The 125,992-nt window shown below is 42.8% G+C and overlaps 1 protein-coding gene across 3 annotated transcripts; it reads right to left on the bottom strand.

The window, feature by feature from the left end:
• Positions 1 to 4,804: 4,804 nt before the first annotated feature.
• On the bottom strand, positions 4,805 to 85,641 carry FYN (FYN proto-oncogene, Src family tyrosine kinase). Of its 3 annotated transcripts, none has more exons than XM_059835750.1 (13): positions 85,619 to 85,641; positions 60,798 to 60,932; positions 43,429 to 43,686; positions 42,731 to 42,827; positions 39,184 to 39,282; positions 37,975 to 38,078; positions 33,778 to 33,927; positions 30,396 to 30,560; positions 25,975 to 26,154; positions 24,055 to 24,131; positions 23,809 to 23,962; positions 15,259 to 15,390; positions 4,805 to 6,135 (listed from the first exon to the last, which is right to left on the bottom strand). In XM_059835750.1, the coding sequence occupies exons 3-13, from the start codon at positions 43,673 to 43,675 to the stop codon at positions 5,927 to 5,929; spliced, it is 1,614 nt and encodes a 537-aa protein (XP_059691733.1). In that variant the 5' UTR covers positions 43,676 to 43,686; positions 60,798 to 60,932; positions 85,619 to 85,641; the 3' UTR covers positions 4,805 to 5,926. The 3 variants fall into 3 exon arrangements, with proteins under 3 accessions (XP_059691733.1, XP_059691732.1, XP_059691734.1); XM_059835749.1 differs by lacking the exon at positions 85,619 to 85,641 and adding an exon at positions 76,622 to 76,681; XM_059835751.1 differs by lacking the exons at positions 30,396 to 30,560; positions 85,619 to 85,641 and adding exons at positions 29,769 to 29,924; positions 76,622 to 76,681.
• Positions 85,642 to 125,992: the final 40,351 nt, after the last annotated feature.

The raw sequence follows: 125,992 nt of genomic DNA, 5'->3' as shown, positions 1-125,992 counted from the left end.
CGCATCGCTGGTCCCCTCCAGGAGCCCGGTGCAGTGGCAGGGACGGCCCTGGCCCCGCACAGTGCCGGGAGAGGCGTGCTGGGACCACCGCACCCCTTTTCCAACACCAGTACAAGCAGCAACTGCTAGCTGGGGAAATCCAGCAGCGTAGCGGGGCTGGAAGACAGCCCAGAGCCTGAACTGTGGTGGTGAGTAAAGTGTAGGGGATGCCAGGGCTTTTGGGCAGGCCTCCGGCATGAGGGTGAGCCCCTGGGTCAGCAAGTAAGGCTACAACATGGTCAGAAAGCTTCCCTGCATCCATTCTTTTTTTCTTTTGCTGGATGAAAATCCATCAATTACAGGGCTCAGGGATTTTGTGTGAAGCTGTGATAATAAGTAGCTGAGCAAACTTCACAAGACTCGGGTTGCGGGGGCTCAGCAACAAATGCTGATGCACAAAAAAGCAAACTGGAGCCCTCAGCAAGCTCTAGCCCAGCCGTAGAGGAAGGAGATAATCTCATTTCATTGCTCTTTGCCCTTTTAGCTATTCACAGAGCTTAATGCTGAGTTATTCCCAACAGTGAGTGGAACAATCAACCTCCCATCTGGCCTGGTAAGGCAGATGCAACACTTGCCCTCCAGTCACAGGCACACCAGTCCTGCGGTTTTTTTTCCCATCTTGAACGCACCTGCCCCATAACAGAGAAGATATTTACACCTGGTAACAGAAACTGCAGTTGAGGATCACCAGCCTGCTCTAATCTGATCACCTAAATCCCTGGGCGCAGCGAAACACAGGCGCTGCGAGCACAGCTGGTGCTGCAACCTTTGGATCTCCCTCTACACGACATGATGCACAGCCTACCAGCTAATGACCTGTTTTTCCTGGAAGGGCACTCTTCTCCCCTTTCAGCCCTCCTGCATACTCACACCACAGGCCCCAAAGTGCAGCCAAACCCTCGGGAGAAACGTCTTCCCTCACCGACTTTGAAATCAGCTGCGAGTTGCTCTTTGCAGTAGCCAGAGACCCACAGCATCGCTGGGCTGCGGCAGCAGTGCTTGCTGCTACCCACCCCTCTCCTGGAGCACAAGTCTTATGAGGAGCGGCTGAGGGAGCTGGGGTTGTTCAGTCTGGAGAAGAGGAGGCTGAGGGGAGACCTCATCGCTCTCTACAACTACCTGAAAGGGGGTTGCAGAGAGGTGGGTGTTGGTCTCTTCTCCCAAGTGACTAGTGACAGGACAAGAGGAAATGGTCTGAAGTTGCACCATGGGAGGTTCAGACTGGATATTAGGAAAAATTTCTTCACTGAGAGAGTGGTGAAGCATTGGAACAAGCTGCCCAGGGAAGTGGTGGAGTCACCGTCACTGGAGGTGTTCAAGGAACGTGTGGACGTGGCATTGTGGGACATGGTTTAATGGGCATGGTGGTGTTGGGTTGACGGTTGGACTTGATGATCTTACAGGTCTTTTCCAACCTTAGTGATTCTGTGATTCTGTGGCCTGGGAATAGGAATTATGACTGATCAAGTAGTGGTAGCCAGGAAAAAATAAGAAAAGGGAAAAAAAAAAAGCAGCTCTTTCGTTGCTAACACCATTCTGTCCTCTAATCTACTCATGTCCCGGTCTTAGATTTTTGTTAACCATTCAGCTGCAGGGGAGGAATACAAGGAGATCGACGGACGTTTGCGTAGGTATATACTTTTTTGCATGCAAATTGCATTTTGGGATATATACACACACACACACGCACGCACGTAAGAACACTGGCTGTATTAAAAGTCAACGGAAAATATCTCACAGACTTAAGTGAAACTAGCATTTCTCCTCCAACATTCAAAATGAATCTCCGTAACCTGGTTTTAGCTGTCAGAAATTCTCCTGACAAATTCAGAAGCACCGGGAAGGAGAGACTACACCCTACGCCGGAGGCATCCTGGCAAGGGGCCTCTTTCCCTTTTCTGCTGAAAGGACACGGGTTCTGGTCTGGTCTGTGCAGGAAAATCCAAAACTGAAGTGCCCCTTCTTCAGTTAAGATGGTAGGGAATGCTGGCCCAATTGGCAGGAGCTCCTTCAGTGATAAAATTTCCCTGTGTATGAGTCACAGGAAATGATAATCACTGCTTACAGAGACTGCAGAACACAATGAGATTTCTGAGCTACAAAGAGACTTCAGTTATTCTTGAAAGACAGACAGACCCTCAAACTGACACAACTGGAGAAAATAAATATCCTTTTGTCTGCACTGCTGGTGGTAATTTCCCATTAGACAGGAAAAGCCTTCTTTGATGAATGAATATTGTCTACACATTAGAAGAGGAGCTACTGTATATCTCCTAATAGCTCTTGCATGCTTCAGCTCAGCCTCATGTGAGGCCCTTAAACCCCTCGAGTAGAATGTGGTAGCATTCATTAATATACTGCATTTTTTATTGCAGCATTTGATAAAAGGATGGTGCATATTAAAGTAAATTTGAGCAACTTCCCACTCACCTTGATGTTACGTGGCAAGGTCAAATACATTTAGCAATCTGCCTTCTAGGTCTGCAGGTAGTCCTCCAGTCTAGAAACTTAGGAGAAACACTTGCACTGGAGACAGATGTTCCGTTTATGATTATTCTTGTAATTTTGGTAGTTAATCACTTTCCTATTTTGTATTTACTTTGCTTTTCTACAGTGGTAATTAAATCAAAACTAGAACGTCAGATAGAACTAAGCTGAACACTGTTTGTAGACACCAAAGAATATCACGTTAGTGCCTTTGACAAACTTTGGATGTTTTCAAAGACCCACCAAGTCCCACGTCATTTCCTTCTCATTAACCGTCCCTTTTGCAGCAGTGTTGCATTTCCACCTGTCATTTTTCCTGGGACTGGTATTGGATTAAGCTTGGCCTAGAGAAGCCTGGGTCACCCCACGGAGTCCTCTCAGCTGCTGGTAGCTCACCTTTTCTGGAACGTCACCGCCACACCAAGGATCAGTTGGGAGTCAGGGGGGCTGGTGGGGGGGATTGTTTGGCCAATTGTTTTTATCTGGATGGGATTTATTGAGCCTTGCATTAAAAAAATTACTGGAGGGAACAGAAGATTTTTAATCCAATAATTCAACTTTTCAGTCACCACACAGCTATCTGTGGTGTATACACAGTGCTTAAGAAAAAGTTGAGTAATTTATAGCAAAAATGCTAACTATACACAGTGCTTAAGAAAAGGTTTTTAGTAATTTATAGCAAAAATGCTAACAACCTTGTTTAAATTTTTGCTAATGTTTTTATTTGAGAGATTAAAAAACCCAAACAACAAAACTCCCAACATGAAGAAAAAGAAGCAGAAGAGCTACCAATGAGAAATGGTCTGGATTTGCCACTCAACAGTGGCACCAGTCTGCACCCAAGCCAGCTGCAGGCAGAGATGCGGCAGAGACCAACGTGGTAGTCATAGACCGAATGCGGTACAAGAAACAGCAAACCCAAGTATCAGAAATAAAGGCCATAAAACCCCAACAACGCCCCATTTGAGTCTTAATTCTAATGAGAAATATAGGCAAAACTGATGTTTTAGGCTCATTGTGCATTACAGATGGAAACTGCACTTAAGTTTGTGGCATAGCAAAGGCTGCTAAGGAACTTGGCAGAATGGCCATGCTTTGCCACTGAGCACTGGGCCGAGTACATGACATTTTGGCTTCATCAGCCCGCTGAGTTACTACAGAGTCCTCAGTTCAGTGGATGATGTTTTAAGGCAGGGGGGTAGCTGGGGGAGAAAGAGGACCATGACTCGCTTCGTAAGTACTAAGAGGAAACTAAAAGTCCAACAAGAATCATGGCCTCTTCAGTACTCCAGAGCTACAGGTACAGCAACATTGAATATATCATGTACATAACATTACTTATAGACTCTACATGTAAAACGTTAACCAATTTATCGTGGAAATCTGGTAACAAGCAACATTGCCATATAAATTCACACTTCAAGAAAGGCTAAGTGTGGAAGCTTCCTTTGCAAGAGGATTTTCAGTCAATGGTTTGTATAGAAAATATTAAAACGACGACGATAATTTGTTCTCTGAATCTCAATTCATTATTGGGTTAGTTTTCAGGAACGGAAAAAGGTTCTCTTTAGAAAATGTGTGAATATTCAGAATATGAATTCACAATCTAAGTATTAAATAATTAAAAAGTTTCAGCTGTCAGGAAGTCTTACTTGGTTGCAATATTTTAAAGCAATAACAGCAATACAAGGCATAGAAAATCTTTTCCTGCAACACTTGTAAAGTATTCACGTTAAATGCAACAGAACTATTAAAGAATAAACTGCTTGTAGAACAGAGAAATGAGAGACTAGCTATGCATTCAACCATCTTCCTTACAGTTGAACTCCAGCTGTTTAAAAACATATTGACATCATCATTTGGAAAATTGTGTCCCGTAGGTAACTGGTCTGCATACTCCTATGAAATATGATGCTCCAAATGGCATGACACCCCTTCTTGAAAAGATTTTATCTCATCTCCACCATTATCTCCACAGTTTAAACAAAAGAACAACTATCCAAATGTAAAATGCTCTTTTTTTAATTACTAAATTAAGAAAGTTAAACAGTTTTAAAATGTAAACTTGCAAATAAACCATAACAAAATGTAATTAAGACTTTAAAATTTGCAACTCAGTATTAAAAACTCAATAGAAATAGAAAGGAATTTTTTTTTTTTGGTTAAACGTAAGTAATTCAAGGCTGGTACAGACAACTGAAAAGGTAATACTTTGTTCTGTGCATTCCCCCATGAAATGTAAAGAAGTGCATAGTAATTCCACTGGAGAACTTGCAGACACAGAGAAAGTAATTTCATTAGCAGTACAGGACATTTAACACACTTATTTTACAATGGAAAAATGTTACACATAAAACAGAAAAATCCTAGTTGCATGACCAACAGTTTAGCAGGTGGACATGGCTAAAATGCTATGATTTTAAGACCATCTGAATGTGGTTACACTGTTTAATAAATCTTTTTGAAACATTTCAGTATACATGTTTTGATACAAGAAGTCCTTGCAGTTTCAATTTTCCAGTTCAAACGGTGGTGGTGTAGTTTTCTTGCTTTAAATATGTTCGTTTTAATTTCAAGAACAAATCATCACACACTTGTCAAACATTGGAAACGTTACTGTAAATACAGCACATGATTCCTGAAAGAGCAAAGTTACAACCATCTACAGGTACATAATCATAAACAAAAAGTGCAATCCAATTTAAAAAAATCATGCTTGGCAAAAGCCAAAAATTAGATCACTGGCTTTCAGAATCCCACCAGTGTTTTCATGTCTGCAGTAAAATTATCGCTTTCTGGGTACTGCTGCAGCAGGATTCATTCAATTCCAAATGAGTTTCCTCTGCAATAGCACCCATATACTGTATGTACAGGTATGTATATATATTATATATATTTTATATATAAAAAAGCAAAAAACCAAACACCTGTCCTGATTTTTTTTTTATTTGTTAAAACATGAAAAAAAATGTTTTAGACAAAGAGGCCACTTCTGGAAAATAATACTTTTAGTTGAATCAGGAGAAGACTAGTTAAAATCACATAGGTTTTGCGTTTTAAAAAAAGGAAAGCACTAGGATCAGTTATTGGCACTGAGTTACTATTTACAATGAACAGAGGTTTTGCAGTTTACGTAACATCAATACAATGCAGTTTTGGAGTCTTTGATTAAGAAAAAACAAGTGTTTTTCTCCTTTTCATCCAGGACATTCAGATTATTAGGACAAGTGGTTGTAGGCAAGGGCTGCAGAAGTTCCCAGCTTCAGCCCCTCCTGTGCACGGTGGTGCTGGAAGATACTGCACTCTGAAGAAGCTGATCACGGAGTTGGAAGCTGAAGGGCAGGTGGGGCAGGGCTGAGAAACACCTGGTAATTCATGACAGTGTCTGGAGACCAGGGCTTTACAGGTTGTCACCGGGCTGGTACTGGGGTTCTGTTGCAGTGAAGTAGTCTTCAAGGAAACCCTGCAAATATTCAAAAGTTGGACGCTCCTCTGGGTCTTTTTTCCAGCAGTGGATCATAAGCTCGTGCAAGGAGATGGGACAGTCCTGAGGACATGGCATCCGATAACCACGTTCTACTTGCTCCAAGACTTCACGGTTATTCATGCCTGTAAAGGGCAGACAAATCCACACTGTTAAATTACAGGAAAATTAACCTGAGTATAACTATACCTACAATACATATGGTTTTCTTGATCATACTAATTTCTTTTGGTTCAGACAAGCAAAACAAAACCACCCCAATGTCCTGTTTCAGCTCTTCATCCATTGCAAGGTAACCTGGATTATTTTCTTTCTCAGTAGAGGGTTTTAGGATCCAGTGCTGAGTACAACACTGCTCCCATGGTTACCCTCTTGGCTTATTCACAATGGGCAGGATTTGGCATGTTCCCCCCCCAGCAACAGTAGCTGTGAAATGTATTATGTGAAGTGGATAAAGAAAATAACAAATACTATTCAAAATTCTAGAAATGAAGATGAATTTTTGAAACCCTTACACTGAGTGTGGACCTTTCTTGAAGTGCTCTGTGAAGTCACGTTGCAGACACTGCAAGACAAACTCTGCTACTTTGGGCTATGAAGGATGTCCAGCAGCATTACCTTCAACATTGGTTCAGAAGCTTACTACTGCTGCTGATCTGCACTCCCTTGATCTGTGCTGGTTGGTATTGTTTCTACCATATGCCACTCTTTCATCCCAACCCAGAAAAGAACAAAGTTGCTCAGAAGACAAGTCAACTGCCAAGGAAAACGGCTCCACTGCAGAACCATAGCTCTCTCTCACAAAAGGTAAAAAGTTGTATTACCATCATGCTTGTCTCTAAGAGGCAAGCCATGCCCTTTGCTACCTTGTCTTTTCTATACAACTCCTTCAACCCTTGATTCCTCTGCTGAAGTGTGTTTCACTGTACTTTAATTGCAGTCAACCTTTCGTTTCAATAGCTCTTCCAGTAATTCTTTTGGCTTTTTAACAGTACCAAGAGTAAGATCAGCACTGCAGGCATGCAGAAGCATTTCAGAGAAAGCATGCACATTGACTGCAAGCTTTGTGGCTTGCCAACTGGCAAGCCCTGCCCCAGTCCTCTGCTGAACAGTATCTGCAGGTTTCACTCCCCTGACTTGGTGGGTCCTGCCAAGCAGCTTTGCCGAGAACTAGGATGAACACTTAAGTTCCTCCATGACTGAATCTAGAAACCAGCACCTTGATGTTGCTCTTCCTGTTAGCTTATCCTCCCTCTGGCTTTCACACCACCATCCTTCCCTGGGTCTCCTTCACTCTGTTCTTTCAGGGTGTCCTCTTGAAGAACTTACTTTCTTTTCCCACCTTCTGGACCCAGGGGATCTTATCTTTTCTCTCTACTCCATGTTTCTGGTAAACTTACTTGTGAGAAATAATTGAACTACCTTCTTCAAAACAGATTTATTTGCGTACTCTACACCTTGACTAGTGGGAATAATATCCTTACGCTGCATGGCATTTAGGCTGGTAACTTAGCTCTGTCCTTGGATTTGTTTTTTACTCTGTGACCTCATGTCCTGGCTTTGTTTAGTTCTTAAAGATGTTTTGAAGGAAGCATCTGCAAAATACAGCCTTTCCTGACCATCCACATCTAGATTCTCATCTCACGTTAGGATTACAAAATACCCTTTCCTCTTATCTTGACAGGGTAATTTTCTCCTGCTGATATCCCTTTGCAATGTCTCTGCAAAGATAATTTTCCTGGTCTGTTGTTGTAACCACTCCTTGCATGGTCTTGCCACTTGTTCTTTGTCGACTACTACGTGAAATACAAGCTGCTTGTCTTCATTTTCAAAGTCTCTCGCAGGCTGCCCCACTAGCATTTACACTGTCATTTGGCCATGTTCTGGTTGATTCACAGTTCTGGTTAGCCTACTGTGGCACCTTTGATTTTCTAAAAAGCACTGATGTGCTGTTGCTTATGCTGCCTGTTGCTCATGGAGGAACCTCCCCAGAAAACTGCCTCATCCTCCTACAAACCTCTCCTTACCATTCCCTTTAGCAGTGATAACTGCAAAAAGAAAGGTTAGATTACTGATTTACAGTATTCCCTATCCTGCAGACCAACACTTTAGCACTGGTTTCTTGTGTTTTATTTATCACCTGCATCCACCCACTGTATTTTTGGTGCTAAATATTTGTGAGTAGGAACAAACACTTTGTACGGCACGTGAAGTGGTCCAAGGTTAGGACTCCACAGAATGATGAAAATAGAGTAATAATGCTCCTCTGCACACAGACTCTCTGCAGAGAGTTAAGGTTCTCCTGAATTATCAACTGCAAACTGATGTTGTTAGATCACACAGGCTCACAAACAACCAGAAAAGCTTGCCACACACTGAACAAACTTTTCGGTGTTCCTCATTATCCAACAGGAACGTTTTCTAACTTATTCTACTTTTTTATTAAATTACAAAACACTGCTAGTGGTCTGTTAATCATCACCAACCCAAAGGCAGCATCAACCCAAACCTTCTGGCCTTGCTGTTTTCAAGATGCTACAAGAAAACAAAAGGTCATTTTGCTCACGTTGTGTTCTCAATATTAGATCTTTTTAATTTGTTTTGAACGAAAAAAATGTGCCCTTTTTTCATATTTTTGTCTTTGAATTGGCTGAATTACCTCCTGTTTTGGGATAAGAATTTCTACTGTGCTTTGCTTCCTTTACATATTAAAGGCAACGAAAATAAGTGTTAGCAGTAACTCATCTATTGTACACACCTAAACCACAAACTGCATTCTTTGGTTTTATTTTGGCAGTGCCCCTTTAAGTACAACATGGGTGGAAGCAACAGCAGTAGAAAAGCTCCTTCCCAACTGATTTGTTATTCTAAGATATCAAATGTTTGGTATTTTTATCCAGTGCATTACTCAGTGCTGCAAAGCACACTCTGAAACTTGATAACGAACTGTATGCTGGAAGAAAAATCCTGAAAGAGAGGGGGGAGGGAAAACATAAACAGCTCTTCACTTCCCTTTTAAAAAAAAAAAGACAGAAAAAAGAACATAAAAGAGACATTGCTGTCTGATATCATAGCAATTTTTTGTCCCTGGAAAGTCAGTGAAGCCAGGATTTGCTCATCACAGTATAACCAAGGAAAATGCCCTTCTTTTCCTTTCTCCTTTCCCCTCCCTCCCAATAAAACCCAGAGATGAAACAAAATCAAGTAATCCTCATATTTCTTGCTGGAATTCATATGTCCAGCAAGCGCTGCAGCACCTAGGACTTGCCAAAGAAATTCTGTTGGTTTTGACATATGCTAGCAATTTAAAAAAGGATTTTCAAATACATTTTTCTTCAAAATTGATTGGATTATTAGTCAGACTTATAAAAATAGCAGTGTTTCAGGTCTACTTTTTACCCCTTAAAAGGCCTATTTATGTTTACAAACCTATTATCTAGATTTGCTTATCTTATCCTACAACTTCTAGTGTTTCTCTTTTGATAGCAGGAGCCTGTTGCATCTGCACTTCTAATACCACAGAGAGAATATTTGAACAGTCTGTACAACTCCTCTCTCCTAATGAATACCCGAGAGTTTCAACTATTTTGGTAAATAATAAATGAAATTCTGCTTGCAGTACACTTCTAGACCCTTAAAAGATCATCCTAAAATCCTTAAATCTGCGGAATAAACTACTCAGCAGTATTATTCTATAGACTACAGCTATTTCACCTGCTTGAAAATCAGTTAGTGCTCATGATGTTTCTAGATCTACCTTTGGACCAAGAAGGAAACACCCAATTTCCAAAAGATGGCTTTTCCATTAGCTTTTTATTCCCTGAGAAAAGCAAAAATGAAATAACCTCCCTCCATCCAGCTTTATTAGTGAAACCTCCAAAAGTCTTAGGATGCCACAGGTTATGGCCACTTTAATGCTCAATGCAATAAAAATCTACTGCCCATATGGACTGGGGACAGGAACGCAGTGCTGCTTGACTTCTTCTAGAAAAGCTACAGTAGTAAGAGTTACTGTGACATAAAAGAGGATGTAAAGTTTCCAGTTGTGGCTAAGGAAAACACTGGAAAGTGCTTTGGAGTGCTCTGAGGAGCTTGATTAGATGGAGCACAGCAGATGTGCAAATAGCACAGATCTGGGCAACGCTGCTCTTCCAGAAGACAGGAAACATTACTGTAACTAGGCAGCATCCCCACATCCAAAGCTAATAAGCTATACGGATTACTTTGGGCAATGTGAAGTCCAGTGAGGACAGTGATGATTTTAAGCCACTTTATTCTTGCTTTCTTCTGTTGGTCTGAGAATTATGCTTCTTCAAGACCCACTGCAAGCTTTCAGATCAATGATCAAACTAATACAGACACAAAGGCTTAAAGTAGGACTCTTAAAACAACAGCTCAACTGCTGTCCATCCCCAGAAATGCTGTATTTCAGATTCTCCAAGAACCCAGAGCAGTGCCTCTGCTCATGTTCAAAGTTTCCTCAGACGTGGACATCTTGGCCCTTACAGTTGAGAAGGCAAAACTCTGTAGTCCTCCAGAGCGGCTGGATCACATTGGCACTCAGAACATGCTCTCAAAAGAGAGAGGTACAATGGAGACACGTTGATTTTTGGGTTTTGTTCAGTTTAATCTAGAAGCAGAATTCCTAACTTCCATGGACAGCCCCAAAGAAAAGCCAGAGGTGAGGGCACAGGGATGGGATATGGGGCTTAGACAGGGAGATTATTCCATATGCAGGCACGATAGTGCACTGAAGGGAACAGGAAAGCAGACCCTGAAGGAAGACAACCTTTAAAGCACAATGCTGTTCTTACTGAGTACAATATGCACCTAGTTATTTCTGTGCAAAAGTAGTTAACGAGTTTTAAAAATCTGGAAGTCATGCCACTTCATTTAGAAATTAAGGCCTGAAAACCCCCAACAACTCCTCATCCTCAAAACACCCACAAAGCTAGGCTATCAATATCTGTTGGAGGGTTTTTTGTCTGTTTTTGGTTTTTTTTTTTTTTTTTTAAATAAGTTATTATTTGCTTGGTATAAGAGATGCAACTTTGAGCTACAGCATTTGTGAGTGGAGCTTTCCTGCTTACAAAGAAACCCACCCGAGCTTATCTGTGCTATGTGCTGAGTACGCATCTCTCTCAACTCCTTATCTACCATCCATGATGACGGTACGCACGCATATGCTGGATCACTGATGCATACTCGGCCCCAGCCTTGGGCATTGTACCATGTGCTCTCTGGCATCTCTCCCCTCCAGGGATGAGGAGGCTGAACACAGCTCCCCAGGGACTGCAGAGCTGCTTGGAGGCCAAACTCAAAGACCTGCCTGGCTGGAAGCAGCAATGTGGGTGGCATTGTGGTGGCTGTCACACCAGACATAAAATATAAATGCTCTTGATGTGACAAGTGTAGCAGAAAGCGGAAGGGGCAACTTCAGAGGTCCTTGTTCAGTGCAGCTGAGATTTTTGCTTATCCAAAAGGCAACGTGTTAAAAAACCCCAAATTCTCTGACTACTGCTAGAGAAATGGAGCCTCCTACTCTTAAAGTCCATTAAAAAACCCAAAACTAAGATCCAAGGGGGATTTGTGAAAGGGGGAAAGAAACAGACACTGAAAAAGGTTGACTACGCAGACTATTTTTTAAACTTGGCTCTTCTTCTGCCCATACATAGATTTTATTTCCCCACTATAGTGGTGGAAATAGAACCTCAATGCCCAAAAAGACTCTGAAAGTTGCTTATTTCAATCTGCTGCCTTGTGAAAAGAAGGGGAAAGCATTAGGGAAGGCTAGGAAAAGCACTAATAAATTAGTTATCATAGCGGTCCATTACGTCCATTGACCGAGAAGCAGGCTTGGCTGAAAGATGAAGACACCTGTCAAAAAGTCAGTCTTGCTTGTGGGAGCTATAGAGTCTGGGACAAGGCTTGATTATGAACTCTAGCCTGATATTCATCTCTGCCAGCAAAATCTTTACTGCTCACATGTCCCGCCACTGCTCCAGCCTCTCTTCCAAAATGGGGCATCAGGACAGGAACTGGTTGAAATCTGGGGGACAATGAATGCCAAGTCCTGTTCCACACAGTCTGTTCTCCTCTTATATACCGCCTGCCTTCTTCTGTCCTCCTTGTTGTGCTTCTCCCTCCTTCTACACAAGCTTAAAACAATGCCTGGTTCTCCAAGGCATGAGGTACAGTGCCCTGCAGGCATGGTTACCACCACAGGACTGGGGTGTGTGCTATAAGTAACCTCTTCGGGCACTAAGATCTTGTCAAGCAAGAGAGCAATCCCTTTGTCTGAGGGCCTCACCCCCCTCCCCCTGGCCTGCTACAAGCTGTAAGCAGGAATATCAGGACAACATGCCCACAGCTATTTCAGAAACTGGGTATTACAGCAGAGTGACAGCTCCATGACCCTCTTTGTTTCAAGGCTGACCCTTTCCAGAGCTTGCAAATCCACATGCCTTAGGTACCAAAATAGTTGGCAGTGCTTACAAACTGCGTTCTCTCACCTATAGGTTGTCTGCTTGGGTGAGGAGAGCTGAGTTTTGCCTCTCAGGGTGGTGGAACACCCATCTTTTCCTCCTCGCGCAAGCCATGCCGCGATGGCAGGAAAAACCCTGTGGGTGCAACTGAACCCAACTCCCCGCTCCAGACAGGGACCTGAGTTCGTGAAGCTTTATCCTTCCAGGAGGTCCTTCTTCTCCCCAGCATGAAGCAGGAGATGGATGATCCTTTCTGTGTCAGGGGAAAATAGAGTCTTTTCTGAGGTTCTCAGGAGGTCTTTGTCACCTTGGGAACTCCGAGCCCTCTTTTCAACCCACATGCAAAGACAGACCCTTCTGAGAAGGCCCCAGTTCCCCTCCACCATTGCCTCAGCCTATAAAAGCTTTCCCAGTTAGGGTCTGGGGAATAAGACCAAATTGAAATCTCTAAAGACTTTGGAAATTCAAATCTAAAATAGAGGCTGCCCTTAGGTAAAACTGACAGAGAGGGGAGCGATGGTGACCATGAGAATGGCTAAGGCCTCCTGGCTGAGCAAGGTGAGAGTCCCGGTGGGGATGAAGGGCCCTGGGGTAAAGCTCGGGCAGGGCATACCGAGGAAGTATGTGATCATCCAGAAAATTGCTGACTCTGTGATATGTAACACACAAAAAGTTGCTTCCAGCTACTTGATGTCTTCCTAGCGTGGGTGGGGGAGAGTGAGCCGGAAGGACTTTCAGTGTGTGAGGGTTTTATGTAGTGAGGGATGAAAGGGGAGGACAGTCCTGAAAGAGGAGAGGCACTGCTAGTTTTCTTTGATGTGCTCAAACTGCCACATAGTAAAACTGTCCACATTTTCAGGACACAGACCATGCCTGAGATTTCTGTCATGGGTCCTACAAGAAGTTATATATTGCAAGCACTTAAATGCACATCCAGTGGCCTCCTTCTCCTTCAGGGACGGAAAGGAACTCTTGGGAAGTGCAGACGTCCTCTGCTGCCATGGCCAACACTGTGTCCAGTCACAAACTTATGAGTTAACATGGGGCTTAGGCAGTCGCTTTTGCTCGGAATAGTATTTTTCCTCTGTGTGTGCATGTGTCCATACTCATGCACGTGATAAGAGAGAAGGCTAGTCACTAAGCATCGCTGCCCCACCAATGTGGAGCTCAGGGAAAAAAATTCACCTTAACTCTGCTGGCGAGAGCCCCTGCGCACACACTCTGCTAGTAGCCACTAGGAATTTCCTCTTCCTGCAGCCCAGCCAGGAGCATTGCCCACCCTCTGGGAGCAACACCGTATCAGCTGAGTCTTACACATCTTCTTTCTGTCTTCGACCTTTGCACGCCATGCCATGACTGAATTTAACCCTCAATAAACCCACGGAAATCACGGCTCTCCCACGCCACTGCCAGTAATCCTCATGGCAAGAAGACTTTGGTGCCGGCAACTGACACAGCCACTCTACGTGGTGGCACATCCACTTTAACTGCTTGGGGAAGTGCTAGGCAGAGGGACTCATCCATCCCACAGAAACATGTCATCTCGCTTTCTGCTACCTCATTCTGTTGTCACAGTCACTGCTTTGCTAAGCTGCTCCCTGTTAATCATGCCAAAAATCACTGCTGATCATGAGAAGCCTTCCAGTCCCCCTGTTCTCTTCCCAAATATCAGCTACTGGCTGCTAGGCACTAGGAAAGTTGAAATTCTAGGTAAAACTCTGGGAGTTTAGTTTTGTGAGTTCAGCCTTCTGAAGTGGCGTGAGATACCACAGGATAAACTGAGCTCCACCTTGATGATCTTCCTGTGCAATTTGATGTATGGATATGACTGCTTGATTGTGGCACAGACTGGAAAATTGAAACTGCTTTAAGGCACTTTCCATTAAATCAGCTGCAGTGCACACAGCCATACTGGTGAGTATTTAGACTTCTTTTTTTTAATAAAAAGATTAAAGATGCAGCTAGATGCCCTGTTGTTAGTATCTGTGCTGATAAGAAAATGAAGGGATTGAATTCTTTTCAATGTAATGCACTGCTTTCATCTCACCCCTCTCCACCTGAATGCTTACAATCTTCAGGGGGTCAACAGAATGAAAAGCGCTTTCTGCATAGGCAGATCCAATCACTCCTCCTACAAATCTTAATCCATCGGATACTTGGCAGGGTTTCAACAAAGAGCCATGGGGCCTCCGGCTCCCCCATGCAGAGAATCTGGCCCCAATGTGACCCTGGCATGAGCTCCGGCCTGCACATTGCAGAATTATTTTCTTTCCTTTCCATCCATCTTGAAAGCAAGGACTGAAATTTAAGAGTTTATAAAAAAGAGATTTGGTAATACCAGACATTCAGACAGTCATCAAACCTTGCAGAGAACCAGACTGACAGAATAAATGGAGTAATGCTACTCTGGGTGTTTAACTGTTGATGTCTTAAAGTGAATGCAATATAATGGAGAGCTGTTTGGTCCACAGTATAGTAATTTTACATTGCTTTCATTATTATTAGAAAGTATATTAATTGAATTGAGAACAATTAAAAAAATTAGAAATGAATATGTTGGATTTTCTGTCCTCTTGTCACTTTTATCATGACCATCACACAGCAGCTTTCAGAGTCAGGACCGTTTTCAAGCATACGCAGACCTTATGCATGATAACAATTCTCCTTTGAGCCCAATGAAAATAAGCAAACATTCCAATTTAAGCATATGGCTCATTCCCACTCCTTTCCCCAGGTGCAGAAGGGCTCATACTGTTTTCTTACCTGGGTATGGCACTCTCCCTTTTGTTACCAGCTCTGTCAGTAGGATCCCAAAAGACCACACATCCGACTTTATTGTGAACCTTCCATACAATGCCGCTTCTGGCGCCGTCCATTTAATGGGAAACTTTGCACCTAATGAAAGAATAAATGAGTCTTAATCAAAATAGAGACAGAATCAAAGTACCAGTTTACAGGTGACTGTTTTTTTCTGTGCACGGGACAGAGCTGCAGGCAAGTGTTAACGAACAGCTCCATGGAATACACTCAAGGAGGATGGGTGGGTGGAACATGTAGGGCAGAATGAAAGACTTAGCAGGGAAGGGGTGGGTTTGTCCCACATCCCAAGAGAAGGCTAAGACATTTTAATTCAGGTTTGAAGTTTTGTAAGAGAAAAAAAAGTTTTAAAAACCAATAAGCCCAATATAATAGAAATTCTTTCTCGCAAAGTGTTTTAAATTAACATTTCCCTGTGATATTTGCAAGTCAAACACAGTTAGCACATACGAATAGAAGTGAGATTTATTAGAAATGTACCTCCCAGTTTCCCTGCTCAAGCTGAGAAAAATGCAAAACAAACATGGTAAAAACATAAATTAAAAACAAACCTAATATTTCATTAGAAACATGCAAGGACTTAAAAGTAATACTGCCATTCGAGTTGCTTGGAGTGCAATGATGTCAAGGCACAGCTTTGGCCTGTGATTTATAGCTTGACAGTGTACTTTAAGCTCCTGGCACTGAAAAGCCTGTAGTGCCTTAAATACGTGCAGTTCTAATGTGCTCATCCATCATCAGAGCTTGCAGGAGCCAGTTGTGGTAAGGATGGTAAGATAACAAGCCTTTAAACACTGATTTATTTGCTTTTCCAATCATTTACTGTTTTCTTAGGGAAAATATTTTCAATATGACTTTAAAGAAAAGTCTTGTGGTAATAATTAACTCGTAGTATGTATGACAAAATATGCAGACATTTCCCTGGTGCCTTGTATTAACATAAAGGCAAAAGAGTTGCATTGCTTATTGCTGATCCCTAGTGACAAACACTCTTGAATTTGGAAACACACTGACTTTGACTTCTCACCACCCTCTCATAAAAGTTCCCTTAGCTTTCAGGAGGAGTGTGGAAAGTGTAACAATGTGAAGTTATGGCACGCTTTACAGTTCCCTGCCGGCGCTGTTCTGCCATCACCTCCAGCACTCGATGCCCCGTATCTTCTGCTCTATGCTGCAATCTGACTTGACTCAGAGTACAAAGTAAATGTGGTAATTCTCATCTCCTTACTTAGTAAAACATCACGTGTGCTAGAAGTTTTCCGGCTCTACATGTAAGTGATCCTAAGAGAGAATATTACTCACCAACAAATGCGTTTTTCTAGGGAAAATTGCAGTTGCTCAAGATAGTCTTGCTAAATTAAAGGACGCAAGACAAAGTTTCAAATCCCTAATGCCTGAAGTCAGGAGTCTAGTTAAGCATCAACACATCAGTTGTTTGATTTGCAAATGTGCTGGAGGGTTTGTGGATGTCTATTCACTCTCAAAAAAGTCTGCCTCTTCTGTGTTTCCATTAGTCGATATGCAGGCAGGAGCTAAAATTATGGTGCTCGGCTTTGGCCTCAATCTCCCTAACTTACACTTCTTCATGGGACCAATCTTAGTTTACAAGACTCAAGATCTGCTTCATCTTCTCTTAAAATTTGCCTTCGCCACTATGTCTGAGATCTCTGCAGCAGCAGCCTGCCATCACTTGAGCCTCTGTCCTGGAAGCTGGCCCTGCTCCAGCAGCACCAGCAGCCACGTAGGGTTGGCAGCCGGCTCCCCCAGCCACCGGCAGATCCTGGGGCTACACAGCCCTTGCCAATCCCTGGAAAAACTGCAAGACGGATACATCTGAGGGTCGGGTTCCCTAGGCCTACAGTGCATGGCTTTAGATGGGCTTATGCAGGCATGCCTTGAATATGAGGGCTAATGTCCCTCTGCTCTCTCATACCTGCAGCTGAGATAGTACACAAACCCCATGCCAGCTGAACAAACAGCTCCAGGCTGGCCAGCAGCCTGAAGGCCTGGACGTTGGCTGGTGGTGTGTGAGATAGCCAAGCATGAGGGTTTGCTCGTTTGCTTGTTGCACACATTTTATTCAACAGTTTGCTGGTTTTTTTTAAAATCAGCTGTGTTTTTCTGAGAAGCTGAGCCAAAGCTGGTCTAATTCCCTTGTGCTTCGTACTCAGATCCAAAGGTAGCAACCACCCACAACTCATCTTTGGAGGAAAGAAATCTCTTCAGACTCCTTTGTGGCCAATTCCCTTGGTATTTTTGCCTTCCTCATCTACTGCTGGTGTGGCATCAGGAGGTGAGTTATGTGGAATGTCCAGGGACCATGGGAAGATGAGAAGCAAGGTAAGTAGGTGAGAAGGGGGGACAATTCCAGCACACCCCTCTTCCTGAGAGCTAGAGCAATACAAACCCCATTGGACTGTGAGGAGCACTGCTGGAGAAAACAAACAATCTGTGCTGCAGATTTTCCAATGACAGGATAGCTACTCATTACATTTCTATGTTGCCCCTGCCGTGGGTGATTCTTTGGCTAGAACAACTAGTAAAAAAATCACATGTTCTGTATTATTTTGCAGTATTTCCTGAACTTTGGTTTGAAGTGATAGATGGGGAGGAGGAGAAGGGAAGGTTGGCAGACAGGTCACTAGCAGAGCCCTGCCTCATGGTTTTCTGGCCCTGCAATGCATGCTGGAGGCTAGATGGTCCAAGAGATCCCACAACCCAGTATGGCAGAGCCATCAGTAAGGGGAAAGCAGAGACCAGTGAGGACGGTTGCAGGTACAACACATGCAGAGCCATAACACAAAGAAGTCACACACACAGAGCTTGTGTGAACAAGGATAAGCAACAGCAAGGGCGAGCAGCACTTTCTGGGCACCATGACAAGCTACTTGTGCTTCCAGAAGAGCCCAAACAGGTGGCAGCATCACTGCTACAGCGTGAGCAATGCTGGGTGTGTGTGGGGGTCTGTGTGTGTGCTGATCACAAAAACATTTTGCAGCGACTAACAGGGATCTCCTCAAGGTGCTGCCTCCCATGTAATGTCTGGCACTGGAGTCACAGGCAGCGCACTTCTGTGAAAACACAAAAATCCCCAAACGTGTTGAGCACTGCTCTGAAGCCTCCCGATTGCTACAGCTATACGAGGTGCATGGCTTCTGACTGACACAGTCTCTGTACTCACTGTCTTCCCAACACACCAATTAACACACCCCCCCCCCCCCAATGCCCAGGTCTCAGCAGCTTATTAAACAAGCTGACTTTGTGCTGCAAACAAATTACAGCATCAGATCACCAGATAAAATGCGTATTACTGACAAGCATGTTAATAAATATGATAAGCCAAATTACCCCAGCTGACAAGGCAGCCTAACTCCTACTTTGAAGGCAGATTTTACATCAGTGGGGGGGATTTGTCTCTTTTTTTTGCTGGAACTCGTTTCATTGCAAACTAGCAGGTCAGTAACTCCACACATACAAACCAACTGTGTGCTGCGTTCATTAGGTCAGGATAGCCTGTCTTTGCCCCAAAGTGAGGTACTAATCTGCAGCTTTTATCTCTGTCCCTTTTTTGAAACATTTCAGCCTGGGGAAAGCCTTTTTTGGGTTTCTGCACTGCTTGCAACCACATCAAGCCAAAGCTGCTCATACAATTTACTGTTAGGGCAGCCAGCCCTGCCTTCTATCTCTGAGGATTTTTGTGAGGCTCAACCCCGTTCTTGGGATCTTGGCCCAGCTCTGCCCAGGCATTCACACAAGTTATCTCCCAGGAGGATTTCCTTGGGAAAAATCAATCTGTGGCCCTGCTTTAATTCTTTGTCGGCTATAAGCAGGTCGCGTGATGAGAAGGAGAAGAGGGGGCTGGGATAATTGAGTGACCTTGACATACATCTCTCAGAGCTTTGTTTTTTCAGATCTAAATCTCCACGAGGCAGAAACCTCTGAAATTCATGCCCCAGTGCCACTTGATAATAATCCTGTTTCCGGAAATGCTACAAAGCTACCTCTCGTACCTTAAAACTAAACCCGGTGCAGCACCCCAAGCTCTAAGACACAAAAACTATGGGAATTCTTGGGTTAGTGACCAGAGAACGTAGTGCAGCAGCGAATTGCTCCTGGGGCTGGAAGGGGAAAGCCACAAAAGGTAAAAACAAAGTGCTGAAGCAAGCATGTAACAGGAAACGAGTCAGCCCTGGTAGGCGATGATGAGTGCCGTGTGGGAGGGACTGCGCAATTACATTTTTTGCGCTGTGAGAACGAACATGAAATTACAAGCCTGTCAAAACATCAGCGATCAGAAGCAGGCTCCGCAGGCTCACCCCTCCCCGGGAAGTGGGGGACAAGGGGCGGAACTGCGGGTCTAAACACCCCTCTTGCCCTCTGCCTGCATACCCCCCTTCCCCTTGCCCTTCCTCTTGACCTGGCCACCCTCCTTCTCGCAGAGCAGATGGCATCTCTGTAGGATCGTTATGAGTGATCCCCCTCTGGGACCCCGGGGGCTGGCTGTTGAGAAGCAAGAGTCCTTCCTCCTATCCGCTCCATGGCTCGCCTGGGGAACAGCAGGCAAAGAGCAAGAACAAAGCCCTGGACATTACAGCCTGCAGTACAGTCAGTCACGAACAAGAGAGATCTGATTAGCTGGTGAGCTGGGAGCCAAGTCTCTACAAAAGGAGTGGGGAGAGCCTGGAAGGGTAAAAAAATCTCTGCTCATTTCTAGGAAATCAAAATAAGAAGCATCACTTTTTTTTAAGCAGGGCAGGAAGGAGATATTTCTAAGTGTTAAGGAGGCAAAAATTATCTAAGAGTTTACAAACACATACTAGAGCTCCCAAAATAGCTCTGACTTGTCTGGAAGGCATCAGAAAGATCCTTATTGTTTCATGTGTACTTGGAGCCACATTGCTGCAAGTGCTCCCAGTGTATGCGGTAGGAACAAGGCCTGGAAAATAACTGTGCTCTTTTTTTATTAAGGCAATTTTAAATTTGTATCAGCTGCTGCTGCTTAGAATAGTAACAACTCTTCCCCAGCAACTCTGGAGCACTCGGCACATTCCACAAAAATGCCATGTGCTTGGCCAAAACTTCACGTAGCTGCAAACCAGATCAGTGTAAGGGTAGCAGAACTGCATGGGAAATCCTATGTTGGAGGTGATGGGAAGTTTCTCTGTCCTGTAGGACACCAGAGGTTTTAAGGCTTGCCTTACAGGACTGACACAAGCATCATCACCGATGGAAGGAAACAAGACTGAATGCCCGACACTGTGTGTGTGGGAAGATGTTGCAACAGCAACAGCCAAAAGAAGCAAGCCCTGATGGTGCAGGCTGCAATACAGTCCACCAGTGTAGCCTTTAAAATGGGCGTCACTTTAATAGGCATGTTTTTCCACTTTGATTACTCACTTCCTCTAAAAGCAAGAGGAGCCAAATGCTCATTACAAGCCAAGAACTTTTTTTGTATCATTTAATGGCAGTGTATAGCTGCTAGTCACACACTTTAAATCATTAGTGGTGTGACCATCTCTTTCCTTCCTGACGATTGCTGAGAAATGGCAGTGCAGACAACGAACTGCTTTTTATTTACCTCTCATAAATCAGGAGCAGTCAGGCCTCCTTTGTTCAAATCAAAAAGAAAATAAACCGGTCCGTAAAACGTTACCACGAGGCTGAGTAATACCCATACAGGTTCAGGAATCCTGCACTCTAGCCCACTGGGGCTCAAAGTATCCCCATCTGTTTCCTTTCAAAATATTTAATTGGAGACAAAAGTGACAGTGGGGGAAGGGAGCAGGAGATCAAGCAAGGCTGGAGAAAACCACCTCTGCCCCACGCCGACAATGAGCTCTGTACTAACACACTTAAGCCAAGAGAAGGATGACTGCTGAGGAGAGTGGCCAAAGGCTTTAATCTTCAGATTTCATAAGGCAAAACATTTCCTTTCTCCCACAGGGGCTGCCAGCCTGGAGCGCTCCCCAGCCCCCTCCCCTCCGCTGGCCAGGCTCTCCTCCCGTGTCAAAATTCCCACTGAAGCAGTAGTCAGCTAGATAAACAGAGCAGTCCCCAGATGCATCCCCTTGGAGGCTGAAGTAATAGGTCATGGGAAACAAGCAGAGGCAACCATTTCCTTCTGATACTGTGGTCTCCACCAAGCAACGCTCAAACTGAAGTTTAACTAAACAAACGAGGACTGAATCCCACTCGAAGAAAAATTCCAGTGGCACATTAGAAACCATGCTTCTTCCTCAATAAATTAAAGGTCCTAGGCTCACCCTAGGTGCCTTGGAAGCCAGGTTAATTGCAATGAAATGTAAATCGAGGGTGTGCTGCTTGGTCAAAAATGCACCCCTCCCTAGAACAAGCTACCACTTAAGAAAGGGTCAAAAACCCATTAGCGAAAGTAGGAAAACCTTTCTACAGGATGCCTGTGATTACAGCTCTTTGGGTCTCTCTTTCAAGGAATTCTGTAGCTCTGAAGGACTTAAGCCTGACCCTGAGGTCATAGGAAGGAAGTATTGTCCATTGCCCTAAAGTATGGGAAAGATGGGTGAGTCCTCCATACTTGCACCATGAGATGAAGCGAGGCAAACATGATTCAGATCTCCTGATCATCAGCGATGCAGGTGAAAAGCCAAACTACTTCTTCCTCCCCAGACATTTTTTCCACAATACAAGTGATTTCTGCCGTGGAAGAAGGGCAGGAGACACCACAACTACACTCCCTCTCCCTGCCAGTCCCGGTGTTACACTTTTCTCAGCTCAAAGTCTTCCCACCCAAAATCCAATCATTTTTATTGTCTTCAAAAATCTAAGCTTCTCCTCAACATCAGTCAGGCAGGTTTTCACAGCTTTCTAACATGCGAAGAGGGCAAAACTATTCTGAGATATTTAAACCAGGAAGCGAACAGGTCATCAGAGGATTTCCTAGGGATCAGGAGCCTGAAGAGATCTGGCCAGAAGTAGGTCACATACTTGTCTATTAAACCAAATAATTAGTCATGTCAAACTATACGTTGGGTGGTTTCCAAAGGGAACAAAAGACATAGCAGTAAACCAGACAGAAATGGAGATAATACAGGACACTGTTTCAAAGCCATTTTGCAGACTGGAACCAGCTGCCTTGTTCAAGGAAAACTCTTCTCGTTTTACACAGGGGAAGGGCAAGCAGTCAGATTTCTGTCTACCAGAGTCTGAAGACACTCTTGTTACTCTGGAGAGAATGACACGAGGCTATTTTTGCTAGCAAGGAGCAATACCCATCTTCAGGCTGAAATCAGTAGTGGTTAAATCTCTGCATTAACACCTACCACAAGTTCTTCAAGGCCCCCCCTCGCCCAAATAATCAGGCCTAGCTGTTCGAATGTCAAGCAGGCAACTTTTAGGGTGGGTGCAGCCTGTGGTCCACATCCCTGTGACTCGGTACTGCTGACAGCAGTTCAGAGGGGTGTGAACGGCATGAGAGCTGCTGCTCCCAGGCCAAGACAAGGCATGCTGGAAACTCTCTGGCTCCTTCTGTCAACACTTGAGAGTTACAGAAAGATGTTAGCTCTTTCCTAAGAATTAATGGCAAAATCCATGCTGAAACAGGGACTTCTGGTCAAGAGAAAAAACTCACAACAGAAAGGGGTAAATGCAGGTTATGAAGTACTTAACCGACCCGTGCTTTCTGATGACATACAACAGGGTTTAACGGGACACTCCTTGGCTTTGGCACTGAAATGGATGGAGTGGTGTTTACCGACACATATTGAGCAAGCACTACCAATGTACTGCCAACAGAAAGAGACAAAACTCTAGCTCTGCAAACTTGGACCAACATCTGACAACTAAGCATGACTTGTAAAGAATGACTAACTACAAAGAGCCTGTGTCATGGCTCAGTCTGAACACACATGCCTATTTAAAAAAGCTGCAATACTCTTTGATACATTTTTATAGTCTATCAGTGGTCGGCCGTGCCCAGCTGTCTGTGTGGCACTGGCAAATGACTTCCCTGTTAAAGTAACTTTTTAAGTTCCCAAAGAAAACATAGTGCTCAGAGAGACAGCTCCATTGCATAGAGACACAATTCTTTGACCCGTTTGAAATAAAGAAAATAAGAATAGCACAGCAATGTTGATAGCGATTAGAAAATACTAGAAGGCACACTACGAAAGGAGTAGCTTACATAGGCTTTTCTGGATTACCCCATTCAGGCTTTCAAGGCTGGTAAGTAAAGTGTCCTCTTTGTTATGGCACCATGAGGATACTGTCACTTCACCCATGTTTGCTCTCACTCACCATCTTTGTTTCACTGTGGTCAGTTTTTAAAGGGAAGACAACTAAATAAGACATTCTCTTCAGGACATGCATTCAGCAGTGAAGTTCTCTGCTAGGAGTTAATATGAGTTCAGGATTTACTGAAAGTAACCCCAAAGCATATGAGAAAAAGCTTTTTAAAGCCATGTTCCACTCTTTCCCTGTCACAAGAATGACACTCAGTCCTACGCCTGCCACTGTGTCTACCTTGTCTGGCCGTATATTCGTTGTCTTCAATCAGTCTTGCCAATCCGAAGTCAGCAATCTTGCATATTAGGCCATTTCCCACCAGAATGTTTGCAGACCGCAGATCTCTGTGTATGTAATTCATTCGCTCGATGTATGCCATTCCTGCAGCCACCTGTGAGAAGCACGAAACACAGTCGGTGCGTTTTAAAATGAACTCATAATGAAAACATATACACCTAAGTGCTCAATACTCTGAAGACAGACCTGGGCTGCCATGTCCACCAAATTCGGTAACTTCAAAGCTCTTCCTTCTCCATCTTTTAAGAAATCTAGCAAACTCCCTGCAAATGCAAAGTTGACACAATAGAGAGATGTTAGGGAAAAAATGGCTATTCATCAGGATGGAGGTGCAGCAGTATGTGCAATATTAAAGACAACAATGTTTCATGTTCAAGTAGACAGTTTCAAAAAAACCCACAGTATCTTATAATTCTCCTATCATACTTGTTTCACTCTGCTTTAAGGTTGGCTTGCAGAAGAATAAGTCACTAGTCCAAAGAGAGTTGCATGGAAAAGAAACAACATTGTTTTTGATTTTCCTGACCATTACTGAGAACGCTGACCTTTCTTAACTTTTCCAGTGCTCTTTGAAACTACATACCTGCTGTTCTCTAAAGGCCACAGCTAGCTGCAAAGCATCAGCTCAGTTCCAAGCCACACAAGCTATGGAAAAAGTCAGATCGCAGCTCAACCTGCTCCAAAAGAAAGGTCAGCCTGGAGCCTGGTAAGCCCAAAGGAGCTAGCATTAACAAAGGCTAATTTTCCTTAGAAATTAGTAGCATTCCTTCTCTAGGTAACCCATAACTAAATGTAGCATGAACCATTAATTTTAGAAGACCACTATGCAAAACTAGAGTAGACATGCAGAGATCAAATGAAAGCTATTTTAGCAAAAGCAATAAGGACATAGCTGCCCTGTGCAAGGGAAAGCAAGGAGGTTCCCTGTAGCTTTTAAAAAAAGCCTAGGATGCTACAGCTCCCTTCCCAATCTTGTATTCAAACAGAGAAGTGTGGCAGTCTCCTTTAAATAAGGTCAGTGAATTGGTTTAATAAATAAGAGGAAAAGACAGATGATTAGGCATTTCTCCCTTGATAAATCATCAGCCTCAAGCTCAGATCCAAAGATGTAAAATGTTACAGTAAAAACTAGTAAAGTAAGCCAAAATAAACCACGTACTTCAGAAGGATTTTGAGAAGTCTTTTTTTTAAAGGGGAAAAAGCACATGCTTGTCACTGAAACGTATGATTAAAGTGTGAGTTAGTCAGGGCTTGGATGCCTCTGAGGAGGGAGGTGGGCAGGCACCTGCCAGGAAAATAAAAATCAACTCCAAATGAACTGAAAAAATGCACTTAAAATTTCAGAGTGTATCCTCCAATGTACAGTGAAACTTCCCTGTGAGAACTTATGTTTCCTATTTGGTTCATTTGCTTTTCCAAAACAAGCAGATTTTTTGCTCTGCTCTCAGCACCCCTGCTGGAGATCTGATGGAGTGAAAAGTTTTCCTTTTCTCATTTTACTGTATCGGTACCAGTTAAGTAGCTTAAAGAAAAAGAGAAGCGAGAAGGGGAACGGGAAGGGGAAAGAGGAGGAAAGAATCACATGTGCCAATCAGGTATTAAAATGATAAATGGGGTAGACTGAAAATTAAGCTGTGATTTGGGAGCGAGGTGCATGCGACAGAACTCAGGATTGCTAAAAGAAGAAACAGAAATCTTAGGCCGACAAGTAAACACTGAAAGAAGATGCCATATGAACTCTCTCATGCCAGGAAAAGCTAGGATCTTGGGAAGCAGCATGTAATGTAATTCAAACCTAGAAAATGCAAATCTCCACTTGTCAGGGAAGCTTAGATGCTGATGCAGTTGGAAGCACTTAGGCTGCATCAACTTCTCCCTTCCCCAACTAGTGCACATTTTCTTTGTACGTCTAGTGGATTTCAGGTTTTGCGCTCAGTTCAGAGTTGAATTCATAATTCTTCTGAAGCCGGAGGTGTGTTTAGCTTCCTGTTCCCTCTCTCCTTCCTCACACGCTGTTCGTGCATCACACTGCACCGCCCTCTGTATCCCCAAGGAGCACCAACAAAGAAAAAATATTGTTCTCAAGGGCAGCAGCTCGGGCTTCACCTTTGCTCATGTACTCCGTGACAATATAGATAGGTTCTTCGGATACCACAGCGTAAAGCTGGACCAGTTTGTCATGTTTTAGCTTCTTCATGATTTGGGCTTCCTCTAAGAAGGATTCTGGAGACATAGTGCCAGGCTTCAGGGTCTTGATAGCCACTTTAGTATTTCCATTCCACGTACCTACAAGCACAGATACTTAGTTAAATTAAACACCTTCTGCTCCTTTTTCTGCCTGATACCTAATGTAACCAAGGAATAAACTAGCAAGGACACTAAATATCTTTATTTTTTTAAAGTGTGGTTTCCCATGTTGCCTTATCATTATATTCCTCCCACGCCTTCCTCATATTTTAGTCTTTTTCTATTATACTGAAAAATAATATACCCATTGGTACTGGGGCACAATTACCGTTGTCCTACTCAGACAATGCTTCCACTGATGTCCACAGAAACCTTCTCTGAGTAAGAAACGCGGGACTGCTGAAACCCATCTTTATGTATTCCGTTGCTAATAAGTAATTGCTACAGACAACACAGCTCCAGTCACAGATCTGGATAACAGAACTGGTTAAACCCAGAACTTTCCATTTGCAAGACGTTTTAACATTTTGGTTTGTTCTGAGTCAGAGGAAAAAAATATTCTAAGAAAAACTCCCAAGAAACAAATTCTGAATTGCTTTCATTTTAGAAACACGGGTGTGTTTCCAAACCGAAATGTGTCTTCTCCCTTCCCCTCCTCATCCCCAGAAGCCCAACAGCTGCTGACTGAAAATGAGGTGGTTCCTCACTTTGTTCTTTACTGAACCGGAATGGACAAGTTGCATCATTTTTCAGCCACCATCTACCAGGCCTTCTGTAACACCTGACAGCCTGCACAAGGACCTGGAGAGAGCTGGGGAAGGCTGACTCAGGGCGTCCCACAAGAGGTGGGGCTTCACTTACGTTAACAGGTTTTTTGGGGGATGGGGACTGGGGAAGGGGAAGGAAGGAAAATTAAAGGGGGCAGAAATATCACTTTCCTAGTGCCTTCTGGTTGTCCCTTGCCCAGACTTGCCAGAACCCTACTCCAGAGCCAGGGCTGAAGTGGCTTTGAATGGGACCTGTGGACCTGTGATCTGTTGATAGGGAGCTGCTGTGTGATGAGGCAGAACAATACTAAATGACTTCAGGGATTAACCGCATTGGGTAAAAATTACTCCTCTGCACTTAAGCATGAGGATAGCAGAAGGCCTACTAAGTACATGAAGACTCAGTTCTAGTTTCTATAAATTAAGATGTCATCAAAAAAGGTAACGTGTAAAATAAGCCTGGTTTGTCTTTGTTAGAAGCACATTAACAGTTACCAGGGCTCAGCTGCTGCATGGGGACTTGTTAAGCCAGAACTTCATCACGTGCTTTTGCAACCTGCCAGAGCATAAAATGAGCTGGATTGGTTTTTGTGTAAGTGGTCAGGTCCAGGCTGCCACCTCACCTAGCCGAGGACAGGGGAGGACAGGCAGGCGAGCCACTGCCTGTGTCGTCCCTCGCTTACAGGGCCATCCCCACAGCAACACACGACGCTGTCTGAAGGAGGCTTGAAACACGAATTAGCCAAAAGTGTGCAGTGCAAGTTTGGATTTCACTGTGCCTCGATTGTCTTCTGCCACCTCAGTGCCAGGTGCTGTCACCTCTACCGCTGGTGGAGTCGTGTCTTGAGTTACTACCACTGCTACCCCGGGGCGCTTGGGGAGGACTCTTGAGGTCTTAGTTTCACTCAGTCCTTCAAATCAGAGCTGAAGCAGGACTTTGCTTTAGTGGCACTTCCGTGTAAGCTGGGAAGGACATGGTTTCGCCTCCTAATTTTAAGCACAATGGCCAAAATCTTTTCTGACGGGTGAACGGGAGCATGTTTCATCCGGAGCCACTGAGGCTCCGGAGCGCAGAGTGCCATCAGTCACAGCCACTTTGCAGAGGTACTGCAAATTATATGAACCAGGAATGAAATCCTACTTTCATGGGCACCAGGGTTTCTGTCACTGGCATTAATAAACTAGGATTTTACCTGGCACGTTAACAGGATTAACTGTGCATTATCTGTTTGCATTGCGTTAATAAAAATCCTAGGACTCATTCTATTACCATGAAGTGTTTTCAGCAGGTCTGTTTTTAAATACTTTTATGAATTTCTCCAGTTAAAAAAAGAAGATGAAACAAAAAGGTTAACTTATCCTCACAGCGCAGATTTCAGTCTAAATTGTTAAATTTCTTGTTGTGGCTTGGTACGTTTCTCTCTAGTAGAAAATTAGCATATACCTCCCTCTAAATTCCTCCCACATGTAGTTAGTTACTACTTAATGCATTTTTTATTAATTTTTCCTGTGTTAATCTACTTCAATATGGTAATGCTTCAGGGCTGTTAACATATTTTTACTATACATTACTTCAAGAAACACATTACTTCAAGAAACACAATGTCATAATTGTAATAATAATTTTTACATTTCTGACAGATATTTGGTACTGCTACGTGGCACTTCATTTCTCATAGCTGATTTTTTTTTTTTTAAATTGCATTTCCTCCTTTAGCATTATTGTATCAATTTTTTAAGATCTATGGCACACAAAGCTGACCAATAAGTATTAACATCAACCTGAAGCTCTCACATGCATTCAAGATGAAGAACAAGAAGGTGAAACTGGAGTTATCTGGGGATGCTAATAGAAAACATAGGTTAGCTTTCTTTGCTGCAGGTCAACTGTAATTCTGTGAAATTCTACAAATTTCTATTTTTCTAGTCTATAAATCCGACAAATTTCACAGACTTGATGCCATGCTCCTTGCTGTAGTCTTGCAACAGAAAACAGCTGCAAGCACCCAGGAGAGCCCGCTGGTTATTTTGGTTGTACATACTTTTGTGTCACTGCAACAAAAAGAGCAGCCAAACTGCTCCACCAAATTTTTCTGAAGAAACAACATATAGCGTTTATTTATTTGAATTGGTTATTTTAAAGAGGCTACACAGAATGCAATTTGGCAGAAAAATTGAGCCCACCTCTCATTAAATGGCCACTATATTGTGTTTCAATGCTATGGCCATACTAAGATTTATGTATATTTTAAATTGCTATTGTTTTATAGTCATTAAAAGAATGAGGCCCATAGAGGGGGGGCAGTAAGTAAATTTGCGAGTGTGCAGAGAACAATGTCAGCAGATTTGGAAAAGGTCAATATTTCTGGACTTCAAAGTGGGTGTTCAGCTGGGCTGGGCAAGTCTTGCCTCTATTGTCCCTGGTCTCTATATCGAGTTATGGGGTTCTGCTGCAGACACAAATTTCAAAACAGACTTAAAGAAGTGGATGCGTGGGAAAGCTAGCTTGACAATATCAGCTTGCTAATACTTGCCATTATTTTTAAACTGGGAGAGTGGATGGAAGCATTTTCAGGGTCTGGTCGCATCAGTGCTAAAACACACGAGGAAAGAAAAATGTCTACTTACCAGATTAATTTCTGGTTAGCCATTCTGCCTTACAAGTTTAGCATCATTCCTATTTTAATACCTAGCAATTGTGTAGTCACCCAGTAAACTCAATGCAATTAATGAAGTTCAATGCCCTCACCTCTCATACCAGCGTGTGCAAGTGAAAGGAAGCTTCCCCGTGGATTACCGTATTTAGGTCTGACTGTTTTAGGCTATATAGACTAACATTTCATACTATTCTGATCTTTTAGCTTTAAGATCTCTACTCAAAATGTTTATTTCTGCCAAGAGGGCCTTAAAAGATCCATCCAAAGCAAAATATATTCTCTGCCTTACCACGCCACACTTCAGCGAAACACCCCTGACCAAGCTTCTGTTCCAGAAATAATGAATCACGTGCAACTTCCCATGCATCTTTAGCCAATCCAACAGTTTGTGGGGTATTATTCGTAGCAATCACAGTTAAGTTAAAACACAAACCATCAGCTTTCTCTATAGGAGAGGAAATTAATAAAAAAAACACACTTATAATCCAAAATTATGCATGCATTGAGAAAGATGGAAGGTGATTTGTCTCTCAGTGCTGCATTGAAGTTCATTTGCAAACACTGACTTTTGGATACTGAAGGTAAGGCCTTTTTTGTTAGCTTGCAGAAAAAGGCTCCTTGGTATAATTAATCGATTACTATGTGAGCCTTGATTTATTATTAAGACAGCAGTAATTTGTCAAAATCAAAACCTTCCAAGGAAACACAGAATTTCAGTTTTCTTTTGCCATCAATTACAGTGAAAGTTGAAGATTAAAGATTTTCAAAGTCAAAGACACGATTCCAAAGACTTTTTTCCTAACAGTTTGAGCTTTGCTCTTTTTTTTCTTGTGGGTCACACTGTCCTACATTTTCACCTTCCATCTTGTAATCCCCACACAGAGAGCTATTTTAGAATAATTATTTTGCTCCATACCCATCCATACTTCCCCAAACTGCCCATTTCCCAGTCTCTTGATCAACTGTAGGGATTCTCGTGGAATTTCCCAGACATCTTTGGTTTTGACAGACAGATCAGTAAGCCTTGGCATTCCTTTATGACAGGGGACTACTAAGCGGCAGCAAAGACCTGCAGCTCTCTCTGATGGAGCCAGAAGTGAAGCCAACAGCAAAGGAGAGGAAAGAAAAAAAAGTGTGACATGAAACAAAAACAGTAAGCATAAAAACAATGCTACTCACAACAGCTGTTAGTTGCATACCACAAAGCATCCTGGAAGATTAGAAATTGAACACTGAAACATATTCATTTGAGACAGAACAGGAAATATTTTAGTCTCTGCTTCCACAGCCTGAAATGGAAGGTGACCGCCAATGGTTTCTCTTGTGGACTCTCGATTTCCCTTCTCCCACAATGCTGCATTAAGATAACTTCACAAGTAACTGGTATACTATAGTACAGTATAACTTTTAAAAAATAATCTGTAAGTCACAAACTGGATTGTTTCTGTACCGAGTAAAAGAAACACAGAGAAGATTTACTTTTTCTGAAAATCACCGCAATGAGAATTTGGTGGACTTTTTTGCTAATTTTTTTCTAGGTATCCTTGGAAAAGGTATTTTCTGTATTCTACTCTGTGAGAAGGTGTTTTTGTAGGTTTCCTGTAAAAGACTTTTTCTTCCATTCCTTCTAGAGCAAACCTTTATTAGCGTACGCAGCCAGTCCTACATTGTCTGGGGCAGATTGATTATACTTATCTCTTGCAAAGCTTCACAGAAGACTGAACTGTGACTAAAGTCACAAGATATTTTAGCAGGAGTAATAACAATGACCTATATAAAAATAGGTAGGTATACACACATATTGTTGTGTGCTGCACAAAGCAGACTACAATATAAAGCTTGCACAGCTACTTGCATCTTAAAACAGGTGCAGCAGAGCAGAACAAGGTGGGGAACTGCAATTGTATTTCAGACTCAAACATAGCCTTTATTCTCCTACGCCAGATTTCTTTCTGGGCAGGTGAACAGTTTGTTTCAGCATCACAAGGTGGGCAAGCACTGAAGCTCCTTGCAACACCAAGCTCTAAGCCCTACCTCCTCAGCACAAATGTTGTGGGATGGTGGGAAAGTCCCTACAGACACCCTGACATGGACCTTGTGTGTCTCCTGTAGCAAGATGACAAAGACCACAAAACAGGGAAGATTAGCTGACCAGTTGACACGTCTTATTCCAAGTTAATTCCATTGGGAACGTTAGGATAGGGACTACTCAAAATCTGGATTGTATCTGGAAAGATTCCTTAGGAGTTTAGACAGCTGCAGAAAGAAACTGGAGGTTTTTAAGACCTCCTTGCTTTCTTTAATCGAAAAAAAAAGCTTGGCATGCTGGTGCTCCAATTAAGCCTAGACGGCACGCACAAGAGCTTATTGCTTGGCAGGCCGGCTGTTAGGGATTGAATGAATGGTGCTTCTACTTCAGACCTGCCGTGGACTTTAGTCTGACATCAGGACACCCTGGGGATCTCGGTATGTTTCATTTGTAAATCTCATCTGTGAAAGTCCAGACACTGCAGTTAACTTTATTATCCAGGTAAGAAGGGGCTGGTATAAGAGGGAAGTCTGGCTAATAAGGGCATTCAGCTGTGCAACGGGAGCACAGTGCAGGGATACCTGTGCTGTGTCTGCACAAAGGTACACGTTGTACTTCCAACTCCTGACCCAGGACTGCTTACATGAGACCAAACTGCACACTGCCTACCTGGGTAGCCTGGTTTCCAGCTGCCTGGACAGAAGGGGTCCTCCAGCCTGGACAGCTACGGGATGAAGGCTGAAGGGTGGGCTGCAGCGCATACCTGCCTTGCTGTGAAAGCACTGACCTATGGTCTCAGCAGTGGTTCTTCAGAAACCACGCTGATCTTTACAGAGTCATCTGGGCATCTTTAAGCTCTCCCTAGAAGTAAATCTAGGCACCCACAAGGTATTGTGCTAATCTACCTCCCGCAATCCAGAGTGCAGAGCAGGCGGTTAGAGGCAGCCTTTATGTTTCGAGTCAGCTGGGGCTGGCATGGAATGAGGACTCCTGTGTTCACCTGGGTCTGGGAGACCTCGGGTGGAATCTCTGGAGTGTGGGTCTGTACCATGCCCTCCTGAGCTACCCTACCTGGATCCTACTGATTATGCCTCTGTGTTGCACAGAAATGGCTGTTTCCAGATCTATGTTTCTGCATCTGTGTATGGAAAATACACCACCCAAATAATGTGACCACAGAAAACTAAAAGTTGACATATTCCAGCTGGTATAGTGGGGCTGAAAATTATCTTCCTTAGATGTGAGGTTTTATACATTATTTAGCTTAGTTTAATGTAGAGTCACCAGAAACAGCTAGAAATTCTCCCAGGCAGCATACACCCATGAGAAATTGGGCAGAGAAGACAGCCAGATGTCTAGCATGAATAGCATAAGAATACAGCAGAGAGAATACAAAGAATACAGAAAAAATACCCCACAGAGCAGTTGATTTCCCAAGTAAAAATTATGAAAAGTTTTTGAGCAGCAAGCATTTGGGGTCATCTGTTAATATTAAGAAAAGCCAAAGTAAGGAAAAAATAAAAAGCAAAATAATTCAAAATACAAATTTCTGCTTACAAAATGAGACCATACGGAGAAGCATGACAGTCTTCTGTGTAAGAACCAGTTGTCCTATGCAGAGGTTTGGGGAGCTTTAAAGTCACATCTGTTGTACACCAATCGCCAGTGACAGCAGCATGCACTTTTGGGTTGAATAGTGCATGCCACATTTTAATCATGGGAATTTAAAAAAAAAAAAAGAGAGCTTGCGGGGTAGGCACAAACAGTGTGCATAACGAAACACCCACCTTGCCATTTTGCACATTGAACACAAATCCAGTGGGAAAATTTGAGTGAGGTAATATATGCAAACCTTTTGGTCACTGCTTTAGGTGACTGAGTTCCACAATGCAATTCCCTATTTGTTTTATTAGCAACAGTGTGCTGCAAAACAGTACATACTAGCACTCACTTATGCACAGGGAATTCATGCTTTGAGATATGCAAGTCAAATTCAGTAATTCTGTTTGCTCAGACGAGGGAGAGCAGGCAAAACCTTTACCTCAGTACAGTGCTAGCTTTTAAAAGCTCTGCAGCTGTACATTGTGAACGGCACTCAAAGCCATTTATAACTGTAATGGGAAAGGGATAATGGAAGATGCATTACAACAAGCAAGAGACATAGCTCAAATGACTGACTCTTTAGGGCGTCTTACACATACATCAGCTCAGCAGCAAACACTTTTGTTTTAAAACACTTCAATGTGCCATGTATTATCTGAAAAATTACCTGAATAATGCTGAACCAGCTGCTGAAGAGTTTCAAATTGTGCCCGAGTTGTGATATAGTATCCACCATTGTCAAGTTTACGAATCTTATAATGTTTGACATGATCTCCTTTCATATCATCCCAGTCTCGAATAGACAGGGAATAGGCACCTGTTCCAAGCAAAGGAGAAACAAAAAATTGTAAGAAGCTTCTAGACACAAAGATTTTGGTTTGCTGGTCAGTTGTTATAAAGTAAGTGAAAGAGAAATTGCTTCCAAAAAACGCTTACTATACCTTGAAAAAGAACAAGTGCATCTAACACAATGAAGTGAGTATCACAGAAATTTTATGATGTTCACACCACGTCCCTTTCACACTTTTCTAGAAAGAAATCAGGACTTCTGTGTAAATGAAAACTCACATTTTAACATTTACTGCTTCAGGTTGTTAAATTGACTTTTCCTGTTCTAAGTGTCAGGTTACACTGCAAATACTATACTTTAGGTAAATGCCAGTGGGTGGTAAATATCAAGATTTTCATAGGAAGCACCAGAGATAATGATTTTATATATGTGTAGTGTTGTTACCCAGACAGATCCCAAACTTCTTTATAAACATTAAACAACCAAATTAGCATACTTTGTATGTCACAGTCTTTGGAAGGTGGTACTACACCAAGACTGTGCACGAGGAGATCTGCAAGAACTGCATGTTTCACCTTCCAAATCCATGCTGGAGCTTTAGAGCTCACTGGTGGGATTCAGATGCCCAAACGCAGGGGTTAAGCACCATGTGAGATGCCCCAGGACATCCTGCTTGGCAGTTTTCCCACAGGCTGTCATGTTTGTCAGATCCACGGGGATGCCCTGCAGGCATTTCAAATGGCTCTGGATGCTCACTGACAGGTAAAGGAACCTCAGCTGAGGGGCTGGATTTAGTTTTAGCTGTAGTGGTGGCTGTCTGCAGGTGGGCTATGGGCTGGGTTTAGATGCCCACACATACACTTCTGGTGCTATTAGGGCAGCTGAATCCCAGCCTAGATTCGATGAGTGTTATGGCACTGTAGATATCAATGCCGTAATGCAGGTTTGAGCATTAGTTGTCTGCAGTTGTGGGCAGTTGAACTGAACCCCAGCTTCCCGCTGACTGTAAAGGGAGCTTGGCCACCTACATGGGGACCTGCACATTCAGGTGTCTTAATTTGAAGCACAGTCCTATTCTACATACAGTGACACCCACATGTTGGTTCTCCACAGTGTCAAAAGCAACGCCACATTTTACAGCGTAATGCAGTTTCTGAACAAAAGCATGGCCATTTCAAAGGCAGTGGAGAAGACGAGTCTTCACTCACATCTCAGACGAATATTGTGTTTACTCAGAGGTAATTCAGGCATTAAAAGGAAAAAAACTGGAAGTAAGTGGCAGCTGCAGAGATCTCGGGAAGGTTGTCCTTCTGGAGCCTGGGCTGCTTTCACTGGTAACCATGTCAGCTAAAGGCAGGAAAGGAAAACCACCAGCAAACAATTTTGGACGTGAAAAGTGGAGTGATTTCCTACAGGTCTCATAGCAAACAGCACCGACTGCTGCTTATGCCAGGTCAGGGTACTTGTCAACACACCTGGCAGGTTCACATCCTCCAGAACCACCTCCAGCTACGTGAAATGGTTTAAAGAACCCCCACAGTTATGCAGTTGAGATTCCTGGTGTAAGATGTCTTTCCTGGATGTCTCCCCAGGAAGAAGTTTCCCCGACCACGGTAACCTGCAACAGGTCGCACTGGCGGGCAGCTCAGCACCGAGGGAGCTGCAGTGAACAAAGCATCTCCACCCTGACTCCAAGGACTTCTCAAATTCCCTGTTGTTTGTCCTCTAAATGGGAGGAAAAGAGCCAGCACTTACACAGATGATCCTGGTTTATGCAAATGGGAGACACCCTGAGAAAAGTGACAGGGTTTTTATTTCTAAGTGTAGCAAAATCCTGTTTGTTTAGGATATTTTTCTGAGGAGATTCTTCCACTGAGTAAGTACATCTCTCTCAGCTAGGAGTTCAAAGCTTTTTGGGGATTTGCAAGCACATCTTGTGCATACTTTGTACCACCACTCTGGATTGTACCCTGTCAGCCTGCTTTCAAATTTTCTAGGCAGTGTTCTCCACCTCCGGTTTGTGAGTTTTGATCCACTGGCAGCAGCTGTATTTTCTTTAGTCACACTCCCTGCCTATCTGGTCACTATTTTAGATTCTTTAGGAAAATGTAAACAATCTGTGGCTCCAGGTCTGCAATCAGAGCTGCGTGGGTGGCCCTCTGTGGACCCCCGCTGACCTCAGATCAAGTTGCAGGACTGGAGCTTTAGTTCAAATCTGGACAAAAACAAGAACCAAGATGGATTGCATTATTCATTTATTTAGACTGTTGGTTATTTATACTATTCATTATTATCTGATGATAAATTCAAATACAAGAGATATACATAATAAAAATTTGGATAGAAATAAGACATTACAATATATCATACTAATGAATTTTTTAAAAGAAACAAACCTAAAACCAGACATCCTTGGAGGGTGGAGATTGAAACCAGGTGAAGGATTATATAGACAAGAGCTGATGAAGTACCTGGGTAGTCAGGCATTGAAAAAATGAAAAGCTAGCTCCGTATGATTTATTTTGGAAGTAAGAAGAGAAGGCAACCATGATCAAGGGAGGTTAAATTCACGCTGAAGTCATCCATGATGATACTTTTAACATGATCCTGATTAGTTTTATTATTGTTATTATTTAAAGCAGAAGGGACGATTCTAGGTCACAAAACAATTCCTGCCTCGAGCCCAAGATTACTAGCTGGAGTAAGGCGTTTTGAGAAGACTTATGGGAGAATGCACCATTCGAGCCCTCCCAGCTGACTTTTTTCTCTCTCATGAACAAGAAGCTCCCTCTGTTTTCCTCTAACAACGTACTGAAACACCACAAGGATGAGAAGGGAAATAGGCATTTTTGACAAAAACCATCCTCGTTTGGTTTCTTCCAATGGCTTTGGTGCAAACTTAGCCTGAAGATGTAGAAAGCCTTAAGTTCAAATGCAGAGAAATTAGGCTTGCTGCTATAAGTCCATCCATGATGGATTACTTCATTTCCCCAATGCTTTTGTGTCTCACAAGAAGCTCTAGAAAAAAGCCCTGACTTAGCCATGCAAAACATATCCCCTATCACTGTATTAAAAAATGGTCAAACCAGACTAAACTGATAATGTTTAGAGAAACAGTGTTGTGTTTGTTTTTAGGATCCATGGATGCCTACAGGAGTGAGTTTTTAAACTCTGCACAGAGTGGAATGAAGTCCTGCTCCTCGCACACATCACAACTGTTGGTGAAAATGAACAGGTGGCGGCTATTTGCAGAAAAAGAGCAAGTTAGAGCCTGTCTCGCTCCTGATGAGAATGCCTCACTGCTACATAAGGTATGGTGAAGCTGTGGGGTGACAAGATGGGAAATTAGCTGTCTGAAACAACAGCATGTCTATTCAGATTTTGCATCAGAAACAGTCTTCAGAGTTATGGGCAGTGAAGGAAGAATCCAGCGACTGCAGGAGTCAAAAATGTAAAACTTACAGTTTTAGATGACAGAATGCAACATCTGAAGATAGGTCAGGTAGAGAGGAGTGGGAAGTAGTGCTTCTCTTCTTTAAATCCCTTTACCAGCCATGACTCTAACCACTTTGCATGCTAACTCTAGCTGACAGAGTGTGCTCTCATCAAACCACTGGCAAGTCAGTGCTTTAATTACATGAACCATCATTAGACTTCAGAACTTACATGGAATTAATTCTAGTCACTTATGCTTCCCACAGCTATTGCTTTGGATTGCTGGTTAATTGAGAAATGGCCAGGTTTGTTTTCACTTAGCTGCAGGGTTTTCTCCTCAATTAGAGAGATCTTTTCATATATGTGAAGCTTTGAAGAAGATATTGAAGGCCTCATGAACAAAATGTAAAAGCAAAGATAGCACCCACCAAGAAAACTGGAACTCCTACAATATTTTTAGAGGGAAGGAGGAGAATACATCCTTCCACTTGACTTCAACAGAACGGATACAATTGAATACTTTATGAATACATTAATTAGAAATATTTTCAAGTCTTTTCACTATTAATCTATGAATTTAAAACTGCTACATAATAGAGTAAGAATAAGAATACATACGAATAGCTTTGGCCAGCCTACCTTTGGTAGTTTCGCTTTCCCGGATCAGGAAGGTACCTCTGGGGTTTCCAAATGACAACAGCTGCCTCTCGGCATCTTTTCGGCCAAGTTTGCCAAAGTACCACCTTAGGGAAACATCAGAAATAGTAAGACAAATGCTACATAGGATTACTAGGTAGTGTCACGGAGCTCAGACATGGAGGATTACTTGTGGAAACTATGGTTACTCAAGTATATTCAACCATTTTTGTCATATTGTGTCTCTTTTATTGTGATGGGAAGCTAATGTGACAAACTGTGTAGTAGATGTTGTATATGTTGTGAAGTAGCTCTTTGCATTAATTCTATAATCAGCAGATGCTGAGGAGGCTTGTTTGGTGTCTTACGACAAAGGCCAGACTTTGACAGAGAGCAAGACTTGATGAGGGGAAGGAATAGACAAGGAAAAGGGCAGAAAAATGCGTCGCTGCCAAAGAGCAGTATTTTTACAGATGTTGCTATAAACTGCGTATTTGACTTCTTACACAGTGATGTACTAGTATTCTATATTTTTCTTGCAGCACAGCTATAAAATCTCAGTAGAAGGACCAGATGCAACCACTTTACTGTGGTTGTATAAGGCTTTCAGAGTGTCAGTACCTTTTTCCTTTCTGCAGCAATGGTTTTTTGGTTTTTTTTGGTTTCACAATCAACCAAGTACAACCTGAAGTACAGACTACAGTAGTATACCTGCTCAGCTATATAAGGTCCTCCAGCGTATCTTTTCCACTGGAAATAATACGGATATACACAACACTCCATTTTTCACATAGATAGATCCTCATTATGCTGCCTGCTGTATGCATTGTAGGCATCCTGCCTCTTGGTAGGTATTTGTTGATACAACATGCCCTCTTTAATATACAGTTTGCACACTAATTGACTCCAAATATTTTTACAAGTTGGTTCAGGAAAAGCAAGGGCACCTTTCGCTTAAAGCTTGAAATTAGTCGACACTCGAATAAAGGAAGCAGACAATGTTCCTTTAGGTTTTCTTCCTTTGTTTTGACATTGAAAAAGCACTGAGCTTGCGCTTCTTTTGTTACTAATTACCTAATTATTTATCAGTGCAGTTAAGAACTGAAGTAAAAATAATGTAAGTCATTTGAAAAATCGCTGCAATCAATCAAAACCAACTCCTCAAACCTCCTTCAAATACAGCACTAATAGGTCTTTACAACGAAAACATACTCCTCTGCTTGGATGGAATCGACTGGAGCCACATAATTACTGGGAATGTAACCAGTTTCGCCTGTCGTCAAGGACCGGGCCTCCCACCAGTCTCCTTCCCTGGAGAAACAAAGGTGAGGAGAAGTGAGAGTGAGACACAGCTGTAAAGACAATGATCTGACTTTGCTAACAGCCCCCACAGCTGTGCAGCATAAGAAGCCACAGCAGCTCATCTCTTCATCACCGGCGTGCTTCTCGGAGCTCTTTGCATCTAAACCCAAATAATATACCTATTTCCTTACACCTATTATTATTTCAGCAGTGATTAGTATTGTAGCCATCCAAATGTAGCATAATGGCATAAACAAGCATAACAACCCAGTGACAACAGGTTTGGTGAGGGCTGGATTTGGACTAGAATATCGAAAACTGTCTCCATAGCAATTATTCTAATATAGACCCCTGAGAGAGCTTATAGAAAAACTGCCAAACTGAACACTGTCACATTCACTGCTAATTTTAAACTTCTATGGGGATAATTAATCTGAAACCCAAAGGCATCAAAAAGCCATCTATCAACAAGGAGTTTTAGATAGCCCTTAAGGATCACACTTCATTGTCTACATTCCCTCTGTTGGTCACCTAGTGGAGGTATCTGAAGTAGCAAAGGACTTAGCTGCATTTTCAAATACTTACAAAACCCCATTCTTCTATAGCATTTAAGTATGAAGAGGTCCATGCAGGACCATCTTACGGCAGTGTTCCACAGGCTTAGCATCAATTTCTGTTGTACACGTGTGTGTACATGGTACTGCCCTTCAGACAATGCACGTTGCTGTAGAATGCACAGCTTTAAGAGAAGTTTATTTCTCAGCTTTTTACAGGATGCAACGATTTGGGATTTAGCAATTTGTATTTCATTCTCAGCACCAGATTCACCGATGTTTAACTCCTACCGCTACTAATAAGCATTTGCTTTTCTATTTCTGGACTGCTTAGAAAATCTTTCTCAGTTCCTCTCTCTGTAAAACAGAGATCTGTTCACTAAATAAAACACGATTATCAAATGTGGCCAGAGAATTCAGCCTCTTCTGTAAGCAAGCAGTTACAGAAAACACATTGTCTAAGCTATTACTGGCAGGAAAGGTTGAGTCAAGGTGAGCTCTTACTTTAAATTTTCAACTCCACTTTCTGTAGCAGTTTGAAGGAATACAAACTCTATGGAAAACAACTAGAAAACAGCTGTGATTACTCAAAAAGGAGAAGTTACCAATTCTACAGTTCAAAAAAGTGAAGAACAAGTAGCTTTTCTAGAGGCTGACAGCTGACACTATCTTAGTACACCTTGTGTGCATTAGTATGTCAGGTGAATGGCCACATCTGTTTACGTCCCTAATTTTATCAGCTGAAGTGCTAACCCTTCCCCCATATGTTGCTGTAGAATATTTCTGAGAGATTATGCCATAGTGTGGTTGATAAATTGTACTATTACATTTCTTCTCCTTACTGTACAGAGAGTCCACTAGATGGAGGTATTTTATCATATCTAGGGAGGAAAAAAGCAGTCCCGTAGATGATCACAATATCAGGAACAACCCCCTCTGCTTTGACAGAGATGCTTAAATCTCTCAAAGCACTGCCAGAAAGGAGGAGGAATACCGACTTTTTTCACAGCTCTTAATTTTAGACACCCAACCGAGGTAGGAGGAGGCTCGTCAGTGGGGCTAGCCAGGGTGTCCAGGAGTGGCAGTGGGGATGCAGGGGACAGCTCTGCTCTGAACCACCCCTGCAGGTACCTCCTTCCCCTAGACTGCCCTTGGTATCATTTCTGACTTCAAATCACAGTGATACCCTCTGTATGCCATTTCAGGTACTGCTGTTAATGAACTTTTAATCCAAAGCACAAATCAAATTTCATTTGTTGAGAGCTAAAAAAAAAATCTAATCCCTCCAAATTCCAGACAAACTAGTTTTGTGCACATATACGCTTTCTGGTTGCAAGCAGCATTGGCAGACCCTTAAGAAAATGGGCTTCTTTCATGTCGTTTCTGATGTAAGTGAAGAGAGGAAGCATTCTCACAGAAAAGCTGCTTTCTGGAGATTCCCAGCCTGGCTGTCAGTACTCCAGGAGCGTGGTTAGGTCTGTGTTTATAAGCAGACAGACCTGACAACGATGGGAACTGAGCTTCTATAATCCTACAAGAAAATCAGCGGATGCTTGTTTTTTTTTTCCTCTTCGAAAACCTTCCTCCAGGCAGTAATTACCTGCATCAAAATATATGCACTGCAACCGCCCACACTTGGGGAAACTCTGTCCCACCAACTCCAAGTATGATTGCTCTGCTCACTCCCAGTGAGCACCCCCGATTTCATCAATTGGCATGTGTAAGGAATTTATAATGCGTGGAATTTCTTCTTTTTTCAAGTTATGGCATAGTTTGTGCAAGGTTAGGAAAGCAGCAGGCAATGTGAACAAAAATCGATGATAGGTTAAAAAAGGTTTTTTTCCCAAGTGCTAATTTAGAAGTAGAGGTTTTTAAACTGCTGCTCCCTCTACAAGTCGTAACTGAAGTTTCTGTGCTTTCATCTACATCAAAGCTCTTCAGCTTCATGGCTTCATGAAATATGCCACAGAATTACCTGATTTTTTTTTTTTAACTTTAATGCACATTGAGCCAACTCCAACCCTGGAGTTGTTCCATTAAAATTAACAGGAATTGCACAGGGATGAATTTGCCTCACTGTCACATAGTGTAAGGAAAAAAAGATGAGAGCAGTATCACAAAGCCTCTAGAAAGCCATATACTTGGTTGTTAACCCATTTTTACTTCTACATGATAGCAATACTGAACGTAACACAGAGCCTTCAACTTTATGCTCTTAGCCAAGAATTACAAGATGTCCAGATATAGGTCAGTAGCACAGTAAGTTTTAGATGTTATTTTTAAACTGCTAAGGGAATTTTTTCTATGGGTAGTTAATAAAATTAATTTTAAGTTGATGATTTCCAGGATGGAAGTGTGGTTTTCATGCCAAATGCAACTGTACACTGGTGCATTCTCACTTAACAGAGCTTCCTAGCATGTTCTGACTGTAACACCTACCTCTAAAAGGAAAAAAACCAAGCTTTTAAACTTGGCACGCAAGTCTGGGTAACGTTTCTTTTGTGAATCAGTTTTTAGCTCATTTCTGTGTAGAGATACTTGCAGCAGATTGCAAAAAGTGTTAGTACATGCCTTGCAGAACTTCTGTGACTACTGGTAAAGTACAGAGCTGGTACTCTCAGTTCTGAATGTGAGTTTACTGTGAAATGTAAGCAGTGAATCATACAATCTAATGCTTATTTTGAAGTAAAGCTGCGTGTGGTTGAAGGGTTTTTTTTCCAATAATAAAGCACTTTCTCAAAGTGCACTAAATGGAAAGACAAGTAAGTAAGCATAGAGTAAAACCCCTACATATCGTGAATATCCAACGTTAGATTTTACTCATAACATAAGCGAACAAATATAATTGTTGACATTAAAAGTTTAAAAATATTAAAAAGCATATTCCCAAGCCTAAAACTTACGAGCTGTTAAGTATTTGAAATTTTTCTCCTTTGTGAAAACTCAAGTCGTCTTCTGTTCTTGCTTCATAGTCATATAGTGCCACAAAAAGAGTTACACCTAAAGAAGAAGATAGGTGAGTTACACTCCATCACAAAAAACAGGAGGGAAAGGAGCCTCAAGAGATTAGACGGTTAAGCCAAATGTAAGCTACTCCGGTTGCTGAGGAGCAAAATAAACTGAAGCCTCCTACTTTTTGGACAACTATTCTAATCCCTCTGCTTTTATGCAGCCAGTGGGCACACCACCTCCTTCACTCTGTACAGTCATCAGTACTCTTGGTTTGGTACCCACACACAGTGCAGGATCCCAAGTGGGCAAAGGGGGTTTGAAGAGCAGGTTTTAGACGTAGCCGTGCCAAGTATTTCCTGTTAACTACTTGGGGTGGCTCAGACCACACTTTCCATTCCCTGGTAGAGGGATGAGACAGCCAGTCAGCCAAATTGGGCACGTATACATAATTTCTCACCCCCCAAGTGAACTAACACCTGCAAGTTAGCAAAGGTAGGGCTGAAGGCCCAGCTCCACCCCTACTTCAATTCTTTGCACTATTTAATGAAATAACTCTTCCCAAAAGCAGCATGCTGAGACAGTCGTGCCTCTGCTGTAATTACGTGATTGATACTCACCAAGAGCACTGAAAGAAGACTTTGAAACTCACCTGTTCCTCCTCTTGTACGCAGCGTCCCTGTATGAGAGGAGGAATTGACTCCACCAAACACAGTCAGTCCTTGGCCTCCTGTGGCATGGAAGTTGTTGTAGTTTGGGATTGAAGTCACACCAAAGCTAGGATAGTGCTGCGGAGTGGGATCTGTCCCATAGCGGTAGCCTGAGCTTTGAGTTAAACTGCCATCCCTCTCGTCAGTCAGTTTTGTTGCTTCTTTATCCTTACATTGCACACAGCCCATTATCTAAAATCCTAGGAGAGGAAGGAAAGGACAAGTGTTCATAGGTTGATGCTCACCAGATCTCCCCCAAACCCACATATGATGAGGATCAAATTAAGTTCACTGCTCAACAGTTAAGTACTTCGAAAAAAACCCACAGTGGTTTGAATATAAACAGCAACACATTGGGAAATGATCACACAAAATCTTCCTTGCAGTGGTTTCCCATTGAGGCCCGGGGAAGGAGGTCCTGCCTGCTCTTAGGGTAGTGGCAGCTCTCTGCCCAGCCCTGCCAGGCAATGGCTTGCATGGAGGTAGCGAGAGGATGAAACCCCTCTTGCTCACCCTTCGCCAGGAGAGCATGACTGGCAGGCAAAGGACTCACAGAATCACAGAATCACAGAATCACAGAATCACTACGGTTGGAAAAGACCTGTAAGATCATCAAGTCCAACCTGGAGGGAAAAAAAAAAAAAAAAACCACACAGCACACAGCACCATGTCCATCAAGCTACATCCCACAATGCCACATCCACATGCTCCTTGAATATCTCCAGGGAGGGTGACTCTACCACGTCCCTGGGCAGCCTATTCCAATGTTTCACTACTCTCTCAGTAAAGAACTTTTTCCTAATATCCAGTCTGAACCTCCCCTGGCGCAACGTGAGGCCATTTCCTCTTGTCCTGTCACTCGTCACTTGGGAGAAGAGACCAACACCCACCTCTCTGCAACCCCCTTTCAGGTAACTGTAGAGAGCGATGAGGTCTCCCCTCAGCCTCCTCTTCTCCAGACTGAACAACCCCAGCTCCCTCAGCCGCTCCTCATAAGACTTGTGCTCCAGACCCCTCACCAGCTTCGTCGCCCTTCTCTGGACACGCTCCAGCACCTCAATGTCCTTCTTGTAGTGAGGGGCCCAAAACTGAACACAGGATTCGAGGTGCGGCCTCACCAGAGCCGAGTACAGGGGCACGATCACCTCCCTGCTCCTGCTGGCCACACCATTTCTGATACAGGCCAGGATGCCATTGGCCTTCTTGGCCACCTGGGCACACTGCTGGCTCATATTCAGCCGGCTGTCAAACAACACCCCCAGGTCCTTTTCTGCAGGGCAGCTTTCCAGCCACTCATCCCCAAGCCTGTAGTGTTGCCTGGGGTTGTTGTGGCCGAAGTGTAGAACCCGGCACTTGGCCTTATTGAACTTCATCCGGTTGGCCTCAGCCCATCGATCCAGCCTGTCCAGATCCCTCTGCAGAGCCTTCCTACCCTCAAGCAGATCAACACTCCCTCCCAACTTGGTGTCGTCTGCAAACTTGCTGAGGGAGCACTCTATCCCCTCATCCAGATCATCAATAAAGACATTAAACAAGACCGGTCCCAAAACTGAGCCCTGGGGGACTCCGCTTGTGACCGGCCGCCAACTGGATTTCACCCCATTCACCACAACTCTCTGGGCTCGGCCATCCAGACAGTTTTTCACCCAGCGAAGAGTGTACCTGTCTAAACCACGGGCCGCCAGCTTCTCTAGGAGAATACTGTGGGGGCAAAAGGCGAGCTGGAGGTGTTCAAGTCTGCCCCCCAAAACACAGAGTGAGGCACTTAGCTCACGGTTCATGTTTGACCTTGCCAACTACACAAGAGCTGACTTCACCTAAAGACAATACAACATTTTTCCATTGCTGGAGCTGTGCGTGACAGGCAGAAAAGCAGACACAACATGCTGATAGTTAGCACAGCACAGGGAAGTAGGAGGGAGCTCATCAGATGGCACAACGAAAACAAAAGGAAGAGTCCTTTTATGCAGTACCGAACAGAAGTGTAAAACCTGGATGGTTGGCAGCCAAAGGTATACGTGAGTTCAGAAACTAGAGAAAGTCACGGAGGAATTGACACATCAAATGCAGAGCATCTCTAAGTCTGGATCCCGGACAGTAGGAAACCGAGAGGATATGGCTTGGAAAAGGTTGCGCTAAGTATTTAATTCTTGTAACTTCTTGTTCAGCACCCTCATGGGGCACTACCAGGGCCTGGGTTAATCTCTCTTAATTTTAGGTGCCTACCTCTCTCTAGGTGGAGGGAGACAGGGGGTGGTTTGCCACATCTTGGAAGCGGCCCTGCAAGGTTAGTCCTGTTACCTGGCATTACTTTTCATCTGTGAGCTCTAATATTTTATAATCCATGTGCTGGTGTTGCCAAACTCTTTCCTATTGACTCGAGCTGAATCTAGACACAAAACCTGAGTTTCTGAAGCCAAGCGTGATGCATCTAGGGAATCAGATACTCATCTGGATGCACCCTTGATCTGAACCGGTACAGTGACTCTTACATGTAACCTGACATGCAAACAACTACTCTAAACACTGGGGCTGCAAGAATAGCAGTGGCAATAGAAAAATCTTTAAAAAATTAGACTCACTAGACACACTTTGTCCAGAATATATAAACAGACAGGGAGAAAATGCAGAGAACAGAAAAAAAGAGAAGTATAGAGAATCACATTTCCCCCTCCCTCTCCCCATATTTCTTTTCACATTTCAGCCAATATCCGTCACTTAGGGTAAATAAAAAGCCTATCCTTTTTCAAATATCCTCATTTTTCTGTAGCTGCCAGACTGGCTATTTTGTATGCCTTACCCCAACATCAACACAGGAAATTGGTTTTGACAAACTCATGGGATTCAGAAAAAGCATATTCCTCCGCTGCTAATGCTTGAAAAATTATGCAGCAGCTCCCTGCTTGTCTGTGACAGTCCACAGTCTGGATACCTACTTCCTAAATCTAACCTGCCTAATTAAAAAACCCCTTCTGTTGAAGGGTATTTTCTACAAATTGAAGATACTGCCAGTTATTCTACAAGCCTGTTCAGAAAAACAAGCACCATTTTCATGTATTTGCTTGAGCTGCATTGCCTGCAGTTAGCACAGGTCTACTGTCTCCTGCTCTTAGCTTAACTTAAAGGTGCCCTTTTTGCATTTCTTTTTCCTTCAAGATGCCCCAGTCACTCAGCAGAGTTCCCTCACCAAAACATTTAAGTCTCTTCACACGCAACAGAAACAAGGACTCTTGACTCTGCACTTGGGGCAACGGGAGGCATGAGCTGGGACCCTCAAGAAACTAAAGCGACAACAGGTCGAGGGAAAGGGGTTTGCAGCCTGGAGGCTGCAAAACACACTGCTGCTGCTGTGGCAGCTGTGTCTGCCTCCAGTCTCTGCATGCCCTAGTAGCTGGATCGGTGCTGGAGGTGCAGGGTACTGTGCTGGGGCTCGAAGTTGTCCATCCCCAGGACCAGCAGTGACTCTGGGTGAGCCCACAGGGACCCCGATGGGTGCAGAGGTGCCCCGGCCAGGTTTGTATCAGCTGTGAAAAACTGCTTGCACAGATACCTCTGCTGCTTTTACCCGTTTCAACAGCAGGCAGGTCTGTCTCTGGAGACCTTATGTTTGGACATGTCAGTCAGAGGTGAGGTTTTCTGGGCTCCTCTCAGAGCCAAGGAGCCCCACGAGCAATGCCAAGGAGTGAGGCAGGACCACAGGGAGGGTGAGGGCCCCATGGTGTGACGCTCATCTCACTGCTATCGGCACGAGCAGAGCCCAGGGAGGCTTTGGGTGCGAGGATGGGTCCGGGACCCATGCTGGAACATACGCTTATTCACTTCAAAACCGTTAAGTGATACGCAGGCTTTACTATTTAAAGAAGAATCTCAGCAGCCTTTCTGCTGGCTGCTAACCTTACCTCTCTGTGAAACCTTATCGCCTCCTCCCTTTCCCCTCCCAGCTCTGTTTCTCTGCTTATTCTTTCCCATGTGTTTTCATGGGAAAAAGTAGAAAAGAAAATGAAAGAATGAAAGAAAAAAAGAGATGGGAAACATGAAATCTGGGAGAGTGGTGGGGGGAAAGGGGTTTTCTTGTTGCTCATTTGCAAACTCTCAGCTGAGCAAGGAAAAAAATCTTCACTGAAATCTGGGAAGATTTCACATATCAAGTTACAAGTGCTGACAAGACAGCCCTACACACTTCATTTACACATTGATGAGGAAAAAGTTAAAATTACAAATCAGCTGCAAAAATAAAACTGTTCAAAATATTAATTCTGAAAAAACTGAATAAACCAGGAGATGGTATATATGTGCTAGTAGTTTAAGAAAAATAATGGTTTGGGGTTTTCTTTTTGCTACAAATGATATGGATAGAAAATCAGCAAACTATCAGTTTCTTGATTTTTGTTTGGTTTTTGCTCCCTTTATCCTTTTCCTGGCAGCGGCAGCGCACAGGGAAGGAGAATTTGATGCAAAGTGAATGGCTGACAAAAAGGGCTTTTTCTTTCACTTGCCCTCTCCCACTTTGTCACAGTGTCTAGACAATCCGAGTATAAAGACTGCTTGATTGTAGCCTCTTGTAAAATGTGACAGAGGGTGTTACATGCACGCATCTTTTCAGGCCAAGTCCCTGAAAGATGTCTGTTCCTCACTCAAAGAAACCAGCATCACGGGGAGTTGGCTAAATGTGAGAGAATACATGTATGCATGTACATGCTTAAAGTGATTTCAGCTAACTCAGGGGTTTCATAGACAATAAATATAACCTCCATTCAGCATGGGCCTTTGTGTCAATAAATGGACTCCAAAAACTAATCTCCTTCAGTATCACAGAGCAGGCTTTTAATATCCAAAAGTCTCATCTCTCTGCATGTCAGCATTTGGAGCCGTGGAAGGCTGGAGGTATTCAGCCAGCTCTGAGATCACCGAACAAAATCTGGAGCTGTTTTACACTAAATTCTCTAGAGACGAGCACACAACATTGTTCATCCAACATGCTGCGCAACTTACGGTAAAGAAACAAGATTTTATTCCATTTCCATTAGGAAAGGCAGCATTTCTCAGATGTGTGAGTTACGGGTCACGCAGCATTATCATAATTTGACACTGGTATTGTTAAAAGGTATGTAACTAGCCTAATTAAAATGAACTTTTCTAATGCAAGCAAGTTGAATTTGTTTATTTTAAAGTTGTGGTTTTATGGGCAATATCTAATGTGTTTCCATGAAAACATAAAACATTTACATTGTTTTTGAGACTTCCTTAGAGACAAATGAAAATAACCATTATGTTATTTGTCTCCTTTCTTGTCCTTATTATATTTATTGGACTCCCAACATTTACATTGCAAGCAATCCAACATCAGCCTAACCAGAATAGTAGTTGCCTCCCACATGGTGGAAACATTATTCGACAAAGATATAAAATTAATTATATCATAATTAATTATTTATCTAATCATAGCACCTTAATTACTTTCAGTTAGGAAACAGATGACGGCTAAGGAGATGTTATTAACACTGTTACTATTATCATAAATCACCCTCCCTCAGTTTCTCTAGCGGGTTGTTGGTTCTCGATACAAAATGGAACCCAAGACTGAAATACCTGCCAAAGCCAGACATCCACCCCATTAACAGAAACAAAAGCAGTTCTCTGTTAGCTAATCAAAGCCTAGGAAAAGTCCAGGAGTACCATCAAAAGTCCATTTTTCATACTTCTATTTTAATAGGAAAAGCTTCAACGTGTGGTATAGGAAAAGCAGAAAGTATTGATAAGCCTTTGCTTAGTCTAGCTTCTGCAGTTGTGAACCATCAGGAAAAGACGGATGGGAGGAAGTCTAGTGTAAATTCACTCTTTCAGAGCATCAGAAGTTTTTCCATAAGATTTTGCAACTCGCGGCTGAAACTCTCAATTACAGTGTCTCTTCAGAACCTGCTTTTTTGAGTGTTGTAGAAGAAACTGGATCCTTAAAAAGTTTGAGGGAGGGGTACAGGGAGATGCAGGGAGACACCAATCTATTCTGCACCCTCCTATCCATGCCACGGCCTCTGTCCTCCAACCCCTTGCCTGGGAAAGGAGACCACCAAAGGAGAGGGCTCCAACCTGCTGAAGAGACGGGGAGTGCGTTCAGACCCAGCAGGCTACATTCTCCTTCCTCTCCACAGTTTTCTTTGGAATTAAATTTGATGGTATATTTTTAGGAGAACTTGCTTCAGTGAAAGACATGAAAGAGAAAGGCTGGATGACTGGTAACTGTCAACTGTCTTTTTCTGACCAAATCTACAAATCTTGTCTGGAAAGCATCAGAAGGAAAGCTGAGTTAAGAAACTGTTATGTTGAAAGGGAATCAGAAGAACAAAATCCTTGGCTTTTATTCAGTCTCTGCAGTGAACATGCTTGTTAATCAAACCAAGGGTTGCATCCAGCATGGCTGTGAAAAACATATTCTCTAAGGGATATCTTCTCGGTGTTTTATGTTTCGCTGAAAGCACCACATAAGTATCAATCTGTGACATCAAGTAAGCCAAATTTCATGAGCTACAGTAGGATTTAATATTCAAAACGCCACTTTCTGAGTTACCATGAAGATGCAAGAAGGACAGAAAAGGCTTTCCAAGAATAAGAACTACAAAAATTTTTAAAAGAGACTTTAGTTTTCTGTGGAATACCTCCTGCAGGCTGGATAGGGGGAATAATCAACAGAAATTTACCCTGAATTTGAAACGTCTTACTTCCCATGCCACCATTACTAGGTCTCTAGAGAGAAACTGATGGAGTACATATTTTGAAACACAAGCCTGAGACATGTTAAAACCCCCAATTTTCAGAGAAGTCTTGCTTACACACTTTGACTGTTACAAGGCATTCCAAGTTGGACAACAAACAGGCACTTAAAACTAGTCCTATGTAGGTCAGTAATTCTCGTGCTGTCTGCTTGCTGATCTCTTTGACTTACATCTATGCTGATGGGGGCATTTCAGATTTCCAGAATTCATTCTGTGTCAGTTTCAAGCCAACCCAAATTAAACAGATGGAATAAAATACCAACACTTGTTGCATTACTTTTGGTTGTATCTATTAACTCTGCGACCTTTTAGAGGACTGCCTTCATTCCAGCTTGACCAGTGATTCCACAATTTTTAGGAATCATAAAGCAGGTCACAAAGATACAAAAAATGCTTTAAAATAATTAGAACTGTTGGGTGTTATTCACTATTTCTTAGGGTTGGGGGTTACTATATATGTACATATAATTTTTATAGTAATGGCCCGATCTTGAAAGAATAGAATTTTACTGCAATGTGATAGATCTGCTTAAAAGAGGCTGGAGACTGGGGATTTGTGTAGAATGCCTGCAAACCTACATGTACACCACACCTGTCATATCACATTAAAAAACATACATCAGAGAAGGTGTGGTACTACTGCTGGATGTCCTGTGACTATTAAAGATAACGCAAAAAATCTCGCATACACAATGCGGTATTCCTGAACAAAAGGCCAGAAACACCAGGGCAAAACTTCCAGTCAAAGATCGGGACGTGTCAGGATCAATGACTGCATTGAAACAGTGTTTTCATGAGAAAAACACTGAAAAATGCCTGGGCTGCATTCCTTTGATTTTTGAAGAGAGTCATTTAACACTTCACCCCCGGACTCTGCTTTAGTGGGCTGAGCAGAAAAATCTCAGCAGTTTAACTGCTTGTTTGTCTGCAGCAGTCAAAAGTCAGGCCAATGCTCAGTGTCAATGGACATCCACGGCTGGAGGAGTAGAAAGAGCAGTCTTACATGAACTTCTGCTGCCATACTGCTCTGGCTCAAAGTAAATGCCTTTGACAGTGCTGGAGCGCTCCTACTATTGTTTCTTGTTGGCATAAAGTTGCTTTGGAAGTCTTCTACAATGGTGTCAGAAGGGATTCAGGAAAATGAGCAGCTCCTGCTGCCACGAGAAGAGCAGAGCCTGCAAGGAGCTTCGACCTGCCATATTCTGCCCTGCTGTTCCTTCCCGTTTACTGGGTGACTGGGGATGCAGCCCTGGAAACAACAGCTTCCTCACACTACAGACAATGTTTAAGTCATGATGCGTGTCTGCAAAGTATAGCACTGTGCTTGCCTTCCCCCTTTTTCCCCTTTGGGACCTGAACTAAGAGTCAGTTATAAAAGATGAAGATTTGGGCTTTTTCTTGCTCATTCAATTTCAGCCAGCCTCGGAGGCCAGGACCAGCGAAGGGAAGGAGCGTGTTGAAGGAGTCCGTTGAACTACAACCAGACCCTTGGTTTCTGCCAGAGGTTGTGAGCACAGCTGTCCATTGAGCAGGGCAGGTGGCCACTGAATGACAGGAAGAAATAGCGGTGAATGCCTCGACAAACAGATCCATCATCCTGCTGGTGGGGTATGGTCCCTCTCCGGCAAGAGATTTATTACAAATTAGACCATCTATTTATTATCTATATATCTATACAATCTATTTATTACAAGCTAGAGAGGAAAGAAGGCAGTCAGTGGTCCAGCCAGAAGTCAGTGGTCCAGCCGGACAGGAGGGACAATAACCATGTTCACGTGTGGTGCTTGCTTGAGGGACAGTTGTGGTGGTGGACTGGCCGGTAGCTGGCTGGTGAGGGGTTCACCTGGCAAGGCCACGAGAAGTTGCATTAGCACAATGCGGCTGTTCAAGCAGCCATAATTAAAAGCTCCCCAATGCAACTTGTGAAAGAAGAGGAGACAAACCCTCCAAACTGCCCACAAAAGGACACGTTGCAACCCTTTCTGTTTTCTGCAGCTTCTTTGCCAGCTCAGACTGTGAATGTTATGGCCTCATCTTTTTCAAAAAACAGCAAATTCTTTTCCACTCTCTGTGATACACCCCTTTCAGCAAAACCAAACCAGAACAAAACACAAGAAGTGATTAAAGCAGAGTCTCACCCTGCAATCTCTTAAAGTAACAGTAACTGAGTTACGCCTTGTACAGTCTCAGGCTTTTATTACTTTAAAAAAAAGATGCCCTAGAAGAACGCAGCTCAGGAAGACCAGTTCTGAGGAGAGGTTTTCTTTTCCCAGCAACATCCAAAGTTCATTTGTAATCTAAAAGAAAGAAGTTTACTCATAGCTAACTTGAGAAGGAAGGTCTGCAGGTTTTACATTCAAACACCAAAGAGCAAGTCAGACTCAAATCTTCACTTAGGATTGATTTTTTTTTTTCTTAAAATGAGTTAAAGGAAGCTTTGAAATTAACAGTTAAAGGCAGCAGCTACACACAGTAAACACACTGCTTACTTTACAGTTATACCCCCCAAAGGATGGGTCTATCCTTGGTTCTGAGTAACACACGAGAACACCATGTAAATTCAATAGCGTGATTTCAAGCTACATTCCTCCTTCATCAGGCCACTTGTGGTAGCTCTATTCAGTAGCAGAGAGAAGTGGGTGGATGGTCTGCATAAGCATTTTGATCTAATGTGCCTAAATTTTAAAGTGCCTTTTAAGTATATAAATTAGAAAACCTATATCAAGAGAACAACTGCTACAAATGCCAGAATCATTTTATCTTGGAAAGAGAAGTGAAACAGTGTCTCCACTGATTTCCTCTTTCTTTTCCACCGTTAAGAGAACAGAAAGATGATTGCAGGTTGATTCACACTGTTCTGATTTTTTTTCTTTCAACTCTTATTTTTAGAATCTACGCGGGACTAACGGGTGTTCATCTGATCCGCAGTATGGGAGCAGCATGGAGCAGAATGCAAAATGTGAATCAGGATGGGCAGGGAAGGAAGGGGGGAAAAGGAGCAATACAGGAGTTCTGCCTGTTTGCTTCTTTGGAATATGTAAGAGGCATAGAGAAAGATTTTATCTCAGAAAACCCCATTGCTCCCTCCCCACCTCCCCTTTGCCTATGCACAAATGAATCTAACCTCTTCTCAGCCTTGTCTGATTTCTGTTTTGTGACTGAAGAACTCAGAGGATGTGACAGCAAGGAAATGGGAGCAAGCTGAGTCTCAAATCAGGAGATGATTTACTTTGAGACCATTCCAGATGCTGTTCCCTCCCGAAGGGGCTCTTGTTTCACCTAGGTTGCTACTGCTAGTATTTTAGAAGTGTTATTTAAATTCTTATTTGTCCAGTTACACCGGGGAAAAATATACTCTCCTTCCTAAACAGGAGCAAAAATTTGCCTGTGGCCAGCTCATGAAGAAATCCCCAGTCTTCTCACCATCACTGCAGCTGGTTTCAGCTACAACAGCAAAGACACTTATAGGCAAAGACCCCAGACAAAGTAGCAACCACATGATGACAAAGGCCAGTGAGCAACCAGAGTGCTGAAGGTACCAACTACATCAGTGATGGGAAGACACGAAACCTCTGCCTACACAGTGCTACTAGTGAGACTTGTTTTCTCAAACCCAGCTGTTGCCCACTGTGGTTTCAGTGTATGACAGCTTACTTCTCTATGACAGCTTAGGTAAGTGTACTGTGTCTGGACGGGGTTAAGTTTCTTCATAGCAGCTTGAACTCTGCTGTGCTTTAGATTTGTGACCAAAGCAGTATTGATAACGCACCCATGTTTTAGCTATTTCTGAGCAGTGCTTGCACAGCGTCAAGACCTTCTTTGTTTCTCACTCTGCCCCTGCAGCGAGAAGGCTGGGGGGTGGGCAGGAGGTTGGGAGGGGACACAGCCAGGACAGATGACCCCAACAGACCAAAGGGATATTCCACACCATATGATGTTGTGCTCAGCAATAAAAGCCGAGTTTCCTGAAAGCAGCCATTGCTTGGAGACCGGCTGAACATCTGTCTGCTGGTGGAAGGTGGTGAGTGAGTACCCTTGCATCGGTTGTTTTCTTTTTATTTCCTTCGCTTATTAAACTGTTTTTATCTCAACCCACGAGTTCTCTTGCTTTTGCCCTTCCAATTCTCCCCCCCATCCTGCGGGGGTCAGTGAGTGAGCGACTGGGTGGTGGTTTAGCTGCTGGCCGGGGTCAACCCACCACAGTGAGTAATATGTAAGTGATGTTCTTGGTCCAGAGAACAACTTCAGAGGCACACAGGTTAAGCCATGTTAACCGGACAGGCAAGAATTGAGATACTGCCTGGAGATGAATTTGTCAGGATTACAAAGATGACACATCACCATCTAGTCCATTTTTAGCAGAGATTTTGAAATCTGGAAAACAAGAGAGTGGGAGGCTGAGATGGTAGTGAAAAACACCCTGGACAATGGGATGTGGAAGAGACAAGTTCTAACTTGCACTCCCTCTTACAGAAGAGTGACAGCGTTGATGCATACAGTCCAACCACAAGGCCACTAAGACCAGTGATTCTTAACTGTGTTTTGCCAACTACCCTACAAACTGCAGCTCCCCATATGTGGTGGTTTAAGCCCAGCCGGCAACTAAGGACCACACAGCCGCTCACTCACTCCCCCCAGGCGGGATGGGGGAGAGAATCGGAAGAGTAAAAGTGAGAAAACTCGTGGGTTGAGATAAAGACAGTTTAATAGGTAAAGCAAAAGCTGCGCAGGCAAGCAAAGCAAAACAAGGAATTCATTCACCACTTCCCATCAGCAGGCAGGTGTTCAGCCATCTCCAGGAAAGCAGGGCTCCATCACACGTAACGGTTACTTGGGAAGACAAACGCCATTACTCCAAATGTCCCCCCCTTCCATCTTCTTCCCCCAGCTTTATATGCTGAGCATGACGTCATATGGTATGGAATATCCCTTTGGTCAGTTGGGGTCAGCTGTCCCGACTGTGTCCCCTCCTAACTTCTTGTGCACCCCCAGCCTACTCGCTGGTGGTGAGAAGCAGAAAAGGCCTTGACTCTGTGTAAGCACTGCTCAGCAGTAACTAAAACATCCCTGCTTTATCAACACTGTTTCCAGCACAAATCCAAAACACAGCCCCATACTAGCTACTATGAAGAAAGTTACCTCTACCCCAGCCAAAACCAGCATACCATATTACAGAATCACAGAATCACTAAGGTTGGAAAAGACCTGTAAGATCATCAAGTCCAACCTTAAAAAAAAAACAAACAAACAAAAAAAAAACCCACAACACACCAAAAACCAACCCACCCAACACCACACAGCACCATGCCCATCAAGCTACATCCCACAATGCCACATCCACACGCTCCTTGAATACCTCCAGGGAGGGTGACTCCACCACCTCCCTGGGCAGTCTATTCCAATGATTCACTACTCTCTCAGTAAAGAACTTTTTCCTAATATCCAGCCTGAACCTCCCCTGGCGCAACTTGAGGCCATTTCCTCTTGTCCTGTCACTAGTCACTTGGGAGAAGAGACCAACACCCACCTCTCTGCAACCTCCTTTCAGGTAGTTGTAGAGAGCGATAAGGTGTCCCCTCAGCCTCCTCTTCTCCAGAATGAACAATATTCTACAATTCTACAATATTCTACAATTCTAAACATATTCTACAATTCTGTGCCGCCGCAGGCTGCATCTGTGCCACCAGGCATGTCTTCTAGGAAGTCTATGGTCAGTCTCTCCTTCCTTTTAACCACACTCAGTTCGTAGTGCCAAAAAGCTGGGAAATGCCCCTAGAAACAGAAACGACCTATACAAACCTGGATGGGTCAATTGGCAGAGCAGGAGACGAGTAATAGCAAGTGAATCCAGTCAGAATCAACAAGAATGGGAGGAAAAAGAGAAACTATTGTGTCCTTCCTTGGCTTCTGCTGAGGACCAATGACCCACAGCAAAGTCCCTTTGCCTCCAAAGGTGGATCAATACTGCTCTGCTCAGAGTGGACCCTGCAGTATCACAAAGCCGAGTGAGGTTGCCTACGGAACCTCAGGGGACTCTAGGAGGTAGTACTGAAACTGATACACAAGGACCTATGCCCCAAAAGGCCTGCTCCTCTCTGTCTCCCTCTCCCTCTCCCTATTGAAAAGATACCAGCATTTGAGATACCAGGAGCAGCAACAGAGGAACACAAAACAGTGATGCTGGAAGATGCCTCCTCTTCTCAATGTACTGTCCTCTTCATCTTTGCATCAGTGTATATGGTTGTAAGACTGATGAGTTTTCGTTCTGGTGATTAATCCCACAGCCTGCCCTGACTTTTAGGTGGCTGCACTGCTTGAATTGGAATGTCACAGTCTGGAGGAGAATGAGCCAGCAAGAAACATGGGAGAACATCACAGGTGCTTCAAGAGTCAGGACTTGGAGTTTAAAAAAGGGATGATGGTCAGGAAAATCATGAGGGAAGGTCCCTTCTGTTAGCCAGAGAAGATGGGGCTTAAAAAGGGATCAGATGCCAGCTAAGGGCCATGAAAAATAGATTCTGCTGGGTTAAAACAACTAGAGGGCCTTTCCACATCGGTCAAAATACCTAAGTATCACTAACCATATGGTAGATCTATTTTTAAGCTTTGTGTCCACGTCTGAGGGAAAGTAGAAGAGAGAATTTGATTTCATCATGAACCAGAGGTCATTACAGACACTGCTCAGGGAATGATCTGCAAGAGATGGTCATGTGTAGTGACTCTAAGCTACAGGTCCATAACCTGGTCCTTTAGCTTAAAGCTACTGCAATCTCCTCAGTGCAGTTATAGAAGGTCCTACTTTAATCCTTCATGGCCTAAGCAGGAAGTGACATTGAAATAATGGACTAAATGGAAGCTGTGAACATTTAGGCTAGGTGTCAGGGAAGAAAATCCTTTCTATTGGCAAGGACAGCAAAACAACCTGGAATAGATTGCCTAAGGCAATGTGAAGGCTAGACAAGTATCTGCCAGGCATGGCACTGCCTCTGGTCAGGAGGATGGGTGAGTTTCTTTCAGTCCAGTTTTCTGTTACTCAATGAGTGACCAAAACAGCAGATGCAAACACTTTTTAATAGCCCCTCCCCTCAAGCCAGAGGAAGTGTGATTTCTTTACTTCTCTCACTCCCTCTTTTATTCTTTCTCAAGGTTCATATGCTTAGGAGAAGAAAATGTACTTTAAATTTGGCCTGTGAATGAAGGTACCTTTGCAAAGCTCTAAAAACCCACCTGAAGATCCTGTTAGTCACACAGAACAGTGTGGAAGTTTGCCCAAGTGGACATTTGCCTAACCTTGCACGCAGGATTATCTACAATGGTGTTCCTTGACTGGTGATCCAGAGAGCACTGGGGCCCATAAATCATCAGGTGGTCCACAAGCCCAGAGCACACATATGACCAAGCAAATATACATCCACTGGATGCTGTGGCAACATTTTGCTGGCGGTGCTTGAGCTCCCCCTCTCACTGCCTGCACGCCCTCCCCAGTTTGGTTCTCTGAGCAAAAGCAGTTGAAAAGCACTGACCCAAAGTGCCCCTGAGGATGGCTCCAACCATCCTCATTGGCAGAATGAAGAGAGCAGTGCATGAGCAAGAGGCAGTCAGCAGAAGTTTCGCTGTTTCTTTGTACTTAAGACACAAAAGAGAAGTGCAGGACTGCATGGTAATCTGGAGCAGACAGGCAGGGTTTCACTGTAGGTGACCGTTTCGTGATACACCTCGTGGACTACACAACTGTCGACAATTCAGGAGATCTGGAGATCCTGTCCGGACTTCCTCCCTGTTTCCTAGCACAAAAAGACAAAAAACTGAAGGCTGACGAAGTTAACAACTAGGTGAACAGCACAAGGGACAGACGTCAGATTTGTAGATCGTATTGTAAAGGGAAAGTGACCTCTTGATAGGGAACGAATGCACACCCTGTAAGCCAGGCCGGGCGAGTCAGGTTAAATAAGCAACCAAAAGCACATTCAGCACAAAACCATGATATCAAGAACAACATTAACCAAAGCAGAGGCTGTAAGAAGATGACCCTTTTCAGTTGCCTATAAGCTAATTACAAGCATCTGAAAAAATGGATAAACCCTTTACCTGCAGAGTAGCAATGCAAAATAATACTCCCAAAAAATAATAGCTACATTATTAGAATATTAGAAGAAACAGTTGTAGGCAAATTAAGAAGTCCAAATGGAAGAGGGGAGCTGACAGGCCCTATATGTCATAAATGACATCTGTCAGAGTGACAGTGACTTGGAAGTAAGTAATCTTGGATATTTATGAATCAAGATACACTCAAGGTGGGATATTAGTAGGCATCTGTTACAGACCACTGGAATCACTGCAGAGCACGGGATGACGGGCTTCTTCAACACCTATGTACACCAAGTATAAAAAAACCCCCTTGTGTTATTTATGCTGGAGACCTTATGTGACTAGCCCTAAAACACGCCTGTATTTTCCAAAAGGCTATGAATGACAAGTTACTAACTCCTAATTTAAAGGAAGGATCAGCCCTCCTAACCCTGTGAACTAAAGCTCTTGCCAATTAGCTAAATGAGTTATATACAATATAGGCCTTGCAGCATCAAAGGGAACGAAGAATTCAGGAGCAGTTCACAGCACGATGACCACAACATGAAGAGCTTGTGGGACGAAGCTAAACTCCACTGCACACAGCTAAACCCCACAGCGGTCACCCTACCACACCAGGCGCAGCAGGACCCGTTGACCTGCTCCCTGCCCCAGCCAGGGACAGCAGCAGGCAGGAGCTGCAGTGCCGGCACCGGCACAGCTTACCGCTGATCGTATGACGTAGCTACACCTGAACCGCCTGTGAGTCATATGCGGTTTAGCAGAGGAGTCAGACAATCCCTGCTCTAGACCTTGTCTCAGTGGGGAAAAAATGATCACAAACCAGAGGGTTACTGGTTGTTTAGACTGGAAAAGTCCAACACTTTCTGTGCAAATAACTAACATTGTCTGCAACCAAATCCAGACTAGTAAAATTTTATGCAATATATGAACATACGCTTCTCATACATACATAAATTAAAATCACAGTGCACGCTTTCTGAGAGGCAGTTTCACAGGACTGTAGTAAACGGGAGTCAAATCAGCCTGAAGACAGAATGTACAGAAAGTTGCTGACATCTGCGAACAGTTTAAGACATTTCCTAAATGCCTACAATGTTACAACTGTGAAAAGAAGACTGGGCTAGATAAAAATAACATACAACGAAAAAACCCAACAGCTGGGTTTAGCAGGGAAGTGAAAAAATATATAAAGTGTTACATACAAAACTAACACATGAAGGGGGAAAAGGGGAAAGAGAATAAAGAGTAAAAAAGCTAAAATAAATATTATATAGAGGAAGCAAGATGATACTAGGAAAAATTAAGGCAGATAGAATCAGGTATATAATTTTTTTATTTTTCTAAGCAGATTATGAAAGACGAATCCTGAACAATAAAATTGGTAGAATCATTCATAACAATACGACAGCAGCAGAAGTTATTCAATAAACATTTCTGATTAGCACACAGGTAGAAGGCCAGATGATCTGTTTACGATGACGATGAAATAACTACCCACCACAGCAGCCCCTGGAGAGGGGATGTTAAGCAGCAAATATATGATTTTAGGTGTTTCAGATTAGTTGCTAGAAATAAACTTGACTCAGAAGGTTTTAGAGAGCTAGCCTTGGAGCTGCTACTGCTGCATCTAAAGCAGTTCTGGCCCCTGGGGAAGGATCAGGGGCAGGAGGAAGGCTCATGTTGGGCCACTGTTTAAGAAGGCTAAAAAGCAGTTACAGACCAGTTGGCTGAGATTCCAGTATTTTGCATAGGACAGAACAACCAACACAGGACCCAACTAATAAAATCTTAAAAAAAAAAGCTCTATAATTGAAGTCAATCAACCTGGCTTTAAGGAAAACAGATCCTGTCAAACCAATCTGATGTCATTTCATGCAAAAATTACAACCTCACTTGACGAAGGCAGCGTTGTGAACGGTATTACAAATCTAAATCATTTGACTGGTTCTGTAGAACATCTTTATGAAGAAACTGAATGCTTTGAAGCCTGTATGTAGTGTGCTGCATCTGTACGTGGAGAGCAGGACTCCATAGATGGGGAGCGCTGTATGACTGGTATGACTGCAGGCAAAAATCTCAAATGTATTTTATATTGAAGTCACTCCTGAGTCCACAGTCATGTTAAATGTATTAAAAAGTTCATAAATGAAGGAAGCCAAAGTGAAACTGTAAATGGGAAACTATTTATTAGCAAACAGATGGGTTCCTATTGGGTTCCCACAGGTATTGGTGATCATTCCTTTACTATTTAATAGCCTTATCAGTGACCTGGAAAGTTAAGTCGTTACAGTTAGATATGAGACTGGGGACAGTGAAAAACAAACAACGAAAGGACAAGCCTGACACAGAGCAACCGGGGTCTGTAGAGAGATGTGAAAAAGCAGTTTAGATGTTAATATGGCCAAGTGCAGAATCACCTTATTAGAATAAAGGATACAGGCCATACTTACAGGATGAGAGGGAGAGAGAGGACTCTATCCTCCGAAGTAGAGACTGAATATGAGACCGGGGGTCCTGGGAGGCAATCAGCTCGACATGAATTCCCCACACAAGGCTGTGGCCAAAAGGGCTAATGCGAGCCCCAGCTGTACAAACAAATGAAAATCAAAAGATGAGTAGGTAGGTTACAGTGACGCTGTATTTGGCTCTCATTCCTCTGCTCTGTGAATAATGTATCAGGTTCTGCCGCTCCATTTTTCAAATAAAGTGTTGGAAAACTGGAAGAGTGTTCACCAGAGAGAGATTAAAGAACTGAAAACACTGGGTAGCAGAAGACTTCGTCATGAACAAAAAGCTTAAAGGGAATGTTGCTGTTTTGTTCACAGTATAGGAGTATTGATACGGGGAATAAATTTGCTAACAGCAGGTTCTAATCTAGCAAAGGTAGAAAATGCATCGGAACTGGAAACTAATCCAATCCAGATTGTGAACTGGCAATTTTGTTTTGCTTTTTCAGCAATGATCTGTTATGGGCAATTAACCAGTAATTAACCCTTTACACCACATACTGTCCACCTCTGCGAAGTTGTGAAAATAACCGTGCAATAAAAATGAAAATAACCGTGTAATTTGATTTAAAAAGGATGCACACCCATGCAGCTTGGGTTACTAGGCATGAATCAGGAGCTCCTGCAGGTGAGATCTACTGTCTGCATAAAGCTGGAGGTCAGGTGAGTGGTCACAGCATCAGACAGTGCTTTGTGTTTCCATTAAGAAACACTCGCTCCTGTCTCAGGGTAGTAAGCCTGGCAGCCTTCCTGCTCATGGCCTACAAAATATCTCCAGGGGAAACCCCAACCTTTTGGGGCTGAGGTGCCATCTAAGTACGGATGACACCCAACTGTCCATTTTCTGCAGGATCTGCAGGCAGCCATCTCTGAATTCCCAGCACCTGGCTCCACACAAAACCTCACTGTGCAAAGCTCCTCACACTGAGATGCCAAGGAAACAACTTTTAGGAAGCCGATGGGGGTTATGACAGCTCTGCCACTGCGAGAGTACCTGCGGCTCCTTGCTTCAGCAATTCACAACATCTGCTGCCTGCTACTGGGATCTTGTCCCAGGGATCTGCCTGGGATCCCATCCCAGGATCACCCAGCCACAGAAGGTGACCTCAGAGAATTAGGCTGAGGGAAGGAGTCCTCCATACCTCACAGATATTTCCTCTCCTAGCTTCACCCTTCAGGGATGAACTGATGGACTAACTAGCTTCTTCAGGAAAACAAGTCAGTGCCTTTAAGTGGGTTGAGTGGACGTGAGCACTGCTCCCGCAGGCACCTCACAGCTCACTCGGGATATCCACATGTCTTCTCCTTCCCCTTCACCCTGCTGAGGGAACTGGGTGCTGCCAAGAAAGCTTTTGGCTCTGCGTCCCAAAGATGGGGTCTGGCAGGTGGGCTCCTAAGGACCATGCACTCAGCAGGGGGGCCCTGGCTACTGAATTTGCTTCATCCCACAGCCTGCCAATATTGAAGTTTGGTGTTTTTTAAGGATGCAGTGCAAGCTTTTGTCCGTGCTGTCTGTCTTAACCTGGGCCTTCGGCCAGAAAGTATTAATCTCGTCAATGTGCAGGAGCGGGGAAGGCTGGAGAGTGTTTGATTTCGCCAGTCACTGGCATCAGCTCATTTTAAGCTTCTGGAATGAACCCACTTATGAGTGAGTGCTGCAGTGTAAATTCTGCAAGTAAAACAGATAAAATAATCTCAATTACTTGAGCTCAGTGTTGGTTCACCTATGCCACTCCAGAGATTTAGAAGGCATTATTTCATACAAACATTTAATTATATTTAATTATGATTCTACAGGTATTTTTATGTTCAACAGGTGGAAAAAAACATGTTTTTCAAACCTTCAGTCACTTTCAGTAAGTGATGCCAGCTAAAACACAGCATACATAGCATAGTAAAATCTCAGTGCTATGTTACAAATGTAAAAGAAACATCCCACCTTAAGTAAACTATTGTAGTACAAAACTTCTGCAGAACAAATTAAAGCAAGAAAGCATGTGAAAATTTTAGGGAGGAAAAAGGCCTGTCCCAGTGTGGTGTGTATATGTATACATGTATGTGCACATGCATTCACGCACACAACGCCACCTGGTGTCTGCTCTACCTGGAATTCCTATCAGCAGATCTCAAGACTCAAAACTGTGATTGGCAACTCTTCAGTCACTAAAAGAGCAAAAGTTTTGGGAAAGCTGATCAAGAGCGAGGTTTCAGAGCTACTAATAAAAGATGAATCAGAGCCTGCTAAAGTACAGTTTGAATTGCGCATTTGTATTTCTTAATACTTTCTGTCCTCCTGGATGCATTTTTCTCCCTCTTCCTCTGGTACAACCCCAGCTACACCCTACAGCATTAGGATGTTCTGTTAAGCACATGTGCAACTGTGTTTTTAAGCCTTGTAAAGGCTTGCTTATGTCAAAATACATATCATTACAAAGAACACGTAGGCTAGACTCCGCAAATTTATTTTTACAGATGAAGTAACTGTGGTAATCTTCCTAAACGTAAATGCATAGAAACTACATAGAAGCAAGCAGCTTTAGCACATGGATTTAAAAAATCTTTTTGAAATATTAAGAAGTAAGTCAGATGCGAGGCTTGTCCTTTTACTCCAGACACACAGAGAAAGATTTAAATGGAAGAATGTGAGACTAACCATCCTATCTGCCTTTGTAAGTCACCCAGATCAGATGCAGAAATGCTATGGAAGTTAATGCAATGAACCCCAGAAGTGTCACTTTCGCAAACCTCAAGAGGCATCATTGACCCGAGGCTGGCTGCAGTTTCTGCCCCAATTCCAGTTTAATGTATTCCATTTTGACCCTCAAGCGACAGTGCTGCTGGAGAACATACTAAGAAACAAATGCAGGCAATTGCTTTGACATAATTCTTTTGGATGCAGGCAGATCGAATGTGCTGATGTCAACAGAGACCAGAAAAGAGTTTTACCCAATCTCCTTTCCTCACTGAAGAAAACAGTAAGAGAAAACAAAGCACAACCCAAACCCTAGCCAAACACATGCTCATCTCTCAGCAGCGAAACTAACGCATGTGTAAGAAAGGGAGAACCAAGACAAATGCTTCTGAGGTATCATTTGGGTGTATACACAGCATTTCATTTATAGCTTAAATTTACATGGCTTGTATATGTAATCGGCTCTTTGCATATAACATGCATGAAACATCTGTTCCATAGAGGATATTAATCTAAAGTCCCAGAAACAGTGTAATTCAGTCCTTTATGCCTATAGTACATTCAAAAGAGTTACTAACGTAGTTCCCTCACCTTAAAGCAAACTGCTCTTCTTCCCTTTCTCCCATTCTTTTAAAATTTAGGGGACTGCATGGACCTCCTTTCAATACAGTTGCCAGGATGAAACCTTCCTGCCTTGCCGCTCACTTAAATGTCCAAGTTTTAGCAACTTTGAGGCTGCGTAGTTCGATGTCAGAAAACATTGAGGCAACACTGATTTTTCTGCACAGGGCTGGCAAGAATACAAGCTGGGGATACTTTTTCCAAGGGAAAGATGAATTATGGTAGGAAACCAGATCAAGGAAGTGACGATGACTATCTTGAAAATAAAAGATGAAGCTAAAGATTTTCTTCTCTACCTGGTTGCTGTTCTCCTGAAATAACTTCTGTATAAAAGGAAAAGAGAAAAACCCCACACATCAATGGTACAGTTCTTCAGAACTCATACAGGAAAATACCAGGGTTGAATGTGGCTTATGCCTCACTTTTATACAATGAAAACAGAACAAAAAACCAGATGCCAAGTTCATACTGTCCTCCCTTTTTTGCCTCCTTTCCTAAGAAAGGCTTCCATCTCTGATACTTGCAATTTTCCTTTTCTTTCATTCCTCCAGCTCTCCATCAGTCCACGCAGACAGATTGTCTGTAACGGTATCACGCAAAAAACAGATTACATCCTCAAGACTTCCCTTTTCTGTGTGCCTAGAGTGCTTCCAAGAAGAGAAAGTCTTGTGAAGAAATGGATCCTCATTTCCCTTTTCTGCAGCTACTTGTGTGGGTCACTCTACCACATAAAAGTCTGCATGTGCTACCTGACCATGCTGAAGAGACAGATAAAAATTACCATTTTGAATGAAATAAGAAGCATGGTCTCTGAGAGAAGAGTGATCATGTGTTACAGCCACTGAAACTACTTGATCTAGAACATCAAACCACCCCTACACAAAAAAAACCCCGACTTTTTTCCTTCTTTATCTACTACCCTTTATGTGACCTGCTCCCAGAATGTGGCCACAAAGTGTGGTCCACAGTTTGGCTGATCATCAGAGGCTGCAGGACCTTTTCAGCTATGTTGGGACCCGTGTAAATGTTGTGATGTTCAGGGAATAAAGGTTTTAAGACCACCAATCATCAGGAATTATCAAACACTTTAGTCCCTGGAGCATGTGGTGTCCTGTTCCTTGTGTAACCATCCAGAAAGAAAACTTTGGAATCGCTGCTCTAGAAAGTCAGAGGACAAAGGCTGATCAAAAATATGACTGAATGTCCTAAGGAATTCCTTGAATTTCTCATGCTGTTGTGTTATATTTTTAAAGCATTTGTCAAGATGCAAAAGTATGGTTGAAACATTTTTCTAATACTAGGAATCAGAAGGCGGCTTTAACCAAAATAAAAGTTTATTATCTATCTTGACTCCTGTAAGGTCCTTGACACGGTCCCATACAACATCCTTGTCTCTAAATTGGAGAGATAGGGATTTGATGGACGGACTATTCGATGGATATGGAATTGGCTGGATGGCCATACCCAAAGAGTTGCAGTCAATGGCTCCATGTCCAAATGGAGATCAGCAACAAGTGGTGTCCCTCAGGGGTCCATATTGGGACCAGTACTGTCAATATCTTTATTAATGACATAGATAGTGGGATTGAGGGCACCCTCAGCGAGTTTGCGGACGACACCAAGCTGAGTGGTACAGCTGATATACTTGAGAAAAGGGATGCCATCCAGAGGGACTTTGACAGGCTTGAGAAGTGGGCCCCTATGAACCTCATGAAGTTCAACAAGGCCAAGTAGAAGGTCCTGCTCCTGGGTCGGGGCAATCACCAGTATTTGTGCAGACTGGCCAATGAAGGGATTGAGAGCAGCCCTGTAGAGAAGGACTTGGGGACAACGGTGGATAAAAGATTGGACATGAGCCGACAATGTGTGCTTGCAGCCCAGAAAGCCAATCGTATCCTGGGCTGCATCAAAAGAAGCATGGCCAGCAGGTCGAGGGAGGTGATTCTCCTCATCTACTCTGTTCTCGTGAGACCTCACCTGGAGTACTGCGTCGAGCTCTGGGGTCCCCAGTACAAGATCTTGGACCTGCCAGAATGGGTCCAGAAGAGGGCCATGAAATGATCAGAGGGCTGGAACATCTCTCCTATGAAGACAGGCTGGGAGAGTTGGGGTTGTTCAGCCTGGAGAAGGCTCCAGTGAGACCTTACTGTGGCCTTTCAATACTTGAAGGAGGCTTATAAGAAAGATGGAGAGAGACTTTATACCAGGGCCTGTAGAGATAGGACAAAGGACAACAGTTTTAAACTGAAAGAGGATGGATTTGGATTGGACATAGGAAGAATTTTTTTATGGTGAGAACAGGTTGCCCACAGAATTTGCGGATGCCCCATGACTGAAAATGTTTAATGTCAGGTTGGACGGGGCTTTGAGGAACCTGGTCTAGTGGAAGATGTCCCTTTCCAGGGCAGGGGTATTGGACTAGATGATCTTTAAAGGTCCTTCCACCCAAACCATTCCATGATTGATGATTCTGTCATTAAATTGGATTCCCACCACCGTGGCTGCTATCAGAGTACAGTGACAGTGCAGTTAGCGCAGCTAGGACTTAATGGTGCTGTAAGACAACTTGTGGAATAGGGTTAGAAACGAGTATTACTGTAGACAGAGATAAATAAAGCACCTGCACTCTAGGATTAAGGCACGTGAAAAAGAGAGGATAAGATGCCCACATGATTTTGTCTAAATGCATAGATGATACAAAACAAAAAGCAAGAACCAAATACACCCATATCTTTACACTGCCGTTTGTATGAAGAATCAAAGTTTATTATTTCTTCCATACTGCAAAGCTACAGTTGTTATGACAATCACAGCAGTTATTATGTAGTTCACACTAATTATCTTTTCAGAGCACGAGCGATCCAATCATCTGCAGGTTTTGAACACTTCCCTCTAAACATGCTTGTCTAATATGACTCAAGTTTTTAGCGACAGTAGGTTATCAGTTGTTTGGCTACTGCAGGCTGTTACAATATTTTTACAACAGGAAATGTGTATTCCATACGTAAGAAGACTACACTTACAAGAAATAATGCAGGAAAGGAAAGTGATCTAATTTCTGTTCTGCTTCCTTCCTTCTGCAGCATGCTGCATTGAGATGTTTGTTCCAAAATACAGACATTAGTTCAAGGCCAAGTTTTTATTTACCCTCATCCTACAAAACAAGCCTGCAGCTAAACTGCAATTCAAACACCTCAAGCTATTGTACTGCATTCACATTCACCTAAGTGATTCAGGTAAGTGCGCTTAAAATTTCTCTTTTCAAGGTTATTCAGCTTGTCTTATCCATGGCTGGGAATTTTTGTGTCAATGCCATAGTTTTAAAATTCCTGTGAATTAAGAACACTTCCCGAAGATGCAAAAAGTACATCAAGCAGGAAGCATCAGTTTTGAAGGGTCTTTGTTGTGGTCCTGAACCTCAGTATTGCAGACTGTAAGAAAATGGCTATTGTGCTGCGTTTAGGGAAACAGCACAATGCCTTCATGAAGCACTGCACCCATCCATGGATGTTACCCAGCTACCACTGCTGAACAAAATAACCTGTCTGTTATGCTTCACATCTCTGCTTTTGCAAAACCAGTTTTTAATTTAGGAAGTCTGAAGTAGCTTTTTACGAGGAAACTTTCAAGCATTCCCTTATAATTATCCTATTTATTACTGTGACTGGCAATACATGTATATAATAAATTATAAATGGCCACATGCAACTGCCTCCTGTCTGGAAGCTAAAACCTGGCAAGAGACTCCATACCGCTACAGGGCCAAATCTGCATCAGGCAGGTTGCTGAATTTGGGGAGTTTTGAGCACCAGCGGATTTGCAAGCTGACTAGTCAGTGTCAACTGCTCATTGCTGAAGTTCTTGGGAAGGGATAAACAGAGGTGTCAAGAAAGGACAGTACTCTGAACTGGACTGCATAGTTGTAGAAATAACATCCAGGGTTCATTTGTTCTCTGTCTTCCATGCTACTCTAGCATGGAAGATAGAGAACCATTAAAAACATTAAACCGTTAAACCCATCCCCCCACTATATCCTGCATTTTTGGTGAGATGACAGGACTAACTCTTTCATATTTATGTGTTAGAGAGGTAGGGGAGGGAGTTAAAAATATAAAAAAAATCAAGATATACTTCAAAAAGTTATGTTTGTTTTATTTATGATGATGTCAGTAGTGCACTCTTCTGGCAAAGCAATATTGACTCTGAAGTGCAGAAGATCTCCCTAAGGCGGGGCTGGAGCTTCTGCTTTTTGTTTGCATTTGGGCACTTAACCATCTTCAGTGAAGATTTTCTTGAGTATGAAAAATGAGGCTACATGTTTTCTTTTGTATGTATTTTTTTCAGAGCAGTTTTTCAGATGCCAGGAGCATAAATTTAAGCAAAAGAAAACAGTCCCAACTTTGTCAACTTCCCAGCACTATATTTTGTATGCTGGTGCTTTCGTTTTCTTGCAAGTTCAGCATTGCTTTAATGGCAGCACCCTGGACTCCCCCTGCCCCCAACAAGTGATACATATTAGTACATCTGTTTTCTCTGTAAAGTCTTTTTGCATTCTTTGCAGGGCACAGGAAGGATGTGGGCTACTTTTCACATTCAAATGAGGCAAATTAGACTTTGCCTGGTTCCTACAGTGTAATGCTTATTTTACATTTAAGCGTGAGAAAAGGGGAGGAAATAAAACCCAACATGCTAGGTGGGTTACATGTTTCATTTTGGTACAAGCCTCACTTAGCCTTCTTTTGCGAAATGCTTTCCACAGGACATAATTTCAGGATGCGGTTCAAAAGTTTAATCATGCAAAACAACCATAGAGTTTGCACAAAGAAATAGCAGCCACAGACACGTTAAACACAAGAAAATGCTGAAAATGCCAACCTGAATCAGTAGGGCTCAAGCAATCCAGGAGATTCCTGAAGTGCATTGATGGTAACTGTCTAACACAGGAGACTGAGGAGCCAACGATGGGAAATGCTGTGCTGGACCTTACACGTACAAACAAGCACCAGGGGATCTGCGGATCAGCATGGGCTGCATTGACCATGAGATGGTGGACGGTCTTTTTTCCAAAAAGCCGGATCACAACCCCCACAAAGAGCAGACTTTGGCCTCTTCAGGAATCTGCTTAGAAGAATTCTGTGGGATACAGCTCTGGAGAAAAAAGGGGTCCAGGAAAGCTGGTTGATTTTCAAGGATCACCTTCTGTGAGCTCCAGAACGGTCCATCTCAGTATGCAGGGAGTCAAGCACAGGCAGCAGGAGGCCCACATGGATGACCAAGGAGCTCCTGACTAAACTCAGATTTGAAATGGAAGTGTACAAGAGATGGAAGCAGGGTCAGATAGGGTTAGGAAGGTCAAAGCCCACCTGGACTTGAACCCACCGAGCGCTGTCTAAAGCAGCAAGAAGGGTTTCCACAGGTATATCAGCAGAAAAATGAAGACTAGGGAAAAAAGGCCTGCTGCTGAATGGGGCACTAGTAGTATACCCCAGAAGTCGATACTGGGGCCAATACTGTTTAACCTCTTCATTAATGATCTACATGATGGCAGAAAGTGCATCCTCAGAAGGTTTGGGAGGAGTGGTTGATACCCCAAGATGGTTTTGCTGCCATTCACAGGTACCTTGACAGGCTGTAGAAATGAGCCAACAGGAACCTCATAAAGTTCACCAAAGGGCAATGCAAAGTCCTGCGCTTGGAGAGGAATAACCCCATACTGTGGGGTACATGCTGAGGGCTGACCAGCTGGAAAGGAGCTCTGCAGGAGAAAATCCGGGTGTCCCAGTGGACTCTAAGTCGAACATAAGCCAGCAATGCTCCCTTATGGCATAGAAGGCCATCAGTGTCCTGGCCTGCATTAGAAACAGCACGTCCAGCAGGCTGAGGAAGGTGATCCTTCCTCTTCACTCAGCACTAGTAAGACATTTCTGGAGTGCTGGATTCAATCTGGGGATCCCTGAAAAGTTGGGGCTCCTCAGTACAGAAGAGACTTATTTGAGTGGGTCCAGAAAAGGGCTACAAAGATGGTTAAGGGTTTGGAGCATCTCTCCTATGAGGAAAGGCTGAGAGAGCTGGGACTTTTCAGCCTGGAGAAGAGGGATCTTATTAATGTGTATAAATACCTCACGGGAGGCAGCAAAGAAGACAAGGCAAGACCTCTCAGTGGTGCCCAGTGACAGGCAATGGGCACAAATTAAAATAGAGGAAATCTCATTTGAACATAAGAAAAAAACCTTTTCTTACTGTGAGGGTGTTGAACACTGGCACAGGTTGCCCAGAGAGGCTGTGGAGTCTCCATTGCTGGAGATACTCAAAACCCAGCTGGACATGGCTCTGAGATATCAACACTTAAGTTGACCCTGGTTTGAGCAGGGGGTTGGACTAGATGATCTCCAGAGGCCCTTTCTAACCCAAGCGATTTGTGATTGTGCCAGGTCATATGTAGACTTGCTGCACTTACTAATGTCTTTCTCTCCCTCCTTTTAGAAACTGCAGATGAATGCAACAATTCAGTAATGTAACAAAAGCACAGTACACATTTTGCAGGGAAATTCCTGCTTTTTTAGAACCTGTGCTCTAATCCAAGTGGTGAAGCTAAGAGACGGGATGCAAGAAAAACCAAACAACTGCTTGGTAAACTGTGGTTTACCACAGGCAGTTAGCACTAGGTGGAAATTCAGTGCACGCTCTTTATGTTACAGCAACTTCTTGCACACTTAATGCACGCTATGTGTGAGGTAACATACTCCATATACAGGGAACTGTTATGAAGTAGTTGGGTGCTGTAAATTTACACTTGGCTTTACTGATGGCAACCTTCCAGGGCTCTTAGTTCTGCTGACAGTCACGTGCCAGGTTTGAGAGGTTTTACTGAGAGAGCTGGAAGAAGTTTTGACACACCTGCTAATGCATGCAAGTGCTTTCTCCAGCTCTGCTGCCATCCTCATCCACGGTTCTGGGACGGACCAGTCTTGCAGCATCCGATGGGCTGTGTCCTTGGTCTGGGGACCTGCAAGATCCATGTCCCAAGTCCCTGTTCTGATCACAAACTAGTCCTTGAGATCAGTTACTTGTTGCTTCTTCTTGGTCTTCCCTCTGTTCTGACCTGAGTCACCATACAATGACCTGTTTTCTGGGCCCCGTTGGAGCCCTGAAGCCTGCTCCGGCTGCAACAGGGAGGCCATGGAGGAGCAGCAAGAGTTCCTACTCCCTCAGAGCTGACACTGGTTTTCCAGACACCTGGCTGCCCAAAGCACAAAAGTGCCTACTGTTCTCACCCACCTCTCTCCCCTCCAAAGCCAAAGGCATCCAGATTGATTAGTCTTGTGGCATACAACAGAACAGCAACACCATTATGTGTGTTGGCCTGAACTCCCCTTCTCCTTCAAGCTCTCTCCTTAAAACAGCAGCGCAAAGCTCCAGCTTCGAGACCTAGAGTGAAGATAATCTGGTCTGGGTTTAGATCCAGGCTTCCCCCAAAGCCTGAGCTTGCTCAGTGTCAGGCTCTGGCTGTCCTCAAGCTGTAGGAGCAACAAGGCTGCTTGATCAGAGCCTGATGCCTTTAACACTGGTTTACTTAAAAGTGTTGTGCCAAAGGGGTATGTGGAGGGGCCTGAATAATTCAGCAAGTTCTTGAAAACAATGCGAGTGAAAATATATTTTAGGCATCCTAGGAACAGCCAGTTTCTCTCTACTGAGGCATCCATAGCACTTTTAATGTATAATTTCCACTGTAGCCTGCTAAAATAATGAGATTTATTATTCCTGTCACATGTCCTTTCTGGGAGGGTGTGGGAGAGGGAAGAAAGAATATTAGTTATCAGTCACCACTTGCCAAGAGTAGATTAAGCCCTCGAGAGTTATACATTCATGCATAAATGACTCAAGGGAGTTTCATTTATTCCGTTTCTCCTAGCTTATACTTTTTTCCTCCTGTCCTGCAGCCCTTGTTCCCCTGTTGTACTTGGTCACAACCCGCCTGCAGTGGACAAGTTGAAGAGTGGTAAACAATTCTGGATTTTTCCCCTTTCATTATGAGATTTCATTTGGACTCCCCTTCCCAGACCTCAGAGCATGCCTGATTTCTGGGAGCAGAACAGAGAACAAGAATAAAGTTAATCTTTAGCAACGTGATAAAAATCACTTTCTCACACAGACAACTGGAAAATGATTTCAAAAGAGCTGTTGTTCCAAGCACCTGATAGCAAAACCAGAAACTGATGCCAACCCACACCTTCCTGCTCATAGACACAGCTCGCTCGTTTTCTCCCCGGCACTCCCTCTTCGCTACTAATTCTACCTGGAACTAAAATGTAAGTAACCACTGAGAATACCCTCACACCAAAATGGGCTGTGCTTTGAGAGGCCGCTATTTCCACAACAAAAAGACAAGCACTGCCGCATTACAAGTGGGGTCACCTCATCTCTCTTTTTTTTTAAAAACATAGTTAGTAAAAGCACATTAAGCAATCAGATTGGAGAAATGGGATAGGAGAAGAGGACACATGGGGATTTGATGGCTTTGGTGCAATCTAAGACTCGGAGGAGCGGGCAGGTGAGCCCAGCAGCTGGGAAGGGAGGGGAGGAGGGGGCAGCAGGAGATGCGGAAAGGGCGAGCAGCTTGCACTCCTAACGCCAGCGCGCCAGCTGGCAGCTACGTGTTGCTGGTTGCGTGTGGGCTGTGAATATAACAGAAGAGATGAGCCTTTAGGGGAGGAGCTGTCTGATAAATCATTAATGAATGAAAATATGAAGTAATCTGTCTGCCTAGGAGGCAGAATCATCTAATAATGAGGATGGTGGACTAGGAAGCCGGAGATGAGGTTCCTATCTCACCCACAAGACCGCTGGCACACCAGCTCCTTTTGCTGTGCATAAGAAGATACACCTGCCTCCTTACACTGAAGGGCTGCTTTCTTAAAATCAACACGGAAACCCCATGATCTAGATGAAAACATGATAATAAAATTTACAGCACCCTTTGTGAAAACTGCACCCCCTGCTCCTCTTTTGTTGCAGGCAGTGCACAAAGAAGCAAAATCCCTTCTCAGAGACAGCTTTCACTAAAGCAGGGGGTTTCTCAAAGCCATAGCAAAACCTAGTACGACCTTTCACCAGTGCCAGCGGCATTTAATTTTAAATCGATTAACTACATACATGGTACTAATCACCCAAGGGTATGTTTTAGCAATCAGACTATTGGTTGGAAATGTAAAGGTATGTCTGTCTGTGGATAGGCACACTCTGCTTTCTCTGTGCTCTCCGAAACGAAGAGGAAAAAGCTCGAGAAATGATGTTGAAAGGTGCATTTGTAGTTATGGGGATAGCTGCAGGGGCAGCAGACACAGGCGGTCGGAAAGCGATGAGGTTGTCAGGGGAAGGGGCAGGAGGTTAGTGCAGTTCCTTTTGCACAAAGACCTAGCAGGATGTGTCATGCAGCACAAAATCAATACGGACCCTGCATGAGAAAGCAATCGTCAGTTTTGTACAGTTCTCAGGCTTGTATGAAAAGATCCTCACAAAGGTGATTCTTCATTTGTGTGAAATCTTTAACTGCTCTCTTTCCTCTATCTTAAACCCCTTGAATGTTCAGGGATTAAAATAGTTTTAAAATAAACGCCTAAGAAAGACATGGCACAAATCAACATGAATCCGTCTAACGTTGGTACATTTCTGGGATAACAGATAGAAAAGTGCTTTGTCATTCAATGTACTTAAAACACGATTTTCCACAGCAAACGATGCATAGATTGCAGCAGAAACCACAAATAGAAGACACATATGGTCATGACAGAGCTTATGCATATAGAAACTTGACCAAGCATCTGAGCAGATCTGTGGAGTTTAACTGCGTACCTATTTGCAGCACTGAAGTCCAGTTTAATTATCCTGCCAAACCCCACTGAGCCGTAACAAGGTTATTACCATTTACCAAAGGACCTGCTCAAGCAATTTTACAAGGAAATTGTCTGCACCTATCTAATTGGCAAGAAGTAGCTAAAATTACATTAGACCTGGAAAGACCAACAAAGAAGCAGGAAGCTCCGAATGGTTCAAGAAGCTTCATGAGGCTGTTCCTGTAAATCACAGCAGTGGAGATTTGAGGATGAGCTCCCTGGAGAGGCTCCAAGTCACCGTCAGATGCTATTTTCCACCCAGAACAAACATAACGCAGGTGAGATGACTTACAGTGCACAAAAGTATGATTTCTCACATACATAAGCCTTCTACTTGTTACTGAATATATTTACATAATAAGTGGGGTTTGTAAATTATCCACTGATGATGTAATACAGATTTAAATAATCTGCAGTGTCAGTCTCTGCTATTTGCAAGCCGTATCTGACACTTTAACAGCCTTTGCAAAAGATTTAAGTGGGCTCCATTGAAGAATCCTATTTTTCAAGCTTTTGTTTAATCATAAGATGAGCAACATCTGTAAAATTTAACAAATGGATTGGGATGGCTTAGATGTTTCCAGACCCTTGCAGGAAAACAGTACACAACATCAGAAGGAATTACTTCTGTAAATTACAGAAAGTTTAATTGGAGAATGCTGGACATGTTAAGCTACAGTCAAGCTTGTTAACACAATGACTGTACAGCATTACCTGCCGAGTAACCACAGAAGTACCTTTGGTGAGTCACTTACTAGTTTATGTCTTGCCAAACTGACCAAGAACTGGTTTCTGCCGGCGCCGTTACCAACAGCTACTTCGACAGGTTGCGTGGACTGCCATGACTTCAACTTGCGTCCCGCCTGCTATTTTGCTTGTGTGTTTGGGGTTTAAAAAAAAACAGAAAGGAAAAAAAAAAAGCTCCCTTCACACTCTGCTGACATAGATGAGCCTAGGACAGATGACCTGGATTCCAACTGGTTAAATACAAGAAAGGGCAAGTCATGAGCAAACAAAGTAAGCTCCAAGGGGATTTCTCTCAGACTTTCACAGTTTTCTGGTGCTTCAACCAACCCTGACTTGCAGAGCATATTAAATTTGCTGCTCTCCCTTCCAATATCATTAGAGAACTGTCTGTCAAAGAACAGATTTCTACCAGAGCTGGTTATCAATGTGAAGAAACTACGTAACTAATTGTCAGCTGTGCCTAGGGTGTCTTCCTCCTCCACCATGGAAATGAAAAGATTTTTATATATACATATATATAAAAAAAATTTTTCCCCCATATATTCTTGTTTTAAATAAGGAAAGTTCTTGTCTGGGTGACAAGTAGAAGCATCTCCAACCCAGAAGAGCCTAGAGCTACACCTTAAAGCTCCTGGAAATTATCCCAGACGCAAGAGATCCAAAAGAAGAAGAAGACAGCAAGACATTGACTATATTCATGGGTAGCTTCTAAAAGAGTTATATTCTGGGAAAAAAATACCATGAGAATTGCTGGTTACAATGGAAATGAAGCAGCAGTGATAATTTGACATAAAAATTCTCTACACAGCAGCACTCTCACACCTCCTGCTGAAGCAGGATGGTGGCCTGGAATGGTACTGGTCTCTCATAGTATTGAGGAAGAGTTTTCTTAGAGAAGAAGAGGTGGTTAAAAGTCACGGCTTAGGAATTTTTTTTTTCTTTAATCAGAAGTACAACTAGGGAAATATTTAATACAGCAATAGAAACTTTTGATGTTAATCAACAGAAATATTTAATAGAGCAAGGGCAATTAGAAGTCCCCTGCAATATATGTGACTTTCAATGATGTCTCAGATATATGCCTTAAAGGAAAAACATAATTTTATTTCAATTTCTGGAAACATAAAGGTGCTGTAAAAGGGGTCTTGCAACACCAGAGTACCAGGTCTGTGTTTCCCACAAAACTTAAAACTCAGGTCTCACATACATTCACCCAAATCACACATGCATAAAAGCATGGGTAAAAGCACATGCAAGTTTAGGGACCTAAACTGGATGGGAAAAGCAAAGTAACAAAAACAACCCAAGTGTGAGCTTTTCCCAAAGACCCCTCCCTGCCTGTGCACAGCGAGCAGCTCAAATGCTTTGGTCTCTCTGCCTGGAAACAGAGCTCCTTTCTCAGAGCTCTGCCCAACATCCACCTTCTGAAATGCCTTCAAGGTGGGCTGCTTTCTGCGTACTATGCAACACACAGCCCTTTTGCACTCTGCTGCAACAGATATTAGATGAAGGGTGCTACATCTTTTACTGAGCATGAGCCACGTGGAACTGCTCAGAGCAAGACAGGAGCCACGGCTACGTGCAAGATTCGCTATTGTTGATAATAGTCAATGACATATTCCACACGCATGACCAGAAAAGTTTCTCCAAACAACTTTTTCTAGATAACATCTACACCACATGCAGAGGATGACACACATGTGGAAGGCACATGCAGCACTAATGCAGAAATGATGAATACTTTAGTAAAAACGTGCAAGAATTCTGCTTTACACTAGCAATGCAGCTTGTGTCTTCGTCATGCTCTTACTTACTCGGGGTGAGCAAAAGGCTGCTGAAGGAAGCCCCTTGATTCAACACAGCTTTTCTTCTGCTTTGTCAGCTTTGAATAGCGTGCTCTCCCTCTCATCTGAAATGCTTGGCTTATAAACAGTCTAATCCAAAAAAGAAAACGAAGATACATACTGTCATTTACAACTGTGCATGCTAATGCCTCAACAACATCTAATGACATACAGGAAAGCTGGTGGTTAGACTCACACTAAGCCTCCCTGTGTAATTACAGTCAGTTAGAGGGCAAAACTCAAGGGCAAAACATTTTAAAAAGCAAATGGAATGATCTTGGGCTCCTGCAAAGGCATTTAGCAGATACCAAAATGGTCATAGAGGATATCTTAAAAACAAGACTGTGGATGTTGCATAGTCCTCCCAGCCAAAAAGTATGCCACTTCACTCATATACAAACTTTTTTCTCTGTGTTTTGACACATTTGGCATAATCACCATGGTAGAAAACAATGAGAAGTCTACAGCATCTACCAGCTGTCGGTGTCTATGTTTTCTATATGTCTACAGATGTATTTGGAGATAGCTTGCTCTATAGATAGAACAGAATTTCATGTAATGGATCGTCCATCAGCCTCTGTCTTACAAGAATAAAGACACGTAGTTGCCTAAATATTTCTCATCAAAGTATGTAAATGGAAAGAAATGGGGGGAAAAGGGGATTATGCTTGATAGTAAGCGGCATGCACAGAGAAACTGATGCCCTAATACTGCAGAATTAGCAGAGGGGGGAAAAACGGACAACAACTCGTGTCATACACAACCAACAAATAACATGGCAAAATGAGAACTTCCCTAAACTTATGATTCAGTCTAATTACAGCTAACTAGACTCAGAATCCATCACAGCAATGGGTGCCGGTGCACTGATGCAACCACTAGCTTTAAGCATACTGTAGTATAATTTGGTGTAAGTTCCCACTGAAAAAAAGACAAACTTTTAACAAGCAGCAAAAGAGGACAAGAAATGACCTGAACTCCTGTTTCCAAAGTGTGCAGTGGAAGTTTCTTTGCACAGAGTCTTCTTTCTAACTAGCATCTTAACTGCATGAACAGGAAGTCTTGTTAACCAGCAGCCAAAGTAGTTAAAATTTCGGATCACATCTAAGATCCATGCATATATTTTATCTAATAATTTTACAAAGAATCTAAAAAGTCTCATGCTATTTCTATTTTTATCCTTCTGCCTGTAAAGCCACTTGCTTCAGTTACCATGATTTTTGCACAAAATAAAAATACAAGGTAAGACATGCAGTTTGATTAAAAAAAAGCAAAACTTATGTCAGTAAATCAATAGGGTCTGAAAGGTTGTTACAGGATTAGATACCACCTTGTAAGACTAAAAGGCAGGATTCTCAGCACTCAGCACAGCATTCAAAACCCTAGCAGACTGAGCTAGTAGATTTTGTATTTCTCACTGCTGCTGTTGCATGACATGATCAAGGATGCACACAATCTTCAAGGTTTTTCAAGCTTTTGCCAGAGGGAAAATTTCAAAGCAGACTTCTCCCTGTCTCGTAATACTAAATGGGCTGGGCAGGAATGACATTTACACAGTTGAATTTTTTATTATTTTCTCTTCCCTAAAAACAATAGGAGCAATATGACTTACCGTATTAGACATATTCCTATAGGTAGGCAGAGAACAGGTATAAAGGTCACAAGGACAAAACACTATTTATTGGAAGGCTGTATAAAACCTCTGTTAGCTCTGAGGTTTTCAGGGTGATACCTTCAGCATGAACATAAATTTCTCATGAATTTACACTCACTGCATATTTTCTAAAAATCGGCATCAGTGATTTCCCTGGTAACATGTCTTGGGAAGAGCTGAATTTCCCACACCAGTGGAGGCTGTGTGGGACCCCTCGGAGCCCATGAATGCTGCTCACCATTGCAAGCAGGGCTGCTGCAGGACGATGCAGAGCTTTCCACCTCAGGTGACGGAGAGTGACACGGCGAGCAGGAATCTCCCCCACCACTGAGCACTGTTCTTCAAGACCCACCCATCTTCATTTTTATTTTGAAATGGGTATTATGACACAGCACTGCAGGTGTTCTCAAAACATGCACTAATGTACGATCTTCACACTATCTTCTTTAGTTTCTCTTCTTGGTTTTTCTGGATTGCTTCCCAGGCTTTCTTTTATCTTCGAGCTTAGCAAACTGATTAATATAAATAACTCAATGTCCAAAAATATTCAGCTTTGGTAATCTGCAATGAGATCTCTCCTCTTCTTCACGCTCCTTTATATGCAGTTTCATTATGTTCGTGCCAGATGAGCATTTAAGTGAGAGGGAGACGTAATGAGAGATGAAGAACTAGAGCAGCGTGCTTATGCTAGGAGGTGGAAACAGGCGCTTGTGCCTAGAGAGCCGTACCAAAATCTTACTGAAGAGATAACTTGCCTATATGTGAAGTATTTAGTGCCCCACATAAAGTTTCGCAAGATGTGCAGAGAAATCTCCTAAACAAATCCCATAATAATTAAATCTTCTTGATACTGCAGCATCCTGTATCACACACACACATGCATTCTGTTCTCCATTTAGTTTCAGCAACCTCTGCTGTACTCGGCTGATAAAATAATCTCCCAAATGACTGTAGCTCTAAAATCTATTAAATCCATGAAGTATTGATGAGGCAGAATTAATGTCGAGAGAATTAACATTAACAGCCCCCCTTTCCCCTGTATTTCATAAAATAAACTCTCTACAAGTAAAGCAGCACTGTGGCTGTACTACAAAATACAGCACGCTCAGGTCAGGAAAATCTACATCTGCCCACACACCTATAAAGGTATTTATCACTACAACATGTATTCATTTACTAAGAGTTTAATTCACAGAAACAGCCTTATCTGATGCCCAGAAATCATGCTCTCTATTCCTTTTAATCTTAGGTACGCTCCGTGTCTTACTCTCAGCGCAACACGCAAACCAGGCACCAGGTGAGATCCCTGCCTCTCTCTGCCTTGTGGCACTCATTAGCTGCAGGTTGAGAGCATTACCTACTAAGACCCTGTTGCTGCCTGATTACATACTTGGCACAAACAGTCCCAAGTTTGGCAATATTCTGCATGCTGGATGTTTGCTGGGAGATTTTTTTTCCCCTTGCTTTGTTGCTGTTTTGGATTTTTTGCATGACTTCAGCCAAAATTTTTCAAGCTAATTCTGAAACAAGGCATGGGAAACTGGAGTGATTTGTTCATGTTAAAAGCTTCTGGTCACCCCTTGAACAGCTTGAGGGGTTTTGTGATTTGGACCATAAACTTGCAAGGTGTCAAGGCAAAATCTTTGTATTTTGATCGTTGCAGACAACTCCTAAACATGACTAAATTACTAATCACTGAAAAAAATAAATCTCCATTTGCATGACCTCACAAAGGACGTGATGCTTTCTAGCAACTAAATTCCCTTGGAGATCCCACCTATAACACCCCAGGATGCCACTACCAGCTGGGTGGGACCTGTCTGCTCCAAGCTGCACTTAGTCTTCAATATTAAATGATCAGAGCTGGATGTGAAACTGGGTGCAAGGCTGTTCCATTTCTAAATCTGAACTCCTAACAGTTTGGATGGCAGTGACCCCTGCAGTGTATCACATACAGGTTTTTATTCAATCCTCTAGAGAGGAGGAAGTGGAACAGAAGGTTTGAGAACATGCCAGCGTGGCAGAACAGGAGTTTTTGCAGCAACTGCGCAGTGACAAAAATACCCTGATGCACATACAGAAAAGAGCAAAGTTGATGTAACGTGCCCTAAAGCAACATCTGAATTTTCAAATTTAATGCTTTTCTTTCAACAGAGCACCTGGGAGGGCTTGTTATCTAGATTTAAGAAAACAACCAATTTACCACTTGCAAAATCCTATCATGGATCTTCAGGCTGCTGTAACATCATGATCCACTGCAAACCTCTCTGCCATTGAGCCAGCTAAGAAAGCTGGGAGGTACAGCTGCTTGTAGTGCTCTGCTCCATCTGCTGTCTTAACTGTCCTTCCCTATTTCTTCTCCAGTGGCTACTGCAAGAGGGACATTCAGATGGATGGCCCACAGACCAGCTCTCTTTTGCTGAGCAATTCCAACAACTGGATCACCTCAACCTCAGGGAAAAAAAAAAAAGAAGAAAAAAGAAAGAAGAAAATCTATACTAAATGGATTACCAGTGAGACGTAGGACAACACTTGGGGAAAAAGACAGAGACTGAGACACAAAGATCTCTTCTGCAGGAGGCTGGAACATAACCTCCCTGTGTAGGGTTATCTGATTTAATAAACTGAACACAAGCATAACAGTGCTTCACATCTCTTAAGAGAGCAGACTAAATCCAACCTGGCTGGGACTAGAGACATGCAGTTCTGGGCAGGGGACAAGCCGCATTCCTTAGAAATCTTATGGACCAGATTGAGCATTTACCACACCCAGTGGCACCAACATGCACAACTTTCACACAGGCTAGACTGGAAGAAAAGAAACAGACTAAAACTGAAGGAATTACAAGCATAGCAAATCTTGGTAAACCCCAAGATATTTTAAAATGCTCAAACATTTCCACACGCTTTCCTTCCTAAGGATGCATGATAATCTTCAGCCCAAAGGACGAGATAATGAAGATACGCAACAGAAGCACATTATGAGGCACATCAGTGCCCAAATTAATGACTCTGGAAAATTAAAAGCTACTAGAAATAGGACCAAAATGCACCAGGTCAACCCTAATTACAGAGACTAGGTAATGATTCTGGTGAAGCCTCTTGTGGGCATGGCAAAATACAGGTAATAAAGCAAAAGTTACAGTGGGTTATTTTTGCAGTGAGAGCGCATATTCCAAGCTCTTTGCAGATAATACATAGTTGCTCTATAATACTTTATGTCAGAAACCTGACAAGTGTGAAGAATCACCAAGAGAAATCCAATAGAATTTTTGGTAGACATCAAGGACATAAATAATTGTATCATACAAATCGGACACCCTGGAATGCACAGGGCATCACAATCTTTCTAGAGGCAAACAGATTTAATATGCATAAAGATAGTGAAGATTTGTTTTTATATAATGTATTAAGATGAAAGCAGGCACTACCTGCTAATTTTTTTTAAAAGACATATCTGACTGTCCTTAATGGGGAAAAAACCAAAACAAAATAGCAGATGAGTGTCTTAGCAACTGAAATCCAAATTTTCCACGATATATCTGAGTAACTAGAAATAGCTGAAACCATTGTTTAAGATGTGCAGTTGCTTCTAATCTACAGAGAAGTGTGCAGATAGAAGCACAGCATCTCAGATTGCAGCTGAAACGTCAAAAAGCCTCGAACTTGAGGAGGCATCCCTGCCTAAATTCAGAGTGCAAAGAGCAGTGGACTTCCAGGCCCTGAGGTATATATTCAGCTTCAAGCCCTGTGTTTGAAGCATTCACAGCTTTCCTGGGAAGAGGAAATCTATAGGAAGAGGACGAGCACACAGTGGCACACCCGGCGCAGGAAGACGCAGATCAGGTTTATGATACAGCAGCCCCTCTATTCACTTCACAGCTTGATCCTCCTCTGATCTTGATGGCTGTAACCAACTACAGGGTCTAGATGGACAGGAACAGAACACCATACTGTACAGCATAAGTTATGCTTAGAAATATAAACAACTTTCACGAAAGGCAAGAGTTTCAAGGGGAGTCTGGACTGGCAAAGAGCAGTCTGACTAGGGAAAAAAATGAAACACAGATCACCCCAGGGTTTTCTGTCCTATATCAGCCACGCTTCTTGGGACTCCTTGTAGTGGTGTAAGTAAGTATTTGATGTGGAAAGATGGCCGTTCCGTGACTGCCTGCCAAATGCTGTGCTCAATGCAAGGCAGGTCAAACCTGTAGTGCCATGCAAATATCTGCTCTGACATCCACAAGGCTGCTTTACAGAAATCTCATCAAAAGAGGTCTCTTCTCACACTGCTCAGGGAGTTTTAAATTCAGCCAAGATTTACTTCCCAGCATTCAAGTATACTTCCCTAATCAGCTCCTAAAACCACTATGAATTTTTGATCTGGAGGCTGCATGACCTTTTCTAGGACTTTGATACAAGATGAATAAATAACTGCTGAGCCTCTGAGCTCAGCTGCTATATCAAGATAAATTCAAAATGTTCTCTTGATGTCCAATCCTTCTTGGATTCAGTGGGTTAGGGACAGAGACTGGGCAAAACTGTTTCCTTGTCTTATATTTCTTGTTATTATTTTTAAACTCTCTGGGAATTTGGAATGCCATATGCAAACCTACAGTGGTGTCAGAGATATTTCAAAGATCCTTACAGATGAGAAACGCAAGGTTCCTGATTATTCTACCTCAAAATAAGATTTTGCAAACAAGTTTGAAGTGGGAAGAGGGGAAGGAACAGCTGTGAAAACAAGCAAAATTTGTAGTCTGTTTACATATTATAATGGCTCCAGGGAAACAATATTAAATTCTAGGGCAAAATCCTGGAGCATGGAGTGGTACAAACCCAGCTCCGGACTGGCTTGAAGAAATTCCAGGATGTTTACAAACCAGCGGTAAGCAGTGTTTCTTTTCATAGGCTTATATCTCTAAGCAAGTCAGGAAAACAGGTAGTTTTCAGGAGCATCAGTTTGTCAGCTAATCTCCTAAATTTTGAGATTCAACCAAGTTGAGCAGCCATGCTCTCCAAGTCGGAACATGAACTATAAGTTGAGAAACATCACCCAAGTAGAACCTCTGTGAACCAGATTGTGGTTTTTTTTCCCCCCAGTAACAAGTTTACTGCATCTGTGTGACACCACGTTTCCTTGGAGCCACAAGAAGCAGCTTCCCTGATTTTTGGGGTCTTCTCCAAGACTCCTCTCTCACAGGCAGAGAAGATACAAAGTCCACACTGATCGACAGTGAGCAACAACAAGAAGCAACAAGGAAGCACTTTTTCACTCTGAGGATGGTCACAGATGGGAACAAGTGCCCAGAGAGGCTGTAGAGATTCCAGCCTTGGCGTCTAGTTGAATTTTGAAAATCAAGGCCCTGGGCAACCTGACCTAATAGGACCTGTTTCAAGTGTGGGTGTTTGGACAAGATGACATCTGGCAGTTTCTTCCAACCAAAATTATTCCATGATTCTAAGAAACATGCTGCTTCTGTCTCTTTCCTTTTGCTGCTCTTGAACGATGCTCTTTTATTAAAGCCAGCTATGGAGACTAGACTGGTCTCAGATGATGCATCTTTGAAGGGAAATTAAAACACCACAATCTGACTACCAGGTCTGCTGATAAACTTTTTTTTCCTTGGTGTTACACAACATCATTATTTCTGAATTATGACTCTACTCCTTGACCAGTGAACACCATAGCTTGGTCACACCCCACGCAGAGATCAGCCAATCATTAAGGACACCGGACAACTTTTAGGATCAAAGTATCGTTACTACCACCAAAAAGAGAACTAGATATAGGTCCTATCCTCTTTTGCAGTAACAGAAGTCAGCACAAAATCTCATGGACTAATGAGCACATGCTGCTGGTCTGTAGCTCATCTTTGGCCCTACAACTAAATTCTAGTTAAGTAATTGTTGTTCATATTTCCCAGTATATGGATATAGGTGCAAGCTTACAACATGCCCAATTGTCAGAAAAGCCAAACTGGAGAGAGAAAATTGCTTAAAAGAATGTGCTACAGTAGGGTTTACCCAGGTACCATTGTATAGGACTTTTCGTGCCTTTGGCCAACTTTGTAAAATTCTGATCTTCGTTATCTTATCTTTTCTTATCTTTAAGACTGTATACTCTGCAGAAGGCTAAACAATCTACATTTAAACATCTGCTAGCTAATCCAGATCTTTCTGTATGATGTAACAACATCTGTTTTTTTTAAATGGCAGAAAAGAACAAGTGTTCTCACAGAGCCAGTCTTTGATTTTCAGTTTTCTACCCTGCAGGCTATCCGACTCTGAAGTCTTCTGCCAGTGGAGAGTAAGCCAGTTTTCATCTGCAATCTGCACGTGCTGGCTGAAGAAAAAATACCAGTCCAATACCCTGCTTGGCCAAGGGAAAGAAAGGACACAGTCTTCTGCTGGCATTTTTTTCCTAGGGGTGATGGTGATCGATTGGCACCAGCCAGAACTGTGTATATTGACAGTCTCCCAGAGGGAAAAGCAAGATGAGCCTACAAACTGCTCCAGAACTGCTGCTCTTTTGCAGGTTGGAAGAGTTTTCTCAGGATTACTTCCCTCCAGTTGGGGCGTGTCACTAATCACCTCCCATTCTTTTCTGCCTCCTTCTCCTCACAGCAGTGCAACTCAGCAGCACAGACACATCGTACATGACATGCCATATTCCCATAGTGCCTGTAGGACCAGAAGTCTGTAGAAAGCTGATGCCTCTGGAAACGTTGCATACAGAACAACCAGAGAAGCAGCAAAGCTTGTCACATGGCATGGAAAGGAGGAATAGGAAAACTGGTATAGCACACAGGAGCATTAACTACCTCCTTATCTGAGGCATAAGCAAATCATCCTAGCTCCATGTGGCAAGTGTGCCAGTCAGACGTTCTGGAAATGGATGGAAAGATTTCAGAGTGACTGACACCCCCACCACTTTGGGAGGTATGTGCTCCCTCTACATTATTTTTGCTCCTGATTTTTTATACCACTAGTATGCTTTTTTGTTCCCCTTGTTTTTAAATTAGGCCTTTGTGTTTCTTCTACTCTAGGTTTTAGCTCAACCACTCTTCAGCAGAATACAACAGCTACAAACAAAATAAGCAGATGCCACTGGAGCAAATGAAACTACATTCCTCGCCCTGAGGCATGCTGTTTTCTGTCAATGCTTCTCATACTGCGAGTCTCCATACCAGAGTAAGAAAATATGTCTCTGTATTTCCCATCAGTTAGAAAAATTAAAACTGAAAAAAGCTAAAACAATCTTTCTGAAATGCTCATTGGAAAACAAAATTGATCAAGACAGCACCACTTACCAGAATTTGCCCCCCAAACAGAGCAAGTTTACATTCACCACATTTCCTCAAAAATGGCTTGAAAACATGCCCTGTAAAATATAAGAAAAAGGAAAGAAAAAATTAGTGACTGGAACACCACAAATTATGTTGCACTTCTTTCTCACTCTGCTAGCATTTATCACCAAACTTCCACCATTCTTCCCGTTCTAGGGAAGGAGGTAATTGGATTTGAACCTTCACAACTAATTATTAAATCCACCGCTGTTATGCAAAATATTAAAATAATTGCAGGACTCCCTCAGACGGCTCAGACACATCACTGGCACTGACACGACAGCTATTCAGACTTCAATGAGACGAGGTCAACAACATGAAACACACAGCAGCATACAGCAAGTGTGCCAATTATTTTAGAACCAGCCCTAAAAAAATTGGTCAACCCAGTATCTCTTCGTGATTTTGCTTTAACAAACTGGTTTTGCAGTGTGATGCACGTAAGGCTCTCGACAGCCTCCTTGCTTGAAAACTACACAAAGGAAAAAAAAGAGGGGTTTGTGCCACACTACATTTTTAGACTATATTAATTACTCAGCGTTCTCTAGAAGAACAAAGAGGGAGAAGAAGTAAGTCAACGCAATATCCAGTTCGACACACACTAGGGCCAGTTTGAAGAAGATGGAGAGCAGAAGTGACAAATGCCATCGTTTTGCCAACCCTGAGTAAATTTCAAATGACAGCTACTCCTTATTTTTCCTTGAGGCGAAATCTTTGAAAGAACAACTCACAGAGCACAGACTAAGAATGATGTTAAAACATTCAGTCTGTAAAGTCCTAGAAAACGGAGGAGCTATGATTCTGCTGGTGTTCCGGTTTGGGAGCCGTAACTGTACAGCAAACGGAGAAGGACACATGTTTCAGTGCCCAGGTGTCCACACCAGTGAAGCCAGACTGAATTTGAACTGTTTTAAACTCCCGTTCCCCCCAAGTACATGGCTGAATTTTCCACGAGAGAGGCATCTGTGAAATTACTGCTGGATGAGTAACTTTACAGCTATACACAGATGACTTGGACCCCTGCATTATTGATCATGAAACCTGCCTCAGCTGCAGAAGCAGCAGATCTTTGCACCGGCACCTCTCCTGAAGGGTGCTGTTGGGATCCGCAGGAAAGGAAAGGGGAATGACTTCTTAGGTCAAATTACTTTTACTGGTCATCGTTACATGAAAAGTAGCTAAGAAAATAAAATTTCTATTAAGGAATAACCAAATAAATCTTCCTTAGAACATGGCAACTGGATTACACTGCTCTAAATCCCAATTAGCAAGCAGACCTCTGATCTCATAAGGCTGAGACTTCATTTTGGGTGGAGGGTTCAGGGTAGTGAAAGAAGGAAAAACAAAGAATCATTACCAACCAGAAGAGGCTGTTGTGAAAGATTTTAGGAACAGACATTTTTAATCACAAAACTACAAACCAAAATGCTGTCTTCTCTACTTGCTTTCTTTATCTAGTCGTTGAGAAAAAACCCCGGGCATATCAAGGAATATAGAAAAAAAACCCCAACATCCCCTCCTCCCCCAACACCTTTTGTACAGCTTGGCAGAATTCGTGAAAACACTGAAAAAAAGATGGGTCTTAACTGCCTTACTCAGGCTTGGGGAAGGTGGTTATTATTCCAGTGCCATCCATTTCCCTCCCTAGCTTCCAGGCATTTGGCCTGGAAAGAACAAATCAAGTCTAGAAACTGTACATCTGCCCCTGAACTAATTGGATAACATCTGCATGCAGAAAAGTTAGGAGCTTAAGAGAGGAGCCAGGTCTGAAACAATCCAATAGCACCTAGACTCCGGATTAGCTCATTATTTTCTTCTACACCAAGAGACTGATTTATTAATTTCCCCAGAGAAGTGACAAAGAAGGGAAACTCTGTACTCCACGCCGCCAGTCCCATGAATACTTGAAAGACAGGGGCTGGCACCGCTGCCAAAAGGGGCTGAGCCCCCCCGGCACTGGTGCAGAGCTTCTGGATGCGGCCCCAGCAGCGGTCCCTCCCTCCCTCACCCCAGCACAAACGCCTGTGCAGCAAATGAGGCTGGGGGAACAACCGGGATTGAAATGAACTGGGTGAATTCTCTAGCCCAGTTTGCAACGTAGCTGCAAAAAAAACCCCTGTGCGGGCACTAGGGAAAAGGGGAGGAAAGGATGGACAGGCAGATGTAGGATTTGGGGAATGGCAGGTCTGCTTATTTGGCTGCAGTGCTAGTTTCAACCAACAGTAAAACTCCACTGTTATGGTACTGGATTGCAAGCAGCTGCCTTAACACATGCTAAAGGAGTCTCGTCCGAGCCCTCTGTTGAGACCGTGTACGACAAAAACTAGCAAGAGGACTAGGTAAAGGGTGTTTAGTTAAATCTGAGGCAGAGACACAATTCACCAAGTCTCTAGCCTTGCAAGATCTTTTGAACTTTGGGGGCGGTAGGTAGAAAGCTTGAAACTTTTCCAGGGGATGCTTTTTGCTTGGTTTTAGAAGATGATGCAAAATGTGACCTGTCTCCCTGTCTACAAGGGAGATGAAGTATTTGGGGGTAGAGTGGAGCAGGGAGGGAGAACGGAAGAGAACATTTTTTGCTGCATAATTGGGGGCGAGGGCTGGACGTGCCTTGCAGAGAAAACAAAAGATTATTCACTGTTTGTATTCAGTCTGGGGTCTGTACAGAAGTCAGTTTTAGCCTTAATGATTTTCATTCTAACTAAGCACGTAGTGGGAATATTCCTTTTTCTTGAAGGCTTTGTATAATGTTACTTATCTCCAAATTCTGACCAGCACTTTTCAGAAAAGCTTTGCTGACTTTGGAGAACACAGCATAGGAAATGCAAAATAAATGCATATAGGCTTCAAGGCACACCAATTTTGGCTTCTTTTGCAATTAGTATAATAAATAGAAGAGGTGACAAAAGGTTTGTCTGACCAGAATTACTAATAGAAAAGAGTTTGGCTTCCCAAGTTTCTGTGCTTGGGAAAAATGGAAAACCTGGAGGTAGCCATCTGACTATTCAGTGAAAGGTGCACTTCTTTCGGATAAGTCGATTTTCACAAATAGTTCTTTTAACAGAAGGCATTTACCGTAAAATATTTTGATTTGCTTCTGTTATGAAGGGTTGGCTATAAGTGTAGGAAGGTATACCCTAATATCTAACAGGCTGCTGGCACCAACTGAACAGCATATAGTAAAACTTTATTTGTTATGCCATCCAGGGGAAGAGTGAGGAAGGAAGTTGCAGGCGAAGGAACAGTGTTGAGAATAAAAACCTTTTCTGAAAAAATTCACATTGAACTCCCCTTCTGTTTGCCATCTAAAATCAAATACAGGATGGGGATGTTTTAGAGTACGATCAATTGAATAGTATTAGACTTAAGCAACATCAGCTTCCTGTATGTAGCTGCAACTTGCTACCCGTCCCAGGCCAAAACATTTACAACAAGGTCACCCCAAACTGTGACACACACGTCACTGCCAATATGGAAGCGGTGTCCAAATGAAAGCTGTCCAAGCATCTCCTCCTAAATGGTACGACACGGTAAAATATTTAGCACACCAACAGACATGAAAAGTTGCTCTGAATCTCAAAAAGACTTGATTCGAAACTTTAAAGAAAAACAAAACGCTCTTGGGAGATAATCAGGCTTATTATCTGCCAGAAACAGCCTTTTCCTGTAAGCAGCACCAGCTTTAACATACTGGATTTTTTTACCAAAAAACCATACCTCCCCCCACGAGTTGCACATACACCAGCAGTGGTTTTATGTAGCCTTGTGTAAAGATCACTTTCTTTTTGTAAAGAAAAAAGTATTTTGTGAAACAGAATGTGGTGAGTGGCACCACACGTCACTCATGTTCGGTTTCATGACATTGCCTGCTTCATGAGACAGCCCCTTATTCTCATCAGCTTCAAGATACGTTTTTGTCAGTTCATACTGGGATCAGAATTAAGTTTATCACCAACGGCAAAAGAGAAATCACTGTCAGGAGCATAGTAACTACCATTTTTGCAAGCCTGCACTCCCAAATCTATTAACATCCACCAACTTCAAGGATCTTTGGATCAAGTCCACTGTGAACAATCCTAGACAAGAACGCACAAAACCCCCTTATTTTTCATTAAAGCAAAAATTGTTCGGTGACACCCTTTGAAACAGATCAAAACATGATTTAAGGCATAAAAACAGTTACACAGAAGATTCTGGTCTCGTACATGTTGCAGTTCTTGCAGTTCATGCGAGCTTCACCCAGCTGGAGGAAGTAGCTGGCTGAAGACACAAGTGGTCTTAAATACTTTTCAAATGCTAGTAGATGCAATTCAGTTTATGATACTCAAACACAAAAGAAAATCTACATAATGATAAGCATCTGTCAGTTTTCTATTAGTGACACACTTCTGCTGCTGTTTTTTCAAACCTCAAGTAGAAGCAGGCATCCCTGGTTCTTGGGCTGCTATTTTATTTGGCAAAATTTGGGAAGAAGAAGGTTTTCAGGTTGGAGAACAGTTTACAAATGAACGTATCTGGGTTAGGATGTGTAACCTGTAAATGAACTGGACCTACTTTGTAGAGGAAGTGGTGGTGAGTCTGCATAGCTATAGCCTTCCTTTTTCATATGTTCTAATGTCATTTGTGCTTACTTTACAACACTTCATATTACATAGATTTGGGGCCATGAATTAGTCCAGAAAGGATTTTTCAGTAGTATGTTACTGTGGCCCTACAGTAACAGAGTCTTGAGTCACCCTTTTTATACAGGTTGAGGACTCTCTTACCTGTGAGGCTGCTGACACTGGTGTTTGAACAAATGTACGGAGGTGTGCATGTTCAGTTTTGCCTAGGGTGCAGCATTTTCCACCTATTCCCACCACCTTAAGATTTCTAATCCTACTAAACCCCCCCCAAAAAAAAAAAATTAAAAAAAAACCTTCTAAAAGCAACGTTGAACACAAGAGGAAGAACAATCTCCTGCATGCTGACTTTATATGGCCAGTTTATAAAGGAACCGCACATCTTAACAAACATACAGCAATCTTCTACTGTGCAATGCCAGATTACATATAAAGACCCCTTATCCTGTGAACATCTGAAAGCTTTCCAACAATGAAACGTTTAAAGTTTACGGGAAGCTTATAGGCTTGCTCTCGGACAGAGACAGAAGCCTCCCTGTTATCTTGAAACCACCCCTTGCAAAGTGAGGGTCCCAGATAGCAGGCGCGTGATATGAAAAAGCCCGGTCATCAACAGCGGGGGGGGGGGAGAGCTGAGCGGCAGAAAGAGGGAGCTCCCACAGGAGGCAGCTCTTGCAAGGAGGACAGACAACCCTGGACACCAGCAGAGGGAAAAAACCCAGCAGCACCATTAGAAGACGCTACTAAGACTAAACGCTACCCTTTTAGTGGTTCCTCCTCCCATGCAACAGTGCCAAAACTTGGAAAGAGGACAGTGGCTACAGGACAAGCACCCTGCATTTCTTCATGTGAAACTCACTGGATTTCTAAAATAGTTGCCTGAAAGCTTCATGCAGTTGCAGGATGTAAGTAAGGATAACTAGGTCCCTCTCTTAAAGGAGTCCCAAAGGACATTAGTAGTTTCAAAACAAAAATGTTTGCCTGCACCATCAAACTTGTGGCTGTCTGAAAAAAACACGTCTTTCAAACTGCTGCCCTTTCCGTGTGGAGCAGGAGGAACTCAGATGCAAAGTCACTGTTGCAGCGACAACAAGTCCTAAGAAACAGGAAACATGGGAGAAAAACATCAGGAAAATACAGAGGCTTTGCTTGAACTTCTACTTTTATAAACAGACCTATGAAGAGAAAAGAATCACGAACTGTGTTAAAGATCGCAAATTGAACTGCTTCTTTTCTGTGGCACTTTAGTCTCCTCACACATCGGATCTATTGACTTATCTTTAGCAGACGTGCTGCTGTCAGCTGGTCCCCCTGTCCTGCGTGTCCTGTGGCTTCCAGCCCTGCCAAAGCATGCCGCTTGCTCTCCTTCTCCTTGGGATGCTTCACTCCCACACACAGTTTAAGCCCCTCGATATTGCCTGCTCAATATGAGCGACACTAGTACCTTTTTCATCGCTCAGCTTTCAAGCAGGATAAACTAAACTAAATCTTCCTTACATTCACAGCTGCTTTTCCAGGCATCAACTTGCACTGTAACACAGCAGAGAGCTGAAAGCATAAAAGGAGCTGGGATTGGAAAAGGTCAAGGCACCATCTAACCAAACACTCCAGCATGGAGAGCGCCAGTATAGGTAGAGCGCGTGGATGTGTACAGAGAGGTAGCAGAGGCGGATGCAAAGAATCAGAAGATGCCAAAGCATTAAGAAACACACGGCAGGACAGCTAGCGGTTACGGTGAGCAAGTGGAGCACAACACTGCAAGGGCACCAGCAACAGAAAGGCAAATGCAACAGCACTCACGGCTCATTCCTAAATCCCGCCTTTTGAAATCACGCTGATAAGATCCCACATTTTGTGGCATCCCGTGCCATCCGCACCGCCTGGGAGAGAAACAAGCATTTATCTCTTTGTAAGCCGAAAGCCAGCGTGCGTACTGCACACCTCGGCTGCCCCGCTGGAACTGCCTGCCCCTGTGTCAGGCGTCCATCGGCAATCACGAGGGCTGAGCAATCAATAGGGGAAGCTATTAGCAAGCTCAATACCGAGCATGCACTTAGACTGAGAATGTTACCCATGTATGAGGAGCATGTGACTGCAGCAACACACTTTAGTTCTCAAAACAGTAGAAAAATTACTTCATTAATTGCGGGAAGAGTGTTCACATTTCTCTTTGCAGAAAAATGAGAAGTACTATGCACCAAAATTTTTTTTTAAAAATAAATGAATGGAGCCCATAGTCCTAAAAATAGCTCACACTCTCCAATCCTCTGAGCTGGCTCCTAGGAATGCTGCTGGGCACCCCTGGAGCGGAGGGAGGGCACGGGCACCCAACGAGGCAGGGATGCGGTGGCTGGAGCCAGCACTGCGTCCCTCTCCCGCACCCTCAGCCTGCATATCCTTACCTGCCTAATATCCCTGTGGCATCAGTGAACCGCTTCTACGGCCAGAAATAAGCACTCACATCATTACAAAAGTTAAAAAAGATAGCAAGGAAACAAAAGCAAGCATAGTTTAAGATTTTAGAAGCTTTTGTTTTAATAATCGATTTTGCAGCTTGTTTCAAAGAAGAAAATGTTTTTCTTTGGAAGATACAGGATTGACCCCAAAGTACCTTTAGCAGAAACTGGCTAAACAGCATATTTATAAACCCTCTGAAGAAGCAGTAAAGGCCATTTAGAAGTGCAATTACATTGCAAAATAAATACAGGTTTTTATATACAAAAGTTTGTTTATAAACAATTGCTTATATAAACAATTTTTCCCCTCCCTCTTCAGAGAGAATCTTACGTGCGCAACAAACATTTTTGTACTTTAATCAGTGTGCAATGTTTTAATTAAGGGCGTTATATCCATGATGTACAATGAAAATGAACACATACATGTACAGTATATACAGAATATATATGCTCATGTTGCAATACTATAGTACCCATAATGTCAGCCATTCCCATTGTGCAAGAAATCATAAAAAATACACACATGGGAAGAAATGGTCTCAAGTCATGGCCAATTTACTTCCAGGCTTTAAAGGTTTAAAGAATTCAGCAAACATCCTGTATTCTTAGGAAAAGCTGGGGGTGAAAAGGGAACTGTGTATTACTAAGAACTTCTTGTAGTTTAGTCAATTCATAGATTTAGCTAGTTTTGAGTATGTCAGATAATATTTGTATCTTGTACATGTAATACTTTAATGGATTAATCACTCCATATTTTGTACATTTGGTTTTCTTAAGTACTGTAATTCCAAAATTGTCAGAGAGTGAAATGAAAGCGTGGCAGAGTCTGCAATCGCACCCCACGAGCTGGTGGGGGGAAGGCAAAGTGTGTCTTTGCAGAAGCTATGCCACCTACACGTGGTCACATTTCCTGATGTGAAATAGAAAAATGTTGGAAAAAAGGCTGAAATTTTGCAAGAGTGAGCTATTTGTAAACCTATTTCTGTATCAAAGAAAGCCCCCGAAGCAAAAAGTAAACAGTGTAAGAAAAGAATATAGCAACATGATTAAAACACAAACAATGAAAATGCTGCACTGTAAACTAATCATTAACTACAAGGAGCTGAAAATAAACTGTTTCCTTTTTGCCATGTTCACTTTAATCTTCTAAGTGGCAGGAAGGGGGAAGACGGGAGGAGGCGGCAGTTTCAGACTTGTGGAGCTTATCAAATCCCGGATCGGATGATTAGAGCAAAGCTAAGAAGAAAACATCCTCTCTCCCCACCTCCCTCCCTCCCCAGAAAGGAAGCAAAACCTTTAGGACCAATCTGCAATGTTTGTTTGTTGCTCTTTAAAGGATTGCTCTGGAAAGCATTTTTCCTAAGCTGTTTTTATTTCTTTCTGGAAGTTTCAAAATAAACAAGAGTACTAGAAATGGAAGAACAGAAAATGTGACATTCTGATTTGTTGGGTTTTTTTGTAGTGAGACAAATTGTGTAAAGCAAATAAATAAGGTCCTTGGTTGTCATACAACACAAAGTGGAAGGGAATAAGAGCTTTAAATCTGAGAAGCATCACTGCAGAACCTAGGGAAAAAAATCACCGACGGGCTGAGGGTGGGGAAAAGTGAAATAAAGAGGGCTCTCTCTCACGCTACTTCACTGATGATTTATTTACTTATTTTAATGATGAGATTTCATGTTGGTGAGCTTTACATCCAGGAAAGAAAAAAAAAGAACCACTCAAAAAAGTCACTGTATTTTGACAGTTTACTTTCCAAAAAAACCCCTGCTCTCTAGCGGCTTCCAAAAAAGACTCTCCCATAATGAAAAACAGGAAATTAAATTCTCACGACAACACACTAGAAGCACAAATTAAAAGATTTTGCAGTGACGTAATGCTTTGGCCTTGAGTGCAGGATCGAGTCTTTACGCTTTCATGCTGCCCTTAAATACATCAGGTCTCCCCTTAGAAAGCGAGTGTCCCAGCGTGAACCAGAGTAAACACAAGGTTCGTGCAATTCCAGGATTGCGCTACATTGATATAAACCTCTTTGCAATACAAAAGCCACACAAAAGCATTTATTTTGCTGAAATATTCTATGGATTTAAAAAGTCATTACTATTCAGTATAACCCCCCCTTTCTTTTTTTGTCTTTTGTTTTTCAAGATTAAGCAAATGCCTGAGCGGTGGAACTAATGAAACTGGATTTACAGCTCGTTTGGGCTCGTGATGCTAAATTTACAGCGGGAGTCCCTCCTGGGCTGCATCCCAGAGCTCCTGGCTCCCCCATGGTGCTAGGTACCCAGCCACATTTGCTGGGCAAGCCTTGCTGCAGCCACCGGCCGGCCGCTCCGGGGGTGCCTGTCGCACCCCGACCCTGCTGCCCCGCACCCAGCCTGTCTCCTCGCAGCAGCTAATGCATCTGAGAAAGGACCGGGAAGCCTGATGCTGCCCCTGAAGCACCCTCCCTGGATGGAGACAGCCTGCAAAATTACAAAGAGGAGGACTGGTACGCAGACACACTGAGTTAACAGCCTAACCCCCATTTCCTCAGGAAATGAGGCTAAAAATCTGGTTTTTCTCTTGCTGTGCCCCCCCCCGCTCCCAACTATGCAGATGCAGTATAAAAAAAGAGTAGCAGAGACGTAAGGCTTAAGGGCTATACTACATCCCCGAACAGCATCTGGATTACTGTTGCAGACATGTTTCAGAAGTGTCATTGGCTTCCTGTTTAATATTCATGTTTTATTGCTGCACAAAGTCAGCCTCCGCTCAAAGAGCAATATATTACTCTCACATCCTCTGAGCAGATCCTTAATGAGGATATTCTGGTTTCTTGATATTCATAGACCTTCTGTTGATATCAGCAGAAGATCAGCATATGCTTGAATGCACAGCACGCAGAGATGGAGAAGTCAGCTCTCCCTATTAAAACTGAGCCACAGGATTAAAAGGGACCTTGAATGACCATCTAGGGCTGCTTCTCTGCCCGAGGCAGGATCAACTGTGCTTACATTATTCTTTTTATTAGGCCACCTGACCCAGCTGGGGGAAAATAGTTATGCTTTGGGGCTCCAAGTCCCTTCCTTAGCCTAAAATCTCACCCCTGCAATCGCCCTTGTCCAGCCCTCTGCCATGCCAGTTGGTCTAATAAGAGATCCCTGCCTGCAAACCCTGCCTTCCTTGCATTGCCATGGTTACAATGCTGTTATTACCATGCATGTCGAGCCTATTTTTAAAAGCCTGCAATGACAGGAGGTGCTGGTTAAGGCCTTAATCTCAATAAGGTCTAAAATTCCTCCCACAAGGGCTTACTATTTGTACAAGATAAGTACTACACTCCGAAAGCGAAAGATGGGTGGTGAACTGTCTGAGGCAGGGACTCTGCATCCCAGAAAAAAAAGAAAAAAAAAGAGTATTTTAAAGGAGAGTCCTAAAGGACAAGAAGAAAAGTAGTCCTGCCAACATTAACAGGGTGGGTTAGGTCAGCAGAAAACCCGTAACTGCTTGTTAGAAAGCAACTCGTGCACTGGAGAGACTGGCATCACGGGTGGCTGGAGAAGCCCTCTTGGAACTGGCTGACAGATAGAAAGTAGAGAGGGGGTGAAAGACTTCGGCGATGAAGATGGGCACCTTGTGCTGAATAAAGAGGGAGCCAGTAAAGGAACGCATAGGGCAGGTTACGCTGTTAAAAAATGAGGAAGCTGAAAAAATCCCTTTTGCAAAGACATTCTGGACAGACAGAATTATAATTTGAAGAGGCCAGAGAAGAGGATGTTGCATTCATTCAAGACAGCACATGAGCGCTTAGGTGTGAACTTCAGCTGCGTGGCCTGGATAGCAAAGGGCATTTCTTAAGAGACAGTACACAGGAAGAATCTGCTGATCTCGGAGTAAGGACAGAGGGAACTGGGAGATGGACAGATTTCGGCCTGACGGAGGTACACTGGTGTTGACCACGGCAACAGAGGCGGGAGATAATGGGGAGAGCTGCAGGTGGAGGGAGATAATGGGGAGAGCTGCAGGTGGAGGGAGGAAGGGATGTATGAATGGGTATCTGTTTAGCCATGCTGAATGAGACTTGATGGCTTGGTATCCACAAAGAAGTGAAGAAAGACTAACTGAGATTATAGCTTGGACAAGGGGAGAGAGGACTAGTTTTATGTTCCAGTCCTAAGAATCATATATATGTATATCTACATATCTATGACTCGATGATTTTTACATGTATTTGTATATAAATAGATATTTACATATATACATGTCATAGTTCTGTCTGTAGGCAAAGGAATCTGAAATACAGTTGTAGTCAGAAGAACAGAAGAGAAAGAACACGGCCCTGCACTCCCTGCCAAAAACAAAAGTGGAAAAAGGCCTTTCCTCTTATTTATTTTTCATAGCATGACAGGTAACAAAGCACATAGTAGCAAAATGCTTGCCTGATAACCCCCTAGAAAGTTTAAGCAGTCAAAAAAAAAGTAGAAGTTATTGTTGTAGCCAGCTTCCACATCGTGCAGCTTGACAAATCCTTCCACGTTCGGAGGGCACATGTCCCATGCACCCACACTGCCACACACCTCACGGGACGTGCGAGCAGCTACTAGCCCTGTCAGCAGTCACTTAACTGATACAACACCCCTTACAGTACCGGGGATGTGTATTTTGTTCCAGTGATGGATGCGTGTGTAGCCACGTGTCAAATTTGCCAGCACGCAGAGTGCTGGAAACAAATGGTACTTTCAGAGTAGCGCATCTGGGTCACTGCCTGCTCTCGCTGTGCCTGCAAGGACCTTGGGGAAGAAGAGCGGAGCAGGGAGGAGCAGGCTGCAGATTTGAGGAGCTGTGCTGGCAGGTCTTATCTAGGCCACTGGCCGTAAACTGTATACCCTCACCCTGGAACAAGAAAAATGGATATTCGGTAATGTAAGGGTAAGTCTTTTGTACCCCTAAGTGATGAGGCGGCACTGGTTTATTTTCTCCCTACTCACAGTTTTGCAGGTGTAGTCAGGATTATAAAAGCACATTCAACCTCCTGCCTGCCACCAGTAAAATAATAGACTGTAAATCGCCGAGAAATAACACACAGAAAGCACTCACAGGCTCCGCTTTTTAGTGCTGTAACGAGTTTGCACTCACACGTTTAGGAAATGTCACATTTGATTTTGACCTAGAATCAAGTTCACTCCGCCTCGCTGGAACACAAGCCGCGCCATTCATGCGACGCCCTGAGCGCAGCCTCCAGCTGCAGAATGTGGGTTACCAGAAGCAGGAGACATCTGAGAAGGAGCATTCAGAGCAGCACGTGTGCCACTTGCAGCCGCGACCGCATTCGATTATGAACTCTGCAAAATGTATGAATGGTACAGGCTGACGGTACAATCCCTGGAAGTACATATCCATAACAATCCTGTGGAAAAAAAAAGGGGGGGATGTGCGCCTGAGAGCCACAAACAGGCAAGACTTTTTTTTTTTCTTTTTCTTTTGAGTATGCAAGCAAGCTAATTAATTTCCCCTCCAAAAACCATTTGCACAATCTGGGAGCCGCTGCAAGAGCCAGTTGTGAACATTTCAACAGCAAACATCATCAGCAACAGCTAAGGGAACCCTTAAATCATCAGTTACGTTTTAAAACCAAACTATACATGCCAAAAATGTCAAGTTCATTTCTCACACATACACTTTTACTTCTAATGGCAAAGTGTCAACAGAATTTGGGACTACAACAGTCCCACAAAGCCACTGGCACTGTGGCTGGACAGCCTATGCAAAAACACTACTTGCCACAACAGCTCACCCATCTCTCCGTGCACCGCAGTATTCACCATGGACAACCAGCAGTTCATTTGGTCTCCTTCCTCTCCCCATGTTACATACGTGCTCATCCACTGCTTACTCCACTTCTAACCCACCTGCACGGACATACAGCTATAGCAAGTACTCTGAAGCACCTCACACTCAAAAGGGTATCAAGAAAGGGAACTGTGTTTGACCTGGTCATATACGCGTGTGAAAACGGTACAGCCTCCACAAGCAGACAGATGCATTTAAAAAAAGGACAGAAAGCAGGAGAGTGCATGCTTCCTCAAACACGTGTCTTTTATCAACTGCCTGTACTCCAAATCACTTCTCTTTTCCAGACAGACACCTCTGGGTCACATCTTTCAGCTCTGCTAAAATTTCAACAGCTCACTGGCTGCCATTTCATGCAAAGAGGGGGAAGGGACATGGACTGAGCACATGGATAGTCAAGTGCAGAAACAGGTTTAAACAGAAGCAGAAAGCCTTCCCCCAAGTGTTACAGAGGAGCGGACTTCCAGTACCAGGACTATGCAAGGGGAAGAAAATAAAAAACTGCAGTTCTGCAGAGTGACAGATGTGTATCATACAGCTGGGACCATTTATATCTGTACAGTTTCCACTGCTCTAGCAGTAGCAGAAGACTTTTTCCTCCTGGGCAAACTCTTTCTCACTCTAGGATTCACAGCGGAGCAATTACAAGCTTCCTAAAAGCCCTGCGAAGCTTTCAAGGCTTGCAGTAGCTACAGCTTCTGACCCCGACTGACTGCAAGCATTAGCAGAGAGCAGGGCGGTAGAAAACATTACAGCCTAGTTGAAATTTTAAACACCGGTGAGCGCGGACTTCAGCAAGTTCTGCCCTACTTGCCTTAAAAATGCCCAGCGGTCCTTTTGCTATCAATGGTGTAAAAAATTAAAGACGTAACAGGTTGTTTATGAAGGCTGACTACCTTTCTCCATCAACGGAGCAGTGTCACCCTGCAAGCGTGAGGCTTGCCTCTCGTTTTGAGGGGTGTACTGCAGGTGTCTGAACAAGCACGTACAAAGTGACAAGGGCGCACAAAGCATTTTGTAGGCTTGGAACAAAACCCTGTTTGTAGGATTCACTTAGTGAAAGAACTTATGTTAACAGAGCAAGCTATTTATAGCAACTCTCCATAGAAATGAACTGTCTCTTGGTTCCTGTCCTTGTGAAATGCAGCTTTCCAAGTGGAGAAACCCTCTCTTTAGTCTAAAAGCATGGGCAAAGAGGGTGTGGGGAAAGGGAAGCTGCTCCCTGACATACATCCTGCCACCTCCAGTTATACTGGAGATAAGGTCTCCCTGTGCTGTCAGCACAAAAGGTCACTCATGGTGTGAGCCCCTGCGCAGAGTCGCACGGCTCTTCCCCAGCCCCCTCGGCTGGACAGCCCTGGTGAAAGAGCTGCCTGTGCCTCGGCCCCTCACTCGCAGCTCCCAGCTGTGCCCGTCCCGCCGACAGATACACATAACCGAGAGGGACTGCTCTGCCCAGGCTCCTCAAGCCACACACGTTTAACTACAGGCTTTTAGCCAACATTAAACCGAGTACACCTAAGACTACAGTTCCTTGAAACAGCAGAGGGACAAACCAGGAGGGAGAGGTCCTGGTCTCTCCCCAGCCAGCCCTTCAGAAGATCCCAAACCGCAGCATGTTCACATATCATCACGTTTTGCACGCTCTCTGAAATAGAAGTATACGTACTTTAATCCCGATCACACACACCCAGCCAGCTAGAAACCTACACCCCTGTACACACGTCTCATCAGGGTTTTCAGTGATCCGCAAAATTCTCACACAAAATCTCACCTGCTTGTTACAAATGACCCAGATCCACAGTCTGCTTACCATCCAAGCTTAATAAATCATTTCCACAAGTCTGCTCAGACAAGAAGCTGAGCAAACTGCAGACACATTAAGTTTTCTCAATAAAACAAAAAGGTGTTTTGGAAAAAAAGCCAAACAGAGCAGATTCGCTGTTTCAAAGTACAAAAAAAGTAGATAAACAAATAAATCAGAAACTAAACCACACACATGCAAACAGACAAACCACATAAGAAAGATTTCCACTTAGCTCTCCCTCTTTTCTTTTGCTTAAGTCTTTCCACAAATAAGATGCAATTAATTCTCTATATCCATATCTGGGGGGGTTCTGCTGCTGGGCTTTTAAATCTCGAGACCAGAGCTACTTGGCAAAAAACCTGTATGATACTGCTCAGAGTTTACAGTTTAGACCTGACTAGTGGGGGAAAAAAAAAAGAAAAAAAAAAAAAGATTTTTGGTCTACAAAAAATTTTTATGTTTTGGTAAAAGCTTTATTGCAGACTAAAATAACCTCACTTTTTCCAGTTGGGTCCCTAAATATTCTCACTGTCCCCTGCCCTTTCCAAACTCTAGACAAAACACAGGCTCTCACTGCATACCCTTGCCCCTCAATCTCATCCATCAACAGCTTTGCAATAAAATCCTTCATAATTGGTTCCCTCATACTGCTTCTTTCCAGTATCTCACACTGACACTCTTTGTTGGTTGAAGAAAAGGCGTATCTTAAATCTAATGATTATACCAATAAACCTAAATTAGACTAATGGGAACCCTGAACTGAAAATAAAGCTCTAAAAGCTATAGGGTATACATATATCATGAGACTTTATTAAACTATAAATCTGTTGATTACAACTCTATTTTCTAAAGGCAGAATTATCTTAAGCCAATTTGTCGCCCAACATAATAGCATTTGGTGTCTATAATGAAAAGTAGATTATATCAGGGTAAGTTTGTTTATAATTTTAGATTAACAGAATCAGACACAGTAAAGTGTTCACATGGATGAAATAATGAAATGCAGTATGTTTTCCTTTTCTTGTCATGACATATTTGGTACTCTCCAAGCCAAAAGCAAGCATCTTGCTTCACAGTTCTTGAAATATTATTTGACAAGAGTAATTTCTCCCTCTGTATTCCACAAAGAGTTAGATTAAGCTGATATATGACATCACTTATTGTAAAGGTGTAGATCCAATACAAATTGGGAGTGCTAATGAAGAAAAACCTTGAGCTGTTTCCATCCCTTAGGTGCACAAGGCTGTTCTGCTGCAATTCTTCACCACCTCAGTTCAACTGATGTGCCCGTTGGTTACACTGCACTGACTGCTGGGTCGCGGAGTGACTGGGGTTTAAAATCAATCACTCCAAAATGTTTTGGTTTAAATCCTGAAACAGTGGTGGGTGAGCCACACAGGAGAGCGAGCGCAAGCAGGAACTTGGCTACGTCACCCCAGAAGACTTGTCTTGAACCACAGCCCGGAGGGAAAAGCAGAGAGCACCCAAAGTTTTTACACCCTTGCACTCAATATAAGTAGAAAGGTACACACAGTAAAATGTAAGTGGTATTTTCTTGGGCCGTTTGACAAGTCAAACTTGGAGTCCTCCAGACTCACAGATCATTGACTCAGAGACTTTGCACCAACTTATTGATGACTGACCAAATCACAAACCTCTGTATGAAAAACATCACGCAAGCTTCTACACGGCCTTTTCACCACCCCCATTTCCTTTCCCAGCAATGGCTGTGTGATATGGCTGTGTCCATATCGCCCCTAGCTCTTGGTCACGGCTGCATTCAGATTCCTTCAGGAGGAAAGGGATGACATTTGCTCTGCCTTAAGCCATGGTTTCTACGTACGGGCTGTTTGGGAGGGTTGGGAGGAGATGAAGCGATAGTGGTGTTGCAGCCAAAGATGCTTCTAAACTCTTGCCCTCCCCTGCTCAGCCCTTCCACTCTGAATCCGCTTCTTTACAGTGGCTGGAAATTAACTGCCAAATAAGAAAGTTTTCCTTCTGGCAACCGGTATTTTTAATTCTCTCTCTGTCCAGTGTCATAGGCAAGGAAGGAAAGGAAAGGGAGATCCCACTAGCTTCAGTTATTTATTTAGATTTGCTGCAAATATTCAGAGGTCTCAGTAGCCCTGTTATCCAAAAGGTAAACAGCAGTAGTGACGCACTGCAAGAAAGCATCCCCCAATCCTACTCTAAACAACAAAAATAACTATTGCCAGCACCAACTGTCATGTGTCAAAACTCAATGCTATTCTTGGAGCAGATGCAGGCTCAGGAATTTTTTTTTTCTTTTTTTTTTTTTTTTTAAGCAAAGTAATTTCAAACCAGTCCAACCAATACGTCATGAGCGTGATGGTCTTGGCAGACGCTGATTTTCTAAATGATACTTACTGGCAGTTTATCAGTCTTAACAGTTTGAGAGAGGCAGTTTGACAATGTTAACGGACGCTGCTGAACCAAAATACAGTTCCCGCTGGCTCTCTCGTGCACACTTTTTCCTTCCTGCCGGTTGGAGAATTTCAAGTGCTCTGCTATGATCTGGCAAATCCTCACCCTGGCCCTGCACCACTCCTCAGGTCACTGCCAGCGGGGCTCCATTACATCTCCATAGCCCACACTATTAAAAAAATGATAATAAATTTTTACAATGTATTAATTGTGCCCTCTCTGCCACATGACTGCAAATAGCTCTGGCAAACAACTGCACCTCAATGAATGAAAAGTTTGTTTGACCAAAGAGTAATTGGAGTTGCTTGGCACTAAAGATGAATACAGCAATGCTCCAGCTGACACATCTTGCACAGACAGTCCTATCAGGTCTACTGTACTTACTTGTATATACAAAACACAGCAAATAACCTTTCTTGAAGCTTCGGACTTAAAAGAGCAGGATTTCTGGGCAAACTGAAGTATTAGCCTCTTTAGACTCTGAATGATTGAATTTATCTACTAGCCCTTTACACTCAGTAAGCCACAATAAAGTGCCTTCACAGATGAACTTTGACAAGTTTTATTTTTTTCCTCTAGCGGATGTACAATTTTTATTAAACACATCCATAGGCACAAAATAAACTGACATTAAATGAATACTAGCAAGAAAAAAAAAAAGATAGCTTTCATACTTTCTTTTTTAAACCTGAAAACTGATCTTCCACATTGCATTAAAAAGCTGTAACTCTGTACTTTAGACTTGGGGAGTTGAGCAAGTTAAATCACAGGTACTAAACCTATCGAATGTCAGAGTGCTACACTCACTTTCAGCCAAACCTTCAGTGCTCCTGATGTTATTTGCTTCTGCTAAGCCCACTTTATACCATTAAGTGTTCACATGATGCAAACAGTCATCAGCTACGTGTGGTTTTCCCCTCTTGCAGGTTTTTACACCCTCTGTCTTTTAGAGTTTCTAACGATAACCATTCTGTGCCAGCAATTTCAAAGTTTCTGCCACAGAGGAGAAATGTGCTTTTTGTCATCATTCTGCATACAGAACTCCATTCTCATTGCCGGGGATTTTAGGGAGTAAGATCTTCACAGGGACAAAGCCAGATGCTTAACATCAAAAGGACCAACACCACTAAGGACTCGTAGCGCGGAAGCTTTGCGTTTGTCTGATCATCCTTCCTGCCAACATCAATGGGAAAATTCCCACTCATTTCTACAGGAGCAGGCTCCCAGAGACAGGGAAAAAGCACAAAGCACGTACAGCTGCTTCCTACTGTCACTAAAATGAAAGAGGTTCCTTTTCAGGGGGTAGCAGAATCCACCATAAAAGCTGCATTCAGAAAATTGCAAGTATTCTAACATAAAATATGACACCTTAGTGAAAATACATTGCAGGCCTTTGAAAAGGTAAAAGGGACAAATAAAACATTTAACCTTTTTGTTTGAAAACCTCAGACATGAACTGCAACCTTTCTTTTCACCTTAATGCTACCATAGTGGTCTGAATCCCAAGGCAACGCAAACTCTTGAAAGAGAAAGAAAATGAGCCCAAAACCTTGAACAAAGGCAAACCCCAGCATATACTAGAAAAGTAAATCTGGGTCCTTCTCCAGATGAACCCCCCTGATTGCCTCTCTGTCAGGGATGCTGCTCTCCAGCATCACCTTTGTCTAGATTTGTATTGATTGGTTGATTTTTCTCACAGATACCAATATTATTATGAAATTAAATGGTCCCCTTGTCAGTCAGAACATTTTAGATACTGAAGGGAATGCAATTTAAAAATAAATTTAATAACGAGGATTTTTTTGGTCATCCCCTTCCTCTTCCAACACTTCAGTAGAAACGTTAGTTCCAAAAACCCAAGCAGTGGGAGAGGAACCAAAAAGGACACACACTCGAAGGCAGGCTGACAGTGGATCAAACATTCATCGCTGTGTAGGAGCCTCAGAAGAAGTCTTAAACTGTGGAGAAAGAGGTATGGGGTAAAAACCTACTAGCAGCAGAAGGAAGTCCTTAATAGAAAGTGAAAGAAATGTAATTTCAGTGTAAGTCAATGCCAGGTGATGCTGCCCAGTCACTAGAGGGAACTTCCAGGACAGTGAAAAAGGTGGGGGGTGGCTGTGTGGGGGAAGTATCGCCACACAAAAATCCCCACCAACTCTCCTCCCTCGCACAGTGACACAAGCAGGTTATCACTGGTAGTATCTGCTCTACAAGTGGTTCAGCAGAGATCTGCACAATGCTCCCCTGGGGGGGACCAGGGCAGGTAGGCACCGCTGGCAGCAGGTGTGAAAACCAGCAGGTCAAAAATATACATGGGTTCTCAAAATACCAAAGCCAGTATCTTCTCTGGGAGCCATGGTGGGACTTTCTACAGAGCTCCAGTGCTGCACACCTCATAACTAAGACTCCATCATCTGTATCTTAGGATGTCTGTGTGCACATGGGCGTGCTGTGAATGGTCACAAGGCAGAACCTCACCCAGCGAGAAATACCCAGACTCTGGTCAGGCAATACGGGAAGGCAGAGCCCCTTAGGTTGGTACGAGTGCTTTGACAAGCAATTGCTTGAAGATGAACTTACAGCATCATCTACTTCATGCCACCATTTTCTTCCAGGTAAGTACTCATTCCCGCTACGAAACCGCTACTCGCTTCTTCAAAGGAGTAAGTGGTTTCTGAGGAGGGAGCAGCTGGCACATCCCTCTGGACTACACCCCTCTGGAGGGGTGAACGTTGATGCAGACTGCATCAGCTGCAAACACTAGTGACCAGTGCTAGCAATGGTTCTTGCATTACTGCTCTGCAGAGGCAGGTGACTGCGTGAGGCTTTGAGAGGAAGCCCACGTTGCTGAGGACGCAGACTCTGGTCTCACCTCCTCTTCCACCCCGCAGGCTTCTGGGCAACAAGCAGGGAGAACGTCACCTCGGGGTAGTAAAAAGGAGTCTAACGATTTCATGGCTTCCCTTTAATTTGTGCACTCTTCTGCTCTCATTCTATGCTTTCACACAGAAAGACAGTTTGTAGCTTTCTCAGCTGTGACAAACTGTGAAGATGAACATGACGACTGTTGTTAAAAGATTTAGGGACAAACACAAAAAAGGTATTTAAGAATCTGGCTTTTAAATGCTACTCAATGTAAGTTCAAATCCTTAAGGACCTCCTTGGCTTTAGCCCTACAACTTTAACAGGGAAGCCAACAACATTTTAAGTAATCACGTATTCTTTCAACTTCGTGTTCTTACTTCCATGAAAGAGAATGTGGCAAAATAACTAGATCATGCTTCTTATTTAAATAGAAAATGAGAAAGTCTGTGGTATGCACAAGTGACTGAAAAAGAAGGATTTTAAATATTTGGCATTTGTATTTCTGAATGTAATCTGCATTAGAAACACCCATCCAGACAGCTAAACACAATTGCACGCAGCAATGAGATTTACGCATGCATGTAAAACACAGAAGCTTTCATTATTTGTAACCTGATTGACATGGGTGACCATGCAACTATCAGACTGCAAAACATCTGTGTCAGTCTGCTTTCTCCTTCCCTTCGAGTTCACCTCCTTGCAGCCCTCTGTAGCTGTGATTAGTCATGTGGGCTTGGGAGAGGAAGATCACTTGGTAACAGCAAGCTCGGTAGCAGCAAGGTCAGTGGGTGAATATGCTATTTGTTTCTGCGGTCACTCTAGAGGTTCCTCAATACACCGAAAAATAACATCCTCTGGGCCTCACCACGTTCAGCAGAGCATACAAAACAAAGTCAGGTAGTACTTGAATAGGCTTCTGCAACCAATGGGGATGGCAACTCACTAAACCACCCCACCTGTTTCGAGGTGGGGGATTTAGGTGCCAGTGATTACCTGAGCATGGTGCCGGAGACAGAGGAACAGCAGTTATCAGTTACCTTTCACTGAGAAAGAAAAAAAATGAAGTTTCCTTCCTTGCAAGTGTACGTACCTTGACAAACTGTTAGGAACTAACATTTCTTTAGGACAAAAAGGGAGAGGAGGGGAACAAACTCTTCAATCCACTCCCCTCCCAGCTGCTACGTGGTATCTGAGATGCCCACTGCCAACTCCCCCAGCCGTGTGTTTGTAGCATAGTAGAGGAAGAGGGAGAATAACCCAGGGCTCACCAAGGGCACTAACAACTTTAGCGACACAATGCTCTCTTACCTGTAATTCAGTAAGTTGGGACAGCTATCTCATGAAAGAAAAGAGCTTCCAGTTTCAAAAGCTTTCCTGGAGTACTGTTTCGTGGGAGATTTCTATTGACACCAAGATCCCACTGAAAGCACCTGAGCATCTCGTTGCACCTAATAGAAAATGGTGTCCCAAAAAGGAAAATACTCCATTAAGTATCCAAAGAATCTCATAGTCCACGTGTTTGCCCAGCTCTCAAGACCAATATTGGAAAAGGGCAGATAATTTGGGATTTCACACATGTGCTTTTCCTCAGCCACATGAGACAATAAAAACTCAAGGCTTCAGTCTGCCTATAAGGTTACATGGCAGCATTAAAACAACAATAAAAAAACCCCCCAAAACTCTTGACTGTGTATATCCTAGGGAAACAGCACTTGCACAATTTAAAATTGCTGGTATAATGCTTCCTCAGAGCCTCAAATGGAAAAGGTATGAATATCTCGTACTCCTAATAAAATCCCACTTAAACAGTTGGTATGAAATGAATCTATTCTGAGCTAGCAAAGCATACCCAGCCTATGAAGCACTTTGAGGTCTATGCAAATAAGGAGTTGAACATTATACAAAACAGCTCTAAAAGAAGTAGACTTCTAAATGAAAATTATTATTTACATTTTTTAAAAAGTGATTAGTTACCCCAGGCATAAAACTTGGCACTTGGATGAGGCTGGATTGTTCCAGGCAGTTTTCTCAAATAGCCCCAAGAAGCACAGGTCCCTTTGTGACGGCCCTACCTTTGAGTGCCCCATAAACAGTTAGAGATTAAAATCAAAAGCATCCTCATTTCTTAGGAAGCCTGGTACAGGGAGAGGTAGCTGGAGAAGAATGAAATCTTAAAAGCCCATCTGAGCACGAAACACACATTTGTACAGTCAGAATAAGAACCTAATTTGCTCTCAGATAGTCACATATTGAATGTGTCCCTACCAATGCCCACGTTTGCTCGCCTTGCAATGCGTATCTCAAGTATGGGACAGTGATCTGTGCTGCCAAGGCACTGCACGCCGAATGGCCCTCTTCCTTCGCACCTGAGCAGCAGGTTCTTGAGCAGCACCGCAAAAGGCATCACTACACAGAAGGGAAGCCAAAGATGTGAACCAGTTATTTCTTCTTCCTCAAGGCCACACAATTCTCAGGGTAGCTACTGCTATTGCACCATCAGTTGTAAGCTCCTACACAGGAGGTTAATGGCAGCTAACTCCCTTCACACTTACCAGCGAGAAGCATTTCACAGAAACAGATAATCTTTACCATTTATCCACCAGTCTCCTTTTACAGTTTAAAAATGGGTAGGCAGTATTAACTCCTATCTGCAGATTTGTCTTCACACAGCCCTGCCTATAAACAGTCAGCTCATTCTCTTCAGCAATCGAATTATTTTTCTAGTTAGGAGTTGCTGCTCTCAGTTCCATCATCTCTTGCTCTGCAGTCACTCCAGAAGGAGTAAGATAGAGATATATGATTAATTCAGATATTGACCATGTGCCATGAGATCAGAGCATTTATTCCAGTGTGTCCTCTTCACCTCTACCCCCTCCAAGTCCACCAAATGACATGTAGTTACCGTGACCTGCTCAAGAGTCAGTAGTAGCGCTGTGCATAGGATGGCAACTCTACAGAAATGATCTCTGACACGCTTCTAGTTTTCTCCAGTAAAGTGAAAACAAGTGGTTTCTTTGGAACATTTGTTCATGGATTGCAGAGTGGACATTGCAACGCAAGTCAGCTTTAGGATTTCGTACAGGAAATAAGTCACCTGCAACTGGAAAGTCACATGCTTACATCTGAAATAGCACTACAGTTATGCCAACAGAGAGCCGAGAGGCAACTCTGCAGAAGTGATACTGTGTGGGTATCACAGCTTAGTGTTTGGTAGGGGTGACAGAGTGACACCTCATAGACCAAAGGGCCCCATTTGAGCACAGAAGAGTTACAGTGAATGCCACCATGCAGGAAGGAGCATCTTTAAGCATGAGTAGGTATTACCCAGAATATTACTATTTCAACACATCACCTGGACTTCACAGGACTGAACACACTGATGGCAGCTTCAACTTAACAGTTAATATAGACACGTGCAAAACCATGTTCACTACCACTTTTACTAAACCATGCGATGACACAGTATTATTTTCAGGTGGCGACAAGACCTTGGTTACTGCAACAGTTCTGTGTCCAGCTTTTGCTAAGGAAGTATCACAGGATACTAATCAACTTAAGTGTTCATCGGAAGTTGGCTAGATTATTAACAGACTCATGTACCACAAGCTGCAGAGTCATTTATTTTGAAGATGGAAAATACACAAGGAATCTTCTCATAAATAAAGCTTTTGGTGCTTTTTTTTTTTAACTTATTCTGATTATGGGATCTCTGAGTCTTTATGCAATTTTTATTATACTTAATAGCATTCAAGTAAATGGAAAAGGGCATTCATGATTGGGTGTTTTAAAGAAAGAACATATCAGGATATGTAGGATAGTCAATATCAGAGCGAAAAACAGTGGCAAAGTTGGACTAGCTTTAGATTTGCTTCCTTTTTCCTAGCTCCAAATGAAGCTAGGAAACAGGAGACTTGAAGAATCTTCTTTGGCTGCTAATTCATGCAGGAATAAAAATGGAACACTACCTGGGAAAAAACCCCAACCAACTGTACTTCTTTTGGATCATGGAAAGGACAAAACATGAGAAAAATGCTAATTCTTGATAAACACAAACAACATAACACTCTGCATTACAGCAAACTTTAAGGAAAGGACAGTCAGAATTCACTTTTACAAGACCAATCTCCTAATGCATCAATAACATTAGATCCATCAGAAAGGAGTATATAACTGTGATTCTGCATGGTTTATCTATTTGAAAGAATTAGCTCTCTGAAGTATTGCTTTCATTGAAACTGATTTCATTGCAAAGATTTTCCTGACTTGGCAATCTGAGGTATTTGGAGACTGCGTCAGTAATTCAAATACACGAATCAGGCCATTTCCTTCCTTATACCAGCTGTCCAAAAGGATTTGGGAAAGTGATACTTGCTTTTTCCCCAAACATCCAATGACACAGAGCAGACATGCAGAAATACAGGTATTTTGTACAGGGTGCAAGCACGACAGTGAAACAGAAAGGGAAGAACAGAAAAGCAGACAGATCTGAGATTGGAGAGAGCTCTCCAAAGAGAGCTAGTTTTTACGGCATGTAGGCTGAAGAAGTTATCTCCTTTGGTTTACATTACAGCAGCACAATAAGGCCTGACCTGAGATAATGTCTTTGTCAATTTTCCTAGGGATCATGAAGATACTAAAAACAATAATTTAAAAAAAAAAAAAAATCAGATTAATTCAGCAGCTGAAGGGAAAGACCAATATTCTTCAATGTGCAAAGAACAAGCTGTAAACTAGGAAAATATTCTGATCACCTTATGGACAGGACAACCAACTCAGCACAAAATTTACTGTGTTTCGTGCTGCCCACTAGAGGTATTCGATCTATGGTCATCAACTTATCCCACTCCTGATACTAACCTTTTCCACAGTGATAACGAGGAAAAAAAATATTTCCAGGGCAGTAGGTAATTTTTGTGTTTATGCAAAGCTCTTCCTTTGGCCATAAAAAATGCCTATCAGGTGATTCTGTTTACTTTTTAGGCTACATACAATGCCTTAACATTCAAACTGATACACCTTCTCTGTGTAGCTTTAGTTTGGTGTGTTGACAGAGTCAGAAGGTTCCTATCTTACAAGCACTGCCTAGCCGAGCTGTCACACAAAGCAAGCAGTGTAGCAGGAATGACTAATGAATAAATCGCAAAAAAAAAGGGATGTAAAAGGATGTTTACAGATTTCCACATGGATGTGGCCTATTATGAAGCTATAACTTCCTATCTATTGAGTGTTTACTAGAAAGGCTGAGAATTAAGATAGAGTCTTTTGTGGACAGGAAATGATCCAGGGAAAATTAAACAGATACAGCAATTCACCATCAAAATGGGAGGAAACACTTTAACTGCTAAGTAACCAAAAGCTTACACAGTACTCGAATACTATTTAAAATTAGGAATAAAGATTTCTTTTAGACATGCACTTCCTCAAGACCTTATGTGAGATTTTATCCAGCCCTCCTTTACTTGATCAGATGGCTATAAATTCCAATGGGAGTTTGACAGATTAACAACTGTAGGATTACATACATGTTTAATTAAATACAAAAACACATGATGTGATATGTATGTTTTAAAACCCTGTTCATTTTAAGCATGATGGATGAGATATCCAGAGATACATCTGCACTTCAAAAAAAGAAAAAAAAAAAAAAATTACACACCCATACATAAGCAGAGAACTTACAGGAAATAATATGCAGTAATATTTCAACCCTAGGCTCGCACCTAATGGTCAAAACACCACTTAATTTTTTCCTGTAAAATTTCATGAAGTTGCTTTAATATAAACAGACAGCACCGAGCTTGGGGAAGATAGATATAATCCAGCAAGATTATGTATTTAAAATGTCAATGTCTGTTTTAGCAATTACAACCTAATCTAGATTGTCGAACTGCAGAATGATATGTTATGTATGGTCATTTTAATCTAAATTCCACAGGAAAGGCACTTCCCATGTGCAGCCGAGCTCTGGGTACACACCCAAAGGCTTCGTTCAAAACCTGCTCTTCAGCAGCCAGCGATAGCACTGCACATGTAGCCATGCACGCAGCAAACACAAAGAGCTGTTAACTATTCATGATAAAGAGCACATGCAGAGGGACTGCAAACGGTTACATGTAGCCGTAGATGCATTGCTTTTACAGAAGTACCCTGAAAGAATACAACAGAAGGGCCTTTTCGCCAAAGAAACTGCACCGTCAAAGCCTGGTTCGAGTCCCACTGATGTCAAATTAAGGTCTTTTCCATTAACTTCAGTAAGCTCCCCATCAATCTCCAGTTTTTCGTTATTAGAAAGACTTAAAATAGGACGGCAAAGAATCTAGGCTCAGCTTATGGCCGAGGTTGGCGGTTTATCACCCTGCAACATGTAACCGCCTGCACCAAATCTTACATTGTCACAAGAGGGTTTATAGCCCCCCTCAGTGCTGTGAAATAAGTTCCACGTGGGAGTGGAGTACCGGTTCTGAACTGGATATGAGGCAGTTTTTAATGGTGCTGCTTTGATTTCCAGCTCCTGTGTTATGTTCAGACAAGTGGAAGTTCATCATCTGTACAAACATTGTGGAGGTCCTGCTACCCAATAAGCATGTATTTTGGCTCAATTACTAAACTGCAAAATAATTAAAAAGTATGCTACTAAAATGATTTTTCATTAACATTCACTTAACAGGACGTCAGAATATTTTGGGGAAGGAAAAAAAAGGAAAAGATTTAATTCTCATTTCCATCCTTCCTCTCATCACTCCAGAGCTAAGTAGTGTTAAAGTTTTTGGCTTCCTTACCACAACAAAGCTGAGACTCCTCTATGTTTTCACCGAGATAAAAGTCAGCGTGACACATTACCAAGGAATGAAACTTGTGCTATCTATTTATATTCAGAAAGGCAATAAAAAAAAATAAAATTGGGTTTTGATCTTAGATTACTGTCATTGCAAAACAGTGAAAACCAAACAAACCCAAGTACCTAGTTACTTTTGGGGCTATTTTAAAGTGGGCTCAGTCTTAAAGTTACACATCCAGCATGGCCAGAGACAAACAAACAATGGCAGCTCAAGAGAAGTGAGTGATTAGATCCTGAATCCACATATTGTAAATGATGACAGACACAAGTTTATCTAGGAGTTTCAAATGTCATGGCCATTTAGAATTGAACTGAACACGCATACAAAGACAACTACAGTCCTTACCCAGATTAATCAGGAAACATTGTTTACTATGAGGGAAGAATATGGCCCCCTTCAAACCAACCCTCTATCCTAAAATGCAGATTGCACTAACACGACTGCAAGGAAAATGTTTAACGCAGACTTCTTTGTAGATGGAAACAGAATCTGTGCAGCCCAAATTTCAGACTTCTTTGTAGATGGAAACATAATCTGTGCAGCCCAAATTTCATGAACCTTGGGCCAGAAGTACCACTTTATGGTCCCAAATGCTACGTAATAAATTGTGGTAGTTTGTGAACTTCTACTAGAAGGTGCATATTGTGCGTTAGCTATCCACAAGCATACTTTTATCCTGTGTTACACTTGCAGGAGAGTATTGAGTTACCCAAGGCAAAGGGCTGAGCATTTATACAGCACTTGCTGCTCAGAAACCCATGAGCTGCAAGCACGCACCCCAAATTACCCCATACTGACTTGTTTTGTCTTAATGCCTTGTTTCTCTTAAGTGGATAGCACTTCCAACACTCACTTAATGGAGCAATACTAAACAAAGATCGTGCTGAAATCACATTTAAAAAACTTTTGCAAGCAATTTTTTTCTTGCATGCATGCACTGATGGCAAATATCTTAGAAGTTAATTTTCCAGTTGGAAGCAGCCAAAATGATGAAACTGTACTCATTAGAATACACAGAAAGAAAGCAATAATCAAAAGCTTCATTCGTGCTTATCAGAAAATTCTGAACTGCTCTTCATCTCGCTGGTCCAATTTAAAAATAAAATTGCATCGACTCAATAGAACTCAGATTCACACATCAACCATTTAAAAGTAATTTAGAGGTTAAAAATAAGGTTTTAGACTAATGCAAAAGATTTTTAAACTAAAAAGAGAAACCAAAATAAAAAAATAAAAATCCCAGAAGCTTTAATTAAACACCTGAAGTGCTAAGTTCTAGAATAAAATAGAAAACCAGCTGGAAGTATTAATAAATACAGTACTAAATTAAAACTTACACATCAGTAACATAAAAGTAATCTTCAGTGCAGTTCTCCCCCCAAAAGAAACAAATCAAATCCATCCACTAAGAAACTGCTATATGCAAAGTTTTTGTACTTGAAAAACTTACAAATGCTTACGCTGCACAAAAATGGGGCAATCTAGCAGTCATTTTGGCAGAGGAAATGCCTCTGAAATTGTGGTATTTTGCATGCGTGCAGCCTGCGTGGCTCAGCTTGGCTTGAGAAGATCAAGGTTGCATTCCCAGGCATAAAGAGAAGACTTAGAAAAGCAACCCAAAAGAGCGAACTACTAGAGGTCAGATTCAATTAAGATAAATCCTCCTGGCTTGTGCAATGAAATCTCATTGAGCCCCCAGAAGACATTTCCACGCTTCCATTGACTGGTGAAGAAGTGAACAGAATTTACATTTAATTTGGCCAAATCTAGCTCTGATTAGTGCTACTGAAACACACACAATAAATTACTGAATTGCTTCAGTAGCCAAGATGATTCCAGCTTTCTTACGGCTGCTAGAGACGTAGGTAGTGGAAGCAGACACCTTCAGCAAATACTTGAGTTTGGTGGAAAACACTGTTTCCCTTCTATCACAGGCACACAAACTTGGTCTGAATAAACTCACAGGAGGAGGGGAGGAAGAAGCCGATGCTGACACAGAGATGCTGACTGGGAGGAAGACTGGAAGCTGAGCTCCCCGTCTCGCTGCCCAATGTCCTGATGTGAACCACTAGATAAAAGGAGCCAATTCCGTTGGAGAGGCAAACACTTGCTGGAATTAAGCCCTTCATTTCATTTCTCAGGACTTGAGGGTCCTGAGGAATCTCAAACAATACAGGCTGATGAGACCAGGATGACGAACAAAGCCTTACAAGGAACCTGGGGGGTGGGGAGGGGGAGCGCTTTCTCCAACATCAGGCACCACACTAGACAGACACATTTCTTGTCTCATTTTACAGACTAGTCATCAGTGTTGCACTAGTGTTTCCCTTCACAACTACCAAGTTTAAACTCGGAAGCCACCCTGCTGCTGCCGCAAGCTCCACCGGCAGTTTGCACCCTGCGCAGGGGGGAAGAGCTTTCCCTCCACGCTGAGATATCAAGCCAAGCTCACTGTATTACTTAGCCACAAATCTTGTCTGTTCTGCCCAGTTGGCTTCCCAAGAGTTACGATGTTGAAGACCACCGACAGAAGAGAGGCGGCTGGGGCTTATTCACCCATCTGTTCTAATGTGGCTGCCTCAGCTCTACCCAGGGCTGTCGTGTCAGAGGACCGCATGCTCTCCCCTCCTTCCAGCTCATCACACCCTCTGCAGAGGAAGAGGAGGAGGAAGGAGCCTCTTCTGCAGCTCTGGCCATATGCCTCAGCACCAGCTGAGCCAAGCCATAACTGCTGACCTCATTTTAACAGAGTAAAAACCAAAGAGCTAGCCCAAGGCGAGAGCCTGACAGCACCAAGGAGTGCATTAGCAAGCACATCGCTAGAATCTCCCTAACAATCACAAGGTGAAGTGTCAGAACACAGACTTTATTCAGGCACCAAAAATACTACAAAACAGTGAAGCAAAATCCTGAAATAAGCTGTCTGAGGCAACATAGTTATTGTAATATTGTTTTCTGTATTATAAGCAGTAATGATACTTGTTTATAAAGTCTTCTGTTTCAAAAGTTTGAAGCGGTAGGTTTACATAAAATTTTCTTTCAGGCAATTCTGACCTGATTTTGCCATTTACATGATGGCTGCAGCACTGAATATCCTGATGAAAGGAATTTCAGCTGAAACCTATACTCTCTCATTTCTGCTTCTTAGAGCTTATTCTGCAGCACTTCAGAGAGCTCTAAGACGCCACTGTGTCTCTGTCCTGTGAGATACAGTGCAGATACAGCTGCTTCTTGGGATTTCAAAAATAATTAAAGGCAAGATACAACAGAGGAAGTATGGAAGCAAGAAAAATGTGACAGAAGCAACACGAGCCTCTTGCAAACCAATACATGCACGTTCAGGTCTGTTAAAAGGTGTATCTTTTTCCATGTTTTATGTTTATCTTACCTACAAATCTAATTTGATGGAATAACCCTGGGGCTCTTCTATTCCAAGAAAGCAAGGTGGCCAAAGTTTATCCAATTTGCTACATTTCAACACCCTCCCAGAATTTAAAGTCTTCCTATTCTTTTAAAAAATTGTGGCAGGGATAACATCTGATTAAAAGTAAAACAAATTCTGTGGTTTTGCTGAAAGTAGATTTATATTTGACACGATTACGTTTACAACCACTGTTTTAACTGTTCATTATTAGTGGCAGTTCAGAAGCTTCCCCAGTTACATTCAGGAAAATGCTACCAAACAAAAAACCAGCAGCAGCAATCCCAACCAAATTAAAAAGGAAGGGAAGGCAGATTACCTCACTGTAGGAGGAGCTGCCCCGACTTCCTGGAAGCCTAAAACCGCCTGTAGTCTGTGTGCAGGAGCCAAAGAGGGCTCGATGGAGAGGTCTCACCCTCCCTGCACATCGCTGCTTTAACCCACCCAGTCATCGCAGCAGGTGGCTAGGAAGTGCCCTCAGTCTGAGAGACCCAGAAGGGTGGTGGGACATAGTCACGGGAACATGGAAATCAAGCATCACACATCACGCTCTTGCAGTGTCTTTCTGAACTCCGTTAATAGCATATGCACCTGATAAGGCAGAGGTTGCTTCTTCCCCAATACACTAGTGCTCCTCAAAGAGGTGAGCTCCAGGACCTCTTCACGATTCTTGCTACCCAGGTCCCAGTGAGCTGCAGCCGGGCAATGGCACTTCAGACAACACAACACTGAAAGGGAAACCCACAAACAGCTCCTTTCCACCCATGGCACACTTACAAGACAAAATCACTTCTTACAGGAATTGCCTGTAGTGGTATGACAGATGATGGTCATCACCCCCCGCAGTCTTCTCCCCCAAAGCACAAAGTTACTTCCTAAGCATTTATGTAATCACAAACAGAAAGCAACAGGGCTAACGTTAGGCTGGAAATGGAATAATTCCTGCACAGATACCATACTAATGATTTAATACATTAACATAAACATGTATTATTTATGGACGAGATACATAACTTATCACCACTACCATCTAGAGCATTTACAGCTTCCAGAGTGAGGGAAATGCTCATGAAGCACAAGTAGTTTGTCATTTTATCAACAGCTCTCAAACCTCCAAAAATACTTTTTAACTACATCCATAAAAATTACAGACCACAGCCATGTTTGCCTTGTGATTACTTTAAAGCTAAATAAATCTTCTCTTTGAAGCAGAAACAAGGTTTCTGAAGTTTTTACCAAGTTTTTGGCCACAGATTTTATATATAACAGCACAGATTTAAAACTTATTATACCCCGGCCAGGATCATTTTTGGAAACACCCTGCTTGCTTCTTGGATGGGTTTCCGTTTGATTCAATCACAGTAATTGTACAGCTCTCATAGTACTCAGAACTAGTCAGGAAAACAAAGAATATTGCAGAAGTTTCCATTTATAGATGACAGTTTAGTGATCTTGCAACCAGGAGTGGGAGAAGTCATTCTCTTCTTTTCAATATCACATGGCAGAAACAATTAGAAACAGCCTCGGATTACATGAATTCTCTTTTCCTGATTTCCTCTGTGTGTGTGTGTGTGTGTGTGCGCGCGCACATCCTCTTATCTCAAGCCTTTAGATCACCCTCAAGTCTCCACTCTGAAAAACTAACACTACATTTACATCTCCAGTCCCATCTTTGCAATCAGAGACTTCATTAACTGCATATATTCCCTGTGTTTTGTTTGGAAAAATTACTTCAGGACCACGTCAATCCTGAAGAAACACTGACGCTCCGATTAGCACCCCCTTCAAAAAAGCCCATGTGAAGAGAAGGCGCTTGATAACAGCTGGCAGCTGCAGAACCATCCAGGCAGGTTAGTTGCTGGAGAAGTGAAGGTGGGACATGACTTGTCTCATCTCTGGATATCGCAGCCCCTTAAGGGGCTCAAACTCAAAGAAGAGGCATTATGGAAATTAAGCCCCAGCAGAAGGAGTAAGTAGCCTGCTGAAGTCACCATCATGATAAATCAGTGGGTCAGGGACGTAGGTCCATTTCTCCGTAGTCTGTTATACACAGAACAGCACCTAGCTTTGCTGTATTGCTGGTAATGGTGTTAGACGTGCTATTAAACATCATGTGTAAGCTTTCATTACAGTCTAATTACAAAGGAGGTAAGAGAAGATTCATTGTCTCCTCCCTGTCTCTTGTGGCATTAAAAACCTTTCCCAAAGCACCACAATCTGGTTAAGTCAGGGACTAGCTACTGGATTTGTTGTGCCACAGGTATGACCCAGATGTAGCAACTCTGGCTTTTGTTTAATATGGACGAGAAAAGAAATAAAGGCTATGTGATGGTACCAGCAGAAAAGGAAGAAATGGCCCAAACTGAATTCTGACATGCAAATTTAAAATCCCAAATCTTAAAGAAAAAAAGCAGCAATTTACATTTGGGGGTACCTGTAGCTTCCCAACACGTTGCTCTTCATTGCTTAGGAAACCTTTGCGACTCTGTAGACCTTTTGTGCTGAAGTTGTATGCACCGAGTTCAGGCTGAGTTTTCTGAAGAGCTGCAGCCAAAACAACCCGGTCACTTCCAAGAGTGTAGCTGGGCAAATAAAAGGAACCTTTTATTCGGAGAACACAGGGCATTGAAACTTGTCCCAGCGTAAATACTTTTCAGTTCCCAACTTGTGAGTACTTGAACTTAGAATCCCGAGGCGGCTCTTCCGCAACGTTTCATCCACGGGTTCGTATAAGTCAAGTGAAATAAAAACATCATCCTGACCACTGTTTTGCAAAACCTTCCCATTTAAAATTAGGTATGAGGGAAGAGATGGCCAATCTGCTAAATCAAGGGACAGAATTAAAGACTTCTCAGTCATTTGATAAGCACAAGTTTCAACAGCACAAAAGTACAAAAAGATGGTGTTGGGATGTGCAATACTTTCATCTCACAGACGTAACCAAGTTCAGCTAAAGCCCATTGAGGACTCTTTATCAGATGAAGTCTGAAGCGATATTTATTTGAAGGAGACGAGAGAAATATTTAAACTTCTAACACAGTCCATGTAATTTTCTTGAGAGACTTTTGTTTCTACCCATCAAGGATATGAAGTCTGTGTGTAAAATACACAGTGTTCTACAGAATCTTCCCTTCCATTCAAAAAGGCCGATTCCCATTTTAATAGAAAGCAGAATTAAACTGCCATCTCAGCTTAGCATTAATGGGGACAGCAAATAAGCACCCTAAGACAGCGTGTCTATAACATCCATAACTTATCTGTGCAGAACAAGCTGGCAGAGTAGTTACGTCTTTAGCAAACCACACTCAATATAAAAAGGATTTACTTGCACGCGAGAACATTTGCAGTCTCTATGCAGTTTTACTTTGAATAGATTTAACATTTAACTAGTTCAACCACATTAATGCTTGAGCTCCAGACTCCTGGAAAAGTATTTATCATTTTTCATTTAGAACTAAAAATGACATTTGCAGCAACAAAAGGTGAAATTTCAAAGAACTGTATGCAAATTTTAAAACATCACTATCTAAACAAATATGAAAACCTCCCAACTTTCTCAAAAAAGTAAGATTCATAGCAAAGCTACACTTTTCTCATTTATATCAGAATGAGTTTTAAGCTTTAAAAGCCAGAACTTGGTGCAGCTTTTTCTTAGATAGGAAAGCCCATCATTTTTGAAGTGTTCCGATTGCAAAGGCTAAATTGCAGCAGTAATGATGAAATACTCCAGTCAGAAGGAGCTCTAGATTGAAAATTTAAACAAGAAACCAACTCAGTGCAGTCACTGATAATGCAAGTTAATTAAGAGCATTTTTGAACATTTGTCCTATTTCTTCACTGTGATTTCCAGGTTCGCTGAAGAGTTTCCTATTGTGCTGCACACCATGCTCCAGGGTATGGCAATAGCTGCCCTTTATGCAACTCCTTTATTTGGTACTTTGAATTTTAAAGTTTATCTTGAGACAAAGGCATAGAGAAATGGATTAAAGGAAAGTGTGTTTTACTGCCATTATGCTTGCTTTCCTAACAGAGATGGGCAGATGGGTGTTTGGCTAAATCCATCTCCAGTTGTATCCCATTCCCTGGCCACTCGCCTTCCAAAAAAACCAAACCCAAAATGCAAAAGCTGCTCCCTCCAGATATTAATCCAGGAAAGGGAAAAAACGTGAAGCAACTGAGAACAAACGCGAGAGCCCTAAGCCTGAAGTATTTTGACATTTTACTGTATGTGCATTTCACTAAGACGGGAGATACGGAGCAGCAGGCAGAGAGGTTGCCGTCTTTTCTTATGCTGAGACTCACAGAACAGCTCCACCATCACTGTGGCTGGCAAAATTTTCTTGGAAGCCAAAGCCTCCTCTCTGCTTCAGACGGACGTGAGGGATGACTCTGCCTTCTGCAGTGGGTCTGATTCTTCAAAAATAGCTCACGTACTGGTTTGTGAAACTGAGTCTTAAAGCATGTCTCCCATTAGCTTAATCAGATTCCCTGCCCCAATAAGCCGCAGCCTCAGTAAGTCCAGGTCTTCCCTCCTTCCCTGGGGAGCTGCAGGAAAAAGGAGGCTGTCTCCTGCTCCCCGCGCAGAGAACCCCCATCCCTCTCCAGCAGGCAGCACTCCACCTGCCTGTCACTACCTCTCCCCAATAACTTGTCTTGAAAAGCCACTACAACAGTTTGAGCAAGTCTCACCTGACTTCCACGCCTGAACTCAGATACTCCTTCACTGCCCAAATCTCTTCCCTCATACTTTACCAGAACATCTCTCTCTATTTTCTTTTTTAAATTTTACTCTTCCAGGCAGACCTCAGAAAAATCCCTTGTACAGCAACTTTTGCTCTCTGTACCACATTCAATTCACATGTCCCAGAAACAAATGCTTATCTTTCCTCCCACCAGTTGAAACTTCTGCTGCCGACGATCCTAGCCCTCTTAATCAAGCATATTTGTCCATGTACTTGCAAGTATTCACACTGCAAACGTATGTGCTTGATAAAGCAAAGGTATGCATAGGAGTAAGTTGCCAAACAGATTTACAACCTGAACGAGACATTAACCTCCCTCCTGCTTCCCTCTCCCCAGTTCAATCCCTCTCCAAGGGCTCGTATCCTCCTCCTGCCTGCAGCCACCTCCATACCTCTTGTTCTGAGCTGTTGCGTCCTCAGCTTGGTTCAGCCTTTCCATACCTCAGCATCTTCACCTCTCTCTCTCACTAGCCTCATGCTCAGACCGGGACAATGCAAAAACCCTTACCCCACTCTTTAAGGACAACCCAGGTTAAGCAAAAAAGCTCTGCACTGCCACAGCCCAAGCAGGCACATTCTGAAATACCAGAACACATATTACTGCATTTAATTGTAACACAACCAAACAGCTTTCTGGTGAATGAACTTACAGCATCTCCAGTGGTTTTGTTAAAAACTTTTTTGACTTCTTGGCTTCAATCCCCTCTCATCTGTACAACACAGTACTGTGAGTTTTACGCTTCTTTCAAGGGTTATGTTTTTTGCTTTAGCTTCAACATGTCTGCCTTCTGCAGACTCTTTCCTGGCCTGGCTGAATTTTCTGCCTCCACCACCTCCTCCCTAGAAACTTTTCTCAACCCTTATTAAAAAACCCCACCCATACTCTCCTCCTCACCTCACCCACGCTCCGACAGACGCCCGCTCAAACACCCAGGCTTGCTTGTGATGTGCTGCCTGCACGCTCGGCTTGAGAGCGCTTCCAGGCAGCTCTGCTCCCCCAGTTCCCTGTAACACACACTGCGGCGGGGGGGCAAGCCCACTTGGACACGGCTCTTCTTTCTCCTCTAACCTAGAAAAGCAGCACTCCACCAGAGCTACACCTTCCCTCGAAGAAAGGGCTGGCTTGCAGCTACGCTTTCCCAGACGGACTCAGTTCTCCCCAAGTAGAGACACAGGTTTTATTTCCAAACAAATAAACAACCTTCACTGAGGACGGGAGGAAAGCAGAACAGAAAAGGAAATATTGCAAACATACCATTTCTAGTAAGTCTTTGTCAGTGAATCTTCATTTCTTCACTCCATACAAAGCCTACACTACCAATCCACTTGGATGTTATTTTGTTTGCAAGGAACAGCACCCTCTTCCTCAACGCTCATTTCCTGACTCAGGCAGGCTCGCACACAGTCCCTTTACTGTCCGCTTCATCAGCGAGTATGACGCTTTCCACTTAGTACTTCAGCTTTCTCTGAGCTCTAAAGATCAGGAGATGTACTACTAAAATGCAATTTGCTTGCAAGTAAGCACGGAAAAGATGAAGTGGAACAAAAACCTGCAAGTACCAGTTATTTCAGGGCTTCTGCTGGTGCTAAGATCCCTCGCTTGTGGATAAATACTACTTTTTCTTCAAAGATTGAACAGCACAAGCAACATCTCCCCAGACTGTTCCGTTAACACCACTGTTTGCCTGAACACAAAGTAAGTCAACGCGGTTTTCACTCCAGTTCACTCCCTGATCTCTCCAACAGAGCAGCGGTCGGACACTCCAATTAAGCAGGGTGGCAGCACTTTTGGGGAGTGCACACAGTACATTGGTAGTGTAGATCAGTGTATTATTGGTGGGGGAGAGGGCAAGGGGAAACATATACAGGTAAATTGAAATCCTTTTTTTTAATCCTTCTGATTCTTGAAAGTGTTTGGAAATCATACAGATGTGGCATTTCCTTCTTGCAGACTTCAGTGGAATTTTGCAAGCAAGATTTTCATTGTCCTGAGACACAACAAGACTGAAGTCTGGGCTTCACTGAGCTCCACAGGTAGAATGAAAGTGGTCTTAATAAAACAACAGATAGCAGAAAATTTCAATTATTAAAGAAGCGAAACCCTCAATACCATGGGCATCTATCGTCTTTTCACAGTGTTTTTGTGGCATGGATGCTTTGGTCATACAATAGTACCTATTGTACTACTGTGATGTTGCTTAAAAGCATCTTTCCTGGACTCTGAGGAAAGTGGACTAGAGCTATATTTCATACATTTCTTTATTGAATAATTTTTCCTTCACATGCTGTTGTAACAGATGAGTGCCTCCAAAATGAATCACAAAATGATTACGTCTTCACAAGCACACGCTACTGCAGTGAAGTAAATTTGTCAGCGCAAAACCAGGACACTAACAATCTTAAATAAAAACAAGCAAAAAGACAGAATAAGACCAAAGGAGCATACATCCATTTGGGAAATGCTTCCTGCAGCTGGAGCGACAGAAGCTCCCCGCAGCGCTAACATCTGCACGAGCCGGAGGGAAAATTTATTTCCCCCTCTCCCCAAAAAGAAACAGAGAGGGAGGGAGAAGAGGAAATGGCAGATGGCAGATAATCTCTATTTTACACCGACAGACAAAATGACAATGGAAAAGACCACGGTCCTCTGGAGACCACAGGAAGCCAGTCACAGGATGTGCCCCTGCCAATTCAGTATGTTAAGTGTACGCTCCGGCTGCTTGCGTCCTGAAATACAAATGGATTTTTCTTAAAGTTACAACCACAAGCAGCATCACATTTTGCAGACCCTCTTACTATTTGTATGTTAAAGAATTTGAATATATTCTTAAATAAATATACATATATTTAACTCTAGAAGCAATGATACAAACCCTGCACTTATGACTGGGTTTACTTTGTTCCGTTAAGCTCAAAGAAGAAAACATCTCACAGACATATCTGACCTGGGTTTTTTTCTGTTTAAAGAAGCAAAACCAAAATTGCAAATCCAAGTTCTGTCAAAAGGCTTTCATGTAACCTTTTCTCAGAGCACAGTATGAATGTTTACCCACCTCTCTCAAAATGTCATCAACATTGTGTTGGGGACACGCAGTATGGGCACACGCAGTATGGGCACTGAACCAGCTTTTATTAACACAATCTTAATGGGCACAGGAAATGGTTGGGTTTTTTTTCCTTTTCTTTAGACTCCTTAAAATGTTTCATCAAGTGTCCAAATACTTCTGACCAAGGGCTTGTCGGGATTTTTTTTTTTTTTTGGCTTTTTTATTCTAATTCATAAGCAGCTTATACAAGCACACCAGGGATTGTATGAATCAAATGCTATTTTGTGGCTTTCAAAATATTTTTACTTCAAATGAAAGTCAATTGCCAAACAAGATCTCCTCTCCCCTAACCTCCTCTCAAAATCCTCTTCCCTTCTAAAAAATGAGGTGGTAGTAACAAAAAAAAACCCAAGAGGAAAAAAACCTACTCTTCCCCCCAGTAAATAAAGTAACTTTTCAAAACTCTGATAATTTATCAAGTCTGTCAGGATTAATTTTAAAAGTCATTAAAACACTGAAAAACAGAATTTTTCAAAAAACACAAAGAACTTAACTTTTCCTTTTTATTCACATTTATAAAATTTTTCCGACTTCCACATTGCCAGTGGTTCAATGACTGCCTTTATGCCTTATATTTATTTGTGCTCTGTCAGTACAAAGATTAAGAAATTTCAATTCACATTTAACAAAGGATTCATCCACAAACACCTCATTTAGCAAGTTAAAGTCATATGTATTTTCCTCCTTGCATGTCTTTCTGTGCATCCTAGAATCTCGCTTACCAGCACAAGTGCATTTTATATCCTATCACCCCCACTGCAAGCATTCCAGAGATTTATCTATTTCCCTGAAGCCTCTTGCTGAGAGTCAGAAAAGAACGAGGACGACTTGATGAGTTTGTGCTTTGACACGCAGGGGGGCTCCAAACAGTTTTGAGAAGTGTTTTACCCACTTATTTTTAAATGGAAGATAGACTAGGTTATAAAGTTGAGAGAAATTAACCCGAAAGTATTAACTGTCAAACGGGATGAGGGAAGTGAGAGCATAGGAGGGGAGCTCTTCACAAAAATGCATGAAAAGAGGTGGTGATGGTTAATTAAGATTGTGCTGATAAGCGCCAAAAGTCAAGTTCTCAATTTCCCCTACACCTTGCAAGTGTAATTAGGTTTAAAATAAAACAGAGTAACAGTGCTGACAGACACAGGATTGCTTGTTTATGTTCTGACTCTGCTTTGTGTTACCTGTAAAGGACAGTAAGGTTTAATACATATCCATTAAAGAGCTGCTTCACATTCTTTAACTGAAGAGCTCTTAGCACGGTACAGACCAGACCCCTAAGTATTAGCGTTTAAAAACAGGAAAAAAGCCACTTCGGTCACCCAAAACGACATGGTATGAGCCAGGTAAGTTAGAAAAATAGAAGTCTGAATTGTAAGATCCTCCAGGGTGACAGGCTTCCTCGCAGTATAAAACACACAGTCTCTAACCCGCTCAGAAAGCCGACCTGTGGCTCAGACCATTTCCCCCCAACGCGTACACCACCGTCCCACCCGCAGGAACAGAGATGAGGAGCCTGCGAACGCCTACAGTCCCAACAGCACCAAATTTCCATTCTGCCTTGTGCCCTTCTGGTTTCTTGCTCGCACAAAGGCTGGTTTGTCATCTTTGCCACAAGCACTGCAGGCAACAGCAAATGAGTGTGGTTCACGTGTGCTGACTTGCAACAGCAGTCGGTAGCGAGACCTCTCCGGTTATTGAGCGTGCTGCTTCCTACCTCAACAATGTAAAGCTTCACTCCTTGTCTTTCGCTCCCCCCATCTCACCGCAGATTCGTATTCAAAGATCAATTACACGCATTTGCATGACAAAAATATTAAGGTTATGAAGTTATGCACACACACACCAGACTTTCCAGAGATGTTACTGGTTGTGCCTGCCCTCGCCCAACCTGCCCATGACTTCACTGCGATGCAGTTCTTAATTACATGATCACGCTGAGAGTTTTCCATAAAAGCACAGTCTCCCTCAGTGCCTGAAATGGTTGGTGCTTATTCAATGTGGTCATTTAATACTTTGTTTTCTTTTTTCTTCTTGCCATTCACTGTCAGTTCATGGAATACTCTTCCCAGCCTGCTCTGAAAACACAACCAGTTCACTCATGGGTCCCTGCACTGCTGAGCGTCCGAGTTTTTCCTCACAAGGCATGCATTTTTTACAGCATCCTAAGACACCAGGAGTATTATTGGCACTTTACGACAAAGAGAA

This window comes from Gavia stellata, chromosome 2, assembly GCF_030936135.1.
Source record: "Gavia stellata isolate bGavSte3 chromosome 2, bGavSte3.hap2, whole genome shotgun sequence".
Classification (NCBI taxonomy): Eukaryota; Metazoa; Chordata; class Aves; order Gaviiformes; family Gaviidae; genus Gavia; species Gavia stellata.
Note: the sequence above shows the minus strand (reverse complement) of the source record. Positions and strands in the feature narration are given on the sequence as shown.

What these genes read in the sequence shown, in the direction of transcription:
- FYN (XM_059835750.1), bottom strand. Translation starts at nt 43,675, where the DNA reads ATGGGCTGTGTGCAATGTAAGGATAAAGAAGCAACAAAACTGACTGAC. An exon ending in TTTCAAATACTTAACAGCTC is followed by an intron (nt 39,283 to 42,730) that starts GTAAGTTTTAGG and finishes TTGTTTCTCCAG; the next exon opens with GGAAGGAGACTGGTGGGAGG. An exon ending in CGAATATACGGCCAGACAAG is followed by an intron (nt 15,391 to 23,808) that starts GTAGACACAGTG and finishes TTCTTTCATTAG; the next exon opens with GTGCAAAGTTTCCCATTAAA.